Below are 144,179 nucleotides of genomic sequence, written 5' to 3'. Positions count from 1 at the left end.
CGCTGCGGGGCTTTAATGTCATAGTGCTCCGTGAGGTCGGAGAGCTGAAGGAATCCTTCGAGGTCGAATAAATGATCCGCTGACCTACAGTCCGAATTTCGCCACTGCTGGAACGCCCGCCTTTCCAGTCCCGGTTCAAATTCAGGGTTGTCAAATAGTGGCGTGAGGGGAAAGTGGTAAGCCCCCTTTTGACTGCCACTGCATCCCACACCCGCAGCACTGTGCGGGTGATGGGGGATTTATTGAGGTAGGCCGGTCTGTCGGATCGCTTCAAGAAGGGAATCTTCCAAAGCGATGTTTGCGCCATCGCTCTGTCCTGGAAGACCCATCTCTCCTCCGACTCAGGGTGGTTCCACTCTCTCAAGTACCACAGTTGCGCTGCTTGGAAGTACCGTTGCAAATTGGGGATCCCCAGACCTCCCTCGTCAGGAGGTCGATGGGCGAGGTCTTTGCGCATCCTTGGCCGTTTCCCGGCCCATACAAAATGCTGCACCACGTCTTGCAACTTCTGTATAGTTCCCATGGGTGGACTGACTGGTATGGTCTGAAATATATAGAGGATTTTGGGTAAGATGGACATCTTTACCGCCGCAACACGGCCAAGTAGTGATAATGGTTGTTGCTGCCATCTCCTCAGGTCTCCCCGTACTTGGGAGGTGAGATCCGAGTAGTTTCGAATGACTGTCTGGTCGGTGGATGGAGTTAGTACTATCCCCAGGTATGGGATCGAGGCATCAGACTGTAGGACCCCGTATTCAGGGGACACTCCATCGAGCTTGAGTGCGTTATGACCCAAAGGAAGGAGCATAGATTTCCCCTTATTCATTTTGAAGCCGGACACACTCCCGAAGGCCTCCATCTCCCCCAGAAAGGCGGGCACTGACTGTTTGGGATTGTCCAGCACCGCCAGGATGTCATCGGCGTATAGACTAATTGCATGTGGCTCCCCCCCGAAGGTGATGCCTACTATGTCGAGATCATCTCTAATCCTCTGCGCTAGGGGTTCTATATAGAGCGCGAATAGGAGGGGTGATAATGGCCATCCTTGCCTCGTGCCTCGCCCCATGTCAAATGGCTGCGAGCCTATGCCGTTAACGGGTATCTTTGCTCGGGGTTTGTCGCAACAGCTAGCGACCCATGCCCTGAAGCGGTCCCAAATTCCAAAATGCGCCATCGTTTTATCTAAAAAAAAACAGTCCACCCTGTCAAACACCTTTTCGGCATCTACCGATAGGAGCATAGCGTCTGACTCAATATAGTGGGCTTTATCTATTAAGTGTAGAAGGCGTTTGGTATTATCACTACATTGCCTGTTGGGAATGAAGCCAGATTGATCTGGTTCAATGATGCCTGGTAATCGCGGACCCAGTCTCGAAGCGAGTACCCCTGTAAAAAGTTTGAGGTCTAGGTTAAGTAAGGAGATTGGTCTATAAGCGACGCATTGGGTGGTGTCTTTACCCGGTTTAGGCAGTACTATGATGTCCGCCTCTAACATGTCAGGAGGTATCGAGCCAGGCCCTTGAAACGAATTAAAGAGTCTAGTCAGGAGCGGTGCTAGGAGTGGGCAAAATGCTTTATAAACGCCGGCCGAAAAACAATCCAGCCCAGGCGATTTCAGAGGTTTGAGGCAGGAGATTGCGCTGACCACCTCCTCTATCCTGATAGGTACATCTAGCGATGCGGCGCCAGCTGCGTTGAGCGCCGTCGTTGCTGCTCTGCTCAGGTAGGCCTCCCCCTCCTTGTCTATAGAGCGATCCTCGCTATACAGCGATGCATAGAATTCCCTGAAGGCCTCGGCTGTTTGGTTGTCGTCACTTAGCCTCTCTCCCTAAGCATCATAGAGAGTCGTGATTTTAGACCACTGAATTCGCACTCTGAGCTTACTCGCTAAGACTCGCCCCGTTTTATCGCCTCCCACATAATATGCGTGTCTCAGCCGCAGGGCTGCGTATTCTGCACGGTCCAGGTCCAGACCGGCGAGTTGCGCCCTAGCAGCCTTTAATTGCCTCCACATCCTGGGAGCCCCGGTACGACTATGCACTCTCTTGAGCTCGGCGACCTGAGCTCTTAGTGATTCCCGCTTTTCTCTACGCTCTTTGGCCTCCGCCGCTGAAATTGCTATTAATTCCCCCATACTACTGCCTTAAGTGCTTCCCAAACCGCTGTCAAGGGTATGTCTGGTCTGTCGTTGAGTGCGAGATAGTCAGTAATGCTCTTTTGCAGTTGTTGGGCTACTCCCTTCCTTTGTAGGAGGGCCTCCCGCAGTCGCCACCGCCCTCCCTGTGTCTTAGTCCGGGGGACTGCTATCGTCACTACTACCGCGTCATAATCTGAGAGTGCAGCTGGAATAATGTCCACTTCAGTTACTAGTGGGTTGAGCTCCGAGGATCCTATAAAGTGGTCCAGCCTGGCGTGGGTGTGGTGCACATGGGAATATAATGTGTAATGTGTGCTATGAGGATGCACCTCCCGCCATAGATCCATCAAACCTCTACTGATCAACCAGCTCCTCCCATCCGGCGAGATCGCTCCCGTTGAGCCAGAGCGATGGCCTGATCTATCTGCCTCCTTGTCCATGACCAGGTTAATGTCACCGCCCACTAGGGTATATCGTTCTTGAGGGCGTAAAGCTTCTGACAGGGCACCCTTGAGGAAGGATTCTTGACCAGAGTTGGGGACTTAGAGGGACCCTACGACCATGGCCATGCCGCCCACCCGTATATTATATGCCAACAGTCTGCCCTTGATTTACGCTACCTTGTCACCCACCTGGCCATGAAAGCGCCTAGTCAACAATATGGCTACCCCCGCCTTCTTATCAGTGGTAGTGGAGTAGAACTGATGAGGGAACGCCCAGGAACGCATTCTATGCCAGTCTTCGGGTAACAGATGTGTTTCCTGCAAAAGACAGATCGAGGCGCCTGAATTCTCTAGGTACGATAAAATGGCTCGTCGTTTAATGGGGTTATTGAGCCCTTTTACATTTAGGGTAATTACTTTCAAAGCGGCGCTCATCACGGTGACCGTATACCCAGGGAAAGCATGGTCGGTAGTGGGCTACCCCCACTGGGCGTCTCTCTCGTACCTTCTCCCCTTATGGCACACCGGTTCCCTCCCCCCCTTGCCCCCGGCCCCCCCATCTCCCCATCTCCCCCGCACCCAACCACCCTCCCCGAACCAAGATGTCGTTGTCCATCTGCTAAGCAAAACCCCCCTCCCCTCCTCCCTAACCCCAACCTGACAAACCCAACAATCAACCATAGCCCAATATCTGCCATTGTGTGGTGCAGGCAGGCATGTGGTGAGTTTACCCGTATGAGCGTGCAACCTCAGCAACCCCGGATCCCCGCACCCTCCCCCCCAGCCAGCTATGAGTCACTGCGAATGTGTCCCCAACTGTATATCGAATCATGCAAGAGGTGAGGTATCTCTGATCACCGCTTCTAGGGCAGATGCTCGTTCCTGCGACAAAGTTGCGTGGTCTGGTTTCAGGTCGGCTGTGGACGGGCGTCTTCGGCTCACTCTTTGCCATCCCCCTCTCTGCGACTTTTGGGATTGGGGAAGAGAGGCGTCGGATTTATCGTAAACAAGGCCCAGAAGAGCACAAGCCTCTTGGAGGGATCTCATCTGATGCAGTGCCCCGTTCCATTTAAAGATCAAGTAAAAGGAATGACCCTTAGGAGTAGGGTATCCCCTTGTCCCTCAGGAACGAAGTGACCTCTTTAAACGCTTCTCTTTTTTGAAGGGTGATGGAGGACAGGTCTTGGAAGAGAGCCACTGAGTGTCCTTGATGTTGAAGAGGCTATTTCAACCTAGCCTCCCTGAGGATCCGCTCCTTCAGTGGGAAGTCTGGCAAAAAGGCCAAGATGTCAGGGGGAGGAGCAGGAGCACGTCGCGGCAGGCCCACTCGATGCGCACGGTCTATGTGTATCGCGAAGTCCGGGCCTTCGCCGAGTATCTCTCTGAAGAGGCCTTGCAAATATTGTGTTACATCCGCGCCTTCTGCAGACGATGGGACACCCCGGACCCGGATGTTGTTGCGCCTCGATCTATTCTCTAGGTCCTCTGCATGCGCTTGGAGATCCACCTGCTGATCTTTAAGGCAGATGCGTTCCTGTTGGAGGTGTTCCATCTCCTCGCTCCTGGTGTGGTCATTATCCTCGATGGCGGCTACTCGCTCCCCTAGCCCGTCTACCTCGTGACGTATCTCCCTCACTTCTCCTGCAACCTCCTGTTTGAGCGTGTGAAAGTCCTCATGCAAAGAATTAAAAAGTGTCTCCAGGAACGCTCGAGTGATCGGCACTTCCCCATCCCCGTTGTCTGTCTGCTGCTTTGAGTTGGGGGGGGGAGGGGGGACTTCTTTCACCTTTGCTGGGGCCCTTGAGGAGCATGTCCGTCAGTGTGCGCTCCCCCCTCTTACGCTTGGAGGCCATGGCAGGTTGTCCTCGCTGAGGTCCCTGTTCCGGAGGTACGTCGGTGTCTCAAGGGTGATACCACTGGGGGTGCTATTGGATTGCGGCCGGTGTGGTCTACCCCCGTCAAATCCTCGGATTGTTACTGTGCCGCTGTCCGTGTCGGGGTGGTACCCGCCTTGGTGGGAGGACCCGATGAGCGTTCAGGGGGTGCCCCTCTTCGTCCGGGGAAGTGGCAGGTAAGTGCCGTTCCTCTGCTGATGCGCGAGCTCGTCACCTGGACGGGGCCCCCTTCTGTGGGTAGGGCCAGAGAGTCCCGGAGATTACATTTGCTAGGGATGGTATCACACTTGCTTGACAGGGCCAAACGTTGGCTGCCTCCATATCTCTCACCGCCTCTCTGCCCAGGCCCCTTGCGCTGTTAGCAGGAATGCAATGGGCCCTGCACCCGTCACCCCTTGGTGAGTCTTGTGAGGGTGGGCCCTATCTTCTGGCCCGTACAGTCAGTGTGGTCTGTTAGCTTGATGCCCCTCCTTCACTGGAGCCTTAAACAGGCGTGTCTTGGGGGGCCTTCAGCCTGTCCTCCGCACTTTAATGGGCCACAAGGGCTCCCTCACCCCTTGGTATCCGCAATGCCACTCTGCGCTGTTCCTCTTTTGCAGGCCCTTGATTAACCCTTTCTCAGCCCGTGCTGGAGGCACCGCACCCCCGCTTTTACCACTGGGGGCCCTCCTACTGCACTCCCGCCAGAATCATGCTGCCGGCTTCCAGAACATCCACACTGCCGGGCCCTCTAACGCAGTGCCTCCTTCTCCATGGTGCTGGGCGCCCCTCGCTGTATGTTGGCTCCGTCCCCTCCGCTCCCCCACACTGCGCCGGCTCTGGGGCGATGCCCTCGGGGAGCGCCGCACTCTCCCCGCCTCCCCGGGTGTCTTGTGACTTCTGCTGAGGCCCAGGTCCAGGCCTACCCCCGTCGCACGGCCTATCTCCCGGCCATCCAGCGAGGTCTGAAGTCGGTGCCTCGTGGGGCCCCTCCGGGGGCTGCCGATCTTAGGGCTTCTGGGCCGTGGCATGTGTGTCCCCATGAGGGCCATGTGTGGGGGACTTCCCGCTCCGCCCCTGATGGAGCGACTTTCCCTCGCGCTGGATCAGGCCCGACAGCCCCGGCCACAATTTTCACTGGCGGCCCCCTGGTGCGCGTTGATGGTGCAGCCGATAGATCTCCGCCACTTCCCCCCTGTACCTCCGTGGCCCACTCACTGCTGTCGGGGGTGGCGGGCAACAGGACCCCCCACTGGCGCTGCTGTCTTTGCTTGCAGAGGCTCGGTCGGGGTCCTGCTAGCCTCCGCGCCGTTCGGGCGCCATTTCGCAAATCTGGGCTCAAGATTAAGGCGGCTTTGTTCAAAAGTGTAGGGCCGTTGAAGTCACTCTTCCGGTTAGCTCCTCACTCTCTCTCGCTCAGTGGCCCAGTCCATGCAGTGTTTGGGATGGCTCCCGCCGCTCCCCTGGAGGACCGGTCCCTGCCCGCGCGTTACCAGGCCCGATAGCCTCGGCCTCGAGTTTCGCGCCGCTGTCCAGGAGCAGCTGGCGGCCCCCCGGCACCCGATGTTAGCACCGTCGGGAGAACTCCGCCACTCCCCCCCGCTCCTCTGCAGCGCACTCACTGTTGTTAGGGGTGGAGGGCAGCCGGACCCTCCCAGAGGCTCCACCGCCACCGCCGACAGGCTCGGTCGCAGTCGCTCTAACTTCCACTCTATCTGGACGCCATTACACTGCTCTTGGCTCTAAGCTGGATCGGCGCCTTTTCTGGATTGCAGAGTCGTCGCGGTCACTCCCCAACGTAGCTCCTCGCTCCCTCTCACCGTATAGCCAAGTATGTGCGAATTTGGGGATGATTGTGCACACTTTGGCTGGGTGGAGGAGTCCGGTGCGGGGAGCCACTCGGTTTCACGTCTGCCTAGGTCGCCATCTTGGCCACGCCCCCCGCTGCTCCCCACTCTTGCAAATATTTAGGAGAAACATGTAAATGGCCAGCTGACCTCTTTTGCGGAAGCCCAGAATTTTCTTCACACCTAGCCATCAGGTTTTAGAGCTGAGTTCTCTACAGAAACCACACTGTTGGGGTGACTGAAATGCTAAGGCATCGCATAGACGAAGGCAAAACTGCGCACTTATTTTATTAGATCTCAGTGCCGCTTTCAAAACAGTATCCCATCATATCTTGGAGAAAGCCTTACAATCATTAGGCTTGGAGGGTATGGCATTAGAATGGTTTCGCTCCTTTCTTAGGGATCGGACCTTCCAGGTCTCTTCAGCCATGGCCTGTTCCAATTCATATACTTCCCCTTATGGTGTTCCACAGGGCTCTGTGCTGAGTCCCCTGCTATTTAATATATACGTCCTCCCGTTAGCGAAGGTGGCTGAAAAAGCAGGACTGTCTCTGTTTTCCTATGCTGACGACATATAGATGATCTTTTCTCTCTCCTCGTCACAAGGACACGCGCCCTCTGATCTTAACCTAGGACTGAGCAAAGTGCCGCGTGGATGCAAAATAACCTCCTCAAATTAAATGGTGACAAGACAGAAGCTATGATCCTAGGCAAAAGACATGACCTCTGGGGTCCTCAACATTGGCCCCCTGAATTAGGCTTTCTACCCATGCCAGTGAGCAGTGTTCGGGACTTGGGTTTCATCATTGATGAACAACTATTGATGAAATAGCAAGTGTCTAAGAGCTCTTCCACCTGCTTTGCAGTCTTGAGCTGGCTAAAGTAGAACTTATTCTGAAATTCTGGCCCGCGAAGTTGACTGGTCAGAACAGGTTGCACAGCCGTATGCACATTGGTATATCAAAATAATACCCATCCACCAAAGTAATCAGTTTTATCCATTTTATTTTCTTCATTTTTCATCATTGTTTCAACTCTTATTTATCCATCACGTCAAAAGCGGTGAAATTCCTTGTACAACTTTAAGCATGTAACTCGTTCTATGTATTGCCCATCCAGGCCTATGCATGAACATGTTTCGAATTTCCTTCATAACATATAATCCATGACGTACTCAATGCATTTCGGTTAAAAAACCTTCTTCAGGAGTATCTACAAATCGTAAACATAAGTATGTCAGTCACTTTACATTTTGTCCCAACGGATGTAAATTATATCAAAATCATTATCAGCAATAATTACCCTTCCCTCTTGTGTAACAACTCAATTTTACCAAAACTCCCGTGCCACATTTAAATACCAACCATAGTAAACCTCCCATCGCCCTCACCATCTACAAAACATTCCTAGTAACTCGTGAATTAAACTCCTCCCCTAAACACTCATCCTAATTATTAATCTGTGCAATCTGTCGATTTCCTGACATCATACCCATTTAAACTTCAAACTTCCTCTTTCCAACTTAAATGATCCTCTGTTCCCCACATGCCTGGTGCTGAATTAATCACTTTCATGCGCCCCCGATAAATACCTGATGTAAACTACGCAGTGCTTCAAACTTCTCTGTCACGCTCGTGGTATCTTAATGACGGCCATGCTAAACATCCTCAATTTAAATAAACAACACCCGCCCTCCTCTACAATCATTGGTGCAAAATATCACATGATCACTACCCTCTCCCGCTTTTCAAACCTATCAACATAGTGTGTGCGCACTTCATTACCCACAATCCCCTAAAAATCAAACCACAACCCAAACCCCCTTCTATTATGTCAGTGCTTATTTACAAACATAAACATCAAGCGCTGTGCCAAGTGAACTTTCATATATGTGAACAGTCCTTGTTGATGACAAATCGATGAACCAAACGTAATGAACTGCTTTTGACGTGAAGCACGATGTTATCTAATAATCTCATTTTTTTGACTCTACATTTTTAATGGGGTGCTGCCAGGTAGTGAAACTTCCTTTTTATTATCGTTTGGCGTGCATACTATATTTTGATATACCAATGTGCATACGGCTGTGCAACCTGTTCTGACCAGTCAACTTCGCGGGCCAGAATTTTAGAATGAATTATACTCTAGTGCGAAAGGAACGGCGCACTTAACGGGTGCTGCACGCCAAACGATAATAAAAAGGAAGAGAACGTGTAACACAATTGAGAAGAAGAAGGGTGTGCTTCGGGACAACCCCAATTTTGTCGTCTTACCAGCCGTTTCACTACCTGGCGGCACCCCATTAAAAATGTAGAGTCAAAAAAATGAGATTATTAAATAACATCGTGCTTCACGTCAAAAGCAGTTCATTACGTTTGGATCATCGATTTGTCATCAACAAGGACTGTTCACATATATGAAAGTTCACTTGGCACAGCGCTTGATGTTTATGTTTGTAAATAAGCACTGACATAATAGAAGGGGGTTTGGGTTGTGGTTTGATTTTTAGGGGATTGTGGGTAATGAAGTGCGCACACACTATGTTGATAGGGTTTGAAAAGCGGGAGAGGGTAGTGATCATGTGATATTTTGCACCAATGATTGTAGAGAAGGGCGGGTGTTGTTTATTTAAATTGAGGATGTTTAGCATGGCCGTCATTAAGATACCACGAGCGTGACAGAGAAGTTTGAAGCACTGCGTAGTTTACATCAGGTATTTATCGGGGGCGCATGAAAGTGATTAATTCAGCACCAGGCATGTGGGGAACAGAGGATCGTTTAAGTTGGAAAGAAGAAGTTTGAAGTTTAAATGGGTATGATGTCAGGAAATCGACAGATTGCACAGATTAATAATTAGGATGAGTGTTTAGGGGAGGAGTTTAATTCACGAGTTACTAGGAATGTTTTGTAGATGGTGAGGGCGATGGGAGGTTTACTATGGTTGGCATTTAAATGTGGCACGGGAGTTTTGGTAAAATTGAGTTGTTACACAAGAGGGAAGGGTAATTATTGCTGATAATGATTTTGATATAATTTACATCCGTTGGGACAAAATGTAAAGTGACTGACATACTTATGTTTACGATTTGTAGATACTCCTGAAGAAGGTTTTTTAACCGAAATGCATTGAGTACGTCATGGATTATATGTTATGAAGGAAATTCGAAACATGTTCATGCATAGGCCTGGATGGGCAATACATAGAACGAGTTACATGCTTAAAGTTGTACAAGGAATTTCACCGCTTTTGACGTGATGGATAAATAAGAGTTGAAACAATGATGAAAAATGAAGAAAATAAAATGGATAAAACTGATTACTTTGGTGGATGGGTATTATTTTGATATACCAATGTGCATACGGCTGTGCAACCTGTTCTGACCAGTCAACTTCGCGGGCCAGAATTTCAGAATGAATTATACTCTAGTGCGAAAGGAACGGCGCACTTAACGGGTGCTGCACGCCAAACGATAATAAAAAGGAAGAGAACGTGTAACACAATTGAGAAGAAGAAGGGTGTGCTTCGGGACAACCCCAATAAAGTAGAACTTATGGCAGATTCCTCTGCTAGTCCAGAGAACTGTGGTCCAGGCTCTTGTTATTTCAAGACTGGACTACGGCAATGCCCTCTATCTGGAAGCAGATAAGTGAACCATTCAGAGGCTACAATTAGTTCAGAATGCAGCTGCAAGACTACTGTACCGATTGCCTAAATTCTCTTCTGTGTCAGGGTGTCTCCATGAGTTACACCGGTTATCGGTGTCTAATTGGGTCAAATTTAAAGAGCTGTGTTATATGTTTAAAATCAAAACAGGTTTGGCCCCAAAATATCTACAAGATTTGATGAAGCGCCCCCTGCGCTCTGCTCAGCAAATTCGTTTTGTTATTCCCAAAATCAGATGGGCCCGCAAGAGATGACGATCATTAGCCTATCTAGGACCGACCCTATGGAATTCCTTACCCGCTATTTTGCGAGCTGAGACCTCTGTTTGCTTTTCATAAGGGTCACAAAACTTGGCTGTACTTAAATTAGTTTGATTTATAACCCTCTTTGCTAGCCTATCTTGCTCGGCACCGGGAAACCCTTCGGGGTAGTTGTGCGCCCTACAAATTCTAAATAAATAAATTAAATAAAAAATATGCTTGCCGTCCATGGCAATCTTTTTGCCTATTTCTACGCAGGTGACTCTGAAAAGATAAGAAAAAAAGACGTTCAGACTGTTAAGAGAAAAAATTCCACTTTTAGAGAGCCCCAACTTTTTAAATCCCACTAAAAGACCGCTCTGTACATATTTCAATATGACTGATTGCAGCCAGCAGCTCTTGGTGCTTCCCAAAGCCTGGTTAGAGAATTTTCTTCCAAAGTGGAAGCCGCATGCATTGCAAGACCTTAGGCAAGAACATACTTTAAAGGCCTGAAGTTGTCATGCTGTACAATTTGCATATTACAGTAACTGTTGAACATATTAATGCAATAAGATATGGGGCAATTTTTAATGTGTTTAATATTTCAAGACTATATGATCCCACTGCTTTATAAATCTTGTTTTCTCATTAAATTTATTTGCTTTAAAACGCACAATTTGAAAATCTTTTTTCAATTTTTTCTTGGGAAGAGGACACAACCTGGACCCCACATTTGTTCATTAAGCTTGCTTGTCTGCTACATAAGTCATGCCCAACTTTTACGCCTCCCCACTTTCAAATGTCACTGGCGAAACAGCTACTCAATGAGTGTCCTGGCGCTGGATAGAAAAGCTGGCCAACCTGGTGGCTCTGTTATTGATAAACCACCCCAAAAAGCCTTGAGAATGTGTTTGAGTGCCTGTACATCCTGCATGGCGTGGATATTGCTGAGGAAGAGCATTCCAGTCCCTGGCAGCCAGAAAAGAGAAGGAGATACCACCCCACCTTTTTCTTTTGAATTGCGGAATAACCACCTTCAAGGTGTTTGAAGAACGGAGCATTCTAGATGGCTGATAAGGGTTATTCTCTCGACCATGTACTGAGAACCAGAGTGATTAAAAGCTCTATGCGTCAGCACAAGTCCTTTAAACCTTACTCGTTCCTTGATATGTAACCAGTGCAGCTCTTTCAGATAAAGGCGGATGTGGCCCCTACTTGGGAGTTTTAGCAGAAGCTGTGCCTTGGAATTCTGAACCAGATGGAATCTCTTGAGTCGCAAAGCAAAAAGACCCCAATATAAAGAATTGGTATAGTCCAGCCGTGATGTAATAAGAGCCTGTATCACTGTTTTCTGCTGCTGCTGTGGAAGCAGATATCGAAATCTCTTTAGAACTCTCAAATGTCCAAATCAGGACCCTGCAACACCAGCCCCCTTAGTACCAAATGAGACAGAACTGTCAAACCTCACCCCAAATTGCGTGCTATGTTAGCAGGGGTAGGTGGTGGCTGGCACACCACTAGGCCAACAGTCATTATCCAAATTAGAAAGGGTTAGACCAAAAAGCTGAATTTCTGTTTTACTAGTGTTACATTGTAAGTTACTAGAGCACATCCACAGAAATACTGCTGTAAGGCAAGCCTTACATTTACTAAAAGCGTTGGGTACGTTTCTGTCTAGGGTAAAGAGAATCTGAGTGTCTGTGGTATAAGACACTATTTGTACACCATAATATATGACGCCAATGGAGTCATATAAACATTGAATAGTGTTGGGGTTAGTGCCAAATCCCGAGGGACACCAAAACCTAAGTGTATGGGCTATGAGGCTTATGGAGCCATCCATACTGATTGGCTTCTTCCTGACAGAAAAGACTGGAACCAGACTATCGCAGGACCACATACACTGATGCTTCTTAGACGCTGCAGTAGAATGGGATGTGAAATGTCAAAAGCCTCAGATAGATCAAGGAAAAACAGAGCTATCTACTTCCCCTGATCTACCTCCAGCTAAACGGTGCCCGCAACCTCCAACAAGGTAGTTTCCTTGCTAAAACCAGGGCGAAAGCCCGATTGAGATGGATGTAGTAGCTGGTTTGGTTCTACTTAGCAGGGAAATCGGCAATTAATCAGCACCTCTAAAATGTCTTTATTAGTATTCCGATATTTTGACTGAAACATTTTGATACTGAAGCCATGGATTTAGTTAATGTTTAAAAGCTCCAGGGTGATACAGCAGCCATGGTTTTATTTAATGTTTAAATATACTTTGTTCGTTTTCCAATTACAATCTGTACTACAACATTACTTTTCTATATACAAGGGCAACACTGTAGCCAAAGACTTATTTAATGATTAAAAGCACTTTGTTTTCTAAATGCTTGCTTTTATATCCCCCAGACAGACACTACAGCCACAGGCTTATTCAATGTTTAAAAGCAGTTTCTTTTTCTCAAAGTGCAATGTTTTACCATTTTATTAATACAGTTTGTGCAACTGCAAGTTTTTCCTCTGCCGTGCTTCTTCTCCTCGCTAACACTGTAGCCACAGAAAGCAGTTTCTGTTGTTTCATGTTTTATCCAATCACCGCCCATAACTTACCATACTATACAATAATAGGCCATACCATACAATATCATAGTATACAATAACAGGCCATACATACAATGGCAGGCCATGCCATACAATACCATATCATAAAACACAACTAAAAAAAATATTAACAAAGCTATAGGCGACACGTATTGGCTTTGCCAATGCTTGCTGGTCATGGAATGGTGGCAAGTAAGTTTGGAGACCAACTGCACGCTTGTTGCACATTGTAATATATAGGACGATTGGGTGAATTCAGCAAAATCATATGTTTGATCTGAAAGGAATCAAAACCCTAATTTAGATTCAGGCCCTAATTATTCTGGTCATTATTCTGCTTTACCTATCACTTGCCCACAAACTGTGAAATATTATCATGTAAAGAAAGAAAAACAGTATAATGCGGTTTAAATGTATGGCTAAAAGTGCACGTTTAAGTTGCACATTTTATCTGGTAATAACCTACAGCCTGCTTTCAAAAAAAGGTCTAAATGTGGTCTGGCTTGTGTTTTTTCTTCTCGTATATTTGCTGAGAAACTTCCTGACTTGAATGTGTAACAGGAAATTTGGAGCAGCAGAGAATGTTCCAATTGTAGTCTGTAAGTGTGACGTGACTTCTAGGAGTCACGTACACAGGAAAGAGCTTCAGGAAAAGTATGTACTCTGGGTAGGACATAACGGAAAAGCTGGAAGCTTTTTCTATTGTTAACATTGTATTAAACATATGGATGTATGCCAAAATTAGTATTATAAGACTAGACTCGCAGCGTGTGTAATTTGAGACTGACTTGTGCTTCTCTCATAGTATGGGTCGCTCTCCCAGCTGTAGTAGTCTGGCACATGCAATAAACCTGTTTGTACTCCCTTTTGTTGCAGATGTGGTGATTAAATGGTTTTCACTGCTTAAATTTTTTTTTCCTGACATCGTGGCAGAACCAGCCAAGTGATCCCCTTTGCTCCAGCCTGCTGCTGGGGAGGTTCCCCTTCGGAACCCTTCAGTCAGCTAATTTAGTCATGCACAATTTGAGGAGGATGACAGACGCCCGTTGAGACGAAAGATCTGTGTTTTTTGACGACAGGGGTACCGGTCTGGGGGACGTCTGCAGCGGCCAGATAAGGTAGGAAAAAAAGAGCGATCATCAAATCCTTGTGCATTTATCCACAACTGTTACAAACAAAGATGTATTTAGTTAATCCTGGAAGACCTTTGTTTAGGAATCGTCAGAGAGCGAGAGAGAGAATTAAATGTGTTTTGTTGATCCTGACAGACCTTTGTTTAGGAATCGTCAGAGCAATAGATGTTTATTTAGTTAAACTTGGCAGACTGTTTTTCTTTCCCTTGGGGAATTATTAGAGAAATGGGAATTATATAAGGAGTTTATCCTGACAGTTTGAATTAGGAAAACGTCAGAGAAAGAGAGAAAAATTTGACATCTTGTATAAATATGTTATATGAGTTGCTTTTTTAAACAAATTATATATATAATGTAGATTTGTGATTGTTATATAATGTGTAATTGATCATGAGTTCTCTTGCGTTATCAGAGGTACCAACTGTTTTTAGTGTTAACTCCATTAGGACATGAGCCTTTAAGAATAGTTAAAGTTTGGTCTACTAGGATACCAGGTAGATTTATTCTGTGTAATATAGATCCATCTGATTTGAGTGTAGGTGTGTCGTGTGAAACTCTAGTAAGTATCCCACAACTTGCTTAATTAGGGATAACTCAAGACGAGGCTAAACAAAAGGGAGTAGTCTGTGTTATAGTCCACAAGTTTTTTCCCCATGAACAGGAATAGTAAAAGTTTCTGGTAGATTAAAAGAACAATTGTGAGGTCATGCCTTTCTTTAAGAAATCTTCCCAAGGGAGGCAGGGAGACAAAGGGACTCCTTTAGGCCATATGATTTCCACATTCCCAGGAGACTCGTATAGAATAAAACAGCATTGTCAGGAATGAGCAGAAGGTACAAAGACTTCACTGGTTCCATGGCCCCAAGACGGCTCTTTTGATAATACAGTGATACCCCATGTAATATCATATATCTTAGGAGCATATAAAGGAGATAAAGGAACAAAAAGATCAGCATCATTAGACATGTGGAAGATATTCAGTCAGGATTCCCATGTAGAAGCCACAGCACCACCCCCAACATATTCTGAGATAATTAAAGGGCCCTTATGCTGTCAGGGTATGTATCCATCATTGACAGTGGAAGATAAGGAATCCACTACATCAATAGACTCAGTGGACACTGCTGTTCCAGCTTTAGGCTATAACGATTTGATATTAATACCCCTGACTGACATAAACAAAGTTACACCAAAGGTTGATGACTTATTAAAAATGGGGGCAGTTGATCTTGCTCAAACAATTATTGAAGATTCTCTTAAATCTGAAAAAGTATTTGAGGGAACAGTGTCCCTAACAGGAGACATATCAGTAAAATTAAGACAAGACAAAAATGGAAAATTGCTGGAACAAAATTCAAAAGATATATTAAAATGGGCTAGCAAGATTCCTCAAAACTCAAGTGAGGGAAATGGATACTATACTAGTACCACACAGGTGAAGTTTGACTTAGGGGCACGATCAAAAATACATCAGGAAGAGGGTAAGGATTATCGTGACATGACCACCAGTGTAAAGGGAATACAGAATACAATTGAGAGATTAAGTCTTATTGCTGATGACTGTTCAAATATGTAAATCTATATTATTTAAACCAGATGAAAAGCCAGTTGTAAGGGATATAGGATATGATATAGAAATCAAGAATGTGACAGGAAAGGATGAGAAAGATGAGGAAGAAATAAACTCAGTGGGGAGTTCCTTGACCGGGAACGCATGGAATTGTGGCAAGAGGCTGAGAACAGAAATGCTGAAATAAATAGAAGAAGATTAGAGGAACAAAGTGCCTTTAGAGAACAAACAAGAGGAGAGCCGGTGTTTCCCAGTAGTATAACAAGGTCTGGGCGTCCATTTCGAGCAGAAGGAATGATAGAGTTAGGACAAAGTTCCCCTCTGGCTGAAGTAAGATCCCTTCATGTACGAAATATGCAGGGAATGGCAAGTTTTACTCCTAGAAACGGGAACCCCCCTACTAGTTCAATTTAAGGTCTAGGGGAAAAGGGGGACAATCAAACCAATCAACCTGTGAAACCCTCCCACTTGACCGCTATTTCTTTACTTATTAGGGCTAAATCTGCTCCAATGGGTCATAAATATAACCTCTGAGACATAATGGATACAGCAATGTCACTTTATCAAAACATTTTATTTATTTATTTGATTTGATTTCATCATTAGTATCAAAAAACATTTTAAACCATACATATTGTTGATAATTTTTTCATTTGTCCTTGTTTTGACCTATGTATTATATCTTTTATACATGAACAAATGTCATAAACATTTTTTGCACACAAAGTACAATTTTGCCAATGAAATCCCTAACAAATCGTCACATACTCATACTACCTCTCGTATCCACACTCATACTCTTCCGTATCATCCACACAAACAACCCACCCAAGAACTCAGACACGGCCTCGCCAACCAAAGGACAAAGATGTTTTAAGTCTCCATGACTATGTTGTGGGCTGGGTGCATAACCTGATAGGTCGACGTACGTTTCGGTGGAATTTGCCACGTTATAACCACCTTCTTCAGGACCATCAACATTTTTCAAACTTTAGGCGAGTGGTAGGGGTATAAAAATGCAGTATGGGGAATCTCCTAGAATCACCACTACTCCTTGAATCCCTGATGTGGGTATAACATCAGTATGATGTATAGATCTCTAAGCGAAGCGCATGAGCCTCTATTGTGCACTGATATCGATGTGGTCCCACTTCACTTTCTCAATTCAAATAGATGTTATGAACCAGGTTGTGATCAATATGTCTCCTCACTGATATAGTGTGATACCAATCCCTGTTAGTATATTTCTTTTGATGCCATATGATATGAGGTCAGTTCAACTCTGGTATATTATCAGTCCTCATTCATTTTTTAATCACCGGACTAAGTCTTTCAATCATTGGTGTGTGTATTTATCATGAATCCGCCCAGATGCTGTCTGTTTTCAGTATCCTGTGGTTTTCATAGCAGGCAGTATCTCATCAGCTCTATAGTCAGGTGCTCTACATGCCGGGACAATCAGCCCTCCATGCAACAGAGAAAAGAAAGGAAACGGTGACTTGACACCCAATGAAATAGTAACGAAGGGAGAAAACAGTTGGTATAATCTAGTCCCATTTACTTATAACCTTGCAGGGTGGACAGAAGGTATGGTGCCACAGATGAAAGTGTGGCCAAGAGCAGGGTCCTTTGACCCTGAATTGATAAATTTGGCTGATCTATGTATTTTTCAAGGGTATGGGGGCCGAAAGTGGGATTATGATTACATGCAACAAAGTCTGTGTGTGTGGAAGAAATATGCTAAGGTCTGAGACACCTTATGAGGGACATGGTGGCAGGAATACCGCTGTAATGCAGATGCCACTGGTGTATTATAAGACACAGGAAGCAAAGCCTGTTTATGTTCCTTGGCAACACATTGATAAAGAAAATCTAAAAAAGAAGGCCTGCCTCCATTACACGAAGGAGCGGGGAAATGGATAAAAGCATTTGAAAATGCAACAGCTGGTATAACTTTAGCTTTAGGGGATGTCAAGAGCCTGTTGAGCTCCATAATAGGGGATGAGCTGGACAGTATAATGAGAAGTGCAGGGATACAAGGAGTAACTACTACTAAAGAAAAACATGATGGGCTGCTTTTGCAGTAGTGCGCTCTAGGGTGTGGACTGAATTAAGGAATTGGTACCCAGACCGACCAGACATTGGGGCATTGATGACACAAACTATGTCTCCAGGACAGTCCTGTGCAGACTACATAACAATGATGAAGAAAAAGTGGGAAGCAGATGTAGGAGGACCTTTAGATATGGAGGTAGTTGTAGATTATTCTACAATGTTTTAAAACAGGGGCTACCAGGAGACATACAAGACCATTTAGATCAGGTTGTGGCCTTAGATGTAAAACCCTGGACAGAAATACAAGCACATATTATACATTTTTGTAGGAAAAAGCAAGAAAGGGAGAGGACAAATGAAGGCCAAAGTGACAGAGCCCAAACCAAGCTGGTGACACAAAAAATACAAAACAATGAGAAGGATAAGACAGGAAAAGAAATGACTGTGCAGGTCTCTGTTGCAAACAGGTAGCAAGGAAGGGGTCAAAGAGAGGGGAGACAGATGCAAGGAAGAAGACATTTTAAATGCCATTACTGTGGTAACATTGGATATTTTATTGTTGAATGCCGCTTCAAGAAGAGTGATGAAGCGCAGGGAGTGATAGGATTAGGGAGAGGAAGGGGAAGACAAAATGTGAACACATCAGGGCCAGCGCTTCAATATAGTCCCTATCAGTATATCCCCTATCCTCAACAACAAATAACTCCACTACCGCAGGTTTATATGCCACAACATCAATTTTACTAATGTACCTGTTCAAGGGACATCAGCACCTGTTGTACATACAGGAGGCCAGCATCAGATGCAGACTATTGCAGTGGTGAGCACAGGGAATCAAGGTCGGGGGGGGGGGTGATTGTTCAAGGTGGAAACGCCTTTTATCATAGAGCCTGATGGGACGCACCAGGGAATCCCAATTTTTCTGTGGTAGCTAGGACTCTAGACCCAGAGGAAGAACCAATGGTAGAAATGATTATAATGGGAAGGATGTATGCTTTCTTGGTTGCTACTGGGGCAACACAATCTTGCCTCTCAAAAGGAAATGTTCCATTGTCCTCTGCCACCATCGATACGCAGGGCTTCTCTGGTGAAGTACAGCGCATTCCATACACAACACATGTGCCCATAGAGGTGGCAGGAGTGCGAACGCTGGAGCGTCTCTTTTATTCTCCAAATTCACCAGCAAATTTATTAGGAAGGGATATCATGTCTAAATTAAACATGACAATAATGTTTTACTCTGATGGGTCCATGACATGTGAGATACCAGGGCAAGTGAAATGTGGGATACATCTGCTAAAAATACCAGAGGAAAATGTGGTTGGAAGGGCAGAGCCTATGCATTATAAATTGCTAGCAGATGCAGTACTTACGGTTCTGAAGACAGAGAATATACTTTTAGGGAGATGGGTGGAATTTCCACCTAGACTAATTTTCAGGAGGCAAGCTGGAGGTGATGAACTGGGACAGGTGAATACCCTTTACCTTGAGTGCATAGAAATATCCAGTAGGTGGGGCACCCTGGTGGCATCATGGAGGAATTTGGAAGGTCCTGATTTTTTTTGTGCCAGGTCTGAGACCACGGGACATTTCTGACTCAGAACTCTTTTCAGACGATCCCACCAGGACTGAGATAGTTTATACACACACTGCACCATTGTTAGTGCGTGTTTACCGTGCACAGACCACGTTACCAGTTGTGCCATCCCCCTCCAATGATATTGAAGCACTTGCAGCAGTCCCGCCTTGTCTCTGGACATCAGCTCCAGATGAGGTAGGACAATTACTATCTGCAGAACCATTTAAGATAAAGTTGAAGCCAGGTGCACAATTGCCACGTGGAAAACAGTATCCATTGTCCAAAGAAGCAAAAGAAGGTATTAGAGGGACAATATAAAGACTAAAGGATCAGGGAGTCCTGTATCCCTGTCCATCACCTTGAAACACCGCAATTTATCCTGTAAAAAAATCTACAGGTAATACTTGGAGGATGGTTCAGGATTTTCGCCCCCTTAATGCCAAAGTATTAGCAGAGTTCCCATAGTGCCAGACCCATCTATTATATTGACATATATATCAAATTACAGCAAATGGTTTTCTGTAGTGGATCTAAAGAATGCTTTTTTAGCATACCTTTACATCCTGTCATTATTTGACAGCCTTCAGATATGATGGCGAACAAATCGTCTACTCAAGACTCCCACAAGGCTATTGTGAGTCTCCACCGGTGTTTAATACAGTATTGAGAGATGATTTGTTAAATTTCCAGTCAGACAGTACAGTCTTGCAATATGTAGATGATTTACTAATATGTAGTAAAACAGAATCTGAATGTGTTTTGGACACTGTCAATCTCTTAACGCTACTTGCTACTAAGGAATACAAAGTGGGCAGGAAAAAATTACAGTTTGTGCAAAAAGAAGTGCTGTATTTGGGCCAAGTGTTGTCTGTAGAAGGCAAAAAGATAGCAGGTTCTAGAATACAAACTATACAAGATCAGCCTCAGCCCAAGAGAGTAAAAGACATGCAGAAATTTCTAGGCCTTTGTAATTTTGTACGTCAGTGGGTATTTGATCATGCTACCATCATACAACCACTATTACATGCAATAAAGAAAGCTAAAACTGATAACACAGGCATACAGTGGAGTGATGGCGGCAGATAGAGCGGGCTGGAGAGGTATTGCAGTGGTGCTTGCACTTTGATGAATGTGTGACTATAAGGCAGCACCTAACCACCTGATCCGCATGTTAAAATATTAAAACAAGCAGTAGAAATCTACTGAGGACACGTTGAAGACAGGTGAGGCCCACTAGGCCTCACGCCTGCGCATGGAAGGTGTGCACTATAGAATAGCAGGGACACAAAGCGGTAGATAAACAGCCATGATGAAGGCCCCGGACTCATGTGGGCTCCTGGCAGGGCCAAAACATGTTGGCACTTTACAAGGCAAAGTGGGGTACAGTCCTGTACCGAGAAAAAAGTGACATTGGGACATAAGGAAACAAAAACATTTTAGGCAAAACAACACAAGGGGGCTTGTTATAATTATAAAGAATGAACCAAGCGTGATAATAAGCACAAACGTGGCACTAGTACGGGAAAAATGATCAGTGTACACGTTGTTTACAAAGGTCGACGACGTTTCGATCCCGTTTACAGGGATATAGGGATCATCATCAGGACTAACAATAATTTGCCTAAACAGATTACATGTAAATCAAAGGATTGTGACATTAATTAAGGAGAGAAGAAAACAAGAATCGAGAGTTCGAATTTGTCCAGCATGTCAGAAAGGAAGAAGAAACGCTTAAAAACGCTGAACAGGTGGCGCACAGCGATCAATGCTAGGAAGCCAAGACACCAGATGACTTACATTAAAGATTCTATAACTCCAAGTAAAGTGGGGTGCCAGAAACATGAACCGGGGTGAAAGGGCATTAAGTAGTACTACATGATGGCCAGGGACGCGTGCAGAACTAGATGGGAGCGGAGGTGGGCCTGGAAATTAAAATCAAGGGTGATGGCAATTTGAACCCGGGGACTAGGAAGCAAGGTGACATAGGGGCGTTGGTCTTACCTAGTCAAACTGACAGTTTAAGGGTGATGAGAATTTCCGATTGAAGGAGCCAACATCAGTTGCCATAGTTGCAGGCAATTCCTAACGAATCCATGTGCGGGGTCCCGTGGTTATCGGAACGAAGGTCTTGGTGATGAACGCCGAGTAAGGGGATACCTGTTGGGGAGGTAGCGTGGATGTGAGGAACTAAGTTGCAATTACCAACACTAACCGCACTAGGTGGCGAGGCGTGCTTACCTTAGAGAAGCCTTAAGCAATTTTTAAGGCGGCGTTAACGTGGAAAGATGATGTAAGGGATGCCAGTTCTCACCATTGAGGGGAACCAAATCTAAGGATAAAGGTGAAGTGGATCAAAACCCGGCTACAACTGGAAGTACAGGATAGGGTAATTAAGTTAAGGCAACGCATCATAACGGACCCTTACCTCCAGGACGATGAAGCGTCTCAATACAGCCACTCGATGGGTGCTGTTAACGGAGAGAGAGCTCAATGACTCATGGACCTAGCAGGTTTTGAATGAGTCTTAAAACCAGGAAATGGTGGGATTTTACGCGGGGACGTAAGGACGCTAGAGCGCTAACCCAGACAGCCATCTTGGGGGAACCAGGGCTACGTACATGGAACTGCTCGAGAGTCAGTAAACAATGAACAGTTGGAAGGGATCAATCGAGTTAGATAATTTTTGCCCATAAATATTTAAAATTATGGATTAGTGAGCCCGGTGAAAAGCAAAATTAAAAAGCAAAATTAAGGGGCAAGAAGGGATATAGAAAGTGGAATTAGAAGAAAGATTCCAGGTATGTATAGTTGGTCTAGCGCCGAATTTGAAACGAAAGACAGAAGGTGAGAAGGGTGCATGTTGATTGAAAGCAAAAATTAGTTCCATGCACATACGAATTAAGTCATTAAAAGTACCATAAGCACGAAGTTAACAGCTGTTACGGAAGTTCAAGGTAAAACCAGTGAGTGAGGCGTCTACTCCAATATCTTTGGATATCCCACCAACACAAAGTCTAAGCGGAGTGAGACTGTCACAACAGGATAAAAACCCAATTCCTTTTCTTTCCCCACCCTTGTTCCTATAAAAGGCCCAAATTCCCTTTGGGAATTTATATGGCAGCAGTTGCTTATATGTGATAAGACTGTATTTGGGAGATTGCAACTGACTTGCTTCTCTCTCACTCTCTCTTGTGTAAAAGAGATACAGTGGAGTGATGACAGTGTAAGTGCATTTTAGACATTGAAAGAAGCAATTTCTTCAGCCCCAGTGCTAGCAAATTCAGACTATAAAAAGAGATTTTTATCTGTTTTCTGCTGCCAGAGAGAATTCCATGATATCAGTCCTTCCTAAAACAAATACCTGATGGGTCACAAACCCGTCACCTATTTTAGTGGACTATTAGATCCAATAATGAAAGGTCACTTTCCTTGTGAGTGAGCGCTTGTAGCAGCAGCTTTTGCAGTTGAAAAGAGTATTACTATTACAGCAAGATGGCTTGTAACACTGTATGTTGAGAACTCTCTATTTGCTGTGCAGAGGACAAAATATAAGTACACTGACCACTCAAAGAGCGACAGATTATGAAGTAATACTGTCAGACCCTTCAATCTGCATTGTGCGAGTACACTCAGTCAATCCTGAAACTTTTTTGAACACCCACTAGAGCCCACTGATCATGACTGTAGTGTAACATTGGAGGAAGACGATCACCTGGCACATGAGGACCCCTTGTCTGATGGCTGACAATTGTTTATTGATGGTTCCTCATGGATAGACCAGGAGACAGGTAAAAAACATACAGGTGCAGCTGTTGTTGAGGCTATTGGTACACCTACTGATTATACCTTACACACATTGCTCCTCTTACCCTTGCCATCCCAAGACTCAGCCCAAGTGGCTGAATTAAAAGCATTGATAACGGCCCTACAGGCTTGTCAGTGTCAGCCAGTAACCATAGACACTGATTCAGCATATGTAGCTTCCACAGTTCCCTCAGGGCTGAAGAGATGGGAACGGCAAGGATTTCTTAAATCTGATGGGACACCAGTAGTGCACCAACATCTTTTAGCTGACCTTATTGCTACATTGCAAATACCATATCAAGTGGCAGTGGTTAAGTGTGAGGCACATGCAGATTTGGTGTCTAAGGGAAATGAAGCTGCTGATACAACAACAAAGGAAGCTAATTTATATGCAATGAAAACATGCAGTATGAACACTTTAGATGCAGATGATGAAGTTGAGATAAAACACTATGAGAATATTTCTACAGAGGCATTATTAGACATTCAAAATTCAGCACAACATGAAAAAGATCTCTGGAAATCAAGGGGGGATTGACTGGATTTCCAGATCTCCTTTATAGATCAGCAACTTCAGGTACAGTTATAATGCCTCAGTCACTACTTATAACCAATGTTCCCTCTAATGTTTTTCCTCTGTGTGTAGCAGTGTGAAGTCTCTGTGCGCTCCAGCCACGGCAATGTGCGCAAAGAACCCGACCGCCTGTGTGGGTGCAGCGACAGGGGTTCTGACACTGGGGTTCCTGCTTGATTGTGCAGATAAATGACCTAGGTACTGAAATGGAGAAGGCCTGTTTGATAGGGCAGGCAGGGCCGGACTGGGATCCCAAAGTAGCCCTGGCAATTTTGCAGCACCAGCTCCCACCCACCAGAGGTGGGGAGGGGGGGGGGGGGCAAGTGTTAAGCACTACTGCTTAAAACCCGTCCCCAGCACTGGGGCTTTTGCTACTGAGCGCCCATGTTGCGCTGCAAAACTGCTCCCAGAAACAAAACTGGCCCCCACTGCTCCAAAACTGACCCCCACCCTTCCAGCCTCCCAGGCAAACGCCCGATGCCTGCTAAGGTCAGTCCAACCAGGGGAGTGGCCTTCGTATTGGTGACTGGCGTAAAATGGTTGTGTCATGTTCGAAATGAGGAAGTGCAGAGCAGAGCATCTGCAACCATGACAAAGCTAAACTTATATATATTAGGAAACTGGGGCAACCGGCCTCATTCCACAGTGCCAGTGAACCTCTTCTTTCCTAACTAACTGCACAGCGGCTGCTCAGGGACATCTTAAGGACAATGAGCGCCCTAGGCCAAACGTATTTTGGGGGCCTCTGTGTAGATCAGCTTTGAATTTATGATCCAGTTTCAGCTTTCTCGTGTCCTTTTGGTCAGATCACAAACAGTGCTCAGACACACTGGTTCAAATTCCAAATGTGTTAGTAGTTAATATTCAGGGATAGTGATGTATTTTACCAATACTGTAACAAAGTAGAAACCCACTAATACTACTGCAAATAATCACTGTGACATCCTCCCATTCTCATATCTGAGATCCTGTTTGGATCTAAAATAAACATTTTTTATGGATGTTGCATGAAACAAAAACGCATTTGTTATAAATATGTCTGTAATACAATCTCACACATAAAAATAAATGAAAGGAAAATGCTATCTGCAATAATCTGTTTAAGAATTATTCAAGGTCATCAGGGCAAGACTCTCTGTAGAACAGAGCTGGCTCTATCAAGGCTGGGGTTACTCCACTCTTTAAAACTGATAATCATGAGTTCACTTATCAGCTCTGAAGATGGTTTCCTGGATACGCAGGGGAGGGAATGTACATAGAAGTCCACCATGTGTGCATTCAGAGTCACTAATATATGTTAGTGATTCTGAAAGCACACGTGGTACTTTTAGGCTTGCTCAGGACTTTAAGTGGGATGAAAAAACTGGGGGGTCTCTCATAGGGGTGTGCCTGATGTAATTAAGGGTGTAGCTTAAAAACACATAAGCTAAGAATCTGTGCTTAGCATAGTGTGCCGCCTGACCGTTATTGTGCTGCCTCTGTCATTGCATCCAGTTATATAATACAACAAGTAACATTATACCTACAACAAGCCAGGACTATTGACTTTGTCAATGGTTGTTAGTTGCATAAGATAAATAAGCAACAACTACGGCTTCGTTGAAAATAATATTGAAAATGCCTCAGTTCTGAAATGATCAGACTGTGAAAAAACTATAAAAAGTCCTCTGAAGTTACACCAAAGGCTTTAAGCAGTTGCACTGCTGCAGAGTTGAGCTTTGTTTTCTACCCAGAGGGTGAGGGCAAAAATGAAGAGCCTGATTGGGACCTGTCTCAGCACCAGCTTTTAAAAACTCAGCATCGGCAGGATTCAGCCCACTTAAAGCCCTGGGCTTGCTGCATGCTTTTTGTTAATAGAGCGTGGCTGCGGGCAGATTGTGTGCATTTTTGAAAGTATACATGTTAATTGCAGCAATTAACATGAATACTTAAAAAAATGCACACAATCTTCCTGCAGCCACGCTCTATTAACAAAAGGCATGCAGCAAGTCCAGAAGCAGGACATGTGCTTTCAGAATCACTAACCTATATTAGTGATTGTAAAAGCACACATTATGTTTTTAGGCTTGCTGCATGCCTTTTGTTAACAGAGGGCGGCAGGTTGCGTGCCTTTTTGAAAGTGTTCATGTTAATTGCAAAGCCCGACATACTAATACACGGGGCTGCATTTAACATGAAAACTTTCAAAAAGGCACACAATCTGCCGTGCTCTATTAACAAAAGGCATGCAGCAAGCCTAAAAGCACGACAAGTGCTTTACATGTCGTTCTTTTGTGCTTGCTGCGAGTTGATTGTGGGACATTGTCAAAATATTCCTGTTAATTGCAGCACCGTCATGCACTGCAATTCACATAAATATTTCCACAATGGCCCACAATCGGCCCGCAGCCATGCTCCATTAAGAAAAGACATAGTCCAAAAGAACGACGTGTAAAGCACACGTCATGCTTTTGGACTTGCTGCAGTTCTTCTCTTAAAGGAGCGCGGCTGAGGGCTGATTGTGGGCCATTGTGAAAATATTTATGTTAATTGCAGCGCATTATGGTGCTGCAATTAACAAATATTTATACAAAGGCCCACAAACAGTCCCGAGCCGCGCTTCATTAAGAAGGAAAATCAGCAGCAAGTGCAGGAGCCACCGCAACCAGGAAATTACAATTTTTCGCGCCGCTCGCGTTATAAAAGCGGCTGCGCAAATGCTCTCCCAGGGTGTGCTGTGGGTGCGTGCTCCACACGCAGCACTGCGCGCTTGGGGGATCAGACGTGCGTGCGCGGTTCGCACGTTACTGGGAACACTGCTTATAACAGCCCTTCGACAACTTTATTTACCAACACACAATTCTAAAAGAGTAATGATGGATTAATTAAATAAAAGCTGGTTTATCCCTAATCTAGGGCCATTAGTTGATGTATTCCTAGCTTCATGTCATGTTTGTTATCAGTACTCTAATAAGAGGTCACCAAAAATGCCTTCATCCTCCATTCCAAGACCAATAGATCCTTTCATAGAGTTACACATAGACTTTGTAGATATGATACAAAAATGTAATGGATATAGGTATTTTATAGTAGTGGTGTGCCCATGTTCACGATGGATTGAAGCAGGACCCTGCTTCAGGCGTGATGCTGAGCAGGCAGCCAAATTCCTGGTGAGAGAGGTCATACCAAGGTGAGAGATTCTGGCGGCAATACGCAGCGATAATGGCAAACACTTTGCTAACACAGTATTTCAGCAAATTACTAAACTATTAGGATTGGAACGCCAGTTTACCTCCCAGAGAGTAATGGAATTGTTGAGAGGATGAATGGCTTATTGAAAAGCAAAGTGTCATAAATTTGTGAGACACTAAAAAAGAATTGGCTTTACTGCCTTCCCTTTGCTCTGTATGCATTGAGAAATGCCCCTTTAAAGGATCATCATTTGACCCCTCACCAAGTCGTAACAGGTAGGCATTCTAACTTTTCCTTTAAACATTCTGATACTAAATCTCCATCAACAAGTTTTTGGTAGGAAATTAATGCATACATGTATGCCTTAACAGAAGCTGTACATGTTTATTCTAAACAGGTTCAGCTGCAACAGGCTGTACTGCACCACCCCAGCCCTTGTCTACAGGCATCAGCATCGGTTCCTGGGTCTTCGTGCTCAACTTTGTGAGAACATGGAAAGACCCCAAGTTTCTAGGCCCCTAACGAGTAACACAGAGGACGCCAATAACAGTAAAAGTGGAGGGGATGCGGAACTGGGTGCACGTAACAGACCGTATTCCATTCTTGGCCCCACTCCCGCAGAGAGGGGAGAAGGCAATGGTCCAAGAATAAATGATACTGATCCAGCGAAAGGCCAGGATGAACAATTTACAATCAACAAAATTTCAAATTGGGCCCACATATACATTCAAGTTTTCCTGACTGTTTTGCGGGGGGTCAAGTTTTATTTCACCTTGATCTGGATTAGTCAATGCCTAACTAACCTTCACAGATCAACACTCTTCCTTTGATCAATGGACTATTAGTTGAGTACTTGATGGTGATATTAACAAATTAACTAATTTATCATATAACTCTCAATAAAATAATCACAGACTCCGGGTAAGAGTCAATTAATTTTTATCTAATAACTCAGTCAAAATGAACGCTCATTTGTACAGATTCACAGTGCAAACTCCATCAACTTTCATGGGAGAGAACATTTGTTTATCAAATACCTTCAATTCATAGACTCATTCAACAAATTGATGCATTTAGAGGTGATAGATAAAGAGACAAAATAATCATACATTTGTAACTGATATGCAAAATTTTAAGACAGAATAATAATTACCAAATGGTGAAACTGGAAAAACCCAACCCTCTGGCCAAAGGACTGGTGGGGGTCACCTGATTAGGAGTCAGGAGACAAAGACTATAGGACAGGATCAGGACAGCGAAATACTTACAAAACTTCTCTAGAACCCCGACGCACCGGAACGCATCCCTCTTTTACACTATCTCCCTCCTCGATATTCTTCCGCAAATCTTCAATCTACTCAGGCTGTCTTTCAAGAATGAATCTTCCCAGTCTGTTATTGTCTTTCCAGCAGCAGCTCTCGCCCACACCTCACTCGACATCGACGACGGACACCTCTTAACTTAAGTCACTCTAGTTATACTCTTTAATTCTGCATGTCCCACCCACAAAAGTTGCAAATATCAGTGAATCATGGACTGTGATTGGGCAGGGGCAGGGGAGTTGTCATCACCTCATGCTGTCATGTTCGGTTTCTTAAATAATTCTTTAGTTAGCAAAAACCCTTCCCCTTTAGGTAATTTATTATTCTGCCTTATTATTTTCCCAATGCGTCTATTGTATCAATTTAAACAATTTTTCAATAGGATTCTTCAGTCGATGTACGTGTTCACGCAACATCTTGTCCTTAGCTCTTGGCAGCCTGTCAATGATCCGGTCAGCGGGTCACAATTTTATCACATCGCGAATGTCCCAATTGACGTACATCTTCACCGCCATCTTTTTCATGGGCTTAGCGCATTAGGCCCAAACATACACTATTAATAAAGGAAACATAAACAGATGTTAATTTCTCAATTATGTGATTGTCACTGTTCACCACCCACTTCTACTCTATCCCATGTTAAATTCTCTTTCTTTAAGCAAAAGCATTAGCAGCAACATCTTGTTTTGAAGTTCAGGCAAGCATATGCCAGGCACGCGGTGACTCAAGACCTAAGGTTAGTAATCTTCGCGCATGCGTGAGAGTTTTCCCTCTCAAACAAGTTAGTCACATGGTTATTTAAGCGGTACTGGTTTGCACATGCGGAAAGCGTTTTTCGGTTTCAAGCGGGATTTTGGTTACGTAGCAAATTATTCTTTGTTATTCAAGCGTGCATAAAACTATTTTCCCATATGTAAATGTCGTGTGCAAGATAATTTTCTCTTATTTACCACTTCCAGTTATTAGTACCTGTTAATGAGAGATTGATCCGAGCAAGTTTCTTTTCTTTGAATACTTGCTTCATCAATCCCCCCTCTGATGGCATTTTAGAGCCATCATAAAATACCCATCATTACCAAGTGCCAACTTTATCATTTAATCTTGGTACCTATGTTGTTTTCTACACATTCTTTATTCCTCTCTTTTATGTTCATTTCTTTCATTTTACCATACAGATTGTCTCTCATGTCCTCTAATTCTATTTCCTCCCATTTTCTCTTTCTTCCCATCCTTCTATTCTTTATTTCAATTATTGACCCAGTTCTCATTGTTCCCTTGCAACATTTATAGGTCATTACTATCATTAATATTATTAATGCTATTGAAATTACAGGGATTCATATTTTCCCTAATAAACAACTTCCAAAAGTGAATTTACTGAATTTCTCCCACACACCGTCAACCTACAGTTGGGTCAATTCTTTATGAATCTTTGTAATATTCTTTATATAACCCTCAATACCTTTACTTTTATCCGGGATACATGTACAGCAGTGTTGAACTTTCAACATGCCACAGACTCCACCTTCTGTTGCCAATAGAATATCAAGGGCGAGTCTATTTTGCAGAACCATAGATCTGATCGCAACCATTTCAGTATTGATCATTAAGAAGCCTCCAGCAGTATCTGTTGATAAACGATCAACTACAGTGGACAATTGACGTATCTTATGTGAATTCAATATGACTCCAACTGACGGTATCAGTGCACCAAATATGTCACTTACTATTTCTGAAAAACGTTCTCTTTTATTTCTTGTTAGTCCTTTACTTATGTCATTCATTTAATTGTTCTTAGTGATGTGGTATACCTTCGGAAATACAATCGCAATGTAACAACTTCCATACCATCGTGCAGGTAACCTATAATAGGCATTTTTACCGCACACGTAATAAATTCCCGGGAATACATGATCAGTTCCCCCTTTTAGTCCCCATCCCCCATTATTAGGAAGGTATGTTCACATTCGCTAGTACCAATGAAAACACTATTATACTCAGTTTTTAATCTATGTAGACAGAATTTCCCCAATTTTGACAAGTCCAGGAGCATTGCAGCATGAGTCTCGCCTTTCTTATAATCCCCTTCTAAAGCAGCCCATGGAGGTGTATGGGACTTTTGCTCAACAGCTTTCTTTTGGAAATCCTGCATTCTTTCTTCTACTAAATATAGAAAATCTTTTTCTTCATCACGCAAAAGACATGTTAAATTATTTCTATTAGCATGTGTTATATCTATGGGATTTGCTGTTAGAAAAAATTCGCCCATGAACTCTTCATTTTTACCACTAAGTACTGGATTCATATTTCTTCTAATAGGCATCACTGAAAATACTAAATCCATGTTACTATAATAGTATTGCAACTTACCAGTAACATAAAACAAACTAGTTACAACACTACAAGACACACTATAAGTTAATGAAAGATGGTGATATGTCACGCCTTCTGAGACAGAAGTAGGTAGTTTCATGCAAACATAACAGTCACTCACGCCCATTGTGTTAACATATTGGTAAAGGAGTTTAGTAAATACATTTAATGACAAATCACTACTTGATTTATCATGATAATACATGCTTTTATCGATTTGTCCTAAATCTTTAGTAGTAGTTTTCTCAGTAACCGCACTCTCTCTTTACTAGTATTCGTATTATTCTGATTATTAGTTACCATTAGGACATGTATCACAACTGTTAATAATAACCACATCAAAATTAGTATTGTAATAATACATAGACAACATTTAACACATCGTCGTTTTAAGTTAGATTTTGGATGTTCAGTCACTTTTATTTCCACCATTTTAGTATCTAAAATTTATTTCTAAAGATTTTTTCTAAAACAACACCTTGTAAAATTGTAAAAGTAAAAACTTTGTGTGATCCCACACTTCAAAGGCTTTTAGCTTTTGGTCAGTTCTTCTTCCTTTTCGATCTTTTCTTCTTTTGCTAATTTCTCAATGAATTCACCCTTTGTACAAAAGTATTTTCTTCAAGGTGGTCTCAAATACCTTTCATCAGATCCTTCAACAATGTTATTTTCTGGTTCTCCTTTTAGATCAAGATTTTCAAAATCTTCCAATATAATATAGGTCCACTCTGGAGCCTTATACTTTCTATTTGGTACCCTTGCTCTTTTTGACAATCTTAATGATCTTCTTTTTGTTTGTTCTTGATCAACCTGACTTGCTACCTCGTTTACTTGCTCTAGTTCTTTCCCTGTTTTTATTCTTAGAAAGTATCTCAGTCTTTTCACTCCACTCGGCCAGTGATTTCCCTTTTTAACTCTTTTTGTCTGTACTGCCTTTTCACCGTCTTCACCTATTGCAAGTGTCCTCTTATTTTCTCTTTCTTTTGGTTGAACTGGTTCTGAATTTTCTGCTTCTTTTTCTTCTGTTGTTTGTATTTGCTCTGAACCCTTTGGTCTTTCTTTTTCTTCTTCTGCCTGAGGTTGATCTGGATTTTCTATAGAAGATTCTTCTAGTCTTTGTTCACTTTGTTCTGGTCTTTCAAGCTCTAACTCTTTCTCAGTCTCTACAGCAGTCTCTTCAGTCCCAGTAACTGGTGCCCACTCTACTTTACTTGTACTTGGTTGTTCTTCATCAATGCGTTCTTCAGAGTCTGTCTATCTGATTTATTCGACTTCACAACTCTCAGCTTCTGGTTCTTTCCTTTGTTCTACCAGTTGCTGGTCTTGTCATTCAGGTTGACATAGGACTCTTTGTGTATGACTGGCATGGATCCAATTTGGTAAGCCAGCACACTTCACTGCTGTTGTCGTAACCATTATGACTTGATGAGGTCCTATCCACCTGGGTTCCAAACAGGATTTTCACGTGTGCTTTATCAAGACCCAGTCTCCAGGACACAAATCATGAGCTTGATTTGGCTGTACTGCGTTTACATCTTCTCCAACCTGGTGAGACACAGAACGTACCAGATCAGCTAGTCCTTTACAATAGTCCAACACTAAATCATCAGTTATATTCATCAATTTGTTTCCAGGTACAAATGCCTGTCTCATTGCTCTTCCCAAGAGGATTTCATGCGGACTTAATCCTGTTCTTCGGTCAGGAATGTTTCTAAGGCTCATCAATACAATGGGCAAAGCATCAGGCCATTTCAGTCAAGTGGATGCACACGCCTTTCCTAACCTGTATTTTATTGTACCATTGAGCTGCTCAACCACTCCAATGGCTTCTGGTCGATAGGCACAATGTAATTTCTGTTCAATTTTGAAAGCTTCAAAAATTAGTTTAATTATCTCATTATTAAAATGAGGTCCTCTATCTGATTCCAAAGTGACTGGAAATCCAAATTTAGGTATAAGCTCTCTCAACAGTAGTTTAGCAACTGTCAGACTGTCGTTCCTTCTCGTGGGATAGGCTTCTACCCATCGAGAAAATAGACAAACAATGACAAGGATATACTTCAACCTGTTGCACAGTGGCAACTCAATGAAGTCTAGTTGCAATCTTGTGAATGGTCCTTCTGCCTTTCCAATTTTTCCCCAACTGACCACTGTCTTCTTTCCTGGATTTTGCAGTTGGTAGGTCAAACATCTTTGGCAAAGACTCTCTGAAACAACCCTAAACTCGGGATTAAACCACATCTGTCTGAAATGTCTAATCATGGCATCCCTCCCAATGTGTGTAGTTCCATGATATATCCTAGCCATTTGTGACAACAAGCTATCTGGCATTATTGGTCTACCATCTGGACACACCCACACTTCATCGTCAGCCCTTCTTGTGCAACCTGTTTTAAACCAGTGTTCTTTTTCTTCCATGTATGCCTCATCCTGTAATTGTCTAACTTCATCCCATGTTTCAAAAGCAGAGAAAAACATTTGTTGGCAATTGGTAACTTTTTTTTCCATCCCTCTGTTCAATGACATTGCATTCCTTGCACAAAATTGTGCCCCTTGGTCTGCGTACTGATTACCCAGTGTCACATAATCATATCCTGACTTATGTGCGGCACATTTGACCACTGCAATTTCTTTTGGCAACTACAATGCTTCCAATAGTTCTTTAACATATTTGCCATTTCTTATGGGAGATCCTGAAGAAGTCAGAAATCCCCTTTGTAGCCACAATTGGCCAAAGTCGTGCACAACCCCGAAACCATATTGACTATCCGTAAATATGGTTACTCTCAATTTCTTTCCAATTTTACAAGCCTTCGTCAAAGCAAACAATTTGGCTATTTATGCAGACTTGACTCCTCTTAGACAGGAAGCTTCTATGATACCTGACACTGTGCATACAGCATAACCAGACATTAATTCTCCATTTTCTCTTCTCAAACATGACCCATCAACAAATAATACAAAGTCTGATTCTTCTAGTGGAACGTCAAGGAGATCAGGTCTTGGCTTTGAACACATTTCTTTCACATCCAAACAATCATGATCAACTTCCTCTTTCACTTCCTCACAATAGGAATCGGGCAACAATGTTGCTGGATTCATCATGGTGCATCTTGTCACACTTACATCCTCAGCGCCCAAAATTACTCTTTCATACTTAGTCAGCCGACTAGGGGTCAAATGTTGAGTACGAGTTATTGTCAAAAGGATCTTAACTGAATGTGGTACATATACCTTTACAGGATGTCCCATCACAATCGATTCACTCTGTTCCAGACTCACACAAGTAGCAGCTACTGCTTTTAAGCAGCCAGGTAATGCTGCAGCCACTGGATCAAGAGTAGTAGAAAAGTATGCTACTGGACGTCGAGACAAACCATGTCTCTGGGTTAACACTGAAAGTACACACCCTTCCCTTTCACAACAGAACAAAGCAAATTCTTTCATATAGTCTGGCATTCCTAATGCTGGTGCTTGACACAAACAACTTTTCAATTTTATGAATGCTTCTTCACTTTCATCATACCACTCAATCGAATCCGTCATATCTTTTCGTGATAACCTTAGTAAAGGTTTTGCAAGTAGTGAAAATCCACTTATTCATTGACGACAGTATCCAACCACTCCCTAAAACATTCACACATCCTTTTTAGTTTTAGGCATGCTCATTTGTCGAATCACTTTTATTCTTTCCGGTGTCACCTTTCTGACTCCTCTCCTTATCCTCTCTCTGTCTTATGTCCAAGATATTGAACTTCTTGTTTATAGAACTGTAATTTCACTGGGGACACCTTGTGTCTTCCTTCCGCCAAATGGTTCAGTAATGGTTCAGTAAAGCTATTGTGTCAGTGACACAAGCTTCTCGTTTCTTTGATGCCACCAATAGGTCATCAATGCACTGAACTAAGACTGAATTTCCTGGTATAACCAAGGTCTCTAAAAATTTTTTAGAATCTGATTAAAAATCGAGGGACTCTGTGCACCCTCGAGGAACTTGGCACCATGCCAAACCACGGTCTCCGAACCAGAAAGCAAAAAGATATTGGCTGTCCGGATGCAGTGGAATTGAAAAGAATGCTTGGCACAAATCAATCACAGTATACCAATGGGCATCCCACGGTATTTAATAAAGAATCACTGCAGGGTTTGGTACTACAGGACAACAGGGTACTACTATTTTATTAATTTTCCTCAAATCTTACACTATTCTATATTCTATATTTTCCACTAGGCTTTTTAAGTCCCATGATTGGTGAATTATAAGGACTGCTCAATATTTCTTTTAAAATACCCTGTTCAATCATTTAGTCAATTGCTGGGGCAACTCCTGCTTTTACTTAAGGGCTCATTCTGTATTGTGGGGAATTTGGATATATTGCACCTTCCTTTACCACAATTTTGACTGGGTCTACCTTTGCCATTAGACCAATTTCTTTTCCTGTAAAATCCCACACATCTGACCTCACTGTGGTTTTCAATTCATCGGGTAAATCATTTTCAGTAAGAAGTAAAAACATCTCATCCACTTCTGTTCCCTGTTTAGCTAGCATCATTTTGAAAGCTACATCTTCATTTGGTGTTTGGAAAGCCACACCATCAGGCGTACAAAAGATGGTGCAGTTCATTTTGCACAACAAGTCCCTACCTAATAGGTTTACTGTACTCGAGACGCATACCACAAATCGATGCATGTTTCTGAAATTTCCAGTATTCACTTCTATTGGTTTTGCGATTGGGGTCCTAATCTGATTATTTGAGACTCCTAAAACTTGGATAGTTTCTCCAGAGAGGGGTAGGTTTGGGATTTCTGCTGTTCTTACAGTAGAACGGGTAGCGCCAGTATCCACTAGGAAAGTGGTGTTGTTTCCTTCAACCTTTCCATCAACAAATGGACCTGACTGATCTACCACCAAGTACGCGCCAAGCACGCACTCCTCCTCCCCCCTCAGGCACCATCATTGCGACATTCCCAATTCACTCGCATCACTTTGCATCCAATATTGTTGAACGGTCTGTGTATTCTTACCACTTTCTCCACGAAATCCGGTGTTCACACTGTACCTCTGCACCTGAGCGTTCACATTGTTGGGCAAGAGCGTTCATTTTGACTGAGTTATTAGATAAAAATTCATGTGATTGTTTTACTGAGAGTTATAAGATAAATTAGTTAATTTGTTAATATCACCATCAACTACTCGACTAATGGTCCATTGACCAAAGGAAGAGTGTTGATCTGTGAAGGTTAGTTAGGCATTGACTAATTCAGATCAAGGTGAAATAAAACTTGACCCCCAGCGAAACAGTCTGGACAACTTGAATTTATATGTGGGCCCAATTAGAAATTTTGTTGATTGTGAATTGTTCATCCTGGCCTTTCGCTGGATCAGTTTTTCTGGTAGCAGAGTGATGGTAATTAACGATTAGTTTGGTGATTATTGATCATTGTTTTGACTAATTGACTATATGTTTAACACTAAGAGTTAGTGTTGCGTTTTATGTTGTCTGGAACCACAGGTACAAAGATGCCTGGCAATCCCGGGAACGGAATTTAGAAGAGTGTGGTAAGGAAATCACACTGCAGAAGGTTACTCGTCTGTTATCATAATACTGGGAAGCTACGCAGCGCTGGCAGTATTATATTAGGGACTATATCGTAAGAGTAGAGTGTGAATGACAGCAGAGGGCCCGCCTGTGAAACTTTGGCCTTACCCAAAGGAGGAGTATCCCCAGAGGAGTAGCAGGCCCTCCCCGAGCTTAAATGAAGGGTAAACGGAGTTTTTGTACTCATAGTGACAGGAAGGAATTTTCTCTTTGAAGCAAGTGAAGAAACTATCTTTGGCTTAGTGGAGCAGACAGAGTAGCGCTATTTTTACGTTGTTACTAACAAGAATTTTTAAAAAGAAAAAACTAGAAAAGACATTGTTGTATTACCTTGTGAAGGGAGGGTCAGTAGTAGGAGCCATACTGACGTCACAGAGAGCCGCGCTGGTATTGGTTGAAGCAGCGGGTGGGAGAAAACTGCAGATTGTAAAGGGAGGGTAAGTAGAAGGAGTAATACTGACGTCACAAGGGCCGAGCTGGCATTGGTCAGACAAGTGGATGCGTTGTAAGCTCTGATTGGTCAGTAGAGAGGTAGAGTGCTGGTATTGTGTGAAGAAGGGAATGCGTAGTAAGCCCTGATTGGATTGTTAGTGTGAGTCGCGCAAGAATTGCACAAGTGTTGGCTAATAGGCTTAGTGAGAACATGGAAGAGCTTTTTGGATTTTGTTGAGAGAATTAGATAAAAGAACGAGAAAATTAAGTTGATTAATAAGATCAAGAATTTCTTTAGGAAGGACAAGCACATAGTAACTAGGGAGGGAATTCTTATGCCACCTCCCGATACGCCGGTTTCCTATATGAGGATGGAAAGTGAATATCATACGTGTGTGTGGTTGGAAAATTGGGTGGAGTATATGAAAGATGATAGTGTTTTAGCTTTCCCTGAACATGGTACATTTAATGTAAGGATTCTTCAGAATCTGAGAAACAGGGTGAATTCATTAAAACCAAATCCTAGGTTAACACAGTATGAGGCTTTGGAAGAATGGGAAGTTGAGGCATTTGAGCATGAGAACTATAGGGGAGGCATTAATAGAGGATTTTTACCCAGATACCCATTTGACACTCGAGGAGATCAAATGAAAAGATGGAGAAGGGTTGTAGTAACAGAGGGTTTGTATCCAGTATTGATGGCTGAAGATCAAGAAGGGAGCAAATGTAAAGAAAAAAACGAAACACCTCACTGAAGTATTTTGCATACTTCAGAATATCATCGATCGGCTTATTTTTCATAGTATAATAATGAGTTCAGTGGTTATGATTATAACTCTGATAATTTGCTATTGCATTGTGTGTTATGTAGATGCAAAAGATCCCACCCATAGGGAAGAAATATTACGCCTTCGTAAAGCTGTTTTTAATGAAACAGTTATACATCCTTTGGCTGATTTTTACTTGATGATTTCTGGTACAAAAGCATGCATGATATAGGCACCAATACACAAAATGATATTTCTTATGCATGTTCTCTTATTCCCCATGCCATAGAAACAACACCTTTAGTGCATCCTAAAGAAGGGCCTTTTAATATAACAAATTGTTTATTGCACCTTTTCTTGTGTAGGGTTAAAAGCACAGTTACAGCCCCAGGGGCGTAACACAAACCCCCGCACCCCCTGCGTTGCGGGGGGGCCCCCGTGCTCCAGGGACCCCCTCACTCTCAGCGGAGCCAGCAAGCCTAAATGGTGCACACGCAGCCTCCTCATTAATTAAATTGTGCACGTATGGCACGCCACGGCATCTTCTTCATTAATTAACGTGTGCACGCCCCCGGTCTCTTTATTAAACATTGGTGCACCGGCCCGGGCCTCGCCGCCTCTGCTGGCAGGTCCTCCAGGCTCTTCATTTAATTAAATGTTGGGTGGGTGCGCGTCGCGCAGTTGTCTCCACATCTCCGCAGTCTTCAGGGTTGGGCATAGAGGGTGGGGCTGGTGACCAATGCCATTGTCATGCGCATTGCAATTAAATGTGTGCATGACCAGTGAGGCATCCGAGGACCCAGCCATGCCAGAGACTGTTGAGAAGGACCGTCTTTCACCGTGCGGCCGCCGGGCATAATTTAATGTTTTGCCGTGCTGCAAGTAATGATGACGTAGCCCTAGGGGCCCTGTGCAAGGGTGCCATAAAGTGATGACGCAGGGGAGGGGGCATGACTTGTTGAGCTGAGTCTGTGGGGCGGGCACAGTGTCTTAGCTAGTCCCTCTGGCGGCTGATCACGTTGGCCTTGGTTGTTACCGCTGTGAACACCTAACTGCTGCCGAGAGTACTGGCCCTCAAAGGTATTGACTACATGAAGAGCAAGGACCTCAGGGCCTATCTTATACGGTATGTGTCTGGGTGTCCAGGCAGCTCCAGGTTGTGTGCCAAAACGAAAAGCCAGTAAACAGCCGAGTACTGCAGCCTGACAGCATGAAGGTCAAAGGACGGCCATGCAAGCCCTTCCCCTTCCCCCAAATGACATATATGTGATCTAACTGTGGATAAGGCCTGGGGAGGGGGTGTCTGTGTGCCTACACATGACAGGGGTATTTATTCAGTGAGTAAACTCCATCTCCAAACTCTAGCTCAAGTCCTTTCCTACGGTTGTAGTTCCCAATCTGTCATAGTTGTGTTGATGATGACCCTCTGAAAATAAAAAGCCTTGTACTTACTTATACAGCGGGAAACTGGTCGTTTTTGAGTAAAATGCGTGGCCGCATACCTCGCTCACTTGACAGGTCCTTGAACTGCAGCACGTTAATAATAACTACCTGGTTTATGTTTCTTTTATGTAGTCACTTTGGGGTGGTTCAGATGGGAGCTCCGTACACTCCTATTTTTGATAGTTTATATGTTGGTGACGCAAATGTTCATGAATTACGAAACAGCAGCGAGATAATGAAATATAATACAAACATACTCCCTTGAGAAATTAACCCTGTGTTTCAGAAGTGGTGGAGGCTTGCCAGATAACCAGAGCCACCGGAGTTATGCGGCAGTAAATGGCCGAACTATCCGGCAGGGTTGAGCTAAATTATGTGGCAAGTAAAGGCAACTAATGCGGAACGAGGAACATTTCATGATAGTATTACGTAATTATTTTGTCATTTCCACACTTGTTACCACTGTCCGGGCATTAGTCCATCTCATTTGTTCCAGTTTAACATTCAAGTATAGCAATAAGTAACAGAAAGGTGACTAATCAAGCTTTACAGAGGGCCTCCCAATCCGCAGGTAACCAAGCAGATGAATGTGCAGAACATCCAAACAAAGGTTTCATTTAAATATATTTTTAGATGATTGTATCTCACTTGAATTGTCCACAGAACATTTTGGTGAATCTTGGAAGGAATCTATTTCTACAGTTTGAAAGCTCCACAAGTAGTGTCACATTTGTTGTATGTAGCTCTTATGAGTGATACTAACCAGGCCCAGGTCCAGTTTAACACATATTGGGGACCGATGTGGGAGACCAACTCATTTCTTCCAGATGGACATCTCAGCAGCTTGAAGTCTTTTGACATCTTTTGCATTCAGTATTTCACTCTCAGACAATAGCAAGCTGACAGCTTTCATCGTGAGTGATTCTTTTAATAGGTCTATCGTCTATTTGTGAAACAACTTCCTAAGTGTCCCAGTGCATGTGCCATTAAATTAGCACACACTATTCTGCAATCAGCATCCAAGAACAGGTCACTCCCAAGTAAACATAAGTAGTCATTCTTTCCAAATCATAGGAGTTTGGTTATCTTAGTGTTTCTTTTTCTGGAACACCATGATATTAGTTTGGCTATGTTTCTTCTTAAATGATTTTCTTTGCAATCAATGGAGAAAGTATCCAGTACCCGCTGTAAGCCTATAGGCGTGAGATCCAAAATGATTGAGTAATCTGCATAAAATATGCTTTGGATTACAGATGTATCATGTTGAGGAGGCAAAGGCTGTGGTCCTTGTAAAGCTTTAGGTGCATCCGAGACATAAAGAGAGAACACAGCCTGGTCTAAGACCATTTGGTGTCTCAATCCTCTTTGTTACAGACCCATTTTCACTTTTCTGTGCTCTGGTCCACGACCCAGTGTGTAATTCAATTATCAGTTTCAGCAATGCTGAAGGTACCCCACAGTCTGACATTTTTCTCAACAATATAGTGTTCTATATAGTGGGCTGTGCATTCTGGGGCCATGTACCCTATAGATACCATATAGTGAAGAGTACTATCTACTGCATTGTGCAGATTAATATTGTGTGCTTTGAGTACTGTGTGTTACTTACTACATCATGCTGAACTTGAGTCTGTGCTTCAGCTCTACATGTTTTCACACCCAGAGGTGACAGAAGTGAACTTAGTTCAATGCACCAACGCTTGAATATGAAAGACAGGTTTTAGTAGCCCTGCAGGACCCCACCTAATATTTATGATTTATTTGTCGGATTTGTATTGCGCATGGCTGCCCCAGCAACGGGGCATCCCAGCACCACCAAAGACAGTGAGAGTGACCGGGGAGGAAAGAAACTTAGAGATTGACCGGGAAAAGCCAGGTCTTTATGGCTTTGTGAAAAGCAAGGTGGTTCTGGATCCCTCTGATCGATACCGGAAGCAAATTCCAGAGTTTCGCCGCAAGACTGCGGAAGGAGCGGCCACCGGCTCTAGCTCTCAAGACACGGGGGATGCTAACCAAGGCTTGGTCAGCAGACCTTAAGGTACGCCGCGGCACATAGAACTGTAACAAGTTGGACAGGCCCAAAGGAGCCTGTTGAGTCAGGATCCTATGCGACACACAAAGGGTCTTAAACTGGATTCGCTTTTCAACAGGCAACCAATGTAGTTTAGGCAAAACATGGGAAACCGAGCAAGATTTCGGAAGTGCCACCAAAATGCGTGCGGCAGCGTTCTGAATTCTCTGCAGGCGCCTCATGCTGGACTTATTGGCCCCAAGATAGAGAGAATTACCATAATCCAGCCTCGATAAAATTGTCGCCTGGATAATGGTTTGACGCACTTTGGGGGAAAAGAAACTTAGGAGAGGTTTCAGGCCTTGCAAAAGCCCAAAAACAGGTCCCTGCCTCAGCTTTCGATTGTGTATCGAAGGTAAGACCACTATCGATCCATACACCCAAATTCTTTACTGCCTCTTTGAGCAAGGGAGCCGGTTTAAGACTATCCAGCCAACACTGCTCGGACCACATATCCTGGTCCTTCCCGAATAGCAGAACCTCGGACTTACTAGCATTCAACTGCAAGCAGTTTGCAGCCATCCAGTCCGCAACCTCTAGCAGGTCCTCCTTAAACTTTCCCAGGTTGACACTACTTCTCTTAGAGAAAGCGATCACCAATTGGGTATCGTCCGCATATGACACCAATGACAACTCTCTTCCCTTAGCCACCTGCGCAAGGGGTTGCATATAAATATTGAACAGAAGGGGGCTCAGTATTGAGCCCTGAGGCACCCCCTGTTCCAAGGCAAACTCCTGCGACTAAAAAGGTGGCACTAGGACTTGGAAAGAATACATAGTTGCAGGGGTGTAACAAAGGCCCCCGCAGCCCCCAGGCTTACCCATCCTTGAGGGGGCCCCCCACATACCATACAGATGTGAGTGTGACAATATTTTAAAGTTGTCCTACCGCCAGGACTCGACAGCCCTCACGAGGCTTGGTTTAAACAGTACCTCTGCACCTCGTTACGTCGGAGTAATGTAAATGCAAGCTTAGCTGTGACCAATTAACTGCATCAGTTTGGTTCGTTTGCCTGACTAGTACTTGGGTGTTTTCTACTTTCCCTGTACAAGCACCAATTTGCTCCAGTGTTTCTTAGACATTGTAATGTCACCCTCCAAGTAAACTGTTCACCCTCTTTGCAGACGTGGCGTGCCCTTTGTTTCGTATGTGCCGAATGTGCAGAGAGTGATAGAGAATGAAAGTGCCAGTCCCAAGAATAATTTCATCTGAGCAGCTATCTGGGCAGCAGCTGTCTCAAAGGCGGCGCTTTCTGAAGAAATCCCAGGCTATGAATCCTATTAGGGGATACTTCCCTTCCACCAAACCCAGCTGCTCCGAGCCTCGACTCCGCATGGAAAGTCAAACCTCCGCCAACGATCCAAACCCTTTCTTCCTCCTGGCTAAAGAGCGTCTGTGGAGGCATGTGTGCACACATGAGCGCTCGGAGAGATGTCACTGTGAGTGCAGGGTGAGAAGTGTGACTGCGAGTGCAGATTGAGATATGTGGCGCTGTGATGTACTGTGAGAGCTGCAGTTGTGACTCCAGCGTGAGAGGTGAGCCCGTATTAGCGGAGGGTGAATGATGTACTGGTCCGAACGCCCAGTGAAGTTTGACTTTGAGCCTATGTGAGTGCAGAGTGACAGCTGAGCCGTGTGAATGCTGTGTGAAAGAGGGGCCTCTGTGAATGCACTTCAGACCTTGTGAATGCATGGTGTGCCTCTGTGAGTGCCTGTTGACGTGAGCTGATGTTCTTGCAAGGTGAGTGGTATGCATATGTGAGAGAGGAGTCTGTGTGGATGAAGGGTGAGAGGTGTACCTATGTTAGTGCATGGTGAAAGGAGAGTGTGTGGCAGTGCATGGTGAGAGGTGAGCCTATGTGAGTGCATGGTGAGATCTGAGCTTTTGTAAATGCATGGGCGCCAAGGAAAATGTAAGGGGATATTTAAGCCCTTGTAAATGCATGATGAGAGATAAACCTTGGTGAATGCATGGGGGAGGATGTGCCCATATGAGTACATAAGGAGGGGTGTGCCTTTGTGAGTGAGTAGTGGTCTACCCATGTGAGTGCAGGGTGAGAGGGGTGCCTATGTGAGCAGAGAGTTAGTGATATCAGTGTGTGTGTGTGTGTGCAGGGTGAGTGGTGTGCCCACGTGAGTGCAAAGTGGGAGGCGTGCTTGCTTAAGTAGAGGGTGAGTCATGTGAGTTCAGGGGGAGTGTGTGACTGTGTGAATGCAGGGTGAGAGGCACGTCTGTCTGAATGCATGGGAAGAGGAGGGGCTGGGTGAATGCAGAGTGAGAGACATGCCTGTGTGTAATGGAGTAGCCAGAAAATTAGAATATCCTACCACTTCGAACCAAAGCTCTGATGGCACCAAGCAAGCGCAGCAAGTGAGTCCAAAACACCCTAGAAGTGCTCCTCTGTCTCTTCCATCCAAGCATCTATTCATTCATCCTTTCACTCTCCCATCCACCTTCTGCTATCAATAATTTCACCTATACATTCTGTCATCCATTCATTATTTCATCCAACTTTCAATCGTTCACCATTCCGTCCATTGGCCATTTTATCCATCCATCCTCTAAGATTTTCATTTACTCTACCATCCTTTCACCCTTCCTCAGATTTCCATTTACTATGCCATCCATCCATCCTCCGCAATTTCCCTTTACTCTGTCATCCTTTCATCCACCCATGTATCTATACTCTCACTTACTTATCCTCTCACATAACATAACATATGTATTTGTACAGCACACGTATCTTGGCGTTGAATAACAGATGTTTATTGTTACCCAACTCAATGGTATTCATTTTATCGACCCCAGAAATATGAAAGGTTGAGTGGACCCACTGGGATTTGAATCTGTGACTATGAGGTCAAACACAAGCCCCTACAGTTGACTCATTAGTCCACTGAGCCACCAGACGCACTTATTCACCTATCCTCTCACTAGTGACATAACAATAGCCCAAGCTCCAGAGGGCACCCCCTCCAGCACTGTGCAGGAGTGGCTGGCCGCGCCCGAGAGCTCCTGAATGGGTCCTTAGCGTGGGGGGACCCATGTACTTTGCAGGGGGGCCCCCTCAAGTTTCATTACGCCACTGTACAACCCCTGAAAATTTGCTAATTTTTGACAGATAAAACAGAGATAATAAAAGAGATATCCAGAATGAAGGCAGCAGGGCAGAAATATACTTATGTAAATTGGGAGGAAGCAGTATTGGAACAAGGTATTCTAGGGAGATCTAATCCACCATCCACCTGTAATAATTATTCTGCCAAACCACTGCCCCCAGATTGTGCAGCCAGGCCAGTACCAAGTATTGAAGCATCAGTATTTGCCAATAATAAATGGTTTACTGGAGCTAGGTTTTCATGTTGGGCCATATCTTTATGGAATGGCACAGAAACAAAAAATCATTTGAGATTCGATGATATAAAAGTATCATGTCAGCCAGTATGGGATAAAAACATACAGAGATATACATGGACTGGAACTAAACATATTCCTAAGCTGGCTATGAAACTAAGGAGATTTTCTCTTTGCTTTCAGGGAAATGGGATTGTTAAAGTGGGACGGAATCTCAATTGCGGCTCATCTATTTATAATGCCGATATGCTGGGCGGTACCTCCAGCCTTATGGATTTTTTCTGGCATTGTGGAGCTCGAACATACACTGAATTAGCCGCCCAGACTAGAGCGGAATCTGCTCTCTGGTGACTTTGCATACCCCATCTATGGTAATACCAGCAAAACAAATAAAAGATTTGCATTTGCATTCCATGAGTAAAGCATCAACTTTGCTGCATCATCACAGAAGAAAAAGGATGGCTGAGTACTTTGGAACTTCAGTGTGGCAGGATGTGCCCAAAGAGGATAGGTTGTTCAATGACGCCAAACATTTTTTGGGAGTATGTTACCTATGTTTCAAGCAAAAGCAACTACTTGCAGGGTTCAAATCACCCGGTGGGAATTGATGAAAGCAATAAATGCTACTGAAGGTGGCTTTAATGCAATTAAAGAAGAGCTGCGGGGAGGAGCCTAGCGCTTGACCAAGATGGCCGCGTGAGCTTAGAGCTCCCGAGACCCTCGCGCCCTCCGTCGACTATCCTGTCACTAATCCTGCTGGTATGCATGGCACCGTGTTGCTGAGTTGTCAGGGAGGCGATTGATGCTACCCGCGGTCGGATCGCCCATCGGGAACCGGACTTATGACTGGCGAAAGATTGCGGCCTAACTCCCGGAGATGCCAGGGGCTAGAGTTGGCAGGATGCCCGACTCCTAGTTGATCAACAACGGCCTGGTGAGGTGTGAACTGTCGGACGGAGGCCCTCGCTCTTTCACTTTCGATTTCGTTCCCTTTGTCTGCCCGGACACTGTAGAGCTCTGGGTGGCTTTATAACCCCAAGGACGCTCGGCGGGCTACTCTGGCAGCACAAGGCGGACCTGCTCACTCCTTATTCCTCTCTCTGAGAGGGAACGGTCTTCACTGCATTGGACTGCCTGGAGTCCATTATGTCGGGCAAAGCAGAAGGGGATCGGCTGAAGACTAAGTCCACCAGGCGGGGAACGTATTCCCAAGTCAACAGTATGGACCGCTACGCCCTCCTGAAGACATCGCCGAGTGGATCGAGCCAGGCGCCGGATGCCCAGAAGGAGGACTCGCCTGGGACACCGGAGCTCTCCCTGCAGGATGTCATGGGCGCGCTTGATGGGATGCAGACCTCGATGGGGAGGCAATTCGAGGCCCTGGCGCATAAGGTGGATGCCATCCTGGTGGATGTCAACTTGATCCGCTCGGACCTGGGCAAGACAAACGAACGCGTTAAGGACCTGGACCACAAGACCATGGGCCTCACTGATGATGTTGCGGATTTGCAGAACGAGGTCCGGAAGCTGAGGGCCGAGAGTGACCTCGCCGCCCGCCGGCTGGAGGACTTCGAGAGCCGGTCCAGGAGCAACAACGTGCGCGTCATCGGGGTCCCGGAGTCCTCGGATAAGGCTTCGACGGACCTGCTTGTGGAAGATTTGGTCCTCAATCATCTGAAGCCTAAGGGCCTTGGAAAGTTTTTTGCGGTGGAAAGGGCCCATAGGGTGCCGGGCGGACGGCCCAAGGCGGGTGCCCCGCCGCGGCCGATTGTCGCCCGGCTCTTTCATTTTCGAGATCGGGACGCTATCCTGCAAGCTTCGAGGGTGACGGGCCCAGTCCCCTTCCAGAATGCGTCGGTGAATTTTTATCCGGACTTCACCCAGCAGGTGCAGAGACAGAGACAGAGCTTCCTGGGGGTGAAGCGGAGACTTCGGGAACTGGACCTGAAGTATGCCATGCTTTTCCCCGCCAGACTACGGGTGGTGCATGAAGATCGGACATTTTTTTTTGACTCTCCTGTTATGGCCGACGAATGGCTGGACGCTTTGCCCCGGCGACGGACCGGGGACGACACAGCCGAGCATGGAGACAGTGGCCGGGATGGACAGGGCTGAAATCTTAAAGCCGGCCTGACTTGATTTGACCATACTTGAAGATTTGAACAGAGTGCAGTAACTGTGGAGGGTTGCGGGAGGACGAGGGGTGCTCTTTTCCTCCCTTAGGGTACTTTTTGTAGATTTTTGTTTTTGTAGGGCGACAGGCACACTGCAAGTTGGGGGGGCTTTTTAAGCTGCAGCAGGGGTGCAGGGTGGGGGGAGGTATGGGGATTTTGAGTTTGTTGTTGGGGGGTTTATTTCTGCAAGGCATGATGATTATCTTCAGGACTGTTCCATGGTGGCGCCTCGGGTGTGGGGTGGGCCTCTTTCCGTTTGAGGATGGGGGGTAGAGGCTTAAGTGTTATAAGCTGGAATGTTAATGGTTTGGGGGATCGCATCAAGAGGGGGATTGTTTTGCAACTTCTGAAACGTTCAATGCCAGACGTTGTCCTGCTGCAGGAGACGCATCTCATAGGCAATACGTGCTATGCCCTGAATAGGAAGGGGTATAAATTCATTGCACACTCGGGATTCTCTTCTGGGTCCAGGGGTGTGGGCATCCTCGTTAGAGCATCGTTGCCTTTTGAGGTGGACTCCACCATTGTTGACGATAGGGGGAGGTTTGTGGCGGTGGCGGGGAGGTGGGAAGGAAGGACTTTGGTTTTGGTTTCGGTTTATGTCCCGCCGGCCCTGCAGGCCTCCACATTTGCTGAACTGGGCAGGGCTTTGCTGACTCTCCCGGGGGGAATGCTGGTAGTGGGAGGGGATTTCAACGCTGTGGGTTCCGGACTGTTGGATAGATACCCGCCCAGGGACACAGGGGGGGCTCAGAAATGGCTTCCAGACTTCCTGGATACGTTTGGTCTGATAGACTGCTGGAGGCTCCGGCACCCCACACAGAGTCAATACACGTTTCACTCCGGGGCGCATGGTAGCCTCTCCAGGATTGACTACCTGCTCACTCTGGCCGCACATGCCTCGTTGATATCCGAGGCGAGGCACATGGCACGTGGTATCTCTGATCACTCGCCAGTGTGGATCCGGCTGGATCTAGGTCGGGAGGGAGGAGGGAGGGTGGCCCCCATCAACCCATGGTATTTCCGAAACCCCAAGATGCGCAGCGCCCTGGTAAAAAAGGTAGATAATTACTTTAAGGACAATCTGGGAACCGTGGACTCGGCGGTGTCGCTGTGGGAAGCTTTTAAGACCGTGCTTCGGGGGGAGGCCCTCTCCCTGGTGGTGGCTGCCAAGAACCGGAGGGATTGCGAGGTGCGGCAAGTGGAGGAGGAGATTGCGGCCCTTGAGGGGGATATGGAGGAGGATGTTACAGAGTCCTCATTGCATGAGCTTTGCCTGAAGCAGGCGGAGTATAGGGACCTGGTGACGAACGCCGCCAAGACCCTCAGCAGGGAACAACAGGGCCGCCTTTATGACGTTGGGGATAAGGCAGGGAAACTCCTGGCGTGGTTGGACAGGAAAGAACGGGTCAATAGAGTGGTGCCAGAGTTGATTGGAGAGGGGGGAGAGGCGATTGTGGAACCTGAGGGGATTGTGGAGTGTTTCGCGGAGTATTTTCATAGGGTTTATTCCTCTGTGTCAGACAGGCCGCCCGAGGACTCGTCTGATCTCCTCCGTGATATCGAGTTGCCCTGCCTCTCTGACATAGATAGGGACGATTTGGATGGTGACATCACGATTGACGAGGTGGCGGGGGCGATTCGCGCGTTGAACTCGGGTAAGGCCTCTGGACCGAACGGACTGCCGATCGACCTGTACAAATTGTTCCCGGATAGGGTCGCCCCTCACCTGCGCGCCATGTTTTTGGAGGCGCGGGGGGATGGGATCCTTCCGTTGGATCAGAGGCTGGCGTCGATCGTGGTCATACATAAAGAGGGTAAACCCCGAGATAGATGCGCCTCCTATCGGCCCATTTCACTCCTCAACGCTGAGCCGAAAATTCTGGCCAAACTCCTGGCTACCCGTTTGATTAGGGTACTTGGCGATTTGGTCCATCCGGATCAATCTGGCTTTATCCCGCACCGAAACACAGCATTGAACCTTAGGCGGCTACATGGCGTCATCGCCAGGGCGGACACGCTGCGTGAACCGGCTGTTGTGGCATCCCTTGATGCCACGATGGCCTTTGACACGGTGGAGTGGGCATATTTATGGGCCGTGCTGGCCAAGTTTGGTTTCGGTCGCGGGTTTGTGAGTTGGGTTCGGTTGCTGTACGAGGGGCCACTAGCGAATGTTGTGGTGAATGGTCGGGCATCTACTCCGTTTCAGCTTGGTAGGGGTACTCGGCAGGGCTGCCCCCTGTCGCCTCTGTTGTTCGCCCTCGCCCTCGAACCGTTGGCTGCGTGGATACGTTGGCACCCGGATATACGGGGCCTTCGGTGGTCGCCTGATCACGAGGACCGTATTTCGCTTTATGCCGATGATATCCTGCTGTATCTTGCCTCACCTAAGAAGTCACTTATAGTGGTCTGTGACGTACTCGCATCGTTCGGCAGGAACTCGGGGCTTGTGATTAATTGGGGCAAATCGTACTTGTACGTTCTTAGTGGCGAGGTCCCACCGATCCCTAGAACATGTTCGATACAGGTTGCCCAGCAGGGCTTCGTGTATTTGGGGATTTTTATATCCATGGATCCTGCTGTGCGCTATGAGAGGAATCTGCTCCCCCCCTTGGCACGCTTGAGGCGAGATGTTGAAGGTTGGCGGAGGCTGCCGCTCTCCCTTGTTGGGCGTGCGGCCCTGTTCAAAATGATGTCTCTTCCCCGCTTCCTCTACGCCCTCCAGAACACCTTGGACTGGGTACCGGCCAAATACTTTCGGGAGGTCGAAGGCCTCCAACGGACGTTGCTGTGGGATGGGCGGCCGCGAATAGCTATTTCAAAGTTGACGCTCCCATGGTACGATGGGGGCATTGCGCTCCCGGACATCCGACGGTACTATTGGGCCACGCAGCTGAGCGCGATCAACCATGGGTTTTATGGCCCTGCCCTCAGCCCTGGGTATGCCATGGATAGGTGGCTGCTGCGCGGCGGCAACTACTACAGGGCGTTGTATTCGCGGTCCTTAGACTCGTCCCTCACGGGGCCCACAGGTGTGGCGGTGCGCGTATGGAAGATGGCGACCGACTCGCTGGGCTGGAAGGATAGGCTAACCCTCGCTACCCCATTGTTTGAATCGGAAAGATTGGGAAGACTCTGGCATACGAAGGGCTTTGATAAGTGGGATCTGATAGGTATATCCAAGGTGGGAGATGTGCTGCATAAGGGGAGGGTGAAGTCCTTCGAGGAGTTGCAGACTGAGTTTGAGCTAGGGCCCTCAGAGTATTTTAGGTATATCCAGCTGCGTCACGCCCTCCGATCAGTCCTCGTGGAGGGTGAGAAGGTGCCGGAGTCCTCTCCCCTTGAGGACCGAGTCCTTGATGGTCATATGCCCGAGAGCACGATTTCGCTCATATATAAGAAGTTGATAAACGTCCGGGCAGACTTGCTATTGGGGCTGAGAGAACAGTGGACCAGGGATGGCCTTGAGTTGGATAATGAGGACTGGCAGTCAGCGGTTTCTTCGCCTAAGGAGGTTGCGATCCCGTCGCGTCTGAGGCTGGTGCAGCTTAAAATACTGCACCGGGTGTATGTGACGGGGCCAAGGCTGGTCCACATGGGATTCTCGGAGGACGGCCTGTGCAGAAGGGGATGTGGTATGGTGGGTACTTTCCTGCACATCATTTGGGAATGTGGTGTCATTGTGGAGTTCTGGAGGAGAGTCCATGCAGTTATGGGGGAGGTGACGGGCATTGTGGTACAGCCGGAGGCGCGGTGCTGCCTCCTGAACGTCTGGGGGCCCACTGACCTCGATGAGGCGCAGACCCAATGGGTGACTCTGGGTAACATGGTAGCTAAAAGGGATATCGCGCGATTATGGGGCTCCTCGGGACCCCCTACACTGACCGCATGGAAGGAGAACATGGATTGGAGCATGTTTAGGGAGAAGACGGTCTACTGCTCTAGAGGTCGCCCCCGGAAGTGGCATGCCATCTGGGGGCGGTGGAACCAATACAGGGGGGGAATATGTCTTGCCCCGGAACTGGAACCTCCCGAGGAACAGCTTTCCCCCTGACCTACTTTCCAGCACAGTTTGGTTTTAGTAACCGTTCTGGGCCTCTGCTGTTCCCCTTCTTCCTCCGCACACAGTCTTATACTTAGTAGATGAGTGGGGTCCGGCCTCCCCTGGGGGCTTTCGCCATGGGCTTTCAATGTTCTGCCTTGCTGGGGTTTGTTGTGTGTTTTTTCTGTGTTTATTTAAAATTGGACCTTTGCATTACTCTTTGAACTGTATTGGGGACACATCACTGTATCCAACTTGCAATGCTGCCGAACCTTCGGGCTGTCGGCTGAATAGCTGTGTCCTGAATTTCGAAATAAAGGTTTTCAAAAAAAAAAAAAAAAAAAAAAGAAGAGCTGCGTTCAATCAGACTTATGGTAATGGAAAACAGATATTTTTTGGACTTGATGACAGCTATCGAAGGAGGGGTATGTAGAAAAATTAATTCCGTATGCTGCACTTTCATACCGTCAAATGATGAAGATGAAGGAAATCTAACTCAGGCCATATTGACTATGCATAATTTGCATACACAGATGAAGAAAGAAGGGGATGCTCCAGATGAGTAGTTCACTGGCTAGTTTGATTGGGTGCCGTCCTGGAAGTCGAGGTTGTCTAAGGCCTTGTTGCCTATAATAGTTCTGTTGTTATTGATGTGCCTAGTATTTAAGGTTATCTTAGCATGTTGCAAGAGGGTTACAGCTAAAGTGGGAGGTATGTTTCCTATAGTAAGAAATAAAGAGATGCAAAATACAGAATTGAAAGAAATGTACAGGGTTAGTGAAGAAGTAGTCGAAGAATCGACTAGAGAGGGGAATGAAAGGAATCAAAACCCCAATTTAGATTTAGGCCCTAATTATTCTGTTCATTATTCTGCTTTACCTATCACTTGCTCACAAACTGTGAAATATTATCATGTAAAGAAAGAAAAACAGTATAATGCGGTTTAAATGTGTGGTTAAAAGTGCATGTTTAAGTTGCATATTTTATCTGGTAATAACCTATAGCCTGCTTTCAAAAAAGGTCTAAATGCGGTCTTACTTATGTGTTTTTTCTCCTCATTGTATGTTTGCTGAGAAACTTCCTGACTTGAATGTGTAACTGGGAATTTGGAGCAGCAGAGAATGTTCCAATTATAGTCTGTAAGTGTGACATGACTTCTAGAAGTCACAAACACAGGAAAAAGGTGCAGGAAAAGTATGTACTCTGGGTGGGACATAATGGAAAAGCAGGAAGCTTTTTCTATTGTTAACATTGTATTAAACATATGGATGTATGCCAAAATGAGTATTATAAGACTAGACTCACAGCGTGTGTAATTTGAGACTGACTTGTGCTTCTCTGATAGTACGGGTCGCTCTCCCAGATGTAGTAGTCTGGCATATGCAATAAACCTGGTTGGACTCTCTTTTTAGGTCGAGCCTAGTGCAGCGCGCATGTGCTGCTCTATGGGAGGCTTCTTGAGAGCACTCCAAACTTATCTGTGTGGGTCTGACTCCTCCCACACATTGGATTGGCCTTTGCGTGTGTCTTTCAATAATGAAAGCACGCAAATGGCCAAAGGCGGGTGCATGTACCACCTCCTTTCCAATGTGTCACTCCCACAACGTTTTGCTCTTGGGAGCAAGCAGCGGCGCGCAGGTTGGCAGCTGCATTCCTCCCTCGTCGTTGATAATTAAACACAGCACAGTCGCTTTCACTTTAGCGGCTGCGCTTGATCTCCTTTGCTGCTTTGCTTGTGAGAGCTCTAGCTGTTCGCGGTTAACAGACGCTTTTCAGCGTTGCTAGGTAATTGGCTACTGTTCCAAAGTGGACGTATTTCACGAGTCATAATTGGCTTTGAAATATGTGCAGGATTTTCTTTTAAAAAGTGGCAATTTGAAAAAAGTGCACTTTCTTCTTTGGCATCATAACCTCGCTCGGCTTTTCAATAAAACGACATGGGGCATATTTGTCCAATTTTGTTTTCACGCCTTGTACCGGAACGGAAAAAGCTTTGAACGTGTTGTCCACTTTAACGTACATACTTAAATACCCACAGAGAAGGCATGATTTGCTCAAGACAGGTTTCCTCAGCACACTTTATACCCTAGCATTTGTTTAATTGGAACAGACAATATGTGATGTCGTCGGGCCGCCTCAGTTAGTGTCCCGGGACAGACTTGTGAAGTGTCTGAGCCAAGCCGCCTTCCCGCTCTCGTTGCATCCCAGCCCATTGCCTGCCTGCCCGCCCGGTCTGACCATGTGCCGCGAGTACAGCTCTCTGTGGAGAAGGTGCTTCACCAACACGAACGTGTGTGACTCCATCATGGACTACAGTAGGAGCGGGGACTGGGGCCTGCCAGTAGGGGCACGGAGACCCCGTCTTAAGTGTGAAGGAAAGTGTAAGACGCAGCCCGCAAACATTTGTTCCTCACAAGTTTATCCTGGACTGGCAGGGACTCGAACGCACGAGCCCTGCAGTTTTGTTGTTCATCTGTCGTGCAGTGTCAAGGCATATTCCACATTATTTGAAGACACCAGTATTGTACAGAAATTACATTGAAAACAAGGTTTTGAAAAATCCTTGAAAAAAGTGCAAAAATGCGCTCGATAAGTATTTGTGGTCAAAATCGTCACCAGCTCGGTAGAGTTTCTCAGAGTTCAGGGCAATTTGAATTTAATCACCGAGAGTGCTGCGACTCCATGTGAATGAGATGGGTCTTAAGTGGGAAGCACGCTGTTGTAGTCTTGTGTCACGGGCAGGACACTGCATAGTTACCAAGTGACACCTGGTCATGTCATCCCGTCCTATATTTTTAACCCACCATCACTTCCATTCTGAAATTTTTGAGTCTATCGTTACAATTCATTTTGTTACTTATCTGAGAGTTTTATGGTGTTCTGGGTGTCTATCAGTTGAACTAGTGTTCAGGTAGGTTCAAGGGTTGGAGTATGATTGTCGAGTGTCGTTCCTGCAACAAGCTGACAGAGGGGACAGGAGCAGCGACACCGCCCATCAACGCACTGTTGTGTCCTTTCGTTTGCATCACCACCTCTTGCTAGTCAGTCTCCCACAGCTGCCTCGCCCTGAAACTGGCACTACTCAGGTCTAGAATATTCCCTTATTCACCCACCTACGCATTCACATATATGAGCACTCACTTATTCATCCAGACATCCATGAACTTCTCTTACCATTCATCTATTCGTACACTTGCTTAACCAGTCGTGCACCCACAAACCTCTATTTATCCTTCTATCCACCAACGGAGTCATTCCCTTATTACCCCTCTCACGTCCACACAAGCACACACAGATAGAGACACACCCTTGTTTTGTTGTGAGGATGCAGACAACACTCGCCGCTGGCTGGTGGGCCGGTCATTCTTTATGCAAAGGCTAGGTGGAACGCAGATTTATTTTTAAACTGGAGTGATGTATAGTTCAAAGTAAGTGTTCAACAGGCTGGATCAAATGTTTTAATTAAGAACAGGCCCGATCAAATGTTGTAATTAAAAACAGGTCGGATCAAATTTTGTAATTAAAGGTGTCATCTTGTTAATTTTGTATCACATTTATATGTTGCATGTAAATATGAAACTTATTAAAGGAGACAGTAAGGAAATGACCTGTCAACCCATCTTTCCAAGTACATCGTTGGCCTAGACGGTGCAATTTAGCTTGCGAGCTTAAACAAGCATTTGCAATGCAATAGGTCTCGCATTTACACGAGTTTAAGCTATTGCTATTGGGGGCAAAGACTCAGTATGTTTTGTTCTCATACTCTCAGCTTAAGTCCCTTGGCTTCTTTCGTACTTAAGATAAAACTTAAGTGTTTTTTAGTTTTTAATAAGGAATCGCTTGCTGCCCTGTAACACCTCACTTTGACGTTGAACATTTTTACAGCACCATAACGTTAAAAACGTTCTCTAGAAAGGGCTTCGTTCTAGCTGTGCGCTAATCCAGCCTATTTATTATGTGCCTGTTTGACCTCTGATCACAGCAGGATTGTTCGAAAATGTTGAGTGTGTGGGCATGCTAATAGGGGATAATCTGCTGCATGGCTAAATTTATAAGGTCCCAAAGACGAGACCTATTGGCTATGCCAATGCTTGTTTGCAGATGTGGTGATTAAATGATTTTCACTGCTTGAAGGATTTGCCCAGAACCACAGTCTGTTTGAGCTTCTCGCCAGACTCGAACCTGGCTCCCCAGCTTCAAAGTCGGCCGCTCTAGCCGCATCTATGATGCATAAAAATGCCAACTAATTATTTAGAAACATTTTAAACTATACAGTGCCACATTTGACAAAAAATTATATTTAAAGCGTCAACTTACTGCAGTATACTCTTGTTTAGATTTAAAAAAATCAGTTTTGGAGGAGCCGGTAACAAGGTTGTCCAAAAGAAGGAGTACATACAAAACGAATATTACTGCGTTGCTGCAGACTGAGGCATACAAATACTACGAATCCAATTGTAGAATGTAGCAGTCTAACTATTTTACCATATCACTGCTGTTGCGCAAACACAATTTAGGTTCTATGGTAAAACCCAGTGGGTGCGCGACAGTACTCTTCAACGTGACGAAAGCGGATGTGAGTCTCTGTGGCATCATGTTGCAATAGTGATTGCGGAAAAAGAGCCTCCCCCATATTTGATGGGGAAGACGTGGGTCTCCGCCATGTTGGTGAGGGCGGAAGCGGTTCTTGGCGCCCTTTCCTACTCTCTAATTGCAGCATGGCAGCTCTGAGCGGTATTACCAACGGGACGCTGGAGGGTGGCGACGGGGACAACCGGGTGACAGTAGTGCTGGGCGCGCAATGGGGCGACGAGGGCAAAGGGAAGGTAGTCGACCTGCTTGCCATGGACGCGGACTTGGTGTGCAGGTGCCAGGTAAGAGCCCGCTTAGAGGAGACGGTAAGGACCGCCCATCATAGAGGTGGGAGTTTATTGACAGAGGGGTAGATGTGAAGGTCAGTTAGTCAATTTGAAGAACAGTCCACTTTATTGAAATATACCTTTTAATGGGTGACAGTGGTGAAAGGATAGCCATTTTAGGTAGGAAGTTACCTTTTGCCATGTTAACCTAACCTATAATACATATCTCACACGGCGAATACGCTATGATCTACCCATAATGCATCGTCAAAATTTCGCAACTGATTAAATGCTGCATCATTATTCTCGGACAATGTGTCGACGTTGCCCACTACGGCATTTCAGTGGAAAATATTTCTTCAGACAATACGTTGCCAAATGAAAGATTGCACCTATCAGGTGTACTGTAAGACAAGGCAGCGGCAGTGGTGTAACAGGTGTTTCGTTGGCCTTGTAATGGCACCCTCCCTCCCTATTCGCGGTTTCAAGTGTGAAATAGTCATGCTGAAGGTTCAGTGGGCCCCTATGGGCTACGGCGCCACTGCACCCGCTCCACAAATAAAAGCTACGCTCCAGGACAGCAGTGACAGCCAGACACGCGCTCGAGCTGTATGGGCATCGACTGAGTGGCGCGGGTGTTGTGTAGTAAGGGGAGTCTGTCACTGACCGTGCCACCTTTGTGTCTTTGCGGGAAGTTGACTAATTTGACATTTTACAGTAAAACCTACTTTGTGTTTTGAACAGGGAGGTAACAACGCTGGACACACCGTGGTCGTGGATTCTGTGGAGTATGACTTCCACCTGCTGCCCAGTGGTGTGCTGAATAAGAAAGCCATCTCCTTCATCGGTGAGAAGAATCCTGTACTTTCATTGGAAGCATCCAGAGAGAGCTGTGTGCTGCATGCCTGAGTCCCTACTGTTTCTCCTTTTTGTTTGTGACTCGCGTTAACATTTTGACACCCATCCCGCGCTCCTCTTCGTGTAAATTCACAATGCTCTTTGGGACAATTTGCAACGTTGTTGATCATTGGCACACATATTCGAGGGAACAAGCAGGGGGTGGGGAGGTTGGTGACGGGTATTTTACCTATGTATGTGCACTCGGGGGGGACACATAAATGACAGTTTCAGATCCCTAAATGTGCTTTCTGCGTAGTGGGGTCATGTGTGCTCTCCACTCTCAGGGACAGATGAGGGGGGGGGGGGGGGGAGTCTGTAAAACTGTATATTCTGCTTCAAGGAAACAGACACGTCCTTCAGTCTCTTTTATGGCTTACAACTATAATCTTAAGGCATTGTGCTTTTTGCACGCGGTCCTTTGAAGTATACACACACAAGCCTTCTCAGAGCTGTAACATGACAAAAGTGAGAAGGGCAGGTGTGAAAGATCTAATTCCTCCTTGCTTCTGTTTGTAGGAGTGAAGGAAGACGTGTCTTTGTCCCCTGGTACCAGAGAGTGCTGCGTAGGAACCACTCGACTTCTCCCTTTTATTTATTTTTTATTAAAGGGACATATAGTGCATGCTAGACCAGAATTCATATTTGGGTCAGTTTCTACAGATGCAGTGCCATGTTACAGATCTGACACTCGATGTCTCTAGGACTGTAGAGTGAGAACATGAAAGCAATTGTTTTGCTCTGGTGTTAAATGCAAAGAACACTGTGTAACGGAACAGAATTTGGGGCACCTCATGTTTCAGAACTGAGACCGCAATGTAAGAGGAAACAGTTAAGAGCCTGCACGTGTGAAGCTGTTAGACATTGGGTTACTGGTTGATTGGGGTGTGAGCCCTGATCGAGCAGACACCACGACCCTAGTCAGGGTGATAAACCCCAAATTAACATGTGCTCAACCCTCTGGTAGCTTGGCACAGAGCAGTCAGGCTGAACTTAGAGGCAATGAATGTGTAAAGTATTTATGCAACACTTCAAACAGTGAAAACACCACACCAACAGATCCCTCACTAGATTAGAAAAATAGAGCTGAATCTAATAAAACAAAACCTAAACAACAAATCCAATTGGTTGAACAGGGATTATATATTTCAAAAGAGTAAACTGTAAAATGGCACCTAAAATCAGAAAGCACCAACTGTGGCTATTTGGTCACGCTAGGCCAGGGCAAAGTCAAAAATTCAGGCTGACTGTGATGGAGCACAGGCTGGATATAGTTCCAGATTAGTCCCACTGAAGGTTTACCTTCTCAAGTTTTGTGCCAAGAGTCCTGTTTAGTGTTGGAGAGGGTTGCAGGGAGCAAGGAGAGTGTTGAAGGCGGGGATCGGCATGGTGCAAGAAGCAGGCCAGGCCACTCTGACGGGCTAGCTCGTGTTTCGTGTTGGCAGCCGTCCGTGGGCAATCAATGCTTACTATGCAAAGAGGCAGGCTAGTAGCAGTTCACATTGAATTTCGGTGTGAGCTGCGTGCTTCCAGTGCAAACAGGCCTGTGTTCATCATGAAGCAGCAGTTCCTTTAAGAGTTGCAGTTCTTGTAGCAGCACAGGTCTCTTTTCTTCCTGACAGTATTCACAGGTTCAGAAGTGTACTGAGAAGTTAGTGTCTGAGGTCTTTTATTTTTCTCTCTCTCTCTCAATATAACTTTATTTGAATACATGTATCCATAAAAGTGCAACAATAAAAATACATCCAATTAATTACATAAATAGGACTTATAATGAATTTAAAAAAAAGTTTAGAGATCCAGCGCCCTCAAAAGTACATAAAGTGCGAAATTGTTCATCAGAGCTATACAGTATTCATGGAGCAATGTGCTCTTACAGCAGCTTTCAAAACAGCACCCAAACAAATTCTCAGATGCATCATTCAGGTGAAGAAACAATTCATGTGTCTGTATTAAATGTCTAACTCCTTGTTTATTTAAACAAGGTACCAGAAAATGTTTGGAGTATATAAGATAAAACCCACAAAAAACATAAATTGTGACATTGACTGTTCTGAGTTGCCATCACATGGACATGGGGTAAAATCCAAATTAACGTTAAAGCCCAGCGGGAAACATAGCAGATTAATTTTGCTGTACCAGCCCTATACTGAAATAGAAGGCTTCGTTCCCACCGTTCTCTCACTCTACTTCAGTACATTGCCAGGTTATCTGAGGGGGCGAGTAACATGTCCTTTTATACCCTGATGCCCTCGTTCTGGATGGTGGGAGAAGCTTCTAGACTGGCTTTGAAGTGCATGGAATTCCCTGCTTCCAAGCTGGGCTGGTTGAACTGACCATACAGAGTCGTTAGGCCTTTTGTAGGAAGGCAGAGCACAGGCTATTCAGGTGTGAGGCTGAGCTCAGCTCCGCCGCCCATCCTGCCAGTAGATGACCCATTCAAGCACACCTAATCCCTTTATTTTGTGACTGTCTGAGAGGAATTCACAACGTCTGTCCGCTACACCCAGTCATGTGACCTAAGATAGGCTACAGGCACAAAAGGGCTAAGGACAGGAAAATGCCACCTTTCTAGAAGTGGCATTTTCAGAATTGCAATTTACAATCCGACTTCACCATAAGTTAGGATTCTAAATTGTGATTCCAGAGACCCCAAACATGCCATAGCTAGCAGGTACCAGTTTCAAATGGCAGCTTATTAAATGAAATAAGAAATCCTCAATGTTATCCTTTGGGTCAGGTAGACCTCACAGTAGTGAAAAACGAATTTAGGGGTTTTTTACTGCCAGGACATGTAAAACCTGAAAGTACATGTCAGACCTTTAAATTGCATAGTACCATGGTCTACCTTAGGAGGTACGTCTATGCAAAAAAGGCAAATTCAATGCTTGGCAAGGAAGTTTTAATGCGAAGTCGACGCAGCAGTTTAAAACTGCATTCAGGCTGCAAAGGTAGGCCTAGGATGTGTTTTAAGGTGCAACATAAGTGGAAGGCACAATGAGTGCTGCAGGCCCACTTGTAGCATTTCATTTACTGGCCCTGGGTACATGTAGTATCACTCTACAAGGACTTACAAGTAAATCAAATATGCCAATTGGGTGTAAAGACACTGTAACCATGTTTTTAGGGAGTTAACTCAAGCACTTTAGCACTGGTTAACAGTGGTAAACTGCACAGAGCCCTAAGATGACAAAAACAAATTCAGAAAAAAGTGGGGGTGAAAAAGGCAAAAAGTTTGGGGGTGACCTTGCAGAGAGGGTCAAGTCACAGAACTCCCGACGCGACTACCGGGAGCAACGTTTACCTGCCTGCTGCATTTTTAATTGGAACCCTGTCAGTTCCTGTGTCTGCGCCCTGGACTCCGCGCATTTCTAGGTTTTTAGCTTCATTACCTGCACGCGCTCCCGAGCGCCTTCCGCTCATCGCTCTCCTCCATTGCCGGCTGGTCACTGGAGCGGGGACGGGTGAGGTCGCCATCTTGGACGCTCTGGGGTTGGCGGTGCAGTCTCTTGGTCCCTCCCCCCCCCCCCCCCCCCCCTGGCAAGTACAGGGGTGTGGAATTTATTGAAATATCTACTTGTCCATGGGGCAGGTTGCTTCATAAATCTACTTGTCCTGTAACAAAATCCACTTGTCCCATTGGTGCCATGTTGTGCGGCGACAAATTATGGCAGCAATCTCATTATATAAGAGCTCTTATATAGCCTCTCTGATTATGCCAGGGCTCATACCATAGTAGTGTTTGAATACTAGCAATCCCTTTATGTTGCTACGTTTCCGCAGATCTACATACTGGAACTGAAGGTAGTGGTAAACAATAGTTCAAGGGTTGGAATGTCCTTTTGAGTCTGTGCGAACCTACTAACTTGCATGGTTTAAGGGTTTTCAACAACTCTTCTCTAATCTTTTCGAATATTGAGAAATGTTGGAAATTTACTCCTGACAATGGCAGAAGTAAACCTTCCAGAAATGGGAAAAAAGTGGTTGGAGGGAAAATAAACTTGCAAACACTCAGGTTTTCGCATGAGCAAATCTACACATGCATATTTGCTCATGCTAAAATGCAGTTCACAAATATTTTCTAGGAGTACTATCTCTTGCCCTACTGCTGTAAATTCTTGTGAATTCACGAAAGCCATATTGCTGCCCTTAATGCAAGGACATATACTAAGGGTGCACTTTTGAGACTTTCTTTAATAATTGGGCCCCTAAATTGGTCGGGCATTAACCATGACCTTTTGTGTTTATTAAAATTCTCTCTCTCTCTGTATCGGCTGGCTTCACGGTGAGTGACCGCATTCTGCTCTTTAACAAGTAGCGTATCAGCACACAAATTAGTTTTGTTCAGTGCCAGTAACTAATGTGGCAGTGTGATCTTTTTTGAGACCAAAAACAATTTTTGCTTTTGCCAATGTTTATTATAATGGTGAGGGTCTGGCAGCTCTCACATCAATAATGTTTCACAAAAACCATGCCAACACAAGTCACGCATTGCCAAAACTAAAAAGCTGACCACCATTTCAGACCTATTGGCTTTTCCAATGCTTGTTTATTTTTATGTTTCCCAAAATCTTATTGAAACTGGTTACACTGATTTTCTAATTTGAATATTTTGGGGAAATACTAGCATGCATCAGCACATTTTATTAAATGATGCTGCAAAGAAATGGTACCTGAAATTTTACAGTAGTTTAGCAAAAAAACATGTTTCCTACTTTCATTTTTTAGTAACATTTTATATTGAAAGCAAAAAATCATTAATCTTGCTTTTAAGCTTCTGCAAATATTTGCATCTAATCAGAGAGCATTCTGGGAGCATCATGCATAGCCTCATATTGCTAAACTTTGAAACCGTTTGTACACATTTTTATACTGGAACCACTGTCAGTAGTGCAGTCAGAACTTGCATTTACTGAGAGCGCTCATTCTAATAATAAAGGCTTTCAATTAATGAACCATAAATGCAAGTTTGAACAGCATTAACATATGCACACAAATATCAACTTAACTGCAGGCAGTGCCCTTCCCTGATCCTTAATGGGGTACTGCAAACTGGCAGCCAAAGGGTTTGTGCTGTAGGGGGTTGGGCCTGCTTGTCCCAAGGACAAAATGCACATTAAAACTTGTTGCCCTTGACCCCAAACAATATGTCCTGGGCGTCGGGCTATAGGAATTCCACATCCCTGCAAGTATATCTGGTGCCTGGCTACTCCTATGGCCAGCTTTGACTGACGTCACAGAACTCCCGACGCGACTACCGGGAGCAATGTTTACCTGCCTGCTGCATTTTTAATTGGAACCCTGTCAGTTCCTGTGTCTGCGCCCTGGACTCCGCGCATTTCTAGGTTTTTAGCTTCATTACCTGCACGCGCTCCCGAGCGCCTTCCGCTCATCGCTCTCCTCCATTGCCGGCTGGTCACTGGAGCGGGGACGGGCGAGGTCGCCATCTTGGACGCTCTGGGGTTGGCGGTGCAGTCTCTTGGTCCCTCCACCCCCTGCCACGCCCAAAACTTGCTGCTTGCGCAGCCTATATCATGCCACCATTTCCTCGGCAGCGCAGCGGTCGAGCGCAGCGGGCGCGACGAAGGCGCGCCGAAGTTGCGCCTAAGTTAAGCCCGTCTGCGCCCGTTTGCGACAGGCCGGGACCTGGGGCCATAGACTGTGTCCCTGCAGGTTTACACCTCTGCTCAACTGCACTCCCACAAAGCTGCTCTACCACTTACACCCTCATTACAGCAACATCTTGACATGCTTGGCATTTCTGCTTCTGATTCCTCTCTTTCGTCCGAGCTCCCTGCTCTGTTTACGGCCCCTTCTCTGCTGGGGTGCCCTTCTACTACTCATCTTTCCCCCTCTTCTAATATCGCCTCTGCCTGTCTTCTTAACACCCGTTCGGCTATTAAACATCAATTGGAACTATTTAAGCTTTTGCACAGAGTCCCTTGACTTTTTGTTTCTCACTGAAACTTGGTTTTCGTCTGATTCACTCCCTGATGTCCTGGCCATCCTCCCCACTTCCTACTATGCCCTTCGGTCGGATCGCCCTGACGGCAAGATGGGGGGGTGTGTGGCCATGATTGTTCGCTCCAGCTTACAGTTTCAGCTTCTTCCCCATTCTCCTATATCTAATGTGGATTTTTTGGTAGCCCGTTCACTCAATCTCCCTGTTCCCCTCACGGTTGTCCTTATGTATCGCCCCCCTCAATATATGCCCCTGTTCGTAGCCACCCTACAGGAACTTCTTGCCACACTTGTGGTTAATAACTCCTCGGTTCTCCTGTTGGGTGACTTCAATTTTTGGCCGGGTGACCCTAAGGAAGATTTGTCTTCCAAAGATTTCTCGGCTACTCTTCAGTGTCTCAACTTTCATGCTCATGTCACTGTTCCTACCCACATCCAGGGTCATATACTTGACCAAATCTGGTCACTAAGTTGCACGCTTTTCCCTCCTAGCATCTCTCCCTGCACTTGGTCTGATCACTCCCTTATTTCCTTTTCTTTCACTCTTGGTGTTCCTGATAGACCCCCCTCTACCCAAAAACCTTGTTGCACGCAATTGGAATCGGGTTGTCTTAAATTCCCTTTCTTCTTCACTTGCTTCTTCTACCCCTGATCTCTCTGAGCTCTCCCTGGATTCTCAAGCTGTAGCGCTCAGCACCTTGCGACCAGGTTGCTCCGCTCAGGAAAACTAAGGCCGTTCATCCCTATGACGCTCATAAATGGTTTAGCACCGATCTCAAAGCCCTGAAATTAGATCTGAGCGTCATTGGAGACATAATTATTGCCCCGCTCTTCGGGTTTAATATAAACATCTCCTATACGAATATAAGCGAGCCGTCCTGGCCAAAACCAATTATTTTTCTGAGAAAGTGGCCCTTTCTGCCAACAAATCCAAGGAGATCTTCTCTCTGGTTAATGACCTGGCGTTCTCGGACTGCACCAATTCCAGTCTCATCCCCTCTCAGGACCTCTGCTCTTCTCTCAATGACTTTTTCATTGAGAAGATCGCCAAGATCAAATTTAATATTCCCTCGCTTCCCCTTCTTTCTTCCATTCCTTCTCAGTCGGTACCTTCTTTTTTTCGATTCTTTTCCCCCTATTTCTTTAGACACATTTCTCACTTTGCTTATTAAGATTAAGTCTGGCTCTCCGACCGACTGTGCCCCTGCACGTATCTTGAGAGCATTATTTACTAACTGTCCTTCTCCCCTTCTTTCATTCCTTAATGCTTCTCTTGCCCTGGGCTCAGTCCCTTCATCCTTTAAATCTGCTATTGTTCTGCCTATTCTTAAAAAGCCTGGTCTAGATCCTTCACTCCCCTCTAACTTTAGGCCCATTTCCCTTCTTCCCTATCTCGGCAAGATTTTAGAAAGTTATGTCACTTCTTGCCTATCTGCTTATATTGAGGAGACCCATCTCTTGGCCTCCCATCAAGCAGGCTTCCGCCGAGGCCACTCTACAGAGTCAGTGGTCCTTGCGGTCCTAGATGAGTTGAAATCAAAGGCTGATTCCTCTCTCCCTCAAGCCTTGGTTCTCCTTGATCTGTCCGCTGCGTTTGACACGGTTGATCATTCCATCCTTCTCGACCGTGTCAGCGCAGCGGGCATTTGGGGTCCGGCACTCGCTTGGCTCGCCTCCTTTCTTTCAGGTCGTTCTCAGGCAGTTCATTTGTCCGGCTTTTCTGCCCCCACCCGTTTGGTCTCCTGTGGGGTTCCCCAAGGCTCCTCTCTTTCCCCTCTGCTTTTCAACCTTTACATCTATCCCCTTATTACTGCTCTTCTCGACCTGGGGGTCTCCGTGTATAATTACGCTGACGACCTCCAGCTTGTCTTTGATCTTTCTTCTTCATCTTTGTCTCTTTCGAAATTTCACTCTACTTTGGTCTTTATTTCTGAATGGATGAGCTCTAACCATCTTAAACTCAACCCGGACAAGACCGAGTTGGTCTTGACTGACTGCTCATCCAGTCCTTGGTCTTCTGCCTTTTGGCCCTCCACCTTTGGTTCCCTTCCCACTCCTGTTTCCTCAGTCAGAACTTTGGGTATCCGGATCAGTCATGATCTTTCCATGCACGCTCAAATCAGCTCTGTTGTTTCCTCTTGTTTTCTATCTCTTCGGCTCATCCGAAAGATTTCTCGTTTCTTTTCTTCAGACGCACTTAAAATCATTATCATGGCCTTGATCACCTCTCGCCTCGACTATGGGAATAGCTTGTACGTGGGCATTCCAGCTTATGAAACACGCCGCTTGCAAGCTATTCAGAACCAGGCCGCCCGTCTCATTTTCCACCTCTCTAAAACTCATCATATTACCCCTGTGCTCAAGTCTCTTCATTGGCTTCCTGTTTCTCAGCGGTCGCTTTTCAAAATGGGTTGTCTTGTTTTTCTGGCTCTTGCCCGCTCTGCTCCGGCTTTTATCTGCTCTTATTTCCTCTCACACTCCTGCTCGCACTCTTCGCTCTTCTACTTTGGCCCTTCTTAATGTCCCTCGTTTCCGTAAATCCAGAACTGGAGGCACACGTTTTTCTGTTCTGGCCCCCCATTTCTGGAACAGCCTTCCCCTCTCTATGCGATCCATTCCTATCTACTCTCATTTTCGCAAAGCACTGAAAACTTTTCTGTTCTCTCAGACGTATTCTTGCTAAATTTCTCGGGCTGCCCTTGTGACTGTTGGTCTTAGCTATCAGCGCCAGGAAGCCGCTTGGCCACAGTGCGCTTTATCAAATACTTTTTTCATTCATTCATTCATTTAATTCAAGTCCAGCAATGGCTGAAAGCAGTGTGTGAAAGATATCTGGTCCGGAGAATGGAGGTAGTCTTTGTCTCAACTTCTGGGAACAGGTTTCAGATTATATTCTCTATCTTCCTCTGGGCGCTAGTATGAGTATTATAGGTTTAGGGCCCTGTGTCACTCCCTTTGACCTGAGCCAGATAACTGTGTGTTATATGTTACACTTGGATCTGTTTCTGTCCTCTTCTAGGATTCTCTTATAGACTTGCTGTCCTGACACTATCTTTCTCTTGCTCTCAACTAAGGCAACGGTGTTGTGATCCATCTCCCCGGGCTCTTTGAAGAAGCTGAGAAGAACTGTAAGAAGGGGCCAGGTGAGTGCTGCATATCACCTTGTGTCGTCCTGCCTTTATTGCACCATTGATGTATTGTTGCACTGCTTGTATTTGAATTGTATATTTTCACTGTGCTTTTGTCTTATCTTATTGATGCACAATTTGTACTGCTCGCATTTTAACAGCATGTTTATTGTATTGTTGTCTTTAATGGCTATGTAAGTTGTATAAATTATGCTGAACAAACCTGGTGTATGGGATGGCAGTGGGTGACTCTAATAACACATGCCCACTCCTGTTCTTTAGCACCGCATCATCGCACTGTGTGATGGCTCGCCACTGATCACTCTCACTCTTCTTACTTCTTAGGGCTCCATGGCTGGGAGTCGCGGACAGTCATTTCAGACAGAGCACACATAGGTAAGTGACTGCTGAGGCTGAACTAAGTCTGTTAATGGAATAGCAGATGGGCTAGTGGTAGGTGTGATGGGCTCTAGAGTTTTTTTTTTTTTTTTTTTTTTTTGTGTGTGACGCATTCTGTACTTTTTAAAGCACCCTACAGTAAAGTCTCTGGTTTCTCTCCTAGTCTTTAACTTCCACCAAGCTGCTGATGGAATCCAGGAGCTGCAGCGGCAGCAGCAGGCCGGCAAAAAGTAAGTCTAGTCTGGTAATTTTGCTTTTCTTTGAACTTGGGGAACTGCGGGGTTCGGATCCAGCATGTCCTAAGCCTATGAGGGATTAGAGCTTCGGGGTTTCTAATATAATGCTAGTTCAGATTCCATCAGAGGCATGAAAGTTATATCAACGCGTAGCTTTCCGTCAGGTGGGTGTCTGTCTGGTGAGCCACCAACACCTGGAAATTTGCTTGGATACAAGTGTGTACCTGCACACCACCATTCACTCCTTCCTCCATTGCTTAATTTGTTTTGGTGGTTGCAGGAGGTCAATCATTCAAATGGCATTTGTGAAGTGCATCACTGTCAGGTCTTGAGTCTCTGACTGAAGTCTCCCAGCGAGGGGGCTGTACGGAGCTGGAGTGTGAGGTCGTTCCAGGTCTAGACCGCGATGTAGGGAAAGGATTGGCCAACGCTGCAATGGATGCAGGGGCGTGTGTGAGGGCGAGTGAAGAGGAGCGCAGGTGTCTAGAGGGTTTGTGGAAGTTCAGTTGATGGTTGATGTGGGCAGATCCTGGGTCATGGTGGGCTTTGTAGGTATTCATTAGGATCTTGAACAGGCATCTTTTCTGGATGGGCAGCCAGTGGAGGTCTCAAGTGGGGAGGTAATGTGGGTTTGTTTTGGGAGGTCCAGGATGAGTCTGTCTTTAGCTTTCTGTGTGGTCTGGAATTTTCTTAGCAGCTGGGAGGAGATGCCGGCGTAGAGGGCACTGCCATAGTTGAGGAGGCTGGTGCTAAGGCCCTGAGTGACGGTCTTTAAGGTGTTGGATGTGATCAATCTGAAGATTCTGCTGAGCATGCAAAATGTATGGAAGCAGGAGGCAGTGACTGTTGACTTTTCATTTCATGGTCATTTGGCTGTCGAGGATGATGCCGAGGTTCGCATGCAAAGTGAGTCGGTGTGAGTGTAGGTCCGAGTTCTGCAGGTCACCAGTTGTGGTCCCATGCAGTGGTGTTCTTCCCAAAGATCAATAATTCGGTTTTGTCAGATTTGAGTTGGAGGCAGCTTTCTCTCAGCCATTTGGCTACGTTGGTTATGGCGTCATGGAAGTTGGATTTTGTGCTGCGGGGTCCTCGGTGAGTGAAGGTCTGTTGAGTGTCGTCTGCGTAGGAGATTATGTTGAGTCCGTGGAATCTTAGTGTCTGGGGGGGGGGGGGGTGTTATGTAGATGTTGAACAGGGTGGGTCTGAGGGATGATCCTTGTGGTACGCTGCATATGTCTTTAGGTGCGGAGGTGAAGGGAGGCAGTCTGATGCTCTGCGCGCCCTGTAAGGAAGGAGGTGATCCACTTGAGGGTGTCTTGCTATATGCCTATGTTGTAGAGTCTGTTGGTGAGGGTAAGGTGGTGGGCACTTGCACTCATTTTTGGGGACCAAAATATACATTTCTTCACCAGACGTTGACCCAGAGAAACAGAGTATAAAAAGTAACCTGAAACGGATGACCTGTTTTACATCATACCTGGTGATGAGCAAAAAATTGGGCACACCTTTTTGCTGCTTATGTGGACTATGCTTTAGAACGCGTCTGCACTTGTAGGTGTCTATGGTAGCACAGTTTGCAGATTCGAGATCTATGCTGGTTACCGCAGTCAGTTCACTCCTTTTAAAGAGATGTAAAACCCACATTTAGGCCCAAGAGCATTTGAGCTCTGTGATTAACCTTGAAAGTGGCACGCTGTCTTTGTAAGCAAGGTATACAGACCTGGACGTTGCAGCTACAACCAGGTTATTATACTCCAAAGGCACTCGCTCATTGGCATTTGTGTGTCTCAAGAAAATGTTGGGGTGAGAAAGACCTGTAAAAGGAAAGTACATTTGAAGATATGGGCCAGGATACTAGTTTCAGTGGCCCTCGCTTCTTACTAAGGCAGGGCTAATTAAAAAAGAAATAATTAAGTGCCAGAGCCCAAGGTATTCCTCGGGGTACAGCAGCTTGCACAAGCCAATGCCCCTGCTAGCGCTGCCTAATACAATTGATACTGTTGTCTTCTAACCATCACACTTAAACAATTGTGATTATTTAGACTGTTCTATAGCACCTAAAGCTGTGAGAATGGCCTGGACAAGGTACTATTATTGTAATTTAAAATCCTTTTTAAATAATCTCTGCTTAAAAATGAATACACAGTGCCACCTTGTGGTGGACTGTCAGAAATAAGCACTGGTGGTGTGAAATAAGTGCCGGTGCTGAGCACCAGAAAACTCTGGCACAAATCAAGCCATGCACTAAGGCCTTCGAATACTAGCTTTTTGTTGTTTTTTCGCAGTCTCGGGACCACAAAGAAGGGCATTGGGCCTGTCTATTCTTCCAAGGCCTCTCGCACCGGACTTCGCATTTGTGACCTTCTTGCTGACTTTGAGGAGTTCTCCAAAAAGTGAGTTCATTGCCATGTATCTAGCCCCCACGGAACCCATGACTCAACATTTCCAGCCCCCCCCCCCCCCCCATAGGAAACCTGTACAGTCTTGGATAGCTATTATCATTTTGGGCAATTTCCCTCCATTTCTTGGAAAGTAATTGTTTTGGGTAAATAGTTATGTTGTTCATCTCCTATATGTAAAGGTAGCCACATGTACAACAGCAGAATACCCTGCATGTTTTATGTGTGCAGGAGAAAATCTGTTCATTTCTTTCTTTTTTTTTTTTTTTATCGCTCATTTTTTCAGGACATATACTAGTTGTCACAATTCTTAATTCAAACAATTAACAATGCCTGACTGTAACCCATTTGCTGGGCCTTGAAGCCCCCCGCCCCCCCCCCCCCCCCCCATTCACCCATGTCAGCAGTAACCAGGACCTTAAACCTTTGACTTGGAGTGTTGATGGATAAACTGAGCATCTCTTCCCCCCCCCCCCCCCCCCCCCCCCCCCAGGTTTAAGGTCCTGGCAGAACAGTACCTCAACATGTATCCGACGCTGAGTATCGATGTGGAAGGGGAACTACAGCAGCTTAAGGTGAGTTGGATGCGACAATTTTCTTTAAGCGGCTACCTTGCTGTTAGCTGTGTTTTCTTAGCTTCTGAGCATACCTGGATACAGCTTAAAAATAAGTTGTTAAATGGACATCTATCTGGTGTAATGGCGCTTTAGAGTAGATAGATCAAATCTAAGCAGTGGGAACCACAGTGAAGGCAAGGGATTTCAGAAGCAGAGATGATGGATGTAGCGCTGAAACTTTTCAGACACTCACCCCCAATCACAGATCTGGGTTGAATCCATCATCGTTCTCTAACTCACTTCGCCACCCCAGTTTAAACCCAGCCAAATGCAAATCCATCTTGACCCTGTTCCTTATGGGAACAGTCCAGCCCAAACTGCCAAGCCAGGCCTTCCCTGGACCGCAAACAAACAAGCAAGCAACAAAGGTGATCTGCAGAGAAAAGGCTTCAGTTCGTTCAACCCTGCTTTGTATTTGGTTAAGCTGATGACATTCATCTGTTGAGGTAACACATTACGGGAAAACAGCATTAGGAAGGACCCATAATTTTCATGTGTAGTGTGCAAAAAAGGTAGAAGTGCAAACACATGTACACATAGTTGTTTTATAAATGGCAGTGGAACTTCATTTTGGTGTTTACACAAATACATGTAGAGAAATATTATTGCTTTTATTAATTTTTGTAGTCCATACAATTCGAACATGTCATTTAGTGGACGCTACATAGCAGATAGAGGCCCTGGCAAGATAGAAGAGGGTGTGGTAATAAAGACTGCGATCTAGATTTCAGCTTGTTTGAGTGAAAGAGCAGTAAAATAAAGAGCTTGGCTGTAAAGATGGTCTGAGGGAAGGGTTCAGTTGGAGAGATGAAAGTTGACTGTTAAATAATATAATAATAATTTGTGGCGGCAACATCCATACTACAGACTAACCTGTCTGCAGGAACTCTGAGAGCAGGAAGTGAGATTGGAAAATAAATGTGTGTTTTTGGAGTTCACCATGAGGCCTAGAGCTGATGTGTGCGTAGGCATTGGAAGACTAACGGTGTAACCCACAATCCGCGAGGATGATCAGTGAGGTTACCTGGTTGATATTGGCCCCACCAGGTGTCCCTGCATGGTGTTCCTCATAAACCATTTCAGCTCCTACCTCTGAGCAGAGAAGGCTTCACAACTCTTAATAGACTGATAGGTAAAAGTAGGACAGTGCGCCCCTCTTTGACCTGCAAAATGTAGTAGAGAAAGCAGGATGAAGGGATTTAATCTCACTTCTTACTTAACACCTGCACAGGAGACACTGAAGGGCAGTTCTGGGCCACTTTGCCCACTTTTTCTCCCTGACAGATGGGCTGACGTCTGTGTGTGTGTGTGTGTGTGTTCTTGATGTAGCCACTGTCAGTCTGCTTGTGAATAGCACAGTTTACAGTATGTCAAAGGGTTGTGGCTTGCTAATCTGGAGGTAATCAAGATGATAGTTCCAGGTTTAGACCAATTATCTACAGGTCTGATTGATTACGCCCCAGCGCTTCTGTTGCCCAAGCAGAGTCGATGGCTCTGTCTGTCAGCATTAACTGTTGGGTTCTCAATATAGTGACTGGGACAAATACCTATCAATACCTATCAGTTTTCACAATTTGCTGTGCTTGTCAGATGTACAAGGCTGACCCAAAGTATCCCAATTTTGGTTTTTTTTTTTGGTTGAAATATTTTTATTTTGAGGGGAAAAAAACACATTAAACAAGGCATGAATACACAATGCACAATAATCGCCCTTCCACCCCTGTCTCATATGGCAATTACCCAGATATAGGGTCCATTGTATGTGACTGTTAATGAGTTTAACCGGGCAGACCGAACAATTCAAGAATATTTTACACATGTTTCCCAACAGCAGGGACATACATTACTTCAATCAAGGCCCCTTGCCCTGTTGTCCTGATAACAATCCCTCCTTCTCCACTTCCACCTCCAAATCGATATACTTAATCCACTGTGCCCATATCTTCTGAAATTTCCGCAGACAGCCCATAGCCCTGTACGGCACAAAGTATCCATATCTATGGATACTTTGGGTCAGCCTTGTACATCTACGCCTTTTGATTTATCTGGTGACTATTGGTGTATTGCTGTAGCATGGAAGATCGGTCAATGCTATAGGTCCTCCAACAAATCATAGTTCTGCTTTTTGACTGCAGAACGCCCAAGAGGTATTCCAGGGATGTTGTACCAGGTGCTGACTGGCTAGGATATATTTTTGTGTCCAAACTGATATTTTAATACAGCCAAGTCCTGAATTGGTCTGTCTTCTGTGGCGTACTCTGAGCACCAAGTGGGCAGAGGTAATATTCAACTTCTTGAAGCTAAATCCAATTTTTTCATGAACTGGGAGGTCCTTGTTTCCCACCTGCACGTGAGAACCTTTCTAGGTCTCGTCATACATTACAGGAACATGGACAACTATGGCAACATAGGTGTCCCTCCCCCTCCTTTACTGGCCTGACAAAAGTAGCCACGGAAAGTCATTTAGATGCCCTTTGAAAGTGACATTGCGTAAAGTGTGTGGGGCCGAAAAACTTTTCTGTATGATAAAATATGTGTGCCCCTGCCCTAAGTGCCCATCTGTACTATTGTCTGGATTCCTAACACTGATATTTGTTTTTTGTTTTTGTTGTCATAGGCAAACATGGATCATGCATGTGTGCCATGACATAGACCTGTATCACAGAATGTTCTCTTGTTGGTCAAGGAGGAGCGCACAAAGCGCTAGCTACCCTAATAGTGTTGGGAGGCTACCGCTTTCACCAGGACTTAAAACGGCACAAGCACGCTGGTGGCAGCATGCTTTGTAGTGATCAGTAGGAGTGAACAGGTCCTTTTTAACCAGTGTCACTGGAGGAAGGGCGACGGACTCACTCGCCCATTCAAAAGTTCTGCTGCTTTGTGCTTTACTCACCCTTGGCCTACATCAGTTGGATGTAGAGTGCTGCACAGCACGGGACTGGTGACTGAGCTGGATCTGTGTGTGTCTCGAAAAGGTAAAATATAGAGAGAGAGCCGTGCTGAAGAGTACAAGTGTTTTTTTGTGCATCCACTTAATGTATATATGCCTACGAGGAGTAATCGCATAAGAGATGTAGTGCTGTGCACTACATGCGCAATAGAAGCATGTGCTGGGTGTATGTGTGCTTGCAAGAAGTGCAGTACATGATGGGTCAAGTGATGTGCAGTGTGCACCTGGTGAGTGTGTGTGCTGACTGTGTTTTTTTTAAATAGCCCACAATGGTTCAATACAGAAAGGATACAGTACTGAGCTGTACGCATTGAGTGATGCGCGCCTGGTGTGGCACCGTACATGTACGTGACAGTATGTGCTGTCCATACACTGATGAAACTGTACCTGCAATAGTACATTACATGGAGGACCCTGGGTTCCATTCTGGGGAACCCGGGCCTGCCTTGTGAAGACAAGAGGAGTAGAGTCGCTGCAGCCCCAAAGACGCTTTTGACTATTTCCTAAGAGTCAAAGGGGCACTCTTGAGTAAGGCCTACTAGTGAGCATTCACTGGATGAGACTACAAGTAAATCAGCAATTACCCAACCATATTGCAAAAAAGAAGGTGGGACTGGGATTTGCGAGACAAACACCAGAGCCCCGACCACTCTGAGTCAAGTGCAGAAGAGGTACTTGGCCCGGTTACTCAGAATCCATAGTAGGTTGGAACCCGGGACATCAGGAGTGAGAGGCCCAAAACCACCATGATTGGGCCCAGTAACCCCTGATTGACCTGTGGCCCTCTTAAAGGGGTTCTGACAAGGTGCCTGTTAGTAGTGTGGCATAATTTAGTACTTTTAAAGTGGACTGTTGCTTCTGACGAGGTGTAGCAGTACTGGCAGTAGCAGAGAGCGCAGTAGACTTCACCAATTGTAAGGTGTTAACTTGAGAAGAGAACCGTGCTGTGAAAGGCTGAAAATCCCATTTCTCTTCAAGGATTGGACTTCAACAAGGAGTATAGACAGTGATTTTTCTTGGTGAAATGTTGATTGGCCTTCTAGAACTATTTCTAACTCTGACTGGGACTCTCTTGGACAGGAGTAAATCCATTGGGTCTGATCTGAGATGCATATTGCCTGAGCAAAAGGATTAGCGTGGCCTGGGATGCTTTTCTTTCTTGCGCTGTGCACTTATTTTCTGGCCCGACTGTCTAGTCTGCCCATCCACTGGAGCTGGTCTAGTATAGTGATGTTCAACATTAAAGCCTTGGCTGTACTGAGAAGAGGGTGCACCTGAAATATTTCTCCATCAATATTAGAGGATGCTTGCTGCCCCTTCTACCAAGCAGCTATTGGGTAAATCATGGTTGGATTTGAGCTGATGGACAGTACAAGTGTATAGGCCTTTTTAGGTCTCGGCTAGCGAAGGCTGCGCTTGCGCAGTATCGCTTGGCGAGATTTAATGTTTTTCAGTAGTGGGGCTTGAACCCGCCCTCTTCTCCATTGGCTGGCTTCCTAAACGGAGGCCAGCCATTGGAGGAGAGGGGCGTCTGTCCATTTAAGCCCTGTCTTTTTCGGTTTCGGGGGCGTGTTTTTTAGTTTCTTTCTCTCCTCTGGAATGTAAACATTCCAGCCAATGGGAAGAGGAGAGAAAAAAAACACGCCCCCGAATCCGAAAATTGCACTGCGTTTCTCCAAGGCATTTCTGCTTGACCTCGGAGAAAGATGGTGGTGTTCATGTGTTCACCTGGAAAATACAAAACACGTGGTCAATATTACTGGCCCAATGGTGAAATCCCCGTATCTCGGGGCCCCTCGCCCCTCCGAGGAGGCCCTGTCTCTGCTGCGGACGCCGCAGCCTCCGCTCCTTCCGCTCCCGGCCGGGCCCCCAGCTCCTCCTTCAGCCGCCCTAGCTCGGGCCCCCCGGTGAGTCGTGGCTCTGTGTGTGTGGGGGTGGCTCTGTGTGTGGGGGTGGCTCTGTGTGTGGGGGTGGCTCTGTGTGTGGGGGTGGCTCTGTGTGTGGGGGTGGCTCTGTGTGTGGGGGTGGCTCTGTGTGTGGGGGTGGCTCTGTGTGTGGGGGTGGCTCTGTGTGTGGGGGTGGCTCTGTGTGTGGGGGTGGCTCTGTGTGTGGGGGTGGCTCTGTGTGTGGGGGTGGCTCTGTGTGTGGGGGTGGCTCTGTGTGTGGGGGTGGCTCTGTGTGTGGGGGTGGCTCTGTGTGTGGGGGTGGCTCTGTGTGTGGGGGTGGCTCTGTGTGTGTGTGGGGGGTGGATGTGTGTGTGTGGGGGGTGGATGTGTGTGTGTGGGGGGTGGATGTGTGTGTGTGGGGGGTGGATGTGTGTGTGTGGGGGGTGGATGTGTGTGTGTGTGGGGGGTGGATGTGTGTGTGTGGGGGGTGGATGTGTGTGTGTGGGGGGTGGATGTGTGTGTGTGGGGGGTGGATGTGTGTGTGGGGGGTGGATGTGTGTGTGTGGGGTGGATGTGTGTGTGTGGGGGGTGGATGTGTGTGTGTGGGGGGTGGATGTGTGTGTGTGGGGGTGGATGTGTGTGTGTGGGGGGTGGATGTGTGTGTGTGTGGGGGGTGGATGTGTGTGTGTGTGGGGGGTGGATGTGTGTGTGTGGGGGGTGGATGTGTGTGTGTGTGTGGGGGGGGGTGGATGTGTGTGTGTGTGGGGGGTGGATGTGTGTGTGTGGGGGGGGGTGGATGTGTGTGTGTGTGGGGGGTGGATGTGTGTGTGTGTGTGGGGGGGTGGATGTGTGTGTGTGTGGGGGGTGGATGTGTGTGTGTGTGTGGGGGGTGGATGTGTGTGTGTGTGGGGGGTGGATGTGTGTGTGTGTGGGGGGTGGATGTGTGTGTGTGGGGGGTGGATGTGTGTGTGTGGGGGGTGGCTCTGTGTGAGGGGTGGTTCTGTGTGAGGGGTGGTTCTGTGTGAGGGGTGGTTCTGTGTGTGTGGGGGGTGGCTCTGTGTGTGTGGGGGGTGGCTCTGTGTGTGTGGGGGGTGGCTCTGTGTGTGTGGGTGGGTGGCTCTGTGTGTGGGTGGGTGGCTCTGTGTGGGTGGCTTTTTTTTGTAGGTGGCTCTGCGTGGTGGCAATGTGTGTGTGGGTAACTCTGTGTGGGTGGCTCTATTTGTGTGGGTTGCTGTATGTGAATGGCTCTGTGTGTGGGTGGCTCTGTGTGTGGGTGGCTTTGTGTGTGTGGCTCTGTGTGTGGGTGCAAATGCAATAGGTCCCGCATTTGAGAGTGATTAAGCTATTGACATTGTAAATAACAATGCCGTTACTTTAAATGTTTTAAAAACAAAAACATAAAAATAATGTCATGAGCAATGCCAATAGCTCTAACTTTAAAAATGCCGAGACCATTGCATTGTAAATGCTTGTTAACTTGGTCACTGGGTAAAAGACTGCCTCCTGGTTCTCCCAATGTAAAATCAGCACCACCGTGACCTCAACTAAGTCCCTGCCTTCCCTGAAATGTGCATTCGGCATTATGCAGTGATAACTGATCTGTGGAGGGCAGGAGACTGATTAGTGTCCACAGAGAAGTGTGTGTCTGTACATAGTGGCACTTGCATTAGAGGATGCCTTTACCCTCTGTGTATCTGATAACCTGCATCTCCTTTGTCCTGGGTCTCTGACTTGAAACAACCTATATCCCTTCCCTGTTGAACCACTTTCCCCTCCACTGCACCTAGCACCCTTTACACTCAGCACAACATAGCAAACGCGCTTAGGTAAAAGTAGCAACATGCGGACCGTAGCCAAACCGGTCTGGTCTCACTGTCACATCTTAACTGGTTTGAACCAGCCATTTCTTTGTTTCAATACTAAAAAAAGAAAAAAAAAAAAAGCTTAAGAAAGAAGTGGAGAACTGGGATACCTGGGCGACTCAAAGGGGTTTGACAAGTGGGACCTGATCGGTATTTCCACTATCGGAGATCTTTGGGCCGCGGAGACAGTCAAGCCATTTAGCACACTCCAGACTCAATACTCACTTGCTGATTCAGAGTTGTTCAGATACCTTCAGGTCCGACATGCGCTACAGGCCACACTACCAAGGGGTGCCACCTTACCAGATTACTCCCCGCTAGAGGACAGACTCCTTGACGGGTACCTACCTGAGAGGGCCAAATCCCTGACGTACAGGAAAATAATCAATAACATGAGTGATCCCCTGACCCTTCTGCGGGAGAAATGGACCGAGGACGGAATAGAATTGGACGACGAAGGGTGGCAGACAGCGATCTCGTCCCCTAAAACTGTAGCAATATCGGCGTGGCTCCGCCTAATACAGCTAAAAATCCTGCACAGAATATATATAACGGGGCCTCAATTGGTACACATGGGGGGGGCACACGGATGGGTCTTGTAAACGGGGATGCTCCCAGCCAGGCATTTTCATACACATCCTTTGGCACTGTAGGTTAATTCAGGAGTACCGGCACAAGATACACTCCATCATTAGTGAAGCCCTAGAGATTGAAATCTGACCGGAGGCTCCCAGATGCCTCCTCGATATCTGGGAACCCATAGATCTCAATGCCTATGCCATACAATGGGTTACACTTGCTTGCATGATTGCAAAGCGTAATATTGCTCAGCACTGGGGGGCGTCAAAGGCACCCGCAATAACGGACTGGAAAAAAGACCTTGATTGGTGCATGCAGCGAGAGAAATCTGTATACATTGCGAGGGGCTGCCCCCGGAAATGGTCCAAGATTTGGACCCCCTGGAACTTATATAGAGGCGAAATATGTACCCCCCCCCCCGACTGTACGATGTAGATGTCTCCCCCTCACCGTGATTCCAACTGTCTCATTATCCTCTGTATTGGTGAATCCTTGTGCTTGCACTTGCCTATGCTGTGTTGCTGTGAAACTATGCCTTGATGTCGATGTTTTTCTAATAAAAAGAGTTTCAAAAGAAAGAAGTGGAGAAAGCAGAAATGAAGTCCTCTTATTTAAAGAGTATATACCATTAGGAATAATGCTTACGGTCTCTAGCTTTCGGTCTTGGCCCCCATGATTAGGTTAACAGTGGCCCTTGAGCTAATTTGTAATCCGTTGCACTTTGTAACCGCACAGGGAGAGTCCACTTCTCAGAGTGCTGCAAGGGGCAGAACTTTGCGCCTGTCCTCACTAACGACTGGGAGTACACCCTAATATCTGGAAAAAAAACTCTTACAGTGCCTTGACTTCAAATTGGGAAGTTGAAAAGAGAGGTAGGCCCCTAACTAAGTACAAATCTGGCTCGCTGAAGTGTGCTTGGTTATTGCTTTGGGGAGAGGTGTTATTCAGAAGCTTTGAGGGTTTTACATCGAGCTAGCCAGAATTGGCTTTGCAGAAAGTGTTTTCAAGCTGCACTGTCGACCTGCATGGTGCTTTATGGGCAGCGTGCATCACTCCAAACTTGGCCCAAGAGAGAGACCAGCGTGTTCTCTTCTCCTATGGCTTTGTGGTAGTGTCTAGGTGGCTGGAGGTGGTCGTCCCGAACCCAGAACAGTATTAAAGGCACTCTAGCCGAAACAGTTCTGGATGTGTAGATTTAAATTTGTGAATGGCCATTGATTTCAAAATCCAGTTTCATGTCCTTCTCGTTTGAGTTCCTGTCCGTGGCCTTGCTATCTGAAAATCGTGATTGGTTAGTTTGAAGACACCGTGCACTAAGGTGTAATATATTGGGAGCAATATATTGGGAGCGGGGTGTGTTTGGCTGTTCTAACTATTTAGCACAGAGGTCTCCAAACAAACTGGGGGGCGGGCCCCCCTAGGGGGGCCTCAAGTGATCCGGGGGGGGGGGGGGGGGGGCGCCAGTCTCTGGCCAGAAGAAACATTATGCTTTATTTTCAGCCCAAAAAAATGAGCTGCAGTAAGCTTGTCTGTAATGGGCCATCATTAACATCCTTTGTCATTTAAATCCTGGCTGGGAGAAGGCGTCCAGAGGAAAGGGACTCCAAATTTTCCCCGAAACCCCCACTACCATTTCAAATAATCACACTGTGGATACTATTACACGTTAGTAAGGCCTCCCTCACCAGAATAGTATGTTTGGAAATCCTGTATTTGTTTGCATTTCTAAAACCGTGACAGAACTTGGCTGCAATGTTTAAATAAGTCTAGAAATACTTAAGCATTTCCAGTTAAATAGAATCATTTTGAAATATGTTGGGGGGGGGGGGGGGGGGCTGATGAATTTTTTTTTTTTTTCCTACACTGGGGGGGTAGGCGCGGAATTAAAAAGTTTGAAGACCACTGATTTAGCATCTAGTCCCCTTGCAGCGACTGGAGGCCAGTACAGGTCTCTACTCGGTGACTATACCTTGTAAAAACAAGCATTGGCATAGCCAATAGGTCTCGCTTTTGGGGCATTATAAATAGTTTGTTATGCAGCACAATATCCTTGGGGCAACATCATTAACTGTTGCATGGATAAACACTTATAAGGTCCCAAATGCGAGACCTATTGGCTATGCCAATGCTTGTTATGGTTTAGCATTGTTTGACTGGCTGGCTGGTCGTCACTCTTGGAAGCTCATTTGTGTTAATTGTCCAGTGAAATATTGTGTAATTTTGTCTTCACAACGTTAAGATTTGCGGCTCATAACATTTCTTAAAGGCGGATGTCTTGTCAGTTGTGTACACTGTGCTGTGTTTTGTGTGTATGCCTTCTTATCTCACCACTTGCTACACAACCTTCATCTCTCGGCTCCGGTGTACAACAAACGTCTGGTGTGAGGGGACAGTTCAACACTTCCGCCGGAGTCTGCTCAGCTCTCGGCCTTTCTCTTCGCTTCCGTATTGTAGACCAAGATGTTGTCTGGTTGTAGGAACGCACCGATAGTTACCGTCTATTATCCAACACACCCCTAACCGAAGCCAGGCCTACGTCGGGGAACTGTGTTGGCAGCACTCTGACAGCCACGTGGCTTTGATGTGGAGGTGTGTGCACAAGGGTGCAGAAGGGGTCAGGGGGGCATTATAGCGTGGGCAGTTAGTAACGCAACTTCTACGTGTAATAGAAAGGCATTCTATAGCAAGTGTTGGGTTGAAGGTGATCTTTGGGTCCGATGAGAGCCACTGATTGCAGATTGGACGTTGGGTGTGTGTCGTGAGGTGTGTGTAATGATTTGATGGTCCCGCCACACGCCCCCCCCCCCCCCCCCCCCTCGCCTCGCTGGGCATCACACACAACATAACAGGCCTGCTCATATAGGTTCAAAACTAAAGCACGCCTTCCAGGGACACGCCCTGCCCAAAGTACATTGCTGTCTGTGGAAGTGTTATGGCTGCTCAGCGCTCCCAAAAGGGGGAATGTGTGCTCTATAGATGCTACAGTGTTTTATGTAGTAGGAAAGAATGTGTCCCAGCAGACTTGGTGCAGCCAAAGCAGTAATGCGCACGTCTGCCTCCCGAGGGCGCTGCAGGGTAAGTAGTGATGAGAGGGTCCATTAAAAACTACATAAACTTAGAGTCTCCGTCCTGCTGCTTGTCGGTTTAGCATCGCATATGGATTTCACCTGAAAATGTCTGTATTGAAGTAGAACTGGGAGGGTGTAATAGGCAAGGGGTTATACTACAGACTCGCACACCTGCTAGTTTTGCTGTTTGACCTGCGGAATTTGCTTGCTTCTGTTGTTGAATGTCTGTTTTAGGCTAGCGCACGAAGCTACCAGGAAAGAACGAGAAAGCACATCTTTCTTTTATCCAGTATAGTGTCCTGTTGCCGATGCACATTGCGTTTTGAGCAGGGACCCGATTCGTACTGCAGGAGAGGGTAGATTAATCTAGAACACACTGTCCCTGTGCAGTGTTGGCATTCCATGGATGCAAGCCTTCCCTTGTTGACTGTTTTTAATGGACGACGACACACTGCTCTAGGCTCGACCTAACAATGGCGGAGTATGCAAGCATAACCAGCATTGGCCGCGCGTGAAAGTGAAAGCAGTGTGGCGGGGGAGGGGCGGAGCGTTGAGGAAGCAATCAAGTGAGAGGAAAGACAGATAAAGCTGCCGGTTGTGCGTGTGAACGCAAGCGCTAGGCCAGCCAAAGCAGCTTGTGGTAGCACTTTTTAAAGCCCCTACTAAATGTCTCCGAGCAGCGCATGCGCTAGATCAGGCGAGACCTAAAGAACTCCCAACTATTTGGCTACATTAACTGTATGACAATATTTTGTGTAAGCTGGCCTTTAAAACCCTCAACTGATCTTTTAGGACCTTATTGCAACTTTTGTTACGGAGTGAGTGGTGGGTTTGCAGCTTTTTATTTTTTAATGGAAACTTTTCTGAACAACTTAAACCTACTGCGTTGTCTCAATTTACACCCAGTTTACACAAAATTAAGGGAGAGAGCAGACTAATAACAAGCTTTATGCATTCATACATTTTGACTTGAATTTTTGTCCCATTGATTGGCTGTCAGTAGACCAGAGAACTCTGGTACCTATGATCCTGCCCAAACCAGTCCCCAGTCCACCTGGTCATAGGGCCATGTTATAACAAGCACTGACAAAGCCAATAGGTCTCGCTATGTTGACCTATTGGTTATGCAAATGCTTTATTCCAGTGCTGTGCAGCATCGTCAGAAAAAAGGGGGGGGGGGGGGGCTCTGACACAAACGCTGTTGCTGGACATCTCATTATGTATGTATGTGCGCAACTACGCAAGGACGCGAGTACCCTTTCTTTCTTTCAATTAAACAAAAGTGGCCTCATGGTATCTACCATCAGCAATAAAAAAACTAAATATACATCAAATTGATGTTTGAAGTTCAGTGAGGTGTAGGGAAGCAATAGTGGATAGAGCAGAGGAAACCGGTGGGTTGTATTTGAACTGGGGTAAGGATGACATGAGAAAAATTGAGAACCCAGGCACTCTCATGGAGTGTTTATTTAAAAAATAAAAAAAAGTATTTCCCCAAATGTTAGCGGTGGAAGGACACAAGTCCACCAATCGAAACGACGCTAAAGAGGCTTTGCTCAAGGACCGAGATAAACGCAAGAAGGCAAGCCATTGACTAAAAAGCGGGTGGCAAGCCAACCAATGGTAAGCAGTGAGTCCACTCTAAGCCCACAATGAGTTTTTGGTCTGGTCCACAAAATGCTTTTGCTGCGGACTGCTAAAGGTTGCCTGTTATGTGAAGCCTAAAAACATACCAAACTATTAGTGTTCTGGGTCTCAGTTGAACTTTTTGAGTACAAATGTCATCCTTTTTTCGTCATGTTATTTACTTTTAAATAGTCCTATTCATCAGGGAACTAATGTTTGTAACTGAAAACTGATCAGCTTTTTTTGTGTGCTGTATCTGAGTCTCTAACCCACTAGTATCTCTTAGAGTGCACCTTGACTTTGCTAACCATCAAGTGCCCACAGGGAGTAACTGATATTTAATTGGTGATGCTGCTGTAAATGTTATACCAAACAGGGTTTGATCCCGTTTAGGCCCATGGGGGAGGGATCCAAAGCAAGAATGCCTAAAAATAGAGAGTCTCACTTGCCATAGATTTTAGTCTTTTGGAGGAGAATGAATTCATTATAGGATGTGTACAGGTTATATAAGCTCCACAAAATCTTTGAATGAATGGACATTTGGGCCTATTGAATGGGCACCACCCTCTTTTTTGGGACTTCATGAATAGCGGTGCAAAACATATTTAAAGAAATACAAATTCTTAATTTGTTGGACACTATAGCTCACTGTGTTAAATTGTGTTATTGTGGGTGTAAGCTAACTGTTCTATGTATGCTTTTGGTAAATGGATGTACTTCTTGATGTCGTGGTGTGAACTTTTTCATAAGCATACAAGCAAGTTAATCTATTCATAAACACCATTAAAGCATTTCTATATTGGACAGCAGCTTTCTCAGAAATCTATGGCGAGTGTGGTCTCTTGTTTGTAGGCTGCTGTTAAAATGGAATTACAAATATATCAGATAATCTAGACTTTTTTAACCATATACTTTAAAAATGTTTAAACCTGAGTAAATGACCATAGATCTGGTGTAATGAAGCTTAAGAGTAAATGGAAAAAGTAGTGCCAAGCAACTATACCTGATAATACTATTTCCCCCCCCCCCCCCGAAAATACCCACCTCGCACGATGAACAAATATGAACATTCGGATACCTTGAAATATTGAATCATAAAAGCGTTATTAAAATAGCTGTGCTTGATCCTAATCTAATATTCCTGAAGTACATCCATATTGATATCATAGGGGTAAATGGCTTGGGCAAATTTATATGTGGAGGGCCCGTGTCCTTTTTGTGGAAAAATACCTCCTATGTTGCACTTGTTAATCCTGCACATCTTTTTTCACTTGCTCAGTAATATTGCATTTGATTTCCAGGAGTACGCTGTGAGGATAAAGCCCCTTGTGAAGGACGGTGTTTACTTCATGTACCAAGCCTTGCATGGACCCCCGAAAAAGATCTTAGTAGAGGGGGCCAACGCTGCTCTGTTAGACATAGATTTTGGTAAGAGACCCACTACTTGACCTTTCTACTTCTAATGAATTTTTTGTCTTGTTTGTTGAGATATCCTGCTCACCACAGAGAAGATATGTTTTTTTCTGTAAATATCTTTTTAACTTGCTTTGTTTCTGCTTAATCCCGTTCGATTTCCTTTCTTGCAGGCACCTATCCCTTTGTCACCTCCTCCAACTGTACGGTGGGCGGAGTCTGTACAGGCCTTGGGATTCCACCTCGATACATTGGGAAGGTGTATGGGGTTGTCAAGGCCTACACTACCCGGGTTGGAGTGGGAGCCTTCCCAACAGAGCAGACGAACGTGAGTGCCTGTTGTCCATGTCTGGTTAGGTTAAGGGCGTGGAGCTTGTGCAGCACAAGGCCGCATGGATGTTGTCCATTCTCTCAAGATTTTGCTTTTACACTTTTTTCTTGTGGGAGAAGTATCACATACGTGCGCAAGAAGATCTTTCGATGCTTTAACCTACTTTGGTAGTCACAATTTTTTTTCTTCCATCCGCAGGCCATTGGTGATCTGTTGCAATCGCACGGCCGGGAGTTTGGTGTGACTACAGGAAGGAAGCGGCGTTGTGGTTGGCTGGACCTGGTTCTCGTTAGATATGCCCACATGATCAACGGATTCAGCGCGTAAGCATTTCTTCTCCGAGTGGAGCAGGGACAAACAAGCATTTGCAATGCAATCGGTCTCACATTTACGTGAGACCTATTGCATTGCAAGTGGTAGGCATCACGGACAGCAGGGGGGTGGGAGGGTGCGAGAAGCCCCGGAGACAGTGACAGTGGGCTGGGGGAGGAGAATGCCCAGACAACAGGAGGGAGAGAGGGGGGGGGTGGAGAAGGCACTACAACAGGAAGGGGGGGAGGGGCGTAAAGAAGGCACCAAAGCATGTTGTGCCTGTGGTCGGAGATCTTCATTAAAGAATATAGTGCTCACAGTCTAAATAACACGTACCGTGTAACAACCGAAGTAAAAGGGCCAGTCACCATGGGAGGTGACAAAGAGGAGGCGGTGTTAAGAAGGGACTAAGAAGCCTATTGATGAATCAGAAGCCAGCATTTAGGATGGACAACGACACATGCCAATGGCAAATATTGGCTGAGTGTGGGCGTGGCTTTTATTCCCTACTCCTCTACAATAAGTCTCGCAGAGCAGCGCTTGCTCTAGGCTCGACCTAAAAATGTGGATTTTTGTGCAGAACCCTCCTGGTGCTTTTGGAGTAGCCACCCGATAGCTTCGGTACAGAATACTTATTCCCATTCAATTTTATTAGTATTTATGAATCGCTGACCACCCTACAGAGGTAAGAACAAACACTGATCTTACTAAAGAGTGAAAGAAGTTAGCAGGAAGGTGCTTTTTGACGAGAAGGCCACGTGTCTCGAAGGGAGAAAAGGTTGCCATTTTTATCTTTACATTTTCGCCAGCAGTTTCAGGGTTCATCTGCACCACTAGCTGGCGCTTTACCTGTAATGTCAGCCATAAATATACTAGTAGAATTGCAGCTTGTCCTTCAAATAAGAAGGCGCTGCTCTGTGGATTAGCATAAATATGGTTCAAAGTAAAAACAAGTCGTACTTTTTCCCCCTGCAGCTAAGAGGTCTGAACATACGTAATCTTGTATACCCTTGTATAGTTTGCATGACCTCTAGTGCTGCCTGATAGTGTACAGCCCTTAAGTATTTTTGAGTACTTTGAGTAAGTTGAGCTTGGCCCCTGAGATCAAAAAATGCAAGTGTGAAATCAGTGTTTGAGATAGGTGTGGATTGAAGCCCCAGTGGCAGCGGATTATCAGTGATAAGCAGAGTAAAAAATAAACCTTTAGCTTTATCTAACCTACCTTGCACAAAGGAAATTTTTAATCTCTCTAATCTGATCTGCCACGCTCTTTGGTTAATTTAGACAGAACCATTGGTAGTCGGTGATTATCTGCAGTATATGTAGTACCCTTATGACCGGTGTTCTTTAGAACCCATGTCTGTTCACCTCTCATAGTGTACCATTTAACAGAACAATGTTAAATAAGATTCAGCCTATTTGTAGCATTATCTTTGAAAAATAAATGTGTTTTATGTACTGGTAGGTAAAATAAAATACTGAAAATTATACTCCCGAAAATAGTAGGATCTAGCTACTTTTTCCGTCTATTTTGAGACTAAACAGCTGTGCGGTGCATAGGTTGTCGGTAAGGTTGTAGGTTCAGAGTAGTGAGTGAGTCTGTGGGACGTTTATGCTGTTGGTTGGGGATTGGAAATCCATGGCAATCTCTGGAAACCTTTTGGGTATCTAATTTGTTCCGTACGCAGTTTAAAAATTGCCAACTGGCTTGGATTTTCGTAGAGGTTGGCAGTCAATTTGAACGTGTAAATATGTATTATCTTCATGTAACATACTTGGTTCTATTGTGAAGCGCTGTGACACCTTTGGGTAAAGTCCGCACTATATAAAATTGCATTAAACAAAAAAAAACAGGTGGCTTTCTTCTTGCCATGAATCTTGCAGATCATGTAAACCAATCACAGAAAGGGAACTTGTCCCCCAACTCTCCCAAACCGATTGTAAAAAGAAATGAGTCCCAAAGTTAGGTCTTTTGTCATGAAAATGAATTTGCTGGTGTCTCACTGTGAGACATTGAGAGCTGTTCCAAGTCCCTCTTAAGCTAGATTTCTACTGTTCTGAAACCGCATTGGTACCCCAAGTCGGTCTCCAAGAAAAATCTAACTTTAAAGGCACATATCTCATGGAATTGATGATGTAATTTTTTTTTTTTATTGTTTTTTTTTTTTCTCACTAGCAAAATAATAGAAACAAACCAGATGAAATTAGGATGCATGCAAATTACATTTCAGTCTTATTGGCAATATCTTTTGCTACTGATTTATTCAACCCCAGTTTTGACATTCTGTATTGAGTTGTTTCACTCATGACACTTGCACTATTTATTTAAAACCTCCCCCATTTTGCAGCAATATACGTGGTGTTCAGTATCCATCAACATGCTTAAACTCCCAATAATACAAACCAGTACAGAATTAGTATATTTAATTGCTCCTACTTCATCTCTGAATAGTCAGACAACCATGAAGATTATGAAGGAGCACAGACATCTTGGGGTCTAGATGAGCTAGGGAGCATCTCGGCATATAATTAGTTATTCGTTGCAGTGTTCTGATAAAAACTACCTGTGGATTCCTCATCTTTTGAATATCCCAGGTGCCTTTATGGTTCCGAAAACACTTCAGTAGCTCTCCTACTTTTGTAAGGGTGTGCCATCTCCACATGGCACCACACATGACCTTGTGATGTTACAGAAGCCTTAAAGCCATTCTGTTAGCATATCAGTTCTCCTTTTTTCTGCACCATGAACGTGTAGTAGAGGCTCAGAAGTGTCAACGATGTGGAGGATTTTTCTTGAATAAACTAAATTTGGTGCAGTTTTCCTTCTAAATGTTTTGAGTAAGCAGTCCGGATTTAAATCTTGTTAGGACTGTGCTGGGCAAATGTCTGTTATGGACTCTTACAACAAATGCCAGTTGTCCTTGGGATCGGACCATGATGTTGTTCTCCTGAGCATTGTGTAAAAAAAAAGAAAGAAATGCACGCCCAAGCACACAAGGAACTAGAGGCCAAGATGTTCATGGCCAGACTGAGAGAAGACAGGCGTGGATGCTGCAACTCTGATGTTGAAGACACCAGTCTTCACCTGCATCAAAATCCTCTAGATAGAAGAAAAAGAGGGGGTATGAAATGTGCTGCCACATGTCACCAAGCAAGTTTCCACGACCTTTGACTTCACCCAGTGTCGAATTGAGAACAGACGGAAGAGCAAACGGAGGATCTGGCACATTTGGCTCGGTCTGACTCTGTGCCAGGTCGGGTACTCGACCACCTGCTTTAGTCTCCAAGGCCCCAGCTGTATCGTCTGTACCCAGAGATTCCACCTCCTGGGACAGATCCATCCGCCATTCTGAACACTATGTTCAGCATCTTCAGCTGAGCCATGGTCTGTTGTGGAGCGACCAATGGTCCAGTAGCCTACTCTTAGGAGCTTTGCACATGTCCTACCACTTGGCACCCTTCCCACCATTGCTGCCAATTCAACTCCAACTCCAAATATGCTAATGGTATCGATGCTGAGAGTGACGCCACATCCTTTGGTGATCATGCATTCTTCCTTTGATCTTAATATTTTGCTGTTGTTCCAGAGTACTCCACTGGCACACCACACAATGCCACCATCTCCGAATATCACAGAGCTGATTGGAGACAGTAATGCTGCTACAAAGCACCACGGAAGGAGGCGAGACTGTGTTGTGGCTCCCCATACTTATCACGGTGTGGAACTTTTGATTGCTCCTGCTTTGGCCCGCTCCATATGTGTGTGACCAAACAAATTCTTTTACTTGGACACATTTGGAGTCCGGTTGTTACTATTAACGCATAGCACTGTTTCATTCATACTAAATTGAGTGGATACAGAGTGATCCATTTCCATATGCTGGTTATATTCATCCATCACGGATACCCTGACATTACACGTTAGGAGTGCCATGCATATGCCCTGGAGTAGTCCAATTCTTTGGACGAAACACGTTGGCTGTTCTACTCAACTTGATATGTTTAAATTAACTAAGAATAAATAAAGGAAGATTTGAAGAACAACCTTGGACACAGACTTTTATAACTTGTTCGTTATTGTTCATTAAGTGGTGCACCATTTGCTTTTGCTTTGTTAAACATTAAGTCCAGCTGTGGACTGCACCGTGACAGTGGGTGCATATACTGTGTGCACACATCATTTGGATACTTCCCATTGTTTATAACAAATGGGGGATAGCAGGTTAGGTGCTAGTTCTTTGTAGGGGTTCCACTGTCGACAATTGAATGAATTGATGGCAAGAGCTATGAGGACATCCGTCTCCCTATGCCCTACTGGTTAAGAAATTCAGGATTTCCACTAGGCATACAGTTGATACAAATGGAACTCCCTTTTGACGGATCTAACCTCTCCAATGCCAAGACCTTCTCTGCACTGGAGAGATTTAAGGACAGTTCAGCCACGGCCTGATCTGTTGGTCTTCGAATACAACCCAGAGACTGACATCGGTTTTCCATTTTCGTAACTTCCACAGGGGCTTTTACTTTTGAAGCTGTTGACCGTTTGCAACTCAACAACAGCGGGCAAACCCCCTCTACAAGCAATATAGAAGATGAGGCAATCGTCGAACTCGAGCTATCCTGTTACCTACCTCCTCCTCTTCGTCTTCTCCCCTGCCACTGCAGGGAAGCAACCTAATCCCCCTAAACCAAAAGATCACAGCCTTTTGGAGGATGGGTATCATCCTTTGCACAAGCTTCCTGCACAACAGAAATCTCCACAGCTGTATCCAAGTCTCAAGTGACTTGCAGCGGATCTATGTGCGTGCACTGTGGACAGCAACCTTACATAAGGAAAGCTGTTTCTCCCTCTCTCCCTCCAGTGACAAGTGATCACAGGTGTCTTCACCCTAGGGTAGGGGGGTCCGTCTGGAGGAATTGGAGATCAGAGGCCTCTGGTCTCTAATAGAACAGACGTTGCACATCAAGCTGTTGGAATTACTGGCGATACATCTGGTGCTAAAGGCCTTCCTCCCTTGTAGTCAGTCCAGATCTGAAGTCCAGTGGTGGACTGCACCGTGACAGTGGGTCTCCTCAGATAAATTTCTTTGCCACTCACGAACGTTCTGTGCCCTCCAGTATACGATGCTGGGAGCATTGGGGGACGCATTTTGCTTGAGGTGAAACTTTCCTCTTCCTTTCAAGTTTCCTCCCTTATTCTCGACTCCTTACTTTTTAAAAACAATTTGTCTCGACCAGGCCAAAGTAATCCTAATTGCCCCTGATTGGCCACAAAGTGTGTGGTTTGCTCATTCACTTCTTCCGGTGACCTCTGTTCAGACTCCCTGACAGGTTAGACCTCCTCTCACAAGTGCAAGGGCAGGTTCTTTACTCAAGACTCTAGTCTAGAGCATACACCTGCATGGCTGGATATTGAACTTGGACTCAAGTTATTTTTAACCCTGCTTCCTGGGCTGGTGGATGCTGTATTATGTTCATGGGCACAATTCACCAAGACAGTCCTTTCACTCATGTGGAGCAAATATGTCACATGATGTTCTGATCACTCTGAGGATCCTCTTCATGCCTGTTTATCTGACATTCTATGATTACATTCTCTGAATCGCCCTGCGCCTGGCCTGACAGGGCTGCGAGGTGGGCACTGTTAAAAGGTATTTATCAGCTTTATCAGACTTCCTATGTTTGCTTGATCTGCCGCCCTTTTTTTTTGTTGTTGTTGTTAACGAAGTTTTATATAGCGCGAACTTGACCCGCAGCTATCTGGTATCGGAGAGCTTTACATAGCATCAGTTGCGTTACATGAAGACACATTAATTTTTGTTAGGCACGGGGAGATTAAGTGATTTGCCCAGAATCACAGGATGTTCAGCGTCATTGCAGAGACTTTAACCCAGTTCCCCAGATTTGAGGCCGACCGCCCTAGCCGTTAGGCCAACTCCTCTCCCCTCTTTAAGTCACCCATTGTTATCGGATTGTAAAAGGGGCTCACTAACCAGTTTCTCCTTACAACATTTATTATAGCCCAATGGTACCTCAACCTTGTTCTCACATTCCTTGTATGTTCCCCATTTGTACCATTGCACATGACTTTAAGGCTACTAATTTTTAAGATGGTCTTTCCGATGGCTATTATGTCAGCCAAATGTGTTAGTGAATTGCAAACCTTATATGGGAAACCTCCATTTATGTCTTTCTTCCCAGACAAGCTGGTGTTGAGAACCAGGGCTGCCTTCCTGTTACTGCTTTCCACCTAGTCCAGTCAATTACCCTTCTGCTTTCTATCCCACTCCACATCCAACGAAGAAGGAAGAAAGACTTCACTGCCTTGACCCCAAGAGAGCTTGTCAGACGTCTGCTTATATGTTGACAGGATCCTTAAATTCAGGCTCGCTAACCAGAGAAGTTCTTGGGATACATTGGAAAGATGAAGTGCATGACTGTATATAAGAGGACATTGTCAAGTTCGATTACTCTGTGCCTCACGATTTGCTACTCCATGGCACAAAAGGATCCACTGGAAGGTATTCATGTTCATTCCGCCAGAGCCCAGTCTTTCACTTTTGTGTTGGTAAGAGGAGTGCCAGTTGCAGGCATCTGCAAAGCAGCAAACCGGGCACCCCACCACACTTTTCCAATGTGATGTACTATAGCTACCTGTAGGTTCCTCACCAGTAAACCCACCTCCCTATTGCATGGCTGGTTGTACCACAGTCACTTTGTGACTTCCAACATGCTACAGAAAAAAGCAACTACCATAAGGACATTGGTGTCATCCAGTTGGCTCAAATGCGCCTTAAAAAATGGGTGGTAACTGACGTGATCGCGTCGACAGGGCTGCTTTATGGCTTCATTAACGTCTGGAGTGGTGCTGAGGTGTAGTGTGCAATTCCTATTGATGTGGGAGAGCTGTTGAAGAGATTCTGAATCCGGAATGGCTTCAAAAGTTGATGAATCTTCAAGTGGATATATTATCCACCAGAAAGAGCATTACAGAAAGCAACATTTTCGTTAAGTAAACAGCCATTCCTTCTGCGTAGGAGCTCTCCCCTTGACCCAGTGTCTGGCTACACTTCTTTTAGCCAGAAGCAGTGCCAAAGTTGTACATTTTCTATTCATGCTAGGAATTTATTTAAACCCTGCCTAGCAATGCCACTTTGTCATATTGCTAAGATGCACCATAATCATCTTGGAAATAAACTGCACCCCCTCCTGCCAAAATGCATAGATCCTGAAAAAATCCCACACTACATGTATATACTCCTGACTGGCTGCCTCTTTCACTCTGTGAATCCTGACGCAGTCCCCATTTCCACATGGACCGCGGTGTGTAATATAATCTGAGAAGTTAGTAGAAGTGTATTAGGCAAAGTCTACTGCTTGGGGAAGCTACCCCAGCCAGCTTGTGTGCAACAGTATACCCATATCTTATCTGCCAATGGGGTCTTAGAGTTCCACACATCTTTAGAAGAGATGGTGTGTTTTAGAGCCACCTCCTGCACTGAACTGAATAATGTTAAGTCAGTTTTTTGTGATTGGCAGCAATGAGAAGTTCAAGTGGCCTGGGGAGAGGAGGCTCATATGGAAATACAGGAGTTAGTTGTCTGGTTGCAATTTTGAGTCTATTGTACAGAAAGACATCCAATGAAGTGTAGGTATCAAGAGATGTGATTAAGTCAGATGAGAGAAATTATCCCTCCCTATAAAGTTCTCCCCATTTAGTGATCCTCGATTTGTGCAGTTGGGATCTCACTTTCTCCTCATAGGACATGATGGACTTGGGGTGGTGTCTTAGCAGAAATGCAGAACAATAGTATTTCAACGCCTGCACTGACTTTCAATTTGGCCATTCACTATGTTGATCTCTACTGCTCGCCCACGGGGTTCTTTGCATATTAGCGTTGGTAGTGGGGTAGTACCTGCAATGCAGCTCTCCACCCCCAAATGAGCCATGTAACTTTTGGGCTAGAACCAGAATTAAGCGAAGTGGGCTTGTGCATACAAATAATAAAACTCCACATCAAGAGCAACACATCCATATTGATGATTTGGTAAAGTGTTTCCCAAGCTAACCAAGGTAGTTTACCCAGCCAAATCAGTCGATCTAGCAAGGATTTCAGTGTGTAGAAAATCATGTTGGTGTGGAGGGATAGGTATATTAACAAAGTAGTTTAAGCGTTTAGAAACAATCCCAATTTTGATCAGCCCATGCATCCCGCCATTAATAGTGGCATCCCGATTCATATCGATGTCTGATCTTCCAGTTTGGTGAAGGTTGACCTGTTATTATCGTTCATGACTTCCTCTTTATCATGGCTAATCTAGAAGCCTAGTAATTTAACTTGTATATGGATCTCTCACGTAAAGAGTCATTTGGAGGCGTATTCCGAGTGGTGCTGACACCGTTTGGCAGCAAACGGTTCGAGGTCCACAGCTGATAGGATCGGCGGAAAGTGGGCAACCCTGATATGTGACTCTGGTGATTCATATTGTATCCTAAATCAGTCCTTTAATACAGAGCCTAGCTGAGGGAGAAATGTATAGCACCACATTCAGTTGAGGCTCTAGTTGGTGCAGGATAGCAAAGAGAGTAACAATGGTGTGTGAAATCGACTGGCCCAAAATTAATCCAACCTGATCCGGTAGCATGTGAGTGGGCATCAGAGGGAGTACCCTATTTGCAACATTTCTAGTTAGAATGTAAGTGTTGCGGTTTATTAGCGAGAAAGGGTCTGTATGAGTCAAGACTGTGGTGGCTTTCCTGCCTTTAGGAGGGTGATTAGCAATGCTTTGAAATTTTAGCTTCAGTTTTCTCAAATGGCAACAGGACATATGGGGCTTTCATATCCACATATTCTTTGTAGAATTCGGATGGAAGCCCATCTATTTCAGGGGCTTAACCAGCCTGCAGACCTTTAATACCCCCTTAACCTCTCCCAGCATAGAGGTTCTTCCAGAAATAGTCTCTGGGAATCTCCTAGCTGTGCAATTGCGGTGTCTTATTTGTGGAAACACCAAAGTGTTTGGTAGAACAGAGCGCTGTATAGTAGTTTTTGAACACCATTGCTATCTCTTCTTCATGTCTGAGGCTACCATCTGTCTTTTTATGTGTGTATTACTATTGGCTGCCCATGGCTGCTTTTTCTTGTTAGAGTTTTCTACTAAGATGCTCACCCATACCAAACTTGCAGGCCTGAGTGTACTTGCCCAGGTGGCGCTATTCCTTCTGCCACTTCATTCTATTCAGATATCTTGATTCTTAATCCCGCTGAAAGCACAGGGCACCCATCAGATGATCGTTCAGATGGCTTCTTATTAGTTTCAAATTCAAGTCTAGACAGATGCTCTCTAAGGGTCTTGAACACCCCATTTTGAAGCTATGCAGTGGCCACGCATGATCACTTTAAAGGCATCCCAAATCAAAGTTATCTTCTCCACTGATCCTATAGTATGTGCAAAATATTCCACAATCTCCTTCGATATTTCCTCCCTAAATACCCTATCTAGCAGTACATTCAGGGATAGACTCCATAGGACCGTATCTCTTCGTCCATCAGGCACCCTTATTTTTAAAACCACAGTAGCCTGTTCTGAGAGGGACCTCATAAATCACTCCTCTGCATGTCCAGGGGCACACATCCCAAGTACCCACCTAGAAGTCTAGGTGAGACCACATGTTGTTGACTGAAGAGGTGTGAGCCTTTCCTGTGTGCGAGACGCCACATACACCAGCTATTTACTAGATCATGGTTAGACCGGGTTCCTCGAAGTTTCTTTGCAACTAGTGTGTGTATCCCACAGGTGTGTGCGATCTATTCCATTTGACTTACAGTGCCACATTAAGTCACCTTCCTAGAAAATTGCCTTGGAATAGTGAGGGGACGGGATTCCAAAAGTCATTAAAGAATCTCTGGTCATCTGTGTTTGGCCCATTGTCTTCCTTTTTGACTATGTCCGATTTCTCGGATCCTGAGATTATTTTTTTCATGGAAGGCACTCAAATCTTAATTTTTATCTTTAATGATACAGTACCTTGTCCTAGGTAAGACATCTTTTTGTTGAAATTTTAGGTCGTCATCACAAATCTCCATTCCCATTCCTGTTCTGGCTTGCTGGTCTATTCGTACGGTTGTTTTGTCAGTTCAGTTTTTTCATGTAGTGATTTTGTTATCCATTAATACTAGGTTTTGTTTCATGCTTATCAATAGTGACTTCATACCTAGGTAGATCATAGTTGCTGGGTGGTTCATCTACTCTATAGATCCCTGACTTCCGCATTTACTGACACCCCCACCCACGCTTCAATTTGAACTGCCGTTTAACCTGCCTAGCATCTGAATTTAGCATGTCTGCATACAGTAGTCCAGAGTACTTTTCCAACTATGGTCAACAGCAGCGCACGCTCAAGTGATATACTGCAGAGTACCTTTGTCGTAGTCTCATTTTATGGGGGAAGGTATGTGGCAGACAGTCACCGTGCTGTTTGCATCTGGTTTTCTGGGATGTGGAGAAAAAGGATTGCCTTCACTTTGGGGCACGGTAGTAGCATTGTTAATTGTTTGGCACACTGAGAACCCTGTGCAGAAGAAAAGATTTGCGTCATTAGGTGGTCGACGTATGCTGATCAATGTACACCAGAACAGTGTAGTGATATTTTTAGATGGTTGGTACATTAACCTTCTATACTACTTTGACGCAAATCAGACTACACAAAACAAAGATCTCTCCTGCAATGCTTTAACCTGTAGAGTTATCTCACCATTATTATTATTCCCTGAGATTTACTGGGCACCTCTGTAGCAGAAGCCTTGACCCCATAAAAAATATCTTCTCCTGGTATCATCCTGGCAGACAGTTGCACTCTACTGGTGCCAGGCTTATGATGGTTCCCAGGTTTCACACCTCTAGCTGGGGGGGCTGAAGCGTTGGTTACGGTATGGCCAAACTATGGAATACGCTTCCAATGCATATCAGATCTGCAAGTTCACTAGCCTCATTTAGAAAGGGTCTTAAAACATGGCTATTCCAGAACTAGGTTCCTGATCTTTTGGGCTTTCTTTAGTTTTTAGTTTGTGGGCTCAATAAGTTACATTAACATAACATAAAATATTTTAAAATGCAGACTTTGCAACCAATTAACAGAAGATATTTACTGCCATGCTACTCCTTGTTGCCAATTTATTTGTGGCAAGGCTTTGTAAAAAAAGAATATATTAGTTTAGGCCCAGATTTTGCGTTCGGATTGCACCACTTTTTATGGAGCAAGCCCAAAGGTAAATCTAATTTGTTAAATCTCATAATGCTCTTAAATGTACTCATGATATACCTGATAAATGTATGTGTGAGGTCACTTGCAAACTTGCAATCTTGGTTAGTCCACCCACTTTTTGTTTTGGACTTGTGCTGCCCTGGAGGAGAGGATGGTGGAAGGTGGTGATGAGGGGGGGGGGGGGGGATTTTTGTTTCCCTCGGCCCATATCGCTCCTGCGGAAGTCAGAGTCCCACAAGTTCTCTGATTGGCTACTAGCAACATGCAAAAAATGTTGCTTCTGCCATTACAGGACTTGTGGACTTAGCATAGCTAACAAATACTCCCAGGCACTTTAAACATGTCTATTTTAAAGTGGGATGCTCTGCTTAAACATTTTCCATCGATTTAAGACTGAAAAGTAATGATTACGAGTAAAATAAAGTGCTTCAATAATTCTGTTAAATTTCAATTTTTGTGCCGCAAAATTTCACTTTTTGTGCCACAAAAATTGCAAATCTATGCCGCAGTATCTGGGGGTCTGAATAATGGGTTACTCCTTGGCCTTTCTCTTTCTGACAAATTTGCACTGAAGCAGATACTCTTTGGTTTACCCTTGGTTAATCCATTTCCCTAAATCTCCATAAACACTTTATGCTAGTTAGATCTTGGTTTACCTAACTCGTTTCCATCACTCCTTTGTCTGCCAAATAATCCTTTCTAAAGTTCTTCTTTCTGCATCCAGTCAGAGTTGTGTAATCCTGGCAGGGCTCTTCTGTCGCCCCCTTGGTCTCTCCACCTGTTGATTTGAGCGTTTCTTTCTCCTTGATGCTAATGTAGGACAGTGGTGCTTAGAGTATTAGAACAGCCACTTGCTAACTCTATTGTCTTTTCTGCAGGATTGCTCTGACCAAGCTGGATATCCTGGATGGGTTGGAAGAGATTAAAGTGGGCGTGGAGTACTGCCTGAATGGGAAAAAGATTCCATACTTTCCAGGTCAGTATATGAGGTTGTGGAAAGAGGGTGTACAGTTGTAATTGGAGGGCATTAGCATAGGTGATACCCCTAGACAGAGGTTTATATGGGATCTGAGCTAAGCCCTAACCAAACAAAATAAATTGACATTGAAACTAGGCTCTATAGGGCAATCAGTTTCTGTCCTTTGCATCTTGAAGGAAAAAACATGGCCTAGAGAAATGCTACTGTGTTGAAGCTGCAGGAAAGTACCCCTTTTTGACATGGTGCCGCTCGCAGAGGAGTACTTGACCTGTGTTGCCTGCAGCCTTCTGGAGCCCCGTAGGGCATTGGTTTTATTTAATTTGTGTCCAGGGAGCCCCGTTGGGCATTGGAATCTGATCAGGGAGCTGCTGTACAGGAGGACGGGACTGCGAGGACCAGCAGGCTGTGCGTGTTCCATCGAGCACACCTGCCGCCTCTTCCCGTGACTCCGCCCCCTGCTGACCGCTGAAAACTCCTCGCGGCCCCCGCTTCGCGGGGGCCGCTCGCAGAGGAGTACTTGACCTGTGTTGCCTGCAGCCTTCTGGAGCCCCGTAGGGCATTGGTTTCATTTAATTTGTGTCCAGGGAGCCCCGTTGGGCATTGGAATCTGATCAGGGAGCTGCTGTACAGGAGGACGGGACTGCGAGGACCAGCAGGCTGTGCGTGTTCCATCGAGCACACCTGCCGCCTCTTCCCGTGACTCCGCCCCCTCCATCCACAGCCAGCATAAGATCTGAAGGTATTACGCGTCAGCGGGACGCGTGTGCGGGACATCGCCCGGGACAAAGCCCGGACTAAGGGCGGACCCTCTGAGACCCTCCGAGGCCGATCGAGGCTGGGCTGGGCCAGGAGTGACTCCGCTGCATTGTGGTAATTGGGAGTTTTTAAATATTGCCATGGCTTCTAGTGAGAATGTGTTGCCTGGGGAGAAATCAAGGCCAGTGGTAAATGGCCCCCTTGACAGTTACTTTAAAAAGTCTTTCGTAACGGATAAGGAGCTGGACACTACCCTGGAGGAGCGTAGACTAGAACGTCGTCGCTCTATTGAAAACATGAAACGTAGAGCTTCAGAGGTTGTTTCCCCAAACATTCCTGTTGTCGATAGTGGTAGTAATGGTGTAAACGATACCCCCCTCTCGCAAGAGGGTGTTCCGCTATTGTTACGTGACTGTTCGCCCACAAACTGTGTCCCTAGTATCCAGGTTATCAGCGACTCTCTCCCCACACACGCCATAAGTCATTCTAAAATTTTCAATAAGCGGCTTGTGGGACGGGGGGTAGGAAAAAAGGCTAAGAATCTGAACAAGGGGATTATTCACGGCCCTCCTCCCAGGAAAAAAAGGCGTAGGGTGGGGGTGATCAATGGCCCCAGGACACAGCATTCAGAATTTGGCCACTATCCATCTAATGGGTCTGTTTCTGGGATATTAATTGGGCCAGATCATAGCCAGACGGCGGCCATTAGTACCTGTTTAACGGCTGTGAACCCTGCTGTGACCCCCCCCCCAGAGCCTGCTCTATCAGCTGTAGTCATCCCACAGGTGCCTATTCCCACCGATTTTTTTACCCCAACTGGGGGACATGATTAGCATTCTCCTTTTACCCATTACTGACACTTTAAGGAAGCTGGAGTATAGGCTAGAGAATATCGAATCTACCTTGAGAAATATGGCCGTTGTAGGTAAGGTTACAACGGATGGTACTAGTAAACAGGCTGGAGCTCACCTTATAAATCCACCTAGGGAACCTCCTGATTTCAGTAGGAATGTAATGCAGACTGTGGGCCACCTAGCTCCGGATCAGGGCAGAAATGGACCTTTGTTGCATAAGGAACATTTAGTTAGTAAGCCCGTTATGGATTTGGTGGAGGAAGTCAGTATTGCCCCAGTAGGGAGTACTGCCCAGGTGCAGGGTAACCCTAGGTGGGAGGGGGTCCCTGGGATTCATGGTCTTCGGGTCGATTTACCCCCAGAAGCTGCACTCTTAGTGGTGGTGTTGACTGGGGTTCCTGTCTTAACTGATAATAAGAGTGAGGATTACGCCCAGCTAAAAAATAAAATTATCCACTGGTTAAGAACATATAGACCTATAAATAGGAAAGTAAATGGTGAGATATTGCATGTTAGACGTCTCCCATGGCTTGGTGGAAGGAATAAAGACGTCGATGGAGACATAGTTCTGATTAATTTCAGAGACCCAGAAGCGGTAGCTTTTATATTGAACTGGCCCCTGGGCAATGGTAATAGTCAAATTCGCCCTCGATCTCTGACCTATTTCTACCCTAGGTCCTTGGTTTTCCCCACACCCTATGTAAGGAAAAATCGTTCAGTCTATACAAATGACCCCACTGCCCTTTATGCATCAAATCAGCGAATCGATCACCAAGGTTGGAATATGGTTCCCTTTAGTGGCCACAGGAATAACAACATTCGGAGAATGGAGCACCTGAGGCCTTTTACACCTTTTGAATTAGGGAACAGGTTTGATGTTTTTTCCAGCTTGGATGATTGTGATTGAAAATTACAGTTCGGGCAGGGGAAGAGGGAGAGTCAAACTGGAGGTGGAGTTGTGGGGAACGTTACTGTGTTACCCAATGTGGTTGATGACCCCCAAAGCAGTGATGGGTTTCTCCAGGATGCGGAAAACATTACTATAAGAACTTCTAACGATCCAACTGTGTTAGATACCATCATATGTACTGCCGAAAAACGCATGATAAATCCAACAATATCATCAGCCACTATAGTTACCAACCCATCCCAAGTAGCCTTAGAAGAGAACCTAAGGGCTATTACGTGGAATATAGCTGGGCTAGCCTCTAAGGTAAACACCCCCATATGGGCTGACTTTATTAAACAAGGTTATGATATTATTTGCCTGCAAGAAACTTGGGATAGGGCTGAAGTACATGTTGAGGGCTATACTTCCTTTAACGTGCAGGCTGTGGCATCCCAAGCTGGTCGAGCCAAGGGTGGACTCGTGACCCTGATATCCACTGCACTGACTGAGTTCTGTGCTAGTGATCATGTAGTCCTAGGTGAACATGCCTCGGTTCTGCGTATGGTCCATAGCGGATACAGAGACTTAATAATAGTAAACTTTTATAATAATATTGCCGGGCACAAACAGGGAAAGTTTATTTCTGACATAGAGCAGGCCATTGATGCCTTTTTATTGAGTACACCCAAATCTGCTGCCATCATATGGGTGGGAGATTTTAACATTAAATCATGTACCTATGCACTCAAGGGGGCTTGTGGCCATAGGGAGGAGTACTCGGGAAGGGAAACAACATGTGTATATAATCATTTCCCGCATAACAACTATGGTAGTGCTCTGAATAACCTATTGGCCAAATATGACCTGGACCTCCTAGAATGTAATAAGAACAAAAACAATGTTAGATGTCCGACATTCCATGGGAGGAACAGCCAATCATTTATTGATCATATTATGATATCTTGCTCTGTAGCTTATATCAATGTTTGGGTGATTGAACAAGTGGTCAGTGATCACAACAGTGTAACCGTTGAACTATTGGGTTGGGGAATCAAAAGGAATACCTTTGGTCAACCAATTCAGGACATTGTTGCAGAAAGATCGAATGGGATGAGGGTGAAATGGACAAAAGTTGACCCCACTAAACTTGTTGCCAATGTGATCACAAACTGTTGTGGAGAGGTCGAGTATTGCTTATTGCTGGACCCATGCCCACGAATTCTGTTATCCAAATTCCTAACTATTACAAAAACTATTGAGAAATCCCTGACACACAAATCTCGGAAATCAAGGAAAGTTAAGGCGGTGTGGTTTGATGACCATTGTGCGCAGTCATTAAAAAGGTTAAAAACTTCACTTGATGCCACACCAAGAGACGTTTGTAAGATCAGGGAAGAGCGCTATAACTATAAAACTGCACTTTCCATTAGGAAGAAGGAATTGCAGGATGTGGCATGGGAAAAATTAGATCTGGCTGCAGATACCAAAGATCATAAACTTTTTTGGGACACCGTAAATAGTCCATTCTTGAAGAATGACAACGTCCCTGAACTAACCTCGCATGTCAGGCCTGGATAGCTCACTTCACTGGGATTTTTATGTTTAAAACGTTTTTATTGAGACAAAACAAACCATGGGGGAGGGGGATAGGAGGGCAGGATACATGGAATACACTCAAAGAAAAAGGGTGCAACTCCAGAGGGTTGGCAATAGGTAGCGCGGTGAGTCAGGGGGAAAGACACAGTAAATGAAAGCTAGAAATGCAAGCTGTGGAATCCCCGCACGCGTATCCAACACCCCAATCGAAGCAATAAAAGCCATCAGCCCCTCAACAGAACACAATCCCCCCCCTCCCCATCCCCCATCCTCCCAGTAACGGAACAACAACAACACCCCCCCCCCCCCCCCCCCCCCCCCCCGCATCAGAGTAATCCTAACCAGGAAGCCCCGCACCCTCCCCCCCTCCCCAGGAGGTCCCCGTCTCACATGTAAGCTAGTCCGCGGGGGCCACCGGCGGCGTCAGCCTGAGAAGCCTAAGATACCTCGGGCAGGTGAGCTCCCGGAATTCAGTGGACAGCAGCGCTAGAAAGGGTTGCCACAGCTCTTCAAATTGGTCTATCTCCCCCGCAACCGTAAGCGACAGCTTCTCCATCCCCAGCACATGCCAGAGCCTATACAACCAACCGGTGATGGAGGGGACGGTGGTTGTGCGCCAGTGGATTAGAATGTTCTGAACCGCAGACCCCAGCGCGATTGCGATCTGCCTACCCCTACAGGACTTCAGTGGGTACATTAGGTCATTGGGGAGGCCCAACAGGACATACGCCGGGAGTCGCGGCAGCTCTATCCCAAAGTGCTTATCCACCTCGTCCAAGACTTCCTTCCAGTAGGCGGTCAACACTGGGTAATCCCAAAGAATGTGTGAAAGGGTACCTTCCTGCCCGCAGCTCCGCCAGCACCCCCTGTCAGTGTGTTTATGCATTTCATACAGTCTCTCCGGGGTGTAATACCAGTATGTGGACACCTTAGTAAAGGTCTCCGTAAGACCCGTGGGATATGCAGAGTGCCGCGCCCGATACGCAATTTTGTCCCATTCCTTGTGGCTGAGTGTCCTACCCAATTCCCTGTGCCAACGCTCCCTCCCCGGGTTATAATAGTGAAACGGCGGGGGTTGTAGGTATTTGTACAGATCGGTGATCAGTTTAGCGTCGGAGGTCCGAGTAGCCAACCACCTCTCATACGGTGTAATTGGACGGGCGGCGATGGCACGCACCTGGGGCTGGATGGCCCAATGCCGAACCTGCATGTAGCGCAATCTGTCCAGCTCCGTCAGGCCGAACTCCTGGCGGAGTTGCTGAAAAGGAACCACTCCTTCCTGGCCATAGATCTGGAAGAGTGCCCTGCAGCCCGCCTGCACCCAGTGGGAGAAAACCCCCGGCTCCATCCCTGGGGAGAAGTCCGGGTTGTCCGCAATGGGCGTGAGCGGCGAAGGGAAGGTGGTAAGGCCCCGGGCCTCACAGACCGCGTCCCACACCCGCAGGGGGACCCGCGTAACAAAGGAAGCGTAAAGATTAGGGGGGCGATGCGCGCGCCGCAGGAATGGAACCTCTTGTAAGGTGCGGCCCGCCACTGCCTGGTCTTGGAAGAGCCAATGTTTGTCGGACTCCCACCTGCTCCACTCCACCAGATAGCGTAGCTGTGCCGCCTGAAAGTACTTACGGAGGTCTGGAATGCCGAGACCCCCCGCCTCCGGAGCAAGCGTGGAGAGGACCCTCTTCATGCGTGGTCTGCGGCCCTGCCAGACAAAGCGGGAGATGTCAGCCTGCATTTGTCGTATCCAGCCCACCGGGGGTTGGAGCGGAAGGGCCCGGAAAAGATATAGTATCTGGGGCAACACCGTCATCTTGACCGCCGCGATTCGCCCCAGCCAGGACAGCAGGCCCTTGTTCCAGCGGCCAAGCTCGTCCTTGATCTTCCTGCTAAGGGAGGCATAATTGGCCGTGACCATCTCCGGCAATGTAGGCGCCAGCAGAATCCCCAGGTACGGCACCGTGGACGAGGACCACTGCATGGGGAAGAGCCGCTGAAGATCCCTCCTGGTATCCGCAGCCAGGGACACGTCTAACGCCATCGACTTGCTCATATTCATTTTGAAGCCGGCCACCCCCGCAAAGGCGTCCAGTTCCCGGAGGCAAGCAGGCAGCGACCTCCTAGGGTCGTCCAAGGTCAACAGGACATCATCCGCGTAAAGACTGACGGTGTGGACGTACTGGCCCATCCGGACCCCGACAGCATCCGGATTATTACGGATCCTCTGAGCAAACGGCTCCATGTATAGGGCAAACAAGAGCGGCGAGAGAGGGCAGCCCTGCCGCGTGCCGCGCTCGATGGCAAAGCCACCGGAGCTGCACCCGTTGACCCGCACCGACGCTGAAGGATGCTTATAGCAGTTAAATACCATGGTGCGGAACTTTTCGCCGATTCCCAGTTTCTTGAGAACCAGCTCAAGATACGGCCAGTGAACTCTGTCGAAGGCCTTCTCCGCATCAACGGACAGCAACATCCGCTCCCCCGAGATCCTTGAGGCCTTCTCCAGAACATGCGTCACCCTCTTGGTGTTGTCCACCGTCTGTCTGCCGGGCACAAAACCAGCCTGGTCCGCCTCCACCAGATCGGGGAGGTGTGGACTCAGCCTGGACGCGAGAATCCCCGTGTACAACTTGAGGTCGACATTTAAAAGCGAGATGGGTCGGTACGAGCCGCAGAGGGCCCGGTCCTTCCCAGGTTTCGGGATTACCGTGACCGTCGCCCTCAGAAGATCCGGAGGGATGGCTCCCGGTTCGGAGAAAGAGTTAAATAGCCGAGTAAGGACAGGGGCCACGGCCGTGCAGAAAGTCTTGTAAAATAGCGACGTGTACCCATCCGGGCCCGGGGCCTTGCCATGTTTCAGCCGCGCGATAGCTGAAATCACTTCCTCAACATGGATGTCCCGCTCCAGGCGGTCAGCCTGAGCCGGATCCAGTACCGGGAGGGTCACCGACTCCAAGTAGCCGTCGGCATCCCGTGGCGAGGAGGGCTCCTCAGCATACAGCGCCTCGTAGAAGCCGCGGAAAGATTCCGCTACCTCCGCGTCCCCGGAGACAACCCCCCCGTCCGTGCCCACCAATTCTTTCACAACGCTACGCTGTTGCGCGACCCGGAGCCGGTGTGCTAGGAGCTTGCCACATCTGTCCCCCCCAGTGTAGTAGGCATGTTTCAAGCGTAGGGCGGCGTACTCCGCCCTGTCAAGATCCAGAGCCGACAGGAGCTTCCTCGCTGCCTTCAACTGCCTCCACACCCTCGGCGCCCCCGTACGGCGGTGGACCTGCTCAAGCTCCCGGACCTGAGCTGTCAGCTCATCCCTCTTCAGTTGCCGCTCCTTATTTTCGGCTGCAGAAATAGAGATAAATTCCCCCCGGAGGACGGCCTTCAATGCCGCCCACTGTGTCGCCTGCGAGGTGTCAGTGTTGCTATTGTGGGTGAGATAGTCCTGTATGACCTCCCCGATGCGCTGCACCACCGACTTTTTGTGTAGAAGGGTATCCCGAAGGCGCCACACCCCCCGAGAGGGGGAGGCCGCCGGCCACTGGAAAACGCCGGTGACTGGGGAGTGGTCAGACAGGGTCAGGACCCCGATGTCCGCCGCCGTGGCCGCGGCACGCATCGGTCCACTCACCAGGAGGTAATCTAGCCGTGAGTAGGTTCGGTGTGCGTGCGAAAAATAAGAGTAGTCCCTATCCGTGGGGTGCATGGAGCGCCAGAGGTCGTGCAAGTCCATTTCCGCAATCCGGGCCCTCCCAGCCTGGGACAGTTCCCCCGTCTGCGGGAAGCGCTGCGCCGATCTGTCCATCACAGAATCGAAGACAATGTTGAGGTCTCCCCCCAGGATAATGTGACGGTCGGGGGAAGCAGTGACATCCACCAGCGCGGAATCTAGGAAGCGCTCTTGGTGATCGTTTGGGCTATAAACAGAGCCGACCGTAAATGCTATGCCTCCCAGGCGCATGCGATACGTAAGGAGCCTCCCCTTCTGTTCAGCACACTTATGCAAAACCTCCCCCCGAAAGGAGCTCGCTAGGAGAATGGCTACCCCCGCCGTCTTGTTCGCTGCCGAGGAAAAGAACTGGGTAGGGAACTTAGCAGAACGCATCCTATGGCAATCTCGGGGCAATAAGTGTGTCTCCTGCAAAAGGCAAATGTCCGCCTGTGTCCCCTCCAGCAACGATAGGATCGCTCTGCGCTTCACCGGGTTATTCAGACCCTGAACATTAAGGGTCACTACCTTGAGGCCCGGCATTCCTCGCGGGGGTCAGGAGCGCCATGCAATGGGCCGGGAATCAGCGGGTGGGGCGCGCGGGGCCGCAGCGCAGGACAGGCCAAAACAAAGCGGGCATAGACAACATCGGACGGGACCTCCCCAACCCCAAAACAACCCCCTCCCCCACCCAAAACACAACCCTGGCAACTAGCCACCCACAAACTCAAACACCCCATTGTCTCAGTCAAGCCCCAAAACGGGCAAGTCCGTAGAAAGGAACGAAGTGGACGTCCAGCCACTCACCTCCATCCGCTCCCCCCCAACCCCCCTGCCCCGTACCAAGCATGTAAAGAAGCTAGAGACATCTCCCCCCGGAGTGTGTGTTAGGCCGTCAAGGCCACGCTAGAGGAGCCGGTCGAGTCCCCGGCTGCCACTCTCAGGGCGTCGGCCATGTCCGCTCTGATGGTAGGGGAGTCCGGACGCCCCACACTGGCCGCCGAGCGCCGCCTCGTTGACCTCCGCCGGTTCCGTCTCTCCGAGGACCTCCACGACGGCGTAGCTCCCTCCTCCTCCGCCGCCGTGAGCCCCAGGACACCGCAAACGTCCTGCAAGGAGCGTAGCTGGTGTAACACTCCATTCCACCGAAAGATCAGGCGGAAGGGGTGACCCCAAGAGTACGCCGTCTCATGCTCGCGCAAAAAGTCAGTGGCAATCCTAAAGGACCTGCGTTTCTGCAGCGTGATGGCGGAGAGGTCCTGGTAAAGCGCCACCGGCCGATCCCGGAAAGTCAGAGGCTGTTTCCTGCGGGCCTCAGCCATGATGCGTTCCTTTAGTGGAAAGTCGGGCAGGAAGGCCAGAATGTCCGGTGGAGGTGCCGATGACTGGCGCTGCCGGCCAACCCTATGCGCCCTGTCAATGCTGATGGGAAAGTCCGCATCTTCCCCCAGGATCTCTCGGAACAGGGCCCGCAAGTAGCTCCCCAGGTCGGACCCCTCATCCGCAGTCGGCACTCCACGCACTCGGATGTTGTTCCTCCGAGATCTGTTCTCAAGGTCCTCAGAATGGGCCTGAAGCTCCACACACTGTTCCCGGAGACGAAGAACGTCCTGCTGAAGGTGGACTATCTCCTCCGCTCGCTGTTGGCCCTCCGTCTCCACCGCTTCAACACGCTCGCCAAGGCCCTCCACCTCCCTGCGCACTTCTCGGACCTCGCTGGCCACCTCCCGCTTCAGCGTCTGGAAGTCCTCCCTGAGGGAGCTAAACAGTTCCTCCATAAAGGCCCTCGTGACGGGTGGCTCCCCTCCAGTCACACCCGCCGGAGCCCGGGAGGACCCCGGCGAGGGCTGCGTCCTGTCCCGCAAGTGCTGGGCCCTGCCAAGCATGTCCGGCAGGGTACGGTCCCCTTTCTTCGGGCCGCCTCTTCCAGACATCACTAGCTCCGCAGTCGGGCACCAATCCAGGCGCCCCAGGGATGCTCAGCCGCCGGCAAGCACTGTGTGTGAAGTCGCTGCGTCACAGGTGACAAAATGGCGGCCCAAACCGGTCACCGTCAGCCGCAGGAGCCCGTGTAAGACAACCAAGGGGGCCGCAGCGGGGGGGTCTCATCAGTACATCCCTCCGGTAGTCAGCCCAACGGCAGCGGGGGTCGCTTGCATCCAGCAGCCAGGACTCCGGCGAAGGCCGCCACCACTGCTCCTTCGGGGACAAAATGGCGGCCGGGCGGAGCAGGCCAAAACGACCAGGCCCGACAACACCACCGGGGCCCCCGAGGCACCCCACAGTAAAATAAGGTCCACCACCGGCCCCCGTCTGTCACGCACCGGGGCCCCGATGGTCCAAGCCCATCAGGGAGTCCGCTGTACCTCGGCTAAGGGCTAGGGCCTCCGCAGTGCGAAGTGTCGCCGTCACAAGTCTGAGTGCCGGGGCGCCCGTCCAAAGCCTCCTGCACCGTCGGGACCCTTCCCACAAGGCTCCTTCAGTCTCCGTCGAGCGGCGGGCCAGATCCCCCTCCAGATCGCAACTTTCAGCACCAGGCCCAGCCGAGGCGCCCGGACAGCTCTCCAATGCGCTCCGCCCCTCGGGCTCGCCGTCGTCCCTCGATCTCGATCGAACTTTTGGGGGGGTTCCCCCGAGGCGATCCGAACCAAAACAGCACCAATGTGCACCCCTGATGCTCCGCCACTCTCCTCTCCCGCGCTGAGCCTCAGCGGGGGGAGAAAGGCGTAAGAAAAGGGCTCAAGCTTGGCCGGGCCGGAGGAGCTACGGGAGGAAGCGTCCGCTCACCTCGCCATCTTGGCCACGCCCCCCTCACTGGGATTTTTAATTCTGATTTTACTTCCGTTTTTAATTCTAATGTTTTAACTGATACTCCAACCTGTTTTAAATGGGAGAAATTACTGTTCTCGGTGTCATTAAGCGAGGTGACTGAGGCAATTGAAAAGAGTAAGGGGGGGAAAGCCCCGGGTCCAGATGGGGTCCCCGTGGACTTTTTCAAATCTGAGATTGTTTTATGGGCCCCCATTTTAACCCGTTATTTTAATGCTGCAATTGAGGACGAGTTACCAACCTCATGGGGTCAATCCATCTTAGTACCACTTTTTAAAAAGGGTTCTAGGGCCGAAGCACGAAATTATCGCCCAATTTCACTTTTAGACTCGTCGTTAAAGATTTTGAGTAGTATACTTTTGGTAAGACTAGAGACCTGGGCCGAGGACAATAATGTTCTTTCGCCTATTCAGTTCGGGTTCCGAAGAGGTCTAGGAACTATGGAGCAGTGCGTGAACCTTGAACTTATTATCGGCAAGTACACTAAAGCCAAGGAGGGGAATCTGTTTATGTGCTTTGCCGATCTAAGTTCTGCATTTGATTTAGTGGAACACGCACTACTCTGGCCAGTACTACTTGACATGGGCGCACCACCTGAAATCATCCACCTCTTGGCTAGAATGTATAGTAATCTTTCAAGTAAGGTTAGATTCGGAACAAATGGTGAATGCACCCCCCTTTTTAAAATTGGTAGAGGGATCCGACAAGGGTGCGTGCTCGCTCCCCTTTTATTCTCCCTTTTTATAAATCAGGTTGATCAATTTTTACAAGAATTTTATGCTGATGCTCCCATCATCAATGGAAAGCAAATACCCGTCCTATTATATGCGGACGACGCGGTCCTGATTTCCAGGACCGCGAATGGGTTGCAAAAGTTAATTGAGAAGTTTCATATTTTTATTCAGGGCAGAAAGCTTAAAATTAACAAGGGTAAGACTATGACTATGACTTGTGGTAAGAAAATAAAGAAAAACAAGTCATTCTTTTTAGATGGGGATAAACTTGAGGCAGTTCGACATTTTTGCTACCTAGGTATTACCTTTTCAGGTGATGGGAGATGGGTAAACGAGCAATCCAGTGTTGGTTTGAAGATGACCAGAAATACAAACTGCATCTTCAGATTCGCCTCCAAATTGGGGGGTCGTAGAATCCGAGAGATGATTTCCATCTATAATTCAAGGTGCATGTCCTCTGCCCTGTATGGAGCAGGGATATGGGGATATAATCGTCAGATTGCTCTGTCCATCCAGCAAGAGGAAAACAAGTACCTGAAACGACTATTATGCCTCCCCGCTTCTGCCCCAAACGAGATTACCCACAGAGAGCTAGGCATAAATTATGCCTCAGATCTGATTGCATTGCGTCCCTTGTCCCTATGGCGGTCCATATGGGCCAAAGAAGAAACTAGGTTTACCCAGGAAGTAATTTTGGACTGTATTAAACTTGATCGGCATTCGAAAATCCCCTGGCTAGAGCACATTCACTCCTGGTATAAGATTCTCTTTGGTCAGGATATTTTTAAAGATATTTTAACAACATCGGTTTTAACAAAGCGTAACCTTAAAACCACTTATTTGGACCATGCAAAAGGGACCAGAATGAAGGAGAGTATGCAATGCAAAGTACGTTCAAATTATATTTGGAGTACAACCTTAGCACAAGATTCCCACCCTATCTTACATTTGTTAGCATTAATTCTCATCGCTTCGTTCTAGCACGCCTGAGGCTGGGAATAGCCCACCATTTGGTGGCCTTCCCAACCGTAAAAAAACCCGGGTTATGTCTGTGCCCATGCGACGGGAAATCTAAACAGAGCATCTGCCACTTTTTACTCTTTTGTAATTTTTATACTGGTTGTAGAAAGTTTTATTTGAAGCAACTTTTTTTAGAATACAAGACATACAATACAAGAGCCGCAATACAATTGTTGTTTGATTTGGCTTCCCCGAATGTGTGCTATCGCGTGGCCACCTACATTTTAAAATGTACCTGGCACAGGAAATCAATTATTATATGATTCCCTCCTTTCGTTATCCCCGTTCACCTGTTGGCTATTATATTTTATGATTATTGGTGATTTATGGTGAAGTTACATTGCTTGTTGTGTATTTATTTTAGCACTGGCATTTGCACAAACCCTTATTACAAACAAACTGCTGCTAAAATGTCCAAACTGAATTAATTCCCCCCTTAACAACTATTGCCAAAATGTACTTAATGATTTAATTTAACTCTGTACACAAAGTGATATACTTTATTGATTTAACAATATTGGCATGGATAGTGATGTAATTTTAAATGTTTCATTATTTAACTTTCATAAATTTGATTCTTAACTGTTTTGATGTATGTTGCTACATGGTTGTACTTGTACATACCGAATAAAGCATTTTTGAATTGAATTGAATTGACATGGTAACCCCCCACTTTTTGCCTGGTAACCGATGTGATTTCGACTGGAAGTGCACTGGGTTATTGCTAACCAGGTCCCCAGTGCCAGAGCTCGTTCCCAAAACTGTACAATTGTTTCCTCCAATTGGCAAAACCTTTAGCACCCTCTGTAAGTCCCTAGAAAATCATACCCTTGGTACTTAGTGCCTGGGGTGCTAAAGAGGGTCCCTAAGGGCTGCAGCACAAGTTGGGCCACCCTACGGGACCCCTCACCAAGCTCCTGCAAGGCTGCCACTGCAGGCTGTATCTTGGTGCAGACTAGTGAAAACACATGTCACACATCCCACTGTGCAATGTCCCCTAACACTGCATGTACTAGTTGTAAATTACCCTACAGCAGGCATAGTAGCCCTAAGGCAGGGTGCTTAATATCCCCTGTGCTAGTCCATCCTATTACTGCCAGTACAAGTGACCAGGGAAGCCATTTTAAAACATGTGCTGGATGGACACTGGTGAAAATGAGTTCCCCACAGCAACATCATGGCTTGATCGACTATGGGGATGTTTCTAGTGTTGTATTTACCAGTACATGCACAGCGAGGGCCCCTTAGAGGTCCCCCCTGAAAACCTAGTGTGCTCGCTGACTGGTTTCTGCCAGCCCGAGACACTGTTCTGACCTCCTAGGGTGAGCGCCTTTTGCTCTCTGGAGACCTAGATCAAAAGCCTGTCCTGAAAGAGGGCGTCACAAATCCTCCCACAGGGAGGGCCGCCTCTGAAATGAAAATATGGCTCCCCTCACAAGTGAGGAAGCTGACACACACACACACACACACACACACACACACACACTCACACTCACACTCACACTCACACTCACACTCACACTCACACTCTCTCTTTGGCACCTGGACAGGTGGGAAAGTGAGCTAGTCAGGTAGGATTGCCACCCTCGGGCAAGTACCACCTCTAAGGTGGGCTAAACTGAGGTTGACACAACTTTTCAGAAGTAGCCATCTCTATGATGACCTACTTAGGAATTCTGACAGGGTAATGCCCACTTCCCACAGGAAGTGGTCACTTAGGGGGCATATTGACCCCAAGGGTCAGTAGCCCAATGGCTACTATCTTACACTCCCCTAACGCCCCTAAATTCAGCATTTAGGGGAGCCCCTGCACCAGAAGAACAGATCTTGCCGACCTGAAAGACGAAGGAGGACGAGAAGAGTTGCATCCTGCAAGAACAGAAGATCCAGCAACTGACTTGCAGCCAACCCTGCTGACCTGCCTGCTGCCTTCGCCAGTTGACCCAAAAGTTGCCTGTCTTGCAGCTGTGGAGTCCCCAAAGCCCGGGATACCTGCCAGCACTTCACTCAGAAACCGAGACCTCCCTCCTGAGAAGTAGCGGACCTGTTTCCCTGAACCCAGCAGGCACCCAAAGTCCCATAGACGGAATCTTTGACTGCAGTAAAGACACCACTGCTCCTGTGGCCCCAAGCCAGAGTTAAAGTGGGCCAACTGTGTCGGTGTGATTTCCCCCCCCCCCCCCCAGCCCTTCAGAAACAGTGCCCAGTGTGGTGACACCTGCCGTGGACTCTCCAACGTTTCCTTCGGCCTCTGCATGCAGGCCCCCTCTACCTCAACTGCTTGCAGTAAGAAAATCCCCAACACCGAAGGACCCCTCTGCACCCTTCGCCCCTGGACCGTGGGGAAGAGTACCAACAATGTCCCTGCGTCCCCGAATATCATGAGCCCTGAGCCCCCCTGTTGGTTCAGCCCGACTGGTCCCCCAGTCGAAGCCTAAAGCTTCCTTTTTACAATGACCGTTCTCCATTGGACACCCGACGCTGTTGTGCTCCTCTGCACCTGGCCGCCCTAGTGCTGCATGTTGTGGTCTGCTGGTTGTGTTCTGCTGGTGCTACCTTGGACCTTGCCCACCACTCACCCTAACTCCTGGAGAAGGGTACTGTAAGTCACTGTACTATACCTGAATGGCGCATTGACTTTTCCTCCCATAGGATAACATTGCAACCTCCAGAAATTGCACTGTCAACTTTTTGAATAGAAGAGAATTCACATTTAAAAACGTACTTACCTGAAAGATTTTCTTCTGATGCCTAAACATGTATGAAGGTACTTGCTATTTATATAAATTGGTGTGAATCCCCTTCTTGACACGTGCGTCTTATTTATTGACCATTGTGTGTATTTTCAGATGTCTTGCAATCCTCTGTTAAGCCTAAGGCTGCTCGACCACACTCCCCTCTAGCCGGGCACCTTGGGATTGCCATAGGAAGCCCCCGTCCACTCATAAGGGAACCCCTTGATTCTTTACATGATATACTCATTTTGATATTGGTTCTTCTACCATGTTATCTCCAACATATTTTTGGTAAAGCCTGGTCTAGATGTCAAGCATTGGGAGAGGAATGCTGCCTGTTTGCTTACCCCAGGGAATTGCCCACCTTGCTGGAGGCCCAATAAATATATTTTTTTAAAGTAACTTTCGCTATATGAATTGAACTAGCTTATTAGCACTTCTGATGTTTTCAGATTCGCTATATGCAGAATTACATTACCCAGGCCACGTATCTTGTAGAGAAGTTTTATGTACGCTTTTTAAACTCCACTCTTTTTTGAGCCTTCCATTTCTTTTTTTTTTAATGCTGGTGTAAACACTAGCCCATGGATAGGGCTGAATGTTCTGCTGGATCTGTGTAGCTGGATGGCCCCAGGAAAGCTAGAAGCTGCAACTGTTGATTTTAATTCGACTGTTCCAGCTGGATGGCTGCGATCTCTGGTGCTGTACAACAGTGGACTTCTAACTCTCTGTGGTTGTGATCTTTCTAGTCTGTGCAACTGCAGCCCCATCGGTTCTCACTGGCTCTGCAAAAGTTATTGAGTCTGTGCAGCTGTAGTCTTCTTGATCCACTGCCCCAGTTGGGAGTGCTTTGGGTGGGAGATTGGGTGTTCTATGAGGGCACTGGTTCTTAGAAATCAGAGAGCAGTCATGGAGGTGTCTGAACCCTACAGTACGGTGGCAATCGTCAGGTTGCGCGATGGAACGACGTGGGTGTGGGCATAGGTTGGGATGGGAGGGAGGGGGGGGGTTGGGGTCTGATGTTTGCAGACCAGGGTGGTGGGAGGAAATTGCAGTAAAGGTGCTTATGTGTTTCATATTAGTACGAAGTCGCCTTTCTTGATTGACCCTTGTACTGTACAAAACAATAAAGTTTGTTGTTAAAAAAGAAATCAGAGAGCAGAACGTTTATTTCAAATGGTTTCTCTCCATAGCCAATCAAGAGGTACTGAATAAGGTAGATGTGGATTACACGACTCTCCCAGGGTGGAAGTGCAGCACAGTGGACGCCCGGAGCTTCTCAGACCTGCCAGCGAATGCACAGAAATACATCCGGTTCATTGAAGAGTATCTAAAAGTGCCAGGTATGTTTAACAAGCAAAATATACTTTGTTGTCCCCATTACCTCTTTCAATTTTCCATCCTTTCTCTGGTCCTGTAATGCCCCTGCTAATGGCTGGGTCTGCTCACTGTTGGATTCTCTAATCCCCAGTATTTGAAGATGAGGCAAAGTAGAACAGGTTTGGTCTTATTCATGTCTGGGAGGAAAGCACTGTAAAAAAACGACTCTGTGACCTTTAGGTGATATGTTGGTGAGCACAGAAACCTCACCACCTTCACATACAACAAGCAGTATGCGGAGTTGTGAGTGTTGGCATCTGCTGAGTGGAGATAAATTAATCTGGAGTGAGAAGGAGGCAAGTACATCCTGAAATAGAGGATGCACAGAAATTAATGTTGATGTGTCTGAATTATTTCTACGAAACCTTCCCCATCAATTCAACATGTTGCTAACTTTAAGCATGCATATTCATGCATCTTTTCTTTCCTATTCTCTCGTTTTTCCTCGACTAAATTTCTTTTTCTAAACCACTGTTTTTCTTTGAGCTTTAATCCACAGTCTGACGTTTTGTAAGTGCTCGGGCAGCTGGATGTTAGTTTGTTAGCTATTCCTTTTTCTCCCATAGCGGGTAAAGACTATACATTTGCAACATGCTGTCTCCCTTTCTCTGAATAGATCGGTTTCAAATCTTGAATTTAACAAAAGGCACCAACTTGAATCCTCAACCGTTTGTGTATGGCCTAAAAATAAATGTCAGATACCCTTAGAAATAAGGAAAGGAAATTTTTGTATTTTTCTTTTTCTGGTCAACACATAATGGAAATGCAGCAGCATATGTTTTGTGGCCTGTTAAGCATCTAAAAATGCAGGAGGCTGTTTTCTGGTGCATGTTTACTGACGATGAATGAGTGCTGCTGAGCTTATCTAGCATGCCCCTTTCCAGACTGATTTAACAAATCATAATATCTACACCACCTCTAAAAACCACTACTGTTATACTAGCCCTGCACTCGTATATCATTCCACTGATCCAGAGCCGCTTTGCCATTTTGCAAAAGTAGAGGTCCTGTACCGAGCTGCAGAACCCGTGCTCACCTACCTTTCCACAGGGAGTGTGCTGCTAAACAACAAAACTGGTTCTTGGCCATGAAATCGGAGACGAAAAGATTGAGGTCGCCCCCCACCCCATGCAGTTAAACACAAGCCAAACCCTCTGTGAGCAGAGATCTGAGTGGCCTCACTGTGCTCTCATCTCTTGGAAGAGAGATCTAGCATTTCCTTCAGCATTCAAATTGAACTAAACCCATTACATGTCAGAAAACCCTCCCCTCTTTCCGCCTTCCTCCCGTTGTCCCTAAAGTGGGGTTGTCCAGTGCCTAACTAAGACACACTTGGTTGGGGATGTGTTTGCAACCTTTATTTTTTCTCCTCATTCTCCTATTACAGGTAGTACCAAACTGTGCATCCCAGGCAGCTGTGTATTCTGTCCTTGGTGCCAGTTAATTTTAGGTTTAACTCTGTTTTATTGAGTTTAGTCCATTTTCAATACAACATTAATCCCACCTACATCCATAGGTCGGCGGGGGACAATAAGAAAATCGCGAGAATGGGGAGATTGGTGGGAAGGTGAAAAGGATGGATGGGGAGAGGGCAAAGGGAAGAAAGCGGAGGGAGGACTGGATCGGGGATAAACTCCCTCGACAGCTTACGACAGATGAGAATGTAGAGCAACTAGTACTAAAGACGGGAAAGAAATGGGGTAAGCCGTCCCTAGCACCTCGTTGAGTATCATGGTCCAAGCGGGTAAGGCCAAGAACTCTTAAGTAAGCTGGGCAAGTTAGCTCCCTGAATTCATCGAACGGGATACTTGCGCAAGGGCCCCAGGTTTTATCAAAGTGTGGTAGCATACTGGATATGGCTGCATTTTTTTTTTTTTTCTCCATACTCAGGAGATCCCATAACGTGGAGCCAGTCCAGGCGTGACTGCACCAATTCCGGCCCCCAGTGTGACCTGTTTAGCTGCACCAAGCACTAGTGTAATAGTCTGCCTCCTCAACTACTTGAAGGCTGTAACTGGGGAATCTTGGGATATCCGTGTCATAAATTTCAATGTCAACCAAGACTTCCGCCCAAAATTATTTTATCTTGGGGCAGTGCCAAAGAAGATGTGTAAGTATGACAGTTTGTCCACAGTGTCTCCAAGTTGCATTCTGCCTCTTTTCCACTTAGCCACCCTTACTGATGTATAGTACCAGTAAAGGGCAATCTTCAGCATCATTCCCTTACCATACGCACTGCATGCAGAAGCGCGGGCCCTGTGCCAAATATCACCCCATTCTTTGGCAGTCAACGTGTGTGTTCACATTGATGCTCCCAGCGTCCTTGTGACGTAGAGGGCACCAGTAGGGCGTTAAACGCATACCCTCTGACATATACAAGTTCTTTATCGGAGGAGTGAGTGAGGAGCCACTTTTCAAAGGGGGTCGGTGTCTGCTCGCATGGGGGTGAATGTGACATTGCAAGAGGCAGTTTTGAAGGGCAATGTACTGCCAATGGGTACTGGATGGAATGCCATAATTAAATTGGATTTGCGCAAACGCCATAATCCTGTCAACCTCGAAGAGGTCGCCCTGCCTTTTGCAGTTTACAGCTTGCCAGGGCGCGAAGGAAGGTCCCTGTACTGCTGGCGGGAAATCTGGTTTGCCTATAAATGGAGTCAAGGGCGCTCTGCGGGTAGAGAGCTTTCACTAGGGTTGTACCTTGTCCCAGTCTCCTGTGGTGGCACAGGTCACTGGAGAGACCTAAACCCCTGGAGTGCAGTAGGGTTTAGCCAGCTATGGTATTTACCAGATCTGTATGCCAACTACAGCATGATCTATGAAGCACAAGCGCTTTTCTGTGTATGGCCTAGACCATTTCACCATGTAACGGAGCTGAGCTGCTTGATAGTATCTTAAGTGGGGATCTCCCAGCCCACCCTCTGACAAGGCTAGTTAGGCCTGTTTCTTTGCTATGCGTGCCTTGGCGCTTGAGTCTGCAGCTGGGTATGGTGCAGTTATCTGCGGCCTAAGGCAGTTGTTCGGATCAATGGACTGATGTCACATTCTTTTGCTAGCACTAGGGGCACTCATCAGGACTGCCCCCTGTCCCCCCCCCCCCCCCCCCCCCCCCCCTACTTTTTGCCCTCTATTTGGAGTCCTTTCCCGAACGAATACGTTGGAAAACGGGTATTGGGGGACTACAGATTGGGTTCAGGGAGCATAAATTAGCACTCCACCCTGATGACAAAGCAGACGAAACCTCCCACCTACTTACCTCCTCTGATGCAGGAGAAAGAAGCCTTCAAACAAGCCTCTGGCTTCAAAATCAACTTTTCGAAATCGCATGTTCTTAATCTCACTCTTCCCAAGGCGACCAAGCTGAACCGCAGAAAGCAAGTACGCCACGCTACTGCCAGATCCCATCTTTTCTCCGACAAAGAGCCTCTCATAGGGTGCCGGTCAGGCATTGCAGCGCCGGCCTGATCAGGAGCAAGACCTATGATCAAGCATGACACCAAACCGGGTGTGTTCGGGCCCCACTTCCCAAATTGGGAGACACCCCGTCTCTACCTTAGGGTAGGGGTGTTGACCAACCCAGCCCCCTCCTCCCTCCCCCACAGAAACTGCATACCTTTTCTTCTCTTTGGTTTTCTGTCTCCAGCAGGCCACCATCCCTGTGATGGCATCCAGTTCTAGTGAGAGACAGTTTGCAACCTAACTCATGAATATTGATGAGGTCGTTCGGATTTCAACCCACTGTTTCAGAGTTGTGCAAACCAACCTATTTATACTTGGTATTTCTATTTGCAAAAGGTAGTTCACAGACCTTTTGAGAAAGGAAAAGATTTTAGCGAATCAGCCTAATAGGATTTTCTTCCTGTTATGAGAGCAGTTTTGGCAAATTATATTTTTACTTTGTGTATTCTGAGTGCAAGGTAGTCCTACTCTTACACGATCTCTGCCATCTTTTAGGATTGCTGTTCTTGTTCTGCATTTAAGGGGACTACGTTAATGCCTTTTAGTCCGTGGCTAAAATCTGGATCTTTCAGTGCAAATGACTTAAAAGCAGATTTGCACAAATACTAATTGGTGTTCTGGGTGTACTACTATTTAGTGTTAAGTTTACTCACAGTTCTGACGTTCAAGGCCTGCCTGTCAGGATTTCTCTTTAGGACTTAGCTTCTGTAGGAGGTCTTCATGCAAGAATGTATAAGATAAAGTAGGTGTCTCTTCTCATTAGAATTTGTGATTGCTTCCCTTTTGTACTTGGGCTCAACCTTTCAGTAAAGGAGAAGTATGAGTAGGTCATTCTCTTTGGAGGTATGTTTCAGCAGGGGCAACCTTATATTGCTCTCGTGTTCACCAGGACATGTTCCAAAATGCCTGAGTGGGCTTGAGACACTTGTAAAGCATGGCATACTCTGTGGTGTCAGACCTGAAAGCATGGAAACCCTAGGATTGCTCTCTGAATTGAAATTAGTGGTACTTGCAACAAACAAAGATTTATCTGAGCTTTTGGAATGTAGACCAAGCTGCATTGTTCTACCCACATGCTGATATAACAAAATATGCAAAATGGGTTGGGGGTTCCTTATTACTGCATAAGCAAGTATTTGACTGTATTAGGCATAAACACATTGTAGCTGCCATGTTTGCATCTGACAACCACAAACCTAAAAACGTATGCCCTTTGCACCCTTAGACATTCACTTCCTCACGGGAAGTTTACAGCATGATGATGCAAATCAGACTCCTCTTGGGTCATACTAAAGGAGGGACGATACCCACCTCCCATTTTTTAGTCAGAAGAGCTTTGTTCTTCAAGCTATGTGAACTGCAGGGGATTTAAGGGAGACATCTCTGCAGAACTTCACCATGGTCTTGCTGGTCAGAAAATGAATGGACAGTCCAGCTGTGCATGGCTTTACTCTGCTGATCTTAGCCTCTTTGCCATTAGAATAGCCCCCCTCCCCTCCTAGAAACAGACTAGAATTATTTTGACTTCTTTTCTGACACCTGTGCCAAAGCCAGGCATATGATTTACCTGGGCTGTCGTGCCATTCTTATGGGTTTGTAATGCTCACTTGACACCTCTCTGCCAGCAAAGAGCTTGCCTATAACGGGATCTTCTCATGATGCTCCTGCAAGTTTCCACAGCAGGCTGGATGAAAATAGAAATCTTGCTGCAGGATGAGAGGTTGCTCTCATCTATTGGTGGTTAAACTCCTTTCTTTAGGATAATCTGTCCAAAGTTTTTATTTTCCCTTAGTCATTAACTTCAGAATGAAGACCGTCTGTGCACCAACTTATACCTGAATCCATTATCTCTCCCTTGAGAGTTTTTCAGAATAGTGACCCTGGTTGAGAGTTTTTTGAGACTACAGTTAGGGGATTGCATCTGTCTGGGCCGACAACCTGAATGATGTCAGCGTTTTTGGGAATTTCATAGGCTTGTGAGTAGTTGAAAAGGTTTTCAGTGCCGCAAACCACCTGTACTTAATCTATGCTTCCGGAGTCTTGAATCAAGGTGACCGATGTAGTTGCCGTTATTTTTGTTGGTACATGGGAACTAACCTCTCCCCTTTCCTGGGAAATTGGTAAATCAGGGCAATGTCTCTTCAAGGCTGCTGCGAGTCTCTATATCTACTGATGATGGACATGTTTGTCTTGGGTGATTGTTAGTGTGGAAAAACGTTCCCTGGTTCTAGCACCAGTCTTCAGTTTTGCAGTACAAACCTGTTCTTGATTCTCATGTTGTGCATTATCTCACCATATGCTGATTGGGTCCAGATATTTCCTTGGTATTAAAAGTTATAGTTTTTGATATTGACCATAGTTTGAGGCAGTAGTAGTCGATGTGACATTGAACATAATCCCGCAGTGCCCCAGTACGTGACAACAATTTTCTTCATTTGCTCCTGAGAGAAGTGTGGTTATTCAGGACACCTTCATTCACAAGCGTTCAAGACAGTCTGAAGTTGAAGTTTTGAGAAGGTTTCTCTCAATGTACAAACACTATGGCCTAGTACTAGTTCATCAAATGTGTGGGGATCCTTGCTCTCATTTATGGGAGCGGAGTCTTAAGCTCTGGACTTAAAACCCTCAAGTATTAGTCTTTTGACTACTTGCTTGGCATGGGAGAACAACATTTAAACAGACTTTCTGAACTGGCTTCTACATCCTCAAGCAAAGATTAGCTGACGTGTTTTGTCTTCTCTTTCTGAAATGGGACTTCTTGTCGAGCTTTTGAATTAAATATGAAATGCCATCCATTTGCTTCCTGGAAAGGTACAGGGCTAGGTTTCACAGATAATTTGTTTCTAATTAGCAGGAACCTTCAACTCTTTAATGTCTTGTTCCCTCTGCTTCTAGTTTCCAAGGTGATATACATGTATAGAGAAATAGGAAGTGTAAAGTGACAGTCAATGCTCCTAAATGGCCCATTTAGCGTTGGTCCTCTGACGTCTAAATTTAGCAAGTTTCATCTTCTTTCAGTTCTCTTTTCCTCATAGGTGACACTTTTTCAGGGCTGCGGGATATTTTCAGGAACCCTTCTAATGAAGATTGCAAAAGTTGCTAATTGATGTTCTGCCTCCAGGCTCTAGAAAGGAAGTCTTTCATGTAGGTCAGATTATCTTGCCTTTTTTAGTATCCGCACGCACTATCGGGAATTCTGAGCTCAAATGCTTCCCCTTACAGAATGCTTCATTTGTGTATTACTTTAATAAATTATTTCTTTTGCTAGGTCCATGCCAGCTGCTTGGCCCTTTGGATGAACCACCATGTTTAGATGTACTCTGTAATTTTAACTAGTTTGGATAAGCAGCTTTTCAAGCAAATTATATCCAGCCATTTGGGATTAGTATCTTGGAATAGTAAATTTACAATGGTTTCATCCCTGAGAATCGACTAATTAAAGGTTCTCTCTTTCTGAATCACTCACTGTTTTGAATAGAGTACCAAGCTTGTCCCCATCTCTTGCAGTGGGAAATGCCTATTCAAGGTAGTGGAAAAGAGAAGGGTGGCATGTTGATTTTAATACTAGCTAACTAAACCAGCCCTTTTGCAAAGCTTGGCTCAGCTGTGTATCTGCTATCTAGTCGGGGTCTACATAGCAGTGTCTTGTAAACTTGCAAAATGATTTTCAGGTATCTGCTCTGCAAATCTCAAACACAGCAAAGATGTTGCATTGCTGTCTGTGGTATTAAGCAGGCTATCTTGCAGTGGTGTTTCGATTGCCTGGATGTAGCCATCTCTTTACACATGAGACCAGATATTTGTCAAATCCTTGCTTTACATTTCCTAAACGGCTTTGTCTTGTGTGCATCGCAATTGAGATCCTTTTTCCATGCAGGCATTTAAGGAACCTTTTAACTTGAGAAGAAACGTTTGCAGGAAATTTCACACATGGTATACCCTAATTTATATGAAAATGCACGATCACAAAAGATAGTGGGTGGGGTTCTTTGAGCAACTTTGTTCCTATGGAACACTGTAAGGAATTGGACTTGAGTCTCGCTGCCCATTTTCTCAGGGCCAAGAGCTGGGCCCCTACACCCTCGGAGACTGGAATCTAAATGCTGTGCACAGGTTAGACTTTCTTCAGTGAAAGACAACTCAAGGCAGATCGTAATTAGCTCTCGGCAACCTTTTATCGGTGCAGCTGAAAGTTTTATTTAGCCAAATACTGGAGTTAAGGCGATACACTTTGTTTTTGGGTGTTCGGTTGATTTATTTAGGATAGCGGAAATTATTGCTCATTTCAAAGGGCTTGAACACATACAAAAATCGTGATAAAGGTCTCTTTTTTTTATCAGCCACTCATACGTGAAAGTGTTTCAGGGCTTCAAAATTAAACAATTGCTGTTCAATAGTGAAGCTTTCTTTTGTCTGATTGGATGTCTAATTTAATGTGTTGGCAAAATAATGTTTTTTGGCTCTCTTTTTTTTTTTTTTTTTAAAAACCTTTATTTGTGCACATGAAAAGGACAAATACGGGCCTACAACCATCAGGCCGGCCACAAAACGGTTAAGCACTGAGACACACATTACAACCCCTGTGCGTCAATGGTCAAGATTAGCAACGATTCAAGAGTTATACACTGGAGAGATCCTTGACACCAGGGGAAGGAGAAGTAAAGGTTAATTTTAAGGTTTTCAAAATAATTTTATCGAGGAAAAAGTCAGTAGAGGATAGAACCAAGGAGATTCGAGTCCGCAAGATGGCTTCATCACACGGGAGAGCAGCAGCATCGTTAAAACGGCCATAGAAAATCTCAGACAGTGAGGCGATGCAGTTATATAACAGGATAGTCACTTTTTTGGCTCTCTTGGTGGCTCTACAGCACCCTCTCCTTTGTCCCTTGCAGCATGTTGCGTTTTAGTTGATTTGACTTGCATCAGTGGCTTTCTAGATTGTGGTTTGTATGTTTCAGTTTGGCTAGTTCTTGACAGAACCACTTGATTTAATGCCCAAGTTGTTTTTTTGGCTTTGGTTGATTATAGGGTGTCGTGATAAGATATGGTAGTACAGTGTATCGAACAGGGTTTCAGAGTCAATTCAGTCTTATTGATTCGCTTTGATGGTATTACAAGTTTTTTCGAACTCCCCTGCATTCGTTTTGTGACATGCCTGATGAGACTGACAGACATGTATTTACTGATGCAGCTGTTGGGTTTGTAGGTTAAGTTTGTTTGGATAATGGAATTGAAAGAAAAGTCTGACCATGTCTCTGGGTGTTGGGTTTGAGGTTTCAAGATTGTGTGTGTTTAAACATCAGACCCAGTGTGTGACCACTTGTGTGCATTGGACCATTCACGACCTGTTTGAAGGAGAGGGGACGCACTATTTGAAGTTTTCTATCATCAGGATTTGGTTGGCTTTGCTATGGAGGTGGAGTGTTGATTTAAGGATTTCATTGAGGAATGGAAGTGTTTAATTTTTTTTATTTGACATTTACAAACGATCCTCTGAAAGATGAGGGGAACGCATTTTGAGACATTGTCAATAACAGGAAATCTCCACGGGTGGGGCGTATATATGGGTTCCTTTGTTCCACAAATGAGGATACACTGAGTAAGAAGAGACCTGCTGGTTAAAGGCTGTGCATAATCAGATGGACTATTGTGTGCAATTCAGCTGTTTCAAAAGAGCACTGGGGTGCCGTAGCATCACGAATGTGGACATGTTATTGGAGAATGTGTTGCACATTTTTCAAAACTATTCAAGTTACTGGGGACACAAGTGTGTTCCACTTACAACTACGGGGCATAATCTGAGTAAAATGAGTGACTTTAATTGGCAGCATACACGTTTCAGAGTGAGTTGGTGAAATAATAATAGTAGCCAAGGTCTGTTATGAAATATTTACTCTTTGCTCACAAAGAATACATGGTATGTCTTTACGTTGGTGCACATGTGCAACTTTCATGAATTCACAAGAATTTAAAGAAGTGGGTGTTAACTCTACTCTTAAAGTCTTTAACTGCTTTTTATCATGAGCAAATATGCATGTGTATGTCTGCTCATGCGAAAGTTTGATGAGCGTGTGCAAGTTCACTCCCTACAACCCCTGTTTTTCCCATCCTGGAAAAGTTTTACTTCTGCCCTTGTCTGGAGCAAATTTCCAACCCCTCCCCGTGTCTGAAGAGATTACAGTGCAGTTGGTAAAAACTGTTGTTATTCGCATAGTGTGCAGATTCATAAGGGTATTCCAACCCTGGAACGACCACTTCTCGCCATTTTCAGCTCTGGTATATAGATTTGCTGAAAGGAGGCATTACAAGAATACAAACACTGCTATAATACAAGTCCTTCATAATCAGAAAGGCTATTATCCGAGCTCTGAAATAATGACAGCACTGCCATAATTGGTCACCTCACAGCATGGCACCAAAGTAACAAGTGGATTTTGTTTTTACAGGACAAGTACATTTATGATGTATTCCTTCCCACGGAAAAGCAGATATTTTATACAATTCTACACCCCTAGACTGTTTCACACATTTGTCCTCCTTTCTCTGAAGAGTGTCTTTGCTACAGTTGAGTCTGCATCCTGGGTTGTATCTCACATTATGGTCCTTCTGGACCCACACGTCTATAAGAATATGCCTCATCCCTGTCCCTCTCCCATTACTCTTACAGTTGTTTCCACTCGCCTGTCTCTTTAGTAAGCTATAAGGATTTTAATCCTTGAATCTCTTCGTTTTGAGATGTATTGTATAGTTGCAATGTCCTGATACCTCTTCTCTGGCTTGTCTGTGATATGTTGAATTTGGATGTGTGGCCTTCAGAATTGGACACTTTACTCCAGATGTGGCTACTCGAACTAGATGATAGGCTTTAATTATGACCATTAGAAACCTGGAGATAAGAAACAGACAGATCGAACATGATGGGGAATTCGTAACAACCTTCAAACGCAATCAATGAGTCAACTATTGATTACCTCGTGACTTCTGATATCGTAGATAGGAAACTGACTCGGGTGAAATCGCTTTCTCACACTTTTAGTGATCACGCCATCCTTTCCTTTTCTGTAGCATTAGGCTCCTCTTGTGAGATGACAACTAAGATAATGGAGACACCAGCCCTAGCAAGAAAGAGCGGTTACCAACTAAAATGGTCTACCGTAGATGAGGTAAACACAACCCAGGGAATAATAGTAAATCTGGACCGTATACAAAATTGCTTGGATACAAACAGATCTGCTGAACGTATCATCCAGGATTTCTCAAAATTATTAGAGGCTGTAAATAAGGCCTTATTCCGTAAAAGAACTTCAAGTAAGGCATTGGTTTGATTGTGCATGCTCCCAAGCCCTAAAAACCCTCCATGAATCCTTGAAAGAAGTACCCAGAAACCAAGAGAATAAAATTCTTACGAAAGAAATATAAAGTTTCTAGGAAGCAGAGGGGAAAAATCCCTGAGAGAAGAGGCCTGGAAAGAGCTGCCCTAACTATCAATAGCGGGGACTTCTGGTGGGTGGTTAAAAAAAAAACCCGTATTTTAAGGATGCCACTGATCCAACCCTAGAATCCCCATGTCGGTGAGGATGCTTGGGTGGCTCATTTTGAGAAAATCTTTGGGTCAGGGGTAAACCAGATGGTGAAGCATCCCCCAGTCCCTCTTCCTTACACTGACTTTCTTGTATTTACCCTTGAGGAAATAATTAAAGGGCTGGATAGGTGCAGCAAGGCGAAGGCCCCAGGTGGGGTCCCCATTGACCTATTTCTTGAAAATCATGTCTTATGGGCACCCCTATTACAGAATGTATTTAATGCCATTGCCAAAGATGGCCCTTTGGCATCCTGGGGCACAAGTGTTATCGTTCCGATTTTTAAAAAGGGAGCCAAAAGCAAGCCAGGGAACTATAGGCCAATATCTCTCCTGGACAGCACCTCAAAGTTAATGGGGCGGCTATTACTACACCGGCTGGAAGAATGCGCAAACGACAAAGATAAACTGATCCCAGCTAATATGGATTCCAACGGGGCAGTGGTACCATTGACCAGTGCCTGAACTTAAGCCTTGGAGTTGAAAAATATACCAGGGCTAGAGGTGAATCAATCTACATGGCCTTCATGGATCTATCGCCCACATTTGATTGTGTAAATCATAGTAGGCTGTGAGATAATAGAGGCCATGGGGGTGGATCCTCCAATACTCCTGTTCTTTAGACAGCTCTACTCCCAGATTACCGCCTCAGTGCCGTATGGTAAGGACGGTGCTTGTACCCGTTCCTTTAAGATTCTTTGAGGAGTTAGGCAAGGGTGCGTTCTCGTCCTTTTCCTTTTCTCCTTGTATACGAATGGGCTAGGAGCGGCACTGGCAGGTATAGCCCAGGACATTCCAAAATTCGGGTCACTATCATTGCCTCTCCTTGCATATGCAGATGATACGGGCTTAGTGGCCAGAACAGGGAGAACGTTGCAACATATGCTAACAGCTTATACCTCATTTATGAGCTCCCTTAATCTAAGGCCAAATGAATCCAAATCATTTATCTTAATAACCAGGCAAGCAGGGCGAGGTAAAACCTCATCCTTCTACTTAGGGGCTTGCAAACTGGGTGTCGTATTTGATAAGCACCATACTTGGGCACCTATGATTAAAAATAGGGGGTTGGCAATGGAAAAAAGCCTGGCAGGTATTATTAGATTTTTTAAAGATTGGGCTCTAAGCCTCTAAGAACTATAAAAAGTACATACAAGGCAAAGACAGTATCCCTGACCACCTATGGAGCGGGGGCGGGGGGTACTTCTAATATTACCCATGTGCAGACTATTGAGGATACATTTCTGAAACGGTTAATTGCCTTACCGGTTTCATGCCCCAATTTTAACTGCCATGCGGAATTGGATTTTAAGTTTATCAGCGATCAGACAAGGCGAGCCCCTTTAGTGCTATGGCCCTCAATCTGGAGGAAGAACACGCTCCCCCTAACACAACACATCATAAAGGACTGCCTCGAGCTGGATAACGTGCACATAGTAAGATGATTGGGCTATGTAAGATCCACTCTGATTAGACTGTGCATGGAGGACCTGTATAAAAATCCAAGCAATTGTCTGCAAGTTTCAAAGACCTTTTTAAAAGTAAAATGTTTGGCTAACATGGCCCACGAGCGTACAGAGATACACAAAGATAAGCCATCAGTCGGGACATACGAGTCTCGCACCCCTACTAGAGTCTATCATTACTTAGAGGAGATTTTAAATCTAAAACACAGATTCAAACTAGTAAGATTCTGTTTGAATCTGTTCCCACTGTTGGTAGGGTATCCAGCGGGAAAATATAAGCTTAGCGACCTTTCTGCTTGCTCATGTGACGGAATGTCAGATCAATCCGACTTACATATTATTTTATTCTGTGATCTGTACAAAGAGGAACGAGCGAGATATTGATTACCGGTTTTGAAACTGCACAATTTTAGGCAATGTAGAGTGGCCCTTACCTATCTAAAAAAAAAACTTGCCGATCCTTTTATTAGCTATGTAATGGCAAACTTCCTTTGGGCCTGTGTAAAGAAAAGAAAGCTTTTTAACTAATTTACAAATTGGGATTTATCTGTAATTTTAATGGTTTTACTGGCGTTTTTGATGAATTTTTTTATTGTTAAGTGTATGTGCTTTTATGATCATTATTTGTGTTTAAGATCGAATAAAGCTTTTATGAATGAATGGACCTCTAGAATTGGGCTGTATAATCCAGATATAGTCTCCAGAACTGGGGCTCTGCGTGAGATGTGGCCTCCAGAACTGGGGCTCTGCGTGAGATGTGGCCTCCAGAACTGGGGGCTCTGCGTGAGATGTGGCCTCCAGAACTGGGGGCTCTGCGTGAGATGTGGCCTCCAGAACTGGGGGCTCTGCGTGAGATGTGGCCTCCAGAACTGGGGGCTCTGCGTGAGATGTGGCCTCCAGAACTGGGGGCTCTGCGTGAGATGTGGCCTCCAGAACTGGGGGCTCTACGTGGGATGTGGCCTCCAGAACTCGGGCTCTGCATGAGATGTAGCCTCCAGAACTGGGGCTGTACGTGGGATCTGGCCTCCAGAACTGGGGCTCTACTTGAGATGTGGCCTCCAGAACTGGAGGCTATACACGTATGTGGTATTGGTTACAGAACACAAGATTTGTTTGTTTAATGTGTAACAGTATATGGTTGTCCTCACGGATGACTCCTATTATTTCTTTTTCTTACAGTTAAATGGATCGGAGTTGGTAAATCTCGCGAGTCGATAATTAAGCTCTTCTAAAGACCACACTCCGCCTTACCTTGCTCTCTGGGATGGACTGGCTTCTCTCTTCTAAAGAGCGCTTCCTGACTCCTAAGGACTGCAGCTGGAGACGTACACAGGATCAGTAGGGAGGGGAGATCCACTGATTCTCTATTCCTGCAAATGAACTTTTTAATGAACCCAACCCTGTTTTATATTGTAAATAAGCAGAGTGCGCCCAGGAGCGTGCCGATTGATGGCATGCTACCTCTCAATACTTTAGCCTATATACCTCTTACTGAAGGTTCCTCATTATTAAGAGACATTCCAGGGAAAGGGGGGAGGGGGGTCACCTGGTGTCTATCTGTTTCGTCTTGTTTGTATACTCAACAGCCTGCTTTCCATCCTTGGTGTCATCGCCAAGACAAGTTTTCAGAGTATTTTTCCCTCCAGGACTCTCGAGGACTGCAGACAGAGGTATAGAGTTTTATGCCTGTTGTGTGTTTCCTTTGTGTGCATGCACACCAAACGAGTGCAGGGCTAAGGGCTGATGTCCGATGTTGCTGGGAGCACTTGATTGCATTTATTTTTTTGAACACCTGGTTTGATTGAGAAAAACTTCAATAAAGAGATGTAATTATTGTACCATTTTGGAAAAGGTTCTTCTTGGGTGACTGACCTCAAACACATTCTCTCCTCCAAGACCCAGGATCTGCAATATGTAATGTTTTCCTTTCAATGCAGGGTTTTGCTATTCCACTGCCAAAGTTGGACAAAGTCAGAAAATTCCAGCTTATGGTTTGCTGCCAGAGTTTTAAGATTTTAGCATGATGCGCAAGACTTTTTTTTTTTTTTTTTTTCTTTCAAATCTTTTCATTGAAATAATCGAACATAACGTTACGATGACAGCACATATCATGGTATGTTGTATTGCGATACAGAACAGTGGACGAGCACCACTGACTTCTTAGACATTCACGGTATCCCGACCTCTCCAACATTTTTCAGCCTCGTAATGCAAAGTTCTTTAAGACCACTCCACCGGGTGGACTCGATTAACAGGTGCCCCTAGCATCCATCTATATTACACTTTCCCCAAACTTTCGCCCATTTATTTGGACAACCTCAGCCCTCATAGATCACCCTCTCAGCTTGGATACACCAGTCCATGTCGTCCTTCCATTCCCTCAAAATTGGGGTGGACGTAGCCCTCCACATCTTAGCTATGTCACGCTTGGCCATCCAGAACGCCCAGTGTCACCCAGAGACGATCCTTGCTGTTGAGGTCTGTTGCCTCCCATATATTTACTAAGCACAACTTTGCAGATATCGTAATGGCCCCTCTACAAACTGTCATGATACAGGACGTCTGCGCCCCCCCCCAGGTATCGATGAGTGCCGGGCAGTCCCACAGCATGTGAAAGAATGTGCCCTCACAATTAACTCACCCTGGGGTACAATGCTGACTCGGTCCTGCAGGACCTGTGTAAGATCTATGTTGTAGAAGTATAAAATGGGAGCCCATGGCCACTTTATTTAGGGGATGCCGTTGCCTCCTGCCACTCATCATCCTCCAACTACCCCACATCCTCCACCCAGCTTTCTCGCAGACGCGTCAAGAGTTCAGGGGAGTTGTTTAGGTGTTTACGATGAGTTGGAAAAAAGGCCTTTTTATTCATATATTCATCAAGCAGTCTGTCCTTTAGTGGAGAGGACTCTGGGAGATCCTGTCCCTTCCCCCACGTAGTGCATGACTGATGTGAAGGTACCGATATGCCTCAGTGTGTGCTAGTTGCAGGCTTATTAGATCCCATTTATCAAAGCCCTGTTACTCGGCTAGCACACCCAGTTGTGCTGTGTCCCATAACTGGATGGCACAAGTGATTTTACCCCACTATCTCAATGCTGCCAGTGTCTTGGACCATATTTGACTCGTCACTGAAATCTGGCTAGGTAGTGATTTGTAGCGTTTCCCCTCCATAGATGGCTCCAAGGTAGCTCCCTGGTTGCATATTTCTGTGGTCCGTTCTGTATCATCGTAAAGGGAGGTGAACCTAATGATTTACTATCATGAGCTGAGCTGCCGAGTAGTATTTTTGAAGGGCTGGGAGTGCTATTCTGCCATCATGCCAGCTCCTTGTCTGTTTTGGGATGGATATCCTGGTGGCTCCCCGATCCCAAAGGAGTGTACGAACAGCGGTGTCCACCTCATGGAAGTATAGGGGCGGAACCAGGTATGGTATAGCAGAACACCTCCGTTACCACCTGTACTGTACAGTCCCTGGGGAGGTATGGGGTATCTATTTCCATGGAGCACCTAAATTAACGATTTATCCCAATTTATGGTATACCCACAGTATTTACGATACAACTCAAATATGTGCAGTATTCTGTGTAGTGTGGTGTACGTGTCTGCCACATTTAGCAAGATATCATCCGCATAGAGGGAAATTCTGTTCTCCCAATGTACAGACCATTTCATCCCCTTGATTAGTGGATCACCCCTTATCCAGACCGCTAATGGCTCCAGCACCAAGACAAAAATTAATGGGGAAAGCTGGCAGTCCTGCCTCATGCTTCGCCGCAGTAGAAAGGCCCTCGACGTGACCCTGTTCACTGTCACCTGAGCCAGAGGATCTGCATATAAAAGCTGAATAAAAGACTGGGAAAGTGGTCCGAATCCCTGCTTCTCCAAAACGGCATACACAAAGGGCCATTCCACCGTATCCAAGGCCATCTGTGCATCCAGTGGTACACCACGGCATCCTCACGGATGTCGACAGCCTGGTGTGTGTTGTCCCCACCTACCATTACCTTTTCTTGCCAAAGGATGTACTTGGGTGGGACATTCCGAAGGAGGAATGGTGATTGCGAAGGTTGCACCCTACCATGATCACAGGCAGATGTCAGGGAGGATAGTAGTTGGAGTTCCTGTGAGGTATGGGACCTTGCAAGTCACAAGGGAGCGGAGCCAAAGGGGGAATGTTTTGGTAGGAGATGCTGTTGACTACTCCCGAGTAGCAACATCACAAAATAAAATGATGGCCGGAGTGTTGAAACTTTTCATTCACCCATAGTCCCAAATCTGAGTTTAATCCATCGGTATTTTGCTTGCGACTTCACCCAAATTTGGACCCAGCCATATGCAAATCAGTCTTGACCCTGCTCCAATGAAACAGTCCATTGAACTTGAATATTGAACTGCCAATCCAGGTCCTCCCTGACCCGGAATACAAGCAACATAGGACTGTTTTCGACCTAGTTAGGTGCTCATTAGCAATGTATAGCTTGACTCCAGTGACACCGTGTGCACTGACCCACGTCTGCCATACCTGCCCATTTTAGGGCGACACACTAATAATATAAATAAGTGATGGATGGAATGCTTGAATTAATCTCAGCCTCTGGTGTTACCTGGTTCAGTGGGGACCTGACCAGGCACCTCAGGCTGGGACTGTTCCTATTGAAGCTGGGTTAATACTGATTTGCATTTTACGAGGTCCAAACTGAGGTGGTATGGCGGACTAAAAAACGATGGACTGGAGTGTTACCCAGAGTGATTGCCAGTGGCTGAGATTAATACAAGCATTCCATCCATCACTTTGTTATTGAAGTTACTGCCCTAAGTGCCACTGGTATGCCAAGACGTGGCTCACTGAAGCCAAGGTACACCCAACTGAAGGGTGATACCAGTCTTGGGTTGCTTGTGTTCTGGTTCAGTGAGGACCTGACCTAGCAGATCTGGCTGGACTGTTCCTGTTGAAGCAGGGTCAAGACTGATTTGAATATAGCGGGGTCCAAATTGAAGTGGCATGGTGGCCATAAAACAATGGACTTGAGCACGTCTATCAGCGATTGCCAGTGGATCAGCTTACTTCAAGCATTCCATCCGTTGCCTTGTTGCAGTTGCCTAAAATGGTGTCATGAGTCTAATCTTAAGGAGTACATTGTGTTGCACATCCTGGTTTCTGTCTCTAAACTTGCACCTGCTTGCTTTAAAATATTGGGCGAGGTGGTGGCAAGAGCGTCAGAATAACTAGTGCAAGAGCGAAATAATAGATCAAAACCTCATCCCAGGGTCTGTATTATTATTCTAGTCTCCACCTACCAGCTTAACAGGAAGCCTTACAAGATGGTAGGGCTGATCCTCTTTCCTTGAAAAAGCCAAACTGCATCACTAGAAAGATTCTTAATTGTGCCACTTATGGTGATTAAACTTGTTCAGTTTTGTTTCTGGTCTGTGCACAACCTGACATTTCCAAGGGCGTTGCTATAAGCCTGACGCTATTTGCAACCATCCCTACTCTTACCGAACTGCACCTGATCCTGCCATCTTTGGTCGTTGTAGTCTGAGAATGGCACCGGTACCCCTTACCTATAAAATTCCTACTGCCTGTTTAAGTTTCCAGTACTCTGTTGCTGCCGCATTTTTCTTGTGTGCTGTGTTTGTGGTAGACTGCCAGCAGTTGTGTGTGATTCTGTTGTAGCCAGGCGTAAGTAGGTGAATGTACAAGGCCATGCTGGTTCCAAATTCCGTCTCTGGGTAAATAGGTCTGAGCTGATCATCCAGGGCCTAAGGTCTCCAATGGATGGAATTAAGCTTGAAAAGGAGTTTTATCAGAGATCGCCCTCTCCCACCAACCGAAGGAAACTTGTGATTTCAACTGATTTATTTGGGGTGGAGTTGGTGTGGGTGTGTTTAAATTTACCACCAGGTAATTCCTATGTCTACAAGAGTGTGTAAGGGAGGCCATTGCTGCAGTCTTATGATTGTAGTAAGGGATTGGCTCTTTTGTACCCGTGAACGCCAAAATGTGAATGGATCATTTTTGCAACAAAGAAACTTTCCAGGACCTGGGGGCATCCATGCAGGCTGATGTACTTTGGACAAAGGAAAATGGATTGGTGTTTAGTCTAGCCCGAGGCACTTTTGGGAGTCTTAAGATCGGTGCTCTGATGTCGCTACCTTGCAGAATATTGGAAATGGATACATTAGTGCTCCTTACTCCATCCTGCACATTGTCAAGGCCACTGCTCCTACCTGAGGGAACTCTCAGGAGAATGGATTCAACATTTGAACTGTAGTGGACTTTTAATGAAGGATCTATACCATTGAATTAGGGATGTTGTCAGCCTTGTGCTGTTTTCTATGTGTCCCTTTATTCGTCCACTTAGCCCTTGTACACAGATCACACAATTTCTGAATTACAGAAAGATGCCCTCCCTGCCTCTCCCACCTACCGCGAGATAGTCCATGTTCAATTTCTTCTCTGCTCTCCTGTCCCTAGACCAGTCTTATGGTGCATTCACATCAGATGCCTGGATCATGATGGTTCCATTATTGTAAGACTTCAAAACACATTTTTTGAAGGAGGCGTGTCAAATTGTAGCTTTGAGTCTCTGTCCACCTTGGATTTCTGATGACCTTTATTTGGAGGAGCTTACAATATAGCAGACCATGCTTTCCCCACTGTTGGCAGAAATAGATTTTAGGTGCTGAGAATCTTCATCAAAAGCGTTCACGTTTTCTGTGCATGTTTCTAGGTCTGACCTCATGGCAGTCTTTTAGACTTTTTTTGCAGTTCTGTTTATTTTGGTTAAAGGGTACATAATGGAGATTATTTCTATACCTGTGCGTTGTAGCCAGAGGATTGGGCCCCTGAGGTTTTATTTCCTCTGAATATTCGTGATGAGGGTGCAGAACTTCAAAAAAGGACTTTGTTAAACTGAAAACTAATTGCCTGGGCTGTTTTGAGGGTAACATATTTTAAGAGAAGCTGCTCATAACAGGAAATCCCCATTGGTATGGTATATGTGAGTTTCTTAGTTCTACAGATGAGAAGACCGGTTAAGAAGAGACCGAGCATCACGAGATGGACTATCATGCGTGTCCTTCAGCAGCTATCGAGCACTAGGGGTCCTCTTGCATCGCTTTGTACACAATATTGGAGAATGTGTTGCTCATTTTTCAAAACGTTTGAAGTTACAGAAGACACTCAAGTGCATTTAATTTCCAGCTCCTGTTTATCACGAGTAGGAGGGAAGTGACTTCACTTGGCAGCATACACATTTCGAAGATTGTTATTGAAATAATAGTGGCCAAAATTTGTTAGGATACATTTACTCTTTGGCTTAACAAGATGCTGCAGAAAGACGTTCTGGAAGAGCAGAGGAGCTGATATTTCCTCCTGTTGTAGGTTGGGGTCTGGTGGTAGCATTTTTACTGAGGAGCAGTATAAATTCTGCTGTTGACATACTCCCACTATGGTCAGTAGCTTGTCTCGTAAGATGTAGTCCAGTCTTGTGAGGGTGATGTACAGGGTAATTATTCAGTTTAGTTTAGGTGTTTGTTGACAAGGAAGCGTGCAGATATGGTGGCCTCATTTGCCCTAAAGCAAAAAGAACAAATGAAGGACGGAATACTGAACAATGCAAACTTTAACCCCCATTCACAAAGATCCATTGTTTTTTTGCTCACCACACCACCCCCTGAACCGGAAACCAGCATCGTGGGATCGGTTTCGGGGTATCACCCCTCCTCAGCTAGGCTGGTTTCCGGTCCAGGGAAGACCTGGCTTGGCAGTTCGGGCTGGACTGTTCCCATGAGGAGCAGGGTCTAGACTGATTTGCATATGGCTGCGTCCAAACTGGGATGGCGTGGTGAGCAATAAGCGATGGATTAAACCCAGATCTTTGTGACTGAGGGTGAATGTTTGCATTGTTCAGCATTCCGTCCATTTGTTGTTTTTGCTCTTGTCATCCTAAGTGGGAGGGGTATGCCCAGACATGGCTCACTGTGCCACTGGATTCAAGCGGGCGTGGCTAATGAGGGGTGATTCCCCGAAAACGGTACCAGGATGCTTGTTTCTAGTCCAGGGAGGACCTGACCTGGCAGTTCATGCTGGACTTTTCCTATGAGGAGCAGGGTCAAGACTAATTTGCAAATGGCTGGGTCCAAACTGGGGGTGGTGTGGTGAGCAAAAAAGGGATGAATTAAATCCAGATCTTTGTGACTGGGGCTGAATGTGTTATTCAGCATTCCGTCCCTCATTTGTTCTTTTTGCTTTATTTATCCTCCTTGTGGGGCAGTAGGGATTTCTAGCTGGTTTTGGGGCTTGGATTGGAAGGAGGGCCCATCTACGCATTAGGGCTCCTAGGACCACACATGAGCACATACACAGTGGAGATGTGCTTGCTTGACTATATATTTGGATGTCCGTAACATGGTGAGGGATACTCTGGGCTTTGCAGAATGAGATTTGCAAGTCCCCAGGCTGGCAACAGTGTAGACTACTGCAGATTGGGTATGGTAACCGTGAGCACATAGCTGCAATAGGATTATCACTAATCCTCCGTATTCCAGATGTGGACCCAGGAAGTTGTTGATTCCTCTAATTCAATGAGCATATACACATTGCATTGTTAACACTACTGTTAGTAGTCTTGCAGGATTTTGCTGGCAATCAGCTGTTTACAACTAGTTGTCCATAGAAGAGGAATGGAACATCCCTTTTCCTCTGAGCTAGGAGGACACTACAGCTGGACACTTGGTTGAAGGCCCGTGGACAGAGTTCTGGCCGAATATATTGACCTTGAATTGTAAATGCTAATTGCTGTAAACTTTGAAATGTAAGTGTGTTTTCAGGAACTTGTACTATGAAGATGCAGATATTGGTGTTCTATGGCAGAGGTGTCGCGCAGTGACCAGAGCCGTTGACTCCGTAGTACGGGGCTCATGGTTTGATCCCCGGTGGCAGCTCAGCATCATATGACTCTGGGCAGTAGCTTTATTATCCTCCCTGATGGCACCGAGCACCTGGATACCCTTAGGGGTGATAAGTCGTGCTTTACAAATCTGGAATTATTATATGGCAGACAAACGATTCTCCTAATGACGTGAGAAAAGCTGATGAAGTACCATCCTGCTTAATCTTTTTCACCTACTTGTATTCAGTCTAGATCCTCCTGTTTTCTTTCTTAGGACCTTTCTTGCCTTAAGTAGATGCATTTTTGTTCATGAGTCTTGGACACTTGAATTATCATTTTTTTTCTGGTGGAACAGATAGACCTTCATCATTGAACAGTTTGGGCGCTGTGGGTGTTACATTTGGAGCTGTAGGCCACTACAGTGCATTCGAACACTTAATGATAAATGTGTTTCTGAAAGAGAAACCCTGTCTCAACATGGTAATTTCACAGACGCTCTTGCTGTCTGGTTGTGTAGATGGCCTGGTTACACTTAAGGCTTAAATGTAGTTGACCGACCATTAGAGTGTTATTAAAAAAAAAAAAACTAGCCTGTAAGAATTCTTATACCGAACCCTCTTTGGGAAACAGTTGAAGGACCACAGAAACTACGGTCTCAGAGGAGACCCATTTTGAGTTCCATAATAGACGATCTATCAGTAGTTCATCTATACACCTAAGAGACCTTGTGGTCAAGATCTATCTCTCCTGCCAGATGTGTGCCCCCTGTTCATGTCTGAGAACTGACTGATAGCTTCCTAACTCTTGAAAGCTTTCCTCCCTTTTCTCCACAACTGCCACCACTGCTATGCTTTACATGAACAAGCATTGCAACAACCAGTAGATAGATTTAAGTCATCTAGTGGTGGATAACCCATTGTGGTCATACAAGGAATTCTTCTAACTGCAACGCACTGGGAGATGTCCTCAACAAAGTGCAGTAACCTATTTAGACGCACAAGTGTATTCCTGTAAAGCCTACCTTGGCGTAACAACGATGCAGAATTGTTGGAGGTGTCCTTGCTTTGTTTCTCTTTCGGAAACCCTCACCCATAAAGGGACTAAACGGACTTTGAATGAATTTGATTGTATACCTTCTAGACTTATCTTGGAAATTAAACGAATGATGTAGGAAATATAGTTTTTAGATACAGTAACCAGCTTAAGGAATCTTTAACATATAGGCTCTTTCAGAGAAGAGTCCCGCGCTGTTTTTTTTTTTTAACTTTATTTAAAAAAATGCAAAAAGAACAGTGAATCATAAGCATCTTGCATGTGTCTGCTTAGTACAGACCATAGAATTAGGAAACGTTTTAACATAGCCTAATAGCGCCTGGTTTGGAGAGGAAGGTACATTAGTATCAATACTTTTTGAGAGAGTATAAAAGATTGAGTCCCAGCATGCAAAAGTCGAAAGGAAGGCCTATACTACATGAAAATAATCCTCAGCCTGACAAATGCATTGCAAGTATTTCGAATCCTTAGTGACACACATGGCCTTTAACCAGGCAGGTGTATAATGTGTTCTGTGAAGAAATGTAAACTTGTCTGCTATTCAAAGAGATTCTGTGGATCTGCAAGCATGAAAAATTCCAGATCGGTTCTGTGATTGGTGAACCCAAGTCTGCTTTCCTTTTAACTCTAGCTGGGGGAAATAGAGACCTGAGGACACTCCATCATAGTGGAATATAGTTTTGTTATAAAGGCCATGCGGTGAGAGGGAGACAAATGCCATCTACAGTGCTGGGAGGGTTGGCGATGTGGCTGGGATTTGAGGAAATAGTGCTTGGAATGTTTTCCACGTGCGCCAGTATAAGAATGTTGCCACAGACTAAGTCCCTCCCAACTGTTTAAATGTTTCAACTGAGATAAATTTTCCCTCAGGGAATAAGTCTCCCATTGTACTGAGACCCAAAGATGTCGATTGTATCTGTGCTCTCCGCTCGTAGGTGAGCAGCAACAGTGGATTATTACAAATTGCAAGCCCCTGGAGTATACATCCTCTATAACCGCATGTCATGCAAGGAAGTGTCAAGCAGAGACCGTGCAGGTCATGGTGTTGCCATACATTCCGGCATGCGGGACCCTCTCAGTGATGATAGTACTCCATGAAATGGTGTCAGCCGTATCTCTTTCAATGATGAATGAAGGTTGGTGGAAATTTGGGATGTACTCGGTAAAAGACCTATTTGGTTTGTGCTACCAGTTAATAGTATTCCAAGTTGAAGGGTGAAGACCTCTAGTGGTAATTTTGGCAAGAATTTTGTGTGTCAAGATGAAGTATCAACAAAGGGTGGTATGAAGAGCAATCCTGTGGGGATTTCCCAGGTTTGGACAGCACAGTAATCATCCCTCCTTGCAGGGTATGAGGAAGTGTGCCAGATAAACAGACCCCATTATACATCTCCAGCAGTCTGTATTGTGAGCTTTTCCTTTTGCGAGGGTGCCTATTGCATCTTTAATTTCTTTAAGCTGCACCGAATGTGGTATATACTGGGGATGGTACGCATAACCCTCACTTTATCAAACTGGGGCATTCCTTTCCCAAGCTATGGAGCCCCTTTTTGAAATTATTAACGTCGGAGTTCCACAAGCTCACCTGTCCTAAATATCTCCGACTTCTACGTCTGTCTGAGGCCCCTTTCACTACCCCTTGGGAGAGTCCCATTCATGGTTTGGACATGCATGAGTGTTCTGTTTTTACATGCTGACGGGTCCCGGGGTTGGGGGGGGGGGGGGATTTATGGGGATGTGCTGCATTCTAATTATATTTGACCTGATAGACTTCAGGCCTCGAATTGCTAATGTTTTATGTTTCAAACCCAATAAAGACATTTAAACCATAGTTTCTTTAACTGTGAAGGGGGCTTTAAGGAGCTCACGATCTTGAGTCTGCAGCCAAGTGCTGCGTCTGCTAGGTACTCATCAGGCGAGGAAGTGGTAGGGTTCTCTGCTGTGTTCAAGGCAGCATAATAAGGAGCAAAAGTGAGTGTAATATCATCTGATTTCATATGTCTGGAACCATCTTCTCCCTGAACACACAATGCATCTTTAGTCTTGTAATTACTTCTCAACCGCCTAGCCAGGGTTCAACTAGGTAGATCCCCCCCCCCCCCCCCCCCACCTGCCTCACCACTGCATTTCTCCCCAAGTATTTCACCTCCCTATCTGTCTCCTCCTGCAATTGGAGTAATGATGCTTGTATTTGAGGGGGAGGACCTTCAGAATGGGAATAATGATCTTCTAATCGTTTTAAGCTTTTTCGGAAGTACATCAAGTGTGCCATGGAGTGAACGCAATATGCCAGTCTGCTTGGACATGCAACGGGCTCGAATATAGGCCCAAAATGCCTCCCATAGTGTGGCCTCACTCTCCACTGAACTGTTGTTGCAAAGGAGGTAATCGGTTATGTTTTGCTTTATTTTGTCACGCAATAGGCTTTCTGTTAGAGCCATTGATAGGAAGGTCCAAGGTCTATAGGAACCATGGGTATGCTGTGTTGTAAGAGTGAGTAGAATCAGGGAGTGGTCTGATCGGGTGCATGGGAGCATACAAATATCTGTATATGCCATACTTATGTCGTCCGTCGTTGACCAATTATTAATGCGAAAATTGGACTTGTGTATTGTCGAATTATATGAATTTTGGGGTGGTGCATGAAGCATTAGATAGCAATGATTGGAAGTTGTTGCATTAGTTCGCGGATATTTTAGGCAGAAGTGGAAAGGGATCTAACCTTGCAGGATGATCTATTCAGATCTATATTATGGTAGTCAGGTCGCCACCCCCTCCCCCAATAGGATTATGGCCTGAGGTAGCGTGAGACAAATGTGCATAATCTTGTCATAGGAGGAGAGCGAGTCAATATTGGAACCATGTGTGTTCAGGAAAGTGTAGCGCATATGGCCTATAATGCCTTGAAGTAGGACATATTGGCCTTTTAGGATCAGAATTAGTCATCTTGTGTTCGCAGTATAGTGAAATATTAATACCCCACGAACCATGATTTAGCGAAGTGTGGCTCCGTTTTACGAGTGAAGTGCGTTTCTTGGAGAAACGCTATATCTGCCTTATGGTGGTAGATGTATGTAAGTCCTTGTCTGTATTGTGTGGCTGGTTAAGACCGCAAAAGTTGCATGTAAGCAGTGCCTAATTTGAGCCTGTGGTTGCCGTCAGCACTCATTTTTGGGGACTGGCACTTATTTTTCCTCATTGGATATTTCTCGAGTGTAAGATAGGGAAAATCACAGAAAAACCGAGGTATAAAAACGCAGAAAACAATCACAAAGGGAGAAAGCAGGAAACTGCAAGAGCAAATTAAAGGTGCAGGGGGAGTGTCTTGTAGTGCATTAAAGAACCAGGAGATGGATGTAAGACTACGCAGCCTTAGTATTTGGCACACTAACATTTAATTGCACTGGACGTGGCATTCTAAGCAGAGCTTTGGGCACCAGCACTCTTCCTTTTAAAAATTTTGCACTGCAATCTGATAGACTTCTAGCCACAGATTCCTAAACCTCGAATTTTCTCTTGCCATCAGACTGGATCCGGAAATTTTACGTGAGCACTGCCCCTACATGCCTGTAGGTAGTGTCGTTCTGCTCCGCGTGGCGTCTGTGCTGCAAGAGATGTGCATGGTGCCTATATAGGCACCACCCCAGCATGCTGTCAGTTCTTTCCGCTCTGCACCAGTCAGCACAGACCGCTACCCCCAGTACATTTTTGACTGACCATTTCTTAAATTTGTCCAAGTCTTTCGAGATGTTTTTCCTGGTGTGGCAGGATGTCAACTAGGTAGGCCAGCTTCAAGCTCTGTTGTACCTGTCACCAGCACCTTGTTTGCCTCTGGTGCCTCGAGAGCGACGACCTGCGTCGATTGCCACGGCATGCATCCCAAAACCTTGAGGAAGTGCTCCTTGCCGCCCGATGTGCGATGCCGCGACGGTCTCAATGCCAGTCGAGAGGAAGATTCCGGGATCGTTCATGGAGCCCAACACCCACATCGCACTCCAAGTTGTCTTCGGGTAAGTCCCACAAGCGCAAGAAGAGTAAGAAATCTAAGAGGTCTTCATCTTCACCCCCGTTCGTCAGTCATCCGAACAGACGAGGGAGGATCGTCATTCAAAGCCTGTCATGCGTCTGTTAGGCTATAAGGAAACGTTATTTTACTTGAGCACGTGGCTTTCTTAAAGTTGCCAAAAGAACAATTGATGGACAGAATGCAGAACAATTTCATACATTCACCCCAGTACAGAGATCTGGTCCTAAATCCATCGTTTTTTGCTCACCATGCCATCCCAGTTTGAACCCAGCCACATGCAAATCAGTCTGACCCTGTGCCCAATGGGAACAATCCAGCTCGAACTGCCAGGCCAGGTCCTCCCTGGACTGGAAACCAGCATTCTAGGACTAGTTTCGGGGTTTCACCCCTCATCAGCCAGGATAGCTTGACTCCAGTGGCATAGAGAGCACGGGACCCACGTCTGAGCATACCTGTCCCTCTTGGGGTGACCAATGCAAAAAGAACAATTGATGGACAGCATGCAGAACAATGTATTATGACATTCACCCAAGTACAGAGATCTGTGCCTAAATCCATCGGTTTTTTTTTATTCTCCATTCCAGTTTGAACCCAGCCATATGCAAATCAGTCTTGACCCTGTGCCCAATGGGAACAGTCCAGCCCGAACTGCCACGCCAGGTCCTCCCTGAACAGGAAACGATCACATCGACTTGACACATTTGCAACACATTGGATTAGTTTCCTAGAAACACCGACCTTGCTTAGATTAATCAACTTTGCAAGAACACTATCGTATTGTCTTGACACTATAAGGCCTACACGTATGTTGTGGAAATGTTTGTTATTTTCATCCATATGACAACCCAGCTATCTGTAGCACACAGACTATAGCAACCTGATCATATTCTCAGCCCAAGGCAAGGATCCCTTTTTCAATAAATAACCATATTTTTCCAGGTGTAGACAGAAGGGGCACTTCTGCTGACATTAAGATTTCTACATGCTGATGCTTTCCCCCAGAAGCTGATTAACACCTCTGTGAGGGGTGTCCAGCTTGTGACCAAAATGGGGTCCTACATACTTACCCACCAGGTAACCGGGTTCGATCATCCAGTAAAGGGATTCTTGACAGAACATACACATACACCCTAAACATGTAGGTTAGGTTCTGCATAGTAGGAGTACACCGGATTGTCATATTATTTCTTAGCTTGCATATATACATTGTTTCTGCATGATGTTGGAACTTTTTGTATTGTCCACTGTCCTGATACTACTTATAACTTTCATCTGCTTCTATCTATTGATCATTGCAGCTCATAGTCTATACAAGAATCATGTTGGTTCATTGAAAACATCCCATTGTGTATTTTTTGTATATTTCTCTGAACAAAAGAGAGCACAAGTGTCACCATGGTTCCGGAGGGGACAGGGTTGTCATGTTCAGTGGTTGTCAGAACTGTTAGCCCCTTGTCTAGGTTTAAGGGGGCTTATGGTGGCACTGTGAGCTAGCTGGTCTATGGGACAACATATACTGTGAGAGTGCACGGAATCAGTCTATCACCATCTCAACATTTATGTCTTCCACAAATGCACAGTTCCTACTGATTTGTGGGAACTACATGAAAGACCTGACTCCGCGGGTGACCCTGGGCTGGTTCCACACATCCCCGAGTTTCCGGGAGACGGAGCAACCCCTGCCTAACTTTGCGAGTTCTATGAGGCCATGCATCTTATATCTGGGTGCCTGTTACCACTGGCGTGCCTTCGGGCCCTGTGGTTTGGGGAGGGGCACCCATTGGTTCCCTTCCCAGGGTCTGCCCCTGGCTCCAGTCGGGCCCCTTGGGATGGTTCTGGATCAGCACCGGTCGTACCACATTGACCTTCCCCAGCGCCATTCCAGATGCCAACATTCCCAACGCTCTCATGCTGCGCCGTCCCTATTTTGTCCTGGACTCCAACACAGAGCCGAAGGGGTGACATCTGACACCAACTCCAGTGCCAACTGGATACATGCCTTCCAGGTCGGAGCCCGGACCCTATTCTTCTGGGCTGGGACATGAGGATTGGGAGGGGTTGCTGGACACTAAAGAATACTAGCTCCTAGACCCCAAGATAGACTGGTGTGAGGAATTAACGAACGCCAGCGGACTGGACACCTCTGCAGATACTGGTATGCTCTCTCCCCCCCCCCTACTGTGGCTATGGAAGAGGAGGCTTCTTTTGCTATGGTAGGGAGAAAGGAGGCAGAGGTCCTGGACCTTAGGCTACCCTCACTGGCAGTCAAGGCTAACATGTTGATGGGGGTGCATCAGCCAGGAGTGACCCCCTCAGAACTGCTTCTCTCATTTAATGAAGCCCTCACCGACGTCCTGCTGGGGACTTGATCCAAACCCTGCACAGGGGCTCATGTGAACAGGACGATTGCCTGCCGCCACCATTCCACCCCAGGGGACCCCTATTTCCTCATGCGACACACTTGGTGTTTCAAGCCTCAATCTCCATTGTAAATCCTGGCGCATTCCCTACCACCCCACCGGATAGGGAATCCAAGAGGCTGGACACCTTAGGAAAGAAAAGGTTTTGTTCCACCAGCCTGACACTGCAGTCTGTGAACACTGCATGCCTTTTGGGTCGTTACTCCCATGGAGTCCACAGGATTTGGTTTACACAGGTGCTGCCCATGGCCCTGGTGGAGGCCCAGGCCATACTCTCCCAAGCTGTATCTGACGAGCGAGATGCAGCGAAGTTCATGAATTGGCGTGGGCTGGACATGACCGACTCGCTAGGCAGAGCAATTTCTTGTCTGTGGCCTTACACTGCCACACCTGGCTGAGAACATCTGACTTTTTGAGGGCTGTCCAAGCATTCCTTATAGACATGGCCTTTGATGGCTCCCATCTCTTAGAAGAGAAGCCAGACGCGGTGCTGGAGCGCTTTAAGGATAGCTGAGCTATGGCCAGGTCCATGGGCCTTTCCATAGCCCCTCGCCATCCCCAATCCGACTTTTGCTCCTTTCGTGACCATGGAATGGGCTTCCAGATGAGTTTTTACGATCCCAGCCACCACGGCGCGCACACTTCCCAGCTTGTGTGTGGCCAAGGACATGGTACCCATAGACCACATAGGCCAGGCAGCCTGAAGTCAGGTCAGTCCACTGCTCCTCCAGGAGCCGCAGCTTCCAAACCTCTTTAGTTTGCCCTCTTACCATCATGGGCACCCAGTGGGAGGCCGGATATACCATCACCTGCCCTGCTGGAGGTCTATAACATCAGACCGCTGGGATCTACAGATTCTCCAAAGGGATACTCCGTCCCCTTCGTAACTACCCCTCCACCCATGCCACCAGCTTGTGGCAGGCTGATATGATGCAGGACTATCTCTCTTTGCTCCGCCAGGAAGTGACCGATCTCTTGGCAAAGGGAACCATAGAGAGGTTGCTGACACCAGTAGTAAGTTGTGGTTGTTATTCCTGCTACTTTCTGGTGCCCAAGAAGGATGGAGGCCATCGTCCTGTCCTAGAGTTGCGCCCTTCCTCAAGAAGGAGAAGTTAAAAATGCTCATGCAAGTCCTGTCTGCCTTGAACCTGGGCGACTGGATGGTATCGTTGGGCTTGCAGGATGCATACTTACACATTTCTGTCCTGTCTGCCCACAGTCATTACATGTGGTTCATAGTGGGCCACAAGATCTTTGTTTGCTGTGCTTCCTTTTGGCCTTACAAGCACCCCTTAGGTGTTCACCAAGGTGATGGCTGTGGTTGCAGCTCATCTGCAGAGATCAAGGGTGCCAGTCTCCCCATCTCAACAACTGGCTGTTGAAGGCGGGCTCATCCCAGGCTGTTATCTCCCATCTCCAGACTACAGTGGACTTCCTGGCCTCCACAACTCGGGCTCTACCTGAGATGTGGCCTCCATGACTGGAGCTCTGCTTGAGATGTGGCCTCCAGAACTGGAGGCTATACACGTATGTGGTAATGGTTACAGAACACAAGATTTGTTTTGGGTGGAGCGGTATGTGGTTGTCCTGACTGATCACTCCTATTATTTCTTTTTCCTACCGTTAAATGGGTCGGAGTTGGTAAATCTCGTGAATTGATAATCAAACTTTTCTGAGGACCACACTCCGCCTTATCTTGCTCTCTGGGATGGACAGGCTTCTCTTTTCTAAAGAGCGCTTCCTGTCTCCTAAGGACTGCAGCTGGAGACGTAGGCATAGGAGATCCACTGATTCTGTATTCCTGCAAATGAACTTTTTTAAAGAACCCAACCCTGTTTTATATTGTAAATAAGCAGAGTGCGCTCAGGAGCGTGCTGATTGATGGCATGCTTTCTCCCAATACTTTAGCCTATAGACCTCCTACAGAAGGTCCGCTATATGATGGTACAATGTAGGGAAATTCATTGCATGCCTTTAGCAAGCATTTTTTACCATGCATGTTTTCTACCGCTCATATGCTTTCACAACGCATGCCATTACCACACATTGTTTATATATATATAAAAAGAATGTATTTGTGGGGGGAGACTATCCACACCCCCATCTTAGCTTAAATGCATGGTAAAGGCATGTGTTGTAAAGGCATGCACGTGGTAAAAATATGTGTGCTAAAAATACGTGGTACATGGACAACGAGGTAAAAACGTCATTGTAAAGGATGTTTCCCAAAAAGACATTCATTGGGGGGGGGGGGATCACCTGGTGTCTTGATCACTTTCAACTTTTGTCAGTGTTGTTAGTTTACCCATCAGCCTGCTTTCCATCCTTGGGGTGTCATCGCCAAGAGGTGTTTTCACAGGGTATTTTTCCCACAACTCTTAAGGACTGCAGACAGAGGTACAGAGTTTTGTACCAGAAGTTGAAAGTGTGTTTCCTTTGTGTGCATTCACACCCTACGAGTGCAGGGTTGATGTCTGATTTCCCTGGGAGCACTTGATTGCATTTATATTTGATCACCTTGTTTGATTGAGAAAAGCCTCAATAGAGAAAAGTGATTATGGTAACATTTTGGAAAAGGTCCTTCTTTGGTGACTGAGCTCGAACATCCTCTCGCCCCCAAGACTACATGTTCCACAATATGTCATGCTTTCCTATCATTGTAGGGGTGTGCGCATGTTTTGTATTACACTCCCATAGTTGGACAAAATCAGAAAGTTCCAGTGTAAAGTTAGTTGCCAGACTTTTACGATTTTACTACAATGCGCAAGGCATCGTTGTCCCACCTCCCATTCCAGTTTATTGCCAAAGTATGTTCTTGGGTGGGACATATTGAAGGAGGAAGTGCTGATTGCGAAGACTGCACCCTACAGATGTCTAGGAGGATAGTAGTTGGAGTCGCTATGAGAGGTTGGACCGTGCACGGCACTCTGGGCTGAGCCAAAGGGGGGACTTTCGCCAGGAGATGTGGTTGACTACTTTCGAAAGGCAACAAGCCCCTTGTTTCCATTAGCTTCCCATTGCACTAGAAGAGACACAAAGCTTCTTTTTTCAAATGTTTTCAATACTATGGGTAGCAAAACATTTCGCATAGCTGCCCTAGTTAAAAAATATATATATATATGCAAAATTGTTTGACCTTACACTAAGCAGCGTTGCACTTCATACTGTACTAAATAAATAACTCACTTGTCCAACCACATCAGTTGCACTAGTCATGACCAGTGGATGGGAAAAAGAACCCCAGGCCCTCAACCAACCCCACCCCATCTCACCGAGGATTGCTGCTAGGAAAACCTACTATGTGCTTAATGAGGTCTGGTTGCTGAAGCTCCCAAGAAGTGGGTATTCATATAATGGAGTGTGTTGCAGTATATGAATAACCACTAACTTAACTGTTCAGCTACTCTTGTATGTGATTTGCCTGAAATGGCGTCGTGAGTCTTTTCTTGGGAGGACTTTATGATGAATGGCTGCTGCAAGAAGTGTGGGTATAGTGTTTGAAGCACAGGGCCGGACTGGGAACTCAGAGCAGCCCTGGTAATTTTGTATGACCAGCCCAGGCGAGGGTGGCACTTGTGAAGCACTGCTGCTTTTGTTACGATATTACAGTACTGCTGCAAAACCGGCCCCTTGCAACAAAAAAGTAACCTCCACTGTTGCAAAACCGACCCCCAACCTTCCAGCCTCACGGAAAAATGCCCAATGCCCGCTACGGCCAGTCCGGCCCTGATGAAGCAGTGGAGTTGGCGGTGCA

General features: G+C 46.0%; 1 protein-coding gene across 1 annotated transcript; it reads left to right on the top strand.

The window, feature by feature from the left end:
- Window positions 1-54,908: 54,908 nt before the first annotated feature.
- Window positions 54,909-125,863, top strand: LOC146798630 (adenylosuccinate synthetase isozyme 2-like). Its single transcript, XM_085625947.1, has 13 exons — window positions 54,909-55,137; window positions 55,867-55,969; window positions 65,055-65,123; window positions 65,454-65,504; window positions 65,671-65,737; window positions 68,029-68,136; window positions 68,636-68,717; window positions 82,032-82,158; window positions 82,317-82,471; window positions 82,673-82,797; window positions 94,931-95,028; window positions 111,335-111,484; window positions 125,205-125,863. Exons 1-13 carry the CDS (start codon window positions 54,982-54,984, stop codon window positions 125,255-125,257), a joined length of 1,344 nt encoding a protein of 447 aa, XP_085482073.1. The 5' UTR covers window positions 54,909-54,981; the 3' UTR covers window positions 125,258-125,863.
- The last annotated feature ends 18,316 nt before the right edge of the window (window positions 125,864-144,179 follow it).

This window comes from Triturus cristatus, chromosome 9, assembly GCF_964204655.1.
Source record: "Triturus cristatus chromosome 9, aTriCri1.1, whole genome shotgun sequence".
Taxonomy (NCBI): Eukaryota; Metazoa; Chordata; class Amphibia; order Caudata; family Salamandridae; genus Triturus; species Triturus cristatus.
The sequence above is the reverse complement of the archived record's forward strand: the minus strand, read 5'-3'. Positions and strand labels throughout refer to the sequence as shown.

Excerpts from the sequence above, each read along its gene's own strand:
- LOC146798630 (XM_085625947.1), top strand. The coding sequence starts at position 54,982 with ATGGCAGCTCTGAGCGGTATTACCAACGGGACGCTGGAGGGTGGCGAC. Across the intron at positions 65,505-65,670 it reads TTCAGACAGAGCACACATAG|TCTTTAACTTCCACCAAGCT; the intron begins GTAAGTGACTGC and ends TTTCTCTCCTAG. Across the intron at positions 82,798-94,930 it reads ATGATCAACGGATTCAGCGC|GATTGCTCTGACCAAGCTGG; the intron begins GTAAGCATTTCT and ends TCTTTTCTGCAG.